General features: G+C 43.8%; 1 protein-coding gene across 2 annotated transcripts; it reads left to right on the top strand.

The window, feature by feature from the left end:
- Positions 1–30099: 30099 nt before the first annotated feature.
- PHF3 (PHD finger protein 3) lies at positions 30100–106877 on the top strand. 2 transcript variants are annotated; one of them, XM_044292468.1, is made up of 16 exons: positions 30100–30219; positions 47070–47336; positions 50803–50952; positions 51923–53447; positions 57794–58112; positions 58644–58821; positions 59949–60096; positions 62016–62172; positions 62262–62378; positions 64294–64422; positions 67489–67627; positions 71773–71968; positions 72723–72879; positions 83199–83288; positions 101751–101946; positions 104541–106877. In XM_044292468.1, exons 2-16 carry the CDS (start codon positions 47093–47095, stop codon positions 106604–106606), a joined length of 5811 nt encoding a protein of 1936 aa, XP_044148403.1. In that variant the 5' UTR covers positions 30100–30219; positions 47070–47092; the 3' UTR covers positions 106607–106877. The 2 variants fall into 2 exon arrangements, with proteins under 2 accessions (XP_044148403.1, XP_044148402.1); XM_044292467.1 differs by having other exon boundaries at positions 51908–53447.
- Positions 106878–144179: the final 37302 nt, after the last annotated feature.

Below are 144179 nucleotides of genomic sequence, written 5' to 3'. Positions count from 1 at the left end.
CGTTCCTCTTCGGGAACCCCAGAAGACCCCCCCTCTTTGAAAGTACAAAATTGGGGATGAAAACCGTATGCACCAAGAAATGGTGACTTGCCAGTGGATTCCTGACGGCGATTATTTATGGCAAACTCGGCTAACGGTAAATATGATGACCACACCTCTTGGTTTTCAGACGCAAAACACCTTAAATATGTTTCTAGGTTTTGGTTGGTACGCTCAGTCTGTCCATTCGACTGAGGATGGAAAGCTGAGGAAAAGGATAAGTGTACCCCTAAACGGGTACAAAAAGCTTTCCAAAACTTAGAAATAAACTGGGTTCCCCGATCCGAAACCACATCGGAAGGGACCCCGTGAAGCTTCACGATTTCACTGATAAACACCTGAGCAAGAGTCTTAGCATTAGGAAGTGCGGGTAGCGCAATAAAGTGTACCATTTTGCTAAACCTGTCTACTACTACCAAGATAACTGTTTTACCCGCAGACAAAGGTAAGTCAGTGATGAAATCCATTGATAGATGTGTCCATGGTCTATTGGGGATGAAAAGTGGCAATAAAGACCCTGCTGGACGTGTATGAGAGACTTTCGCGCGTGCACAAGTAGAACAAGTAGACACGAAATCTATTACATCCTGACGCAACCTTGGCCACCAAAAACGACGAGACAATAGCTCCAAGGTTGCTTTACTACCCGGGTGCCCAGCAAGTGCCGAATTATGATGTTCCTTCAATAACTCAAGACGCAGGTTTAACGGTACAAACAATTTCTCTGAGGGGCAAGAGGCCGGGGCGTCCCCCTGGGCCTCTAACACCTTTCCCTCTAGAACAGAGTGTACAGCAGAGACAACCACTCCTCTTTGTAAAATAGGTACCGGATCACTAACATTACCCCCTCCAGGGAAACTACGAGACAATGCGTCTGCCTTGGTATTTTTTGCCCCAGGACGATAGGTGATTACAAAGTTAAATCTGGTAAAGAATAGCGACCACCTAGCTTGTCTAGGAGTGAGACGCTTAGCCGATTCTAGGTACAGAAGGTTTTTGTGATCTGTAATTACCGTGAAGGGGTGGATTGCTCCCTCTAAGAAGTGACGCCACTCTTCAAACGCCAGTTTAATCGCCAACAGTTCCCTATTTCCAATATCATAGTTCTTTTCTGCTGCAGATAATTTTTTGGAAAAGAAAGCGCAAGGACGCCATTTGCCAGGAGACGGACCCTGAGACAATACAGCCCCCACTCCCACCTCCGACGCATCAACTTCAACAATAAAAGGCTGGGAGACATCAGGTTGAATTAGGACAGGTGCCGAGGTAAATCTCTCTTTTAGAGAGGAAAATGCAATTTTAGCGGCGTCAGACCATTTAGAAAAATCAGTCCCCTTCCTAGTCATGTCAGTAAGGGGTTTAACGATCACTGAATAATTTTTAATAAACTTTCTGTAGAAATTTGCGAAACCCAAAAACCGTTGTAGAGCTTTAAGGTTCTCAGGAAGATCCCAATCTAAAATTGCCTGGACCTTCCCAGGATCCATACGGAAACCTGAAGCAGATAATAGATATCCCAGGAATTGTATTTCCTGAACGGCGAAGACACATTTTTCAATTTTCGCATATAATTTATTCGTCCGTAGGACCTGCAGTACTTGCCTGACATGTACTTCATGTGTTTTCAGATCAGCCGAATAAATTAAGATATCATCTAGGTATATGACTACAAACCTGCCGATGAGATGACTAAAAATATCATTAACGAAATGTTGGAAGACAGCAGGGGCATTGGTCAGACCGAAAGGCATGACTAAATTTTCGTAATGCCCCTCAGGGGTGTTAAAAGCTGTCTTCCACTCATCCCCTTCCTTGATACGAATCAGATTGTAGGCCCCCCTAAGATCAAGTTTGGAGAACCACCTAGCACCCGCAATCTGATTAAAAAGGTCAGGAATGAGAGGAAGAGGGTATGGGTCTCGGACGGTTATCCGGTTTAGCTCACGGAAATCTAGGCAAGGACGCAGGCCCCCATCTTTCTTTTTAACAAAGAAAAACCCTACAGCCACGGGTGAAGAAGAGGGTCTGATGTGTCCCTTGGCCAGACTCTCGGAGATATAATCTTTCATGGCTTGTCTCTCGGGACCCGAAAGATTATACAACCTGGACTTGGGTAATTTTGCACCGGGAATCAGGTTAACCGGGCAATCATAAGGACGATGAGGTGGTAGCTTCTGACAACCCTTTTCAGAAAAAACGTCCTCAAAGTCCGAAATAAATGTAGGTAGGGAAGCTATGGAGGCGATTAAGCAATTGTTATTTAAGCAATTCTCTCTGCAATGCTCACTCCACTCCAATATCTCCCTGGCCTGCCAATCCAACACTGGATTGTGCGCTACCAACCAGGGAAGACCCAATACCACAGGAGAGGGAAGGCCCTCCAGAACGTAACATGAAAGACGCTCCTTATGGTGGTCCCCTACCCGAAGATGTAAGTTATGGACAACGTGAGTGAGGTTTCTCTGAGACAGAGGAGCAGAGTCAATAGCGAATATGGGAATGGGTCTCTGCAGCGTACAGAGAGACAAACCCATAGTGCGGGCAAAATGGGCATCTATCAAATTTACCCCTGCACCACTGTCTAGAAAAAAAGAAATAGACTCCGTCTTAACACCAAAAACAATAACCGCTGGCAACACAAATTGAGATGTTCTTATGGAGGAAACGTATACCCCCCGGCTGACATCCTCCGCACAGCCTGGGGTTAGTAGTTTTCCGACTGTCTTTTGTTTTTGGGAAAGGAGGGACAGACATTAATGAAATGACCCTTCCCCCCACAGAAAAAACAAGCCCCCCACCTACGGCGAACCTCAGGAGGACGGACCTGACGAGAAGTTCCTCCTAGCTGCATAGGCTCATCCAAGTCAGTACAGACTAACTGCTGCTTGGGAGAGGTTACCGATTGCTCAGGAATTTTCAATCTCTCCCTAAGACGTCTATCTATCCTGATAGAGAGGGACATAACAGCATCAAGGGAAAGGGGGGTCTCATACAGGGCCAGCGCATCCTTAACCCTTTCAGATAACCCAGAGCAGAACTGACTCCTGAGAGCCGGGTCGTTCCACTGAGTATCCGTAGCCCACCTGCGGAACTCTGAGCAATATTCCTCTGCTGGCCGCTCTCCCTGTAGGAGTCTCCGTAACTTCGACTCAGCCAGGGCGACACGGTCAGGGTCATCATATATGAGACCCAAAGCCCCAAAAAATCCCTCCACTGACCGGAGAGCCTGGGAACCAGGGGGTAACGAGAACGCCCAGGATTGCGGGTCCCCCTGAAGCAGGGAAATAACAATCCCCACCCGCTGTTCTTCATTACCTGAGGAGTAAGGGCGCAGCTTAAAATATAATTTGCAGGCCTCACGGAACAACACAAATTTGTCCCTTCCCCCAGAGAATCTGTCAGGAAGAACAACCTTGGGTTCTGTAACAACCTGGTTACCCATAGCAACCGCTGGGCTTACGGTCTGCTGCATTTGCTGCTGCTGTTGGAGGACAGACGCCTTCAATCCTGCCACCTCCAAAGACAGGCCTTGAAGCTGTTTTGCCAAAGCAGCAATAGGATCCATATTGGATTCTAAGTAGAGGAAAAAAAAATTATATATTTTTTATTTTTTATTTTTTTTTCCTCAAAAAAAAATAAGGGCCAGTTATAATAGCACGATCGGCGTAACTGTCACATACGTGACACGGAGGGAGGAAAAGAGGGAGGCCCTGCCCTAGTGAGAGGGAAGGTGGTGACCCCTGACTCACCTTGCGGCTGGCGCCTGGCTGCCCTGTCGTCCCTAGACGGGTTCCTCACCCGTACGCCGATCACGTGCCTAAAACCCTGGCTTTCCCTAGGATGAGCCCTAGATAGTGAACAGGGCGGTGGGAACACTAGTCCGCACCACTAGCTCTAAAGGAAAACACCAAGGGGAGGACAGACAATACAAACTAAACATATAATCCCAGGTGGGCAACAACAGGAGACAACAAAAGCCCAACAGGGATCCGGAGGGTAGCACTCTGGAACAACAACCAGATTCTCAGCTCCAGTGGGTCAGCATAGATGTCCAGGCAGGAAGCTCTATAACTGGCAACAAGAGAAGTGTGAGAGGAGAATATAAGGAGTTTGGGAGTGGCAGACAAGAAACAGCTGAGGAGGAGAAGCTACGGATCCCTGAGTGAGACAAAAAGGATAGCAAGGCAAACACAGAAAAGAAACACTAAGAAACACCGTGATCTTTAGACATAGAGCGCGCAGCCACCCGCTGCGACTTCCTGACCCCGGGTATAACGGAGTCAGACGTGGCTCTTGACACCCTCGTGACAGATACTTAAGATGTCTACTTTTCATAGTTTTTTTTTGATTTTTTTGGGCAATTGTCTTAGGTAGGGGCTAATTTTTTGTTGGATGAGGTGATGGTTAGATTGGTACTATTTTGGGGGGAATATGCCTTTTTGATTGCTTGGTGTTGCACTTTTAGTAATGTAAGGTGACAAAAAAATGTTTTTTTTAGCACAGTTTTTATTAAAAAATTTTGACGGTGTTCTCCTGAGGGTTTAGGTCATGTGATATTTTTATAGAGCCGGTCGAAACAGACGTAGCGATACCTAATATGTCTACTTTTCTTTTTTCCCTATTTTTTTTTTTTTTACTTTATTTGGGGAAAATGACTTTTTTCTGTAAAATTTTATTTTCCCGTATCATTTTTCTCATAGCAGTATGCATGTTTATGTTCATGTTATGCTCCTGTAGAGCTTTTCGGCATGCAACTTTCTCAACTGAGAAAGTCCAACTGAGGTAGTACCGTGTCCAACTTGCTGGATATTTAAAGAGAGTATCTTACCACTATTGACATCTAACAGCCTGTATACACAATATTTTGCGTTGTGTCCCGGAGAGTCACATTGTCCGTCGCCCGCCAAACATTATGGCTCATTTTCAAGCGAGGGCAAAATGTTTGACTGTTGTTCTTTCCATTTGAAGTCGATGGTTGGATAGAGATACTGGCTTTGGTGTCTGTAGAAAGTAGCTGGAACTATAAAATGTATTCCTGCAAGGTGAAAAAACTGTTGTATTTTCACATAAGTATTTCCACTGGCTAAAACAACTGCAGATAAAATAATATTTCCAACACGTTTACAACCAATTTTGGTCTGGCTTTGAAAAATCGGCTGAAATGAAACTACCTATTTTACATTTCACAATACTCTTCAAAGTCATGTTGCAATTACCATGGTGTTTGCAGGGCGAAGCATGAGTTGATCTAAGAAGGATTTAAAGATTAGGAATTTGCTCTTGGTCACAAAGTTATTTTCTCTGGAAGATTTCATATTAGGTGAGTATTCTGACAGTAACTTCTCATCTTCATCATCACCAATAGTGAAATCTTCATTTGTGTCTTCCTCTTCAGAAGATCCAGATTCCATTAGTTGAATCATGTTCGTGCCTGGTTTAGCTGATGCTCTCCTCATCCAATTCAATGATAGTACAATTCATTTCCATTTCATGTGGTATGGGTGATAAAGGGCATTCATCCAAGTCTTTCCGAGCCATTAGAGGCTCACATACCTCATTATTGGCTTCAGTAATCTTTACTTCAATTGTACTGCTTTTTTGTAGATCTAATATGTTCAAATCAACTGCATCCAGGTCAAATTGACACATAAAATTACTGGTTTGCGCAGCAATGTCAATTACAGTTGGAGTGCACTCAATTTGCTCATTTGGTTCTGGGTTTGAGTGACTAAGCTTCTTGCTAGATAAACTGTGCTCCTTATCTAAAAGCTTACATTGTACTTTTTTATGAGCCATGGTAAAGTGAGTTAGATTTTTTTTAGATTTGAGTAAACACCTCTTGGATCTGTTTGAGTTGACTTATCTTTTGGACTCCAAAATCTATCTGTCAATATTCCTACACTGCTTCTTAGATTGGATGAGGAAATACTTTGTCGACAGATTGAACAAATACAGTGCGTATTTGTGTTAGGAGCTTTAATTGTGCAACCGTCCAGTCTTCTATGTTTTCGATTGTGTGCAAAAACTGGTCTTTTGCACTCGTCCACCGACTAGGAAAAAAAAGTGGGAATGACATCCTCATGCAGAGTTCTTTTTTTTTTTGCATCAAAGACCTTTTAAACAAAAACATCTATATTTCCCAAATTTTGCCCTGTCTGCTGAAGCCAAATCTTTATCAAATGTAAGTTTTTTGGGAAAACATGTAATATTACACTTGGGTTGCAAACTTGGCCACCAGAAAAACATCCGGAAAACCACACACAAGGGCATATTTTATCTATGAAGAAATAGAAAAAAAATGGTACTAATTGAGTTTAAAAATTTAAGTATGATTATGAATATTGTGGAAAAGGGCTGTGTTTGTGTAATGGATGGTTAGTATTTAGTTCAATTACACGGATGTCTGTCATGTGTTTCATTTGCGATCTCAACAGGCACTAAGGAAAAAATAAAACTTCAGTTTACACAAAAATCTAATTCACTAAATTCGGGTTGACATCTCAACGGGCACTAAGGAAAACATAAAACTTCAGTTTACACAAAAATCTAATTCACTAAATTCGGGTTGACATGACTCTACCAGAACACTATGTAGACTCACCAGTCTATCAAGGGTGCACGAATACTCTCGCCATATGAACCTATCCTGAAACTAAGTGAGATTTAAGAGAAAGGCTATCTATTTGTGTTGAATAATTGTGATTTACAATACACTCCCGGCACTGGCTTGCTGGTGTCCTATTGATTGTCGGGTGGGGGAGGTGGCATGCTTTCCTGTTGCTGCTGTTGCTGCCTCCATTGCTGATAGGAGGGCCAGAGGTGTCGACTGCGACAGTTCCTTTTTATATGCCCCGGTTTTCCACACCCATAGTAGGTACGTGGGGGGGGGGCAATCACAGACGCCCTGGTTCTCTTGTTGTTCCCTTCAAGTCCTTTGGCAACTTGTTCGATTATGTCTACGGGTAAAGCCTTCCATTCGGATTCGGGGCGACATGTGGTTAGTGCTTTGTTGATGTCCGGTCTCAGACCCTCAATAAAGAACGTGATAGAAGCCTCATGTGTACAGGCTCGTTCACGCTGAACCCCATGTCCCTATAAATTTGTTTCACTCTCTGCACAAATTTTTCCACTGACTCCGTACTGTCCTGAGTCATGTCTTGCAGCGTGGATGACTGGTCAGCTAACTTGTCCTTCGCTCATTTTTCCATTCATGTTATAAAGTCATACCCCGATCCAGGTACGGTCATCATATCCGCCTTCTGGCTTCTTGAGTTTCTCCAGAATGAGACCTGAATATTCTCCAGTTTTGTTCTCTACTATACTTTGTAGATCTGACCACGTACACCGATATGTCTTGTATATTTGATCTAATTTACTGTAAAATGGCATGGGGTGGGTCTCGGGTCCGGCCACTGACTGACAATTGAATACAGCTGATTTGGTGTGACTGACACATATCTAGGTGGCTCCCTGCATATTGCTTTGGATAAAATGGTCTCATTTGCATATCTAAAAAATTCTGACTGTTCTCCTGCCACATTCTTCATCTGTTCTTTTATCTCATATACCTCATACTGTATCCCCCACTCCTCCTCGGTCAAGTTTGACCGCCGTTTTGAAATGCTAATATCTGCAGGAGAGGGGAAAGTTGTATGCACGGGGGGTTCTGCTGGGTTCTTATCTCCATCCTCCTCTTTCTTCCCAACCATCACTTGAACAACCTGCTGTGGCAGACTGCATGTGCCATCAGGATTTATCATGGGATAGAGTGCTTGAACTTGTGGGCTTACAGGTAGGACGGAGGGATCTACCTGGGATTAACAGTCCAGCCTTGCGCGTCGACTGGGAATATGACGGTGTCTCATGCAGAGCTGTGGGGGGGGGGGGAGGTGCTGGGGAGCTACAGGAATGTGGCTATGCGGGTGTGAAGAACCACATGCAAGGCACGTAACACGGGAGGGAGGATTCTGTTGCCCACATACGGCACAGGTCCACCCCCCTTCTTCTTGATAACACCATAATTATAAGGTGGCTGCCCTGGCATACAGTAATATCTTCCTGTCTTTTCATTATATGTCTGTTCTCCCCCCCCCCCCCCCCGTTCAACTTCTTTGCTGCAGTCAATCCACACCTCCACTGCACTTACTATCTTTTCATCAGCAAGTTTGCCTTTCTTCTCATTTAACAATGCTCTCCATGTATCAACACAGAGTGCCACCTTTACACATCTCATAATGTTTCTTCAACCTGGGTAAACACTTTACGAAGCGTTTCCCTCTCTTGTCTGCCACGTACTGCTCCGGTGACCAGCATCCCTTCGGGACACTTTCAACATTTCCCATATTGTAATATCTCCTGGAGCCATCTAGTCCGTAACCTGTGCTTGCACCCTGTGTTCCTGAACTACCAGAGTTCTTCTTTGAGTAAGACACATTGTACACCTTTGGACTGGTTCTGACAGCCGCCTCCCCTTCTTCTATCCGGACAGACGCCTCTGGCTGTACCGCAATGTAGGCAAATGAGGTAGGCTTCCTTATTTTGTAACTCGGTAGTTTATACACAGGTGCTCAAGGTCATAACGACGTCAGAACAACACATAAAACACAGTGTATCAAAATCTCATCAATTACTGTGGGTTTCTTACTTGCGTGCCCTCAATGGCGCCCCAACTGCTGCCACACCCCTTCCTCAGACAAATGACAAGAGGCTACACCAGGGGACACAGTATAGGCAAGATTACTCTGTTTTCTTACCTAATATCACGGGTAGCGATCCTGGTGTCCGTTGGTGCGCCCCTCCTACGTCTGATCTCCAGGTGTACGGGAACAGGGTGGTCCAAACTTCGAGCCCCACGTTGGGTGCCAAAATGTTCTGGTTCTGATCAATGGTCAGGTAGGTTGATACACTGCTCCAAATTAGATAGATAGATAGATAGATATGTGCATGCATGGCAAGAGAAAGAACATTGAAACTCTATATAAGGTCAAAGCATAACTCTAATTTATTAGGTGGGGGCTTCACATTATATACCCTCCATATAAGCGGGAGGAGTGGACATCACTAGCAAGGGGGAAGCTTGGTAATGAGAGAACTCTTCAGACAGTGCGGAAGCGCGCACTGCATTGCCAACAGGAAGCAATCTGTAGACCTACGGAGTGAGTCAGTCTACGGATTATGTCTGACAACAGAAGACCTCCTCAATGTTTGTAAGACGACTGTAGCAACCGCAAAAGTGAGGACATTTTTTATGAGCTACATTTTAATATACAATATAATATACACTTGAAGGTTAAGATGACAGCTACTGAATTAACCAAAACTAAAATAGAGGTGTTTGTGCTGCCAACAATTGTCAAGTCCAATCAGGAATTGGTTCTCCAGGTCAAAAGGTTTCTTACAATGCAACCACACTATCAGAATCCAGACGTAGAGCGCACTTTCAAACGCCCAAATCCTGGAAAGAAGTTAGGTGCACAATAGTGAAGTTCCACAAGGGATCGATTCTAAAACGTGTTTATTATACTTACAAGATGGACAATAGAAACTGCATATGAAAAGTAGCTTTTCTCATGCATCCACCTGACCTAGGTTTCGCTATTCAGCTTCGTCAGTGGCGATAATACTACCCCTTTCAGGTGTTGCATTTAAAGGCAAGGCGTCATATTATGTACCCCGCCCTCTTAATCTGCATGTATAATGAACACGTTTTGGAATTGATCCCTTGTGAAACTTCACTATTGTGCACCTAACGTCTTTCAGGATTTGGGCTTTTGAAAGTGCGCTCTACGTCTGGATTCTGATTGTGTGGTTGCATCAAGTCCAAACAGGAACCTCACAAACCTTTTGACCTGGAGAACCTCTATTTTAGTTTTGGATATTTAAGTGAACTTCACCCACATCACACGGTGGATCCGCAGCGCCGATAAGTACCATAACAGCGTAATAGAGACGTTCGGATTTTATATTTAGCTACTGAATTAAGAAAAAAAGATTGAAATGATAGGTGCACTTTAAATTCATTGTCCTTTGCAATGGAACTAACTAGGCTTATTTTAGAGTTTGAAGATGCCTTGGGGAAGTTGAAAAAAATTTAGTATATCTCTTTCCCAATCTCCACCTCTCACGCCCTGTACAATTTCTGGAGGCAGTTCAAAATGTTTAACATAAATATGGTAATATTGCATATTATAAAGTGAATACTACTAAACAGGGGTGTATTAAAGGTACAATGGGCCTCGGGCTGTACAGAAAGTGCGGGCCCTAATACACTTTAGTTTGTTAAAATGGTTTTCCATAACACAAGCCACACCTCTGTTTCTTGGCTGTGTACTTGGGGTAATTGTCTCGTTAGAAGGTAACCCTTCAGCCCAACCTCAGGTCCAGAGAACTATGGATCAGATCAGGTTTTCATAAAAACTATTTCTGTACATTGCTCCATTTCCAGTTTCCTTTAACAATGACCAGTCTCCCTGTCCCAGTCATTGAAAACACCCACACAGCATGATGCTGCTACCATCCATGCTTCACTGTAGGGATGGTATTGGGTAGTGCCTGGTTTTCTCCAAAATGTTCCACCTAGGTTTCCTCGGAGCAGAGAATCTTGTTTCTCACAGGATGAGAGTCTTGTCACTCAGCTACACAGAGTGACAAACCCTATTGGAACAAATAATTTCTGCTGGTGTGATACACCAGTTGCCCCCCCCAAAAAAACAGATTGAAGCGGGGTGTTATATACCAAATATATACTTTCTATATAGTGCATTTAGGTAGTGCAGCATTTGTTTGCGGTTTTGCTGTGTTACCACAGCTACAGACAGTGACACGTTATTGGAACAAATAATTTCTACTGGTGTGATTTACCAGTTGCCCCTGCAAAAAAAGTGAAAAAAAAAGTGGGCTACAGTAAAATTGTTATTCAAGCCACATAATCACAATTTCTTTTATGTTAGGTGAATTCCTAATTTTTAAGGCCTGTACTCCTGTGGCTTAAAATAAGATTTTTCTAGGCTCCAACAGGGCACATTTCAGAGAATTTTCCTGTAAGACACATAAAAATGTCCCCTGATTAAAATACATACCTATGAAACTTGCTGACCTGTTACATGTGCACTTGGCAGCTGAAGGCATCTGTGTTGGTCCCATCTTCATATGTGCCCACGTTGCTGAGAAAAATCATGTTTTAATACATCCAAATGAATGAAAGGAAATAAATACATGCAATCTAGGACCAAACAGGGTATTGCTGTTACACCTATGAGGGTCCCCTTTCTCTGCACTTTGTTTGACAGGACCAGGTGTCATCATGTATACACTGCCTGGCCCTGACTTAAAGTCAATTAAAGTGTAGAGCAGTTGCAGAGAGAGCAGAATCTCTAGTAGTAATGGCATCGCCCTGTTACGCCTAGAGGCTCATTTGCATATATTAAAACATCATCTTTGTCAGCAATGCGGGCACATATGTACATGGGACCAACACAGATGCCTTCAGCTGCCAAGTACACATGTAACAGGTCAGCCAGTGTCATAGGTACAAATCTGCTGACAGATGTCCTTTAAATGTCTAACATCTACATGGTGTTTCCCTGCACTAAGCCAAGATTGCAGGGGCTCATAGGTGTTAGAACGATAGAAATGTCCCTGAAACGACAGCCCTTCAGGTCCTTATTCTGGGCTGTAGTGAATATTTTGAACTCACCATTTTGAGAATGCAAAACAGGGAAAAAAATAAAACTTGACTCTTTCACAAATTCTCCAGCTGAAACACATTTCTTTTGCACAACGCACTTAAGAATGAAGAAACACACCCCAAAATGTTCACCCTGATTCTGCTGTGGTCAGAAAGATAAGCAGCACCCAATGGCTTTTAGAGGAAACAATTTGCTTTTAAATGTTTCAGGCCCAAATCCACCTTTGTAGAGGCAGTGAGTTGTTAGACTGACGTAAATCCCCTACAAATGACCCTATATTAATAACTACACCCCAATGGTATTAATCTAGGGGTGTAGGGACAGTGTTGGACTGAGGTGCCCACGGCCCAGCAGTTTACATTGACTCTGGAGGCCCACCCTACAATTACACCCTAATATTGACTGCTTACTTTTAGGCCTCATGCACACACAGTTTATGCCAAACACATCTGTACTGTGCACTGCATCTGGGCAGCCGTTTATCAGAGTAACTTTTCATTGTGACTTCATTTTTGATGGCCTATCCTTAGGGTAGCTGAGTGTCTGCCATGTCCCCATGATAGTATATAGAGGCAAAATGCACAGCTCTTTTTTCCCTTTAAATAGGCCATACTTCCTTTTCCTGACATGGCACTTCCCCTTAATGTACATTGGGGGCCGGGACTGCATCTGATCCCACACACAGATAAAGTTCATGGAGGACTGCACAATGGGAAGAGCCGGAATGCTTCTGTGATGGCCAGGAGATTATCACAACTTATCCGGGAGATCTCTCCATTATTCTGTAAAAAATATTCTTTTTTTTTTGTTTGTTTTCTTAAAGGTTTTTATTTTGCTTAAATATAAAGTTTAATTTACAGGGTTTGTCCCCACAAAAAACTATTCTACACTTTTCAAACCAGCACATGGATCTGAATACTTTTGTAACTGCATATAATTAACAATTTAGCATAGCCACTGAGTTATTTAATAAAATATATCTGTATAGCACCACCTGCTGTTTGTTTGTTTGTTTTTTTACCTTGTCCGGCTCACTGAGAAGGCCGCACATGCTCAGTTTCATCCTATAACTGCCCTCTGAATTGTGATTGGTAGAGCTGAGACACGCCCCCTTAGCTGCAGCAGAAAAGACACTCCCCTTGAGCTGCCAGCTTGATATGACTCAAGCTGAGTAATTGGAGCAATGGCTGTGGAGATCTCTGGATCCATGTGAGGTAGAGGGCTGGTTCTAGCTTTGTTAGAAAGAGGTTGTTATGTACTATATGATGTAGTGGGATACAATAGTCGTGGGATAACCCCCTTGAAAGTGTTGCAAAGATTTTGTTGCAAAGGGGTTTTGCGGCAAAATCTGCAACTTTTCCCCGCTCAAGCCACTTTTTCCAAGGTGGCACAAAAAGGGGGCATGGTGTCGGCAGGGAAGAGGGTGGGCTGGCCAGCCTACTTTATTTACCATTTTCTACACCAGTTTATAACGTGGAAAATGGTCTTAAACTACGCCAGCAAAGGAGCTGGCATAGTTTAAGCCATGTCCATGGCCGTCATCACCAAGCACCAGAGTTATGTAGAGACCTATGCCTCTACATAACTTTGTTGCATTCGCCACCAGCACATGGGGATTAAGACCAGCTTATAAATCGTTGGTCTTAATAAATGACTCCCTGTGACTAGTATTTTAACATAGGCGCTTTTAGTTGTACTGGGCTGAACTACAATACCCAATACAAGTCACAGACATGGATGGTGATGGTTCTTGAAGGAGCAGTCATTTTTTATATTTTATAATACCACTTTAAGTAGATTATCACTTAGCCTAGGGCAGTGATGGTGAACCTTTTAGAGACCGAGTGCCCAAACTGAAACCCAAAGCTTACTAATTTATCGCCAAGTGCCAAGCCAGTAATTTAACCTGAATAGCAATATAGTATATTTTCCATGTATCATTTAGCTATAATAGCCTGCCTACATTCAATGCACTGCCTGTGCCATTCATAGTACGCACTTCACTAATGAAGGACAGGAAAAATCAAAGGCATATTAGTACACCAAAGACTTTTTCAAGGGTGCGGGTGCCCACAGAGAGGGCTCCGAGTGCCGCCTCTGGCACCAGTGCCATAGGTTCGCCAACACTGGCCTAGGGCTACACTGCAACATTTTTTGTGCAAAAAGGGGTACAACTACAAAATTGTGTGCATCATTTATTGTAATAATAGTCTATGGTGTCGCACTGCAACATGCAACATGCTGTGACTTCAATGCAACAATCGCACAAAAATCCAACTCGGATGGATTTTTTGCGACTGTCGTGTCGCACTCTCAGCACAATACCATGGACTATCATTACATTAAATGTCGCGCAACAATATTCATAAAGTAGGCGGTGCAGGGACGTGACATCAGTGAGTTACGGCCGCCCGCCCGCCCTGCTCTGCCTGCTACAGGACATTTAGTAAGTAGTACAGATGGGGCTGGGGATCGGAACTTCAATTAAAGTTATTATTATAAAAGATTTAGGCAATAAAGCAGGAAGTGAGCTGCGGGGCCGGAATACAGTGACCGCACCGGCCCCGTATAGTGTATTACTGTAGTGCAGCGGCGACATGAAGCACACGGCGTCATAGCAACCAATGACGCCGTGCGCTCCTGCTCTGAACAGGAATCTAGCCCGGCATACCATAGACCGCTCTCGGCCGCGGAACGGCCGTGTGCATTCGTCCAGATATACAACATCCATTGATTTGCCGCGGTCAAGTCTAGAACTTATCTCCTCATAGAAACTGATTAAATTAGTTTGACATGACCGATCCCTCATGAAGCCATGCTGATATGGTGTTATTTGCTTATTTCCGTTAAGATGCTCCAAGATAGCATCTCTTAGAAAACCTTCAAACAGTTTACCCGCGACAGATGTTAAACTTACTGACCTATAGTTTCCGGGCTCTGTTTTTGGACCTTTTTTGAATATTGGCACCACATTGCTATGCGCCAATCCTGTGGAACACTCCCTGTCAGTATAGAGTCCCTAAATATCAGAAATAAGGGTCTGGCTATGACATTACTTAATTCTCTTAGGATAAGGGGTGTATGCCATCTAGTTCCAGCAATTTTTCTATTTTAATCTTTTTAAAACGCCACTGTACTTCTTCCTGGGTCAGACAGGGCACTTTTAATGAGGAATTTACTTTTACATTCTGCATTTCATCGGACAGTTTATTTTCTTCAGTGAATACAGTGGAGAAAAAAATATCTAATAGCTTTGCTTTCTCCTTATTGCTCTCTGCAACTGCCCCCCTCATCACTCTGTAAAGGGCTGAGACCTTCAGATTTATACTTTTTTGTACGATTTATATATTTGAAGAACATTTTAGAGTTAGTTTTACTCTCTTTGGCAATTAATCTCTCGGTCTCTAGTTGGCACAACCATGGTTGTGGTCGTGACTCCTTGGTTCGCATGCTGTTGTCAGCGGTTTGTTTTATGTTGTCTTCCACAGGTGTGGGCTCTGTATCATGCCTCACGTGTGGTTGCCGCTGGCAACATAAGGTGGTTGGCAGTGGAGCGGCCTGAGTGGCTGCTAGGCGCTCGCTGTCACGGCATGCGGTTGCCTCTGGCAACGTGTGGTTTTAGTGTTCACTTTTTATGTTTGGTGTGAGGGAGTTTGATGTCTGTACACTTCACCTTTAAGTGACCCTTACCTGGTTTGGTGATGGAAGGGTTAACTCCTTTCCTAGTGTGTGTGTGGGTGTGGCCGCTTGGGCTATTTAGCTTCCTGCTGGATGACAGAAGCTGAGGGGTACTTCAGCCATGTGGTTTTGCTGGAGTCATCCTCCTGGTTCATATACCATCCTTCCAGTAAGGGCCACCCTTGCGGTCATAAAACAGAATGTCTGATGTTAAGTTGATGTTTTATGCTTTTGATATTTATTGCAGCTATGGATGTCCTAGTTACCTGTGTGTTTTGATGTGTGTGCTGTCTCCTTAGTGTTTGTATGGGCAGCGTATTTGAGCACGGGTTCCAGTCAGCAAGGCTGTGGCAGGTTTGTGTTGAACTGCTCGGTTCACCTGTCATATCCATATGTCTGTTTATGTTCCCCTTCTCCTTGCAGCTTGGCCAGTGAGACTCCTGTTCCTCCGTGCCTAGAAGGAACAGGTCGTCTTACCCTGCTTCTAGTCCAGGGCCACCCTGAGGGCTAGTAGGGACTATAGGTTCCGGTGTATGAGCCCTCCTACCATCAGGGTTGGCTGATACGGTTAGGAGTCAGGGTCAGTGTTAGAGACGCGATAGGAGGTGACCTGCTCCCTAATTCTGTCGCCCTGGCCAAGCAGCGACCAAACATCTTCTGGCATCGCATGGCTGAGGGTTTCCTCCATCCCCAGCCGTGACACTAGTTTGGCTGCTTTTATTTGTCTTTTACATATTCTATTTTTTTCCTTATAGTTTTTCAGTGCGTCCTCGCAACCCTCCTGTTTTAGTGATTTAAATGCTTTCTTTTTGTTATTTCGTTCTTTCTTTCTTGTTCTTTAACCTTGTATTCCTATAAAGGTATGTACCTCTCACAATTAGATTTTAGGATGCTTTTAAAAATATGCCATTTTGTAGCTGTATTTATATTTTTGAGGACTTTGTCCCAGTTAGTTAGACCTATGACTTCTCTTAGTTGGCTTAATTTAGCTTTTTTGAAGTTTGTTAGGTTTGTGCCTCCCTGAAGAAACACTCATTTGAATGACAATTAGAAGGTTATTACATTATGGTCACTATTTCCCAGGTGTCCCCCAACCTGCACTTTTGTTCTGTCAGGTCTATTGGTTAATACTAAGTCCAGTGTGGCTGTCCCTCTAGTCGGGTCCTGAACCAGTTGGGAAAGGTAATTGCATTTGGTTATTGGTAAGAACCTTTTTCCTTTATGAAATGTACAGGTTTCAGTTTCCAAATCTATATCTGGGAAGTTGAAGTCCCCCATAATAATGACCTCATTATGATTTGCCGCCTCGTCTATCTCGTTTAGTAGTAGATTTTCTGTGGACTCTGGTATATTAGGTGGTTTATAGTAAACTCCTATTAGTAATTTATTGCTGTTTTTAGCTCCATGTATCTCTACCCATAGTGACTCCACATGTTCATGTCCCTCACTTATATCTTCCCGGACTGTGGGCTTTAGACAAGACTTTACATAAAGGCACACCCCTCCCCCTGTCCGGTTTTGGCAATCCTTTCTAAACAGACTGAAACCCTGTACATTAACTGCCCAGTCATAACTATCATCCAGCCATGTCTCAGTTATTCCCACTATGTCATAGTCCTCCTCACACACCACTAATTCCAGTTCACCAGTTTTATTAGTCAGGCTTCTGGCATTAGTATACATACATTTGAGAGGTTTATGTATATTTTTTACCCTACACCTTTCCTTCTGAACTGTTCTAGTTCCTCCATCCATTCCTCCCCCAGTCCCATTACCTCGCTCCCGGACTCTATTTGCACTATAACATAATTACGCTCCCCCCCCCCCCAGTCCCTAGTTTAAACACTCCTCCAACCTTCTAGCCATCTTCTCCCCAGGCCATCTTCTAACCCATCCCTACGATAGAGCCTGTAGCTGACAGAGAAGTTGGTCCAGTTCTCCAAGAACCCAATATAGAATTGCAATACAAGTGGCCACATTCCTGTATGCCCCTTTGGGTCCTATTGGAGTTGAAGCTAGCAGGAGAAGTAATACCGCAAACCAAGTGGAAACTGACATCCGAAACATAGAAGGGGTGCAAGTATGCTAGATTTTAAGGTAAAAGAAGATTTGGAGTGAATGGTGGAAGGGCAAGGGCTCAGTCAAATGCTTTGCCTCAATACACCCATAGTTAGAGACCACCAAGGTGCTGCTAATGACAGCAGCCAGTCAATGATAGCAACAGAAGCAGAATAAGAGTATTATAAGTCTAGCAGGAACAGTCACTGATTGATGGTGGTCAGATAGACTCCCAGCTATTTGAGAGACTTGCTGCTCTCTTGGAGATTCTTCCTTGTTTCTGCAGACTCTTAGACAATCTGAGTAGGTAATAATCTTCCAGCTGTTTGTGAGATCCGTTCAGGGCTCTCATAAGCGGTCCAAAACGGATCAGTTTTGCCCTAATGCATTCTGAATGGAAAAGTATCCGTTCAGAATGCATCAGTTTGCCTCCGTTCCGTCTCCATTCCGCTTTGGAGGCGGACACCAAAACGCTGCTTGAGCCATCCGTTCTGACACACAATGTAAAAAAATGGAGACAGATCCGTTTTCAATGACACAATCTGACACAATAGAAAAAGGATCCGTCCTCCATTGACTTTCCATGGTGTTCAAGACGGATCCGTCTTGGCTATGTTCTGAACGGATGCAGACGGCTGTACTATCTGAACGGATCCTTCTGTGCAGATCCATGACGGATCCACACCAAACGCAAGTGTGAAAGTAGCCTTAAGTGCAGGACCTGCAAACAATGCATGTGACATGCTAACTCTCACAGTTTTCCTGGGAGTCACCTCCGTTATGGGCCCCCTTTCAGGCGCCTGGTCACCAGGTGAATTCACATAGGTTCCGGCCCACTGCATTCAATTGTATCCAAAGGACGCATATGTAATTGAGCGTCTGCTGAAAACATACGTTTCCAACACTGACTTTTTTTTGTGATGCAGGCCGTGTGATTATAAAATCGCACTACCTGAGATTGTCCGCTTGGTTGTGGTGCTGTATATATGTACCATTGTACCATGCTTGGTTCTGGTGTTATATATACTGTACAGTGCTTGGTTCTTGTGCTGTATACATGTACCATTGTACCATGCTTGGTTCTGGTATTATATATACTGTACAGTGCTTGGTTCTTGTGCTGTATATATGTACCATTGTACCATGCTTGGTTCTGGTGTTATATATACTGTACAGTGCTTGGTTCTTGTGCTGTATACATGTACCATTGTACCATGCTTGGCTCTGGTATTATATATACTGTACAGTGCTTGGTTCTTGTGTTGTATATATGCACCATTGTACCATGCTCGGTTCTGGTATTATATATACTGTACAGTGCTTGGTTCTTGTGCTGTATATATGTACCATTGTACCATGCTTGGTTCTGGTGTTATATATACTGTACAGTGCTTGGTTCTTGTGCTGTATACATGTACCATTGTACCATGCTTGGTTCTGGTATTATATATACTGTACAGTGCTTGGTTCTTGTGCTGTATATATGTACCATTGTACCATGCTTGGTTCTGGTGTTATATATACTGTACAGTGCTTGGTTCTTGTGCTGTATTTATGTACCATTGTACCATGCTTGGTTCTGGTATTATATATACTGTACAGTGCTTGGTTCTTGTGCTGTATATATGTACCATTGTACTATGCTTGGTTCTGGTGTTATATATACTGTACAGTGCTTGGTGCTTGTGCTGTATACATGTACCATTGTACCATGCTTGGTTCTGGTGTTATATATACTGTACAGTGCTTGGTTTAGGGCTCTCACAAGCGGTCCAAAACGGATCAGTTTTGCCCTAATGCATTCTGAATGGAAAAGTATCCGTTCAGAATGCATCAGTTTGCCTCCGTTCCGTCTCCATTCCGCTTTGGAGGCGGACACCAAAACGCTGCTTGAGCCATCCGTTCTGACACACAATGTAAAAAAATGGAGACAGATCCGTTTTCAATGACACAATCTGACACAATAGAAAAAGGATCCGTCCTCCATTGACTTTCCATGGTGTTCAAGACGGATCCGTCTTGGCTATGTTCTGAACGGATGCAGACGGCTGTACTATCTGAACGGATCCTTCTGTGCAGATCCATGACGGATCCACACCAAACGCAAGTGTGAAAGTAGCCTTAAGTGCAGGACCTGCAAACAATGCATGTGACATGCTAACTCTCACAGTTTTCCTGGGAGTCACCTCCGTTATGGGCCCCCTTTCAGGCGCCTGGTCACCAGGTGAATTCACATAGGTTCCGGCCCACTGCATTCAATTGTATCCAAAGGACGCATATGTAATTGAGCGTCTGCTGAAAACATACGTTTCCAACACTGACTTTTTTTTGTGATGCAGGCCGTGTGATTATAAAATCGCACTACCTGAGATTGTCCGCTTGGTTGTGGTGCTGTATATATGTACCATTGTACCATGCTTGGTTCTGGTGTTATATATACTGTACAGTGCTTGGTTCTTGTGCTGTATACATGTACCATTGTACCATGCTTGGTTCTGGTATTATATATACTGTACAGTGCTTGGTTCTTGTGCTGTATATATGTACCATTGTACCATGCTTGGTTCTGGTGTTATATATACTGTACAGTGCTTGGTTCTTGTGCTGTATACATGTACCATTGTACCATGCTTGGCTCTGGTATTATATATACTGTACAGTGCTTGGTTCTTGTGCTGTATATATGTACCATTGTGCCATGCTTGGTTCTGGTGTTATATATACTGTACAGTGCTTGGTTCTTGTGCTGTATATATGTACCATTGTACCATGCTTGGTTCTGGTATTATATATACTGTACAGTGCTTGGTTCTTGTGTTGTATATATGCACCATTGTACCATGCTCGGTTCTGGTATTATATATACTGTACAGTGCTTGGTTCTTGTGCTGTATATGTACCATTGTACCATGCTTGGTTCTGGTGTTATATATACTGTACAGTGCTTGGTTCTTGTGCTGTATACATGTACCATTGTACCATGCTTGGTTCTGGTATTATATATACTGTACAGTGCTTGGTTCTTGTGCTGTATATATGTACCATTGTACCATGCTTGGTTCTGGTGTTATATATACTGTACAGTGCTTGGTTCTTGTGCTGTATTTATGTACCATTGTACCATGCTTGGTTCTGGTATTATATATACTGTACAGTGCTTGGTTCTTGTGCTGTATATATGTACCATTGTACTATGCTTGGTTCTGGTGTTATATATACTGTACAGTGCTTGGTTCTTGTGCTGTATACATGTACCATTGTACCATGCTTGGTTCTGGTGTTATATATACTGTACAGTGCTTGGTTCTTGTGCTGTATACATGTACCATTGTACCATGCTTGGTTCTGGTGTTATATATACCGTACTGTACAGTGCTTGGTTCTTGTGCTGTATATATGTACCATTGTACCATGCTTGGTTCTGGTATTATATATACTGTACAGTGCTTGGTTCTTGTGCTGTATACATGTACCATTGTACCATGCTCGGTTCTGGTATTATATATACTGTACAGTGCTTGGTTCTTGTGCTGTATATATGTACCATTGTACCATGCTTGGTTCTGGTGTTATATATACCGTACTGTACAGTGCTTGGTTCTTGTGCTGTATACATGTACCATTGTACCATGCTTGGTTCTGGTATTATATATACTGTACAGTGCTTGGTTCTTGTGCTGTATACATGTACCATTGTACCATGCTTGGTTCTGGTTTTATATATACTGTACAGTGCTTGGTTCTTGTGCTGTATATATGTACCATTGTACCATGCTTGGTTCTGGTGTTATATATACTGTACAGTGCTTGGTTCTTGTGCTGTATACATGTACCATTGTACCATGCTTGGCTCTGGTATTATATATACTGTACAGTGCTTGGTTCTTGTGCTGTATATATGTACCATTGTACCATGCTCGGTTCTGGTGTTATATATACTGTACAGTGCTTGGTTCTTGTGCTGTATACATGTACCATTGTACCATGCTTGGTTCTGGTATTATATATACTGTACAGTGCTTGGTTCTTGTGCTGTATATATGTACCATTGTACCATGCTTGGTTCTGGTGTTATATATACTGTACAGTGCTTGGTTCTTGTGCTGTATTTATGTACCATTGTACCATGCTTGGTTCTGGTGTTATATATACTGTACAGTGCTTGGTTCTTGTGCTGTATACATGTACCATTGTACCATGCTTGGTTCTGGTGTTATATATACTGTACAGTGCTTGGTTCTTGTGCTGTATACATGTACCATTGTACCATGCTTGGTTCTGGTGTTATATATACCGTACTGTACAGTGCTTGGTTCTTGTGCTGTATATATGTACCATTGTACCATGCTTGGTTCTGGTATTATATATACTGTACAGTGCTTGGTTCTTGTGCTGTATACATGTACCATTGTACCATGCTCGGTTCTGGTATTATATATACTGTACAGTGCTTGGTTCTTGTGCTGTATACATGTACCATTGTACCATGCTTGGTTCTGGTGTTATATATACCGTACTGTACAGTGCTTGGTTCTTGTGCTGTATATATGTACCATTGTACCATGCTTGGTTCTGGTATTATATATACTGTACAGTGCTTGGTTCTTGTGCTGTATACATGTACCATTGTACCATGCTTGGTTCTGGTGTTATATATACCGTACTGTACAGTGCTTGGTTCTTGTGCTGTATATATGTACCATTGTACCATGCTTGGTTCTGGTATTATATATACTGTACAGTGCTTGGTTCTTGTGCTGTATATATGTACCATTGTACCATGCTTGGTTCTGGTATTATATATACTGTACAGTGCTTGATTCTTGTGCTGTATACATGTACCATTGTACCATGCTTGGTTCTGGTATTATATATACTGTACAGTGCTTGATTCTTGTGCTGTATATATGTACCATTGTACCATGCTCGGTTCTGGTGTTATATATACTGTACAGTGCTTAGTTCTTGTGCTGTATACATGTACCATTGTACCATGCTCGGTTCTGGTATTATATATACTGTACAGTGCTTGGTTCTTGTGCTGTATACATGTACCATTGTACCATGCTCGGTTCTGGTATTATATATACTGTACAGTGCTTGATTCTTGTGCTGTATATATGTACCATTGTACCATGCTTGGTTCTGGTGTTATATATACTGTACAGTGCTTGGTTCTTGTGCTGTATTTATGTACCATTGTACCATGCTTGGTTCTGGTGTTATATATACTGTACAGTGCTTGGTTCTTGTGCTGTATATATGTACCATTGTACCATGCTCGGTTCTGGTATTATATATACTGTACAGTGCTTGGTTCTTGTGCTGTATATATGTACCATTGTACCATGCTTGGTTCTGGTGTTATATATACTGTACAGTGCTTGGTTCTTGTGCTGTATATATGTACCATTGTACCATGCTTGGTTCTGGTATTATATATACTGTACAGTGCTTAGTTCTTGTGCTGTATACATGTACCATTGTACCATGCTTGGTTCTTGTGCTGTATACATGTACCATAGTACCATGCTTGGTTCTGGTGTTATATATACTGTACAGTGCTTGGTTCTTGTGCTGTATTTATGTACCATTGTACCATGCTTGGTTCTGGTGTTATATATACTGTACAGTGCTTGGTTCTTGTGCTGTATACATGTACCATTGTACCATGCTTGGTTCTGGTGTTATATATACTGTACAGTGCTTGGTTCTTGTGCTGTATTTATTTACGAGCTTGGTTCTTGTGCTGTATATATGTACCATTGTACCATGCTCGGTTCTGGTATTATATATACTGTACAGTGCTTGGTTCTTGTGCTGTATACATGTACCATTGTACCATGCTCGGTTCTGGTGTTATATATACTGTACAGTGCTTGGTTCTTGTGCTGTATACATGTACCATTGTACCATGCTTGGTTCTGGTGTTATATATACTGTACAGTGCTTGGTTCGTGTGCTGTATACATGAACCATTGTACCATGCTCGCTTCTGGTGTTATATATACTGTACAGTGCTTGGTTCTTGTGCTGTATTTATGTACCATTGTACCATGCTTGGTTCTGGTGTTATATATACTGTACAGTGCTTGGTGCTTGTGCTGTATACATGTACCATTGTACCATGCTTGGTTCTGGTGTTATATATACTGTACAGTGCTTGGTTTAGGGCTCTCACAAGCGGTCCAAAACGGATCAGTTTTGCCCTAATGCATTCTGAATGGAAAAGTATCCGTTCAGAATGCATCAGTTTGCCTCCGTTCCGTCTCCATTCCGCTTTGGAGGCGGACACCAAAACGCTGCTTGAGCCATCCGTTCTGACACACAATGTAAAAAAATGGAGACAGATCCGTTTTCAATGACACAATCTGACACAATAGAAAAAGGATCCGTCCTCCATTGACTTTCCATGGTGTTCAAGACGGATCCGTCTTGGCTATGTTCTGAACGGATGCAGACGGCTGTACTATCTGAACGGATCCTTCTGTGCAGATCCATGACGGATCCACACCAAACGCAAGTGTGAAAGTAGCCTTAAGTGCAGGACCTGCAAACAATGCATGTGACATGCTAACTCTCACAGTTTTCCTGGGAGTCACCTCCGTTATGGGCCCCCTTTCAGGCGCCTGGTCACCAGGTGAATTCACATAGGTTCCGGCCCACTGCATTCAATTGTATCCAAAGGACGCATATGTAATTGAGCGTCTGCTGAAAACATACGTTTCCAACACTGACTTTTTTTTGTGATGCAGGCCGTGTGATTATAAAATCGCACTACCTGAGATTGTCCGCTTGGTTGTGGTGCTGTATATATGTACCATTGTACCATGCTTGGTTCTGGTGTTATATATACTGTACAGTGCTTGGTTCTTGTGCTGTATACATGTACCATTGTACCATGCTTGGTTCTGGTATTATATATACTGTACAGTGCTTGGTTCTTGTGCTGTATACATGTACCATTGTACCATGCTTGGTTCTGGTGTTATATATACTGTACAGTGCTTGGTTCTTGTGCTGTATATATGTACCATTGTACCATGCTTGGTTCTGGTATTATATATACTGTACAGTGCTTGGTTGTGGTGCTGTATATATGTACCATTGTACCATGCTTGGTTCTGGTGTTATATATACTGTACAGTGCTTGGTTCTTGTGCTGTATATATGTACCATTGTACCATGCTTGGTTCTGGTATTATATATACTGTACAGTGCTTGGTTCTTGTGCTGTATACATGTACCATTGTACCATGCTTGGTTCTGGTGTTATATATACCGTACTGTACAGTGCTTGGTTCTTGTGCTGTATATATGTACCATTGTACCATGCTCGGTTCTGGTATTATATATACTGTACAGTGCTTGGTTCTTGTGCTGTATATATGTACCATTGTACCATGCTCGGTTCTGGTATTATATATACTGTACAGTGCTTGGTTCTTGTGCTGTATACATGTACCATTGTACTATGCTTGGTTCTGGTATTATATATACTGTACAGTGCTTGGTTCTTGTGCTGTATATATGTACCATTGTACCATGCTTGGTTCTGGTGTTATATATACTGTACAGTGCTTGGTTCTTGTGCTGTATACATGTACCATTGTACCATGCTTGGTTCTGGTATTATATATACCGTACTGTACAGTGCTTGGTTCTTGTGCTGTATATATGTACCATTGTACCATGCTCGGTTCTGGTGTTATATATACTGTACAGTGCTTAGTTCTTGTGCTGTATATATGTACCATTGTACCATGCTCGGTTCTGGTATTATATATACTGTACAGTGCTTGGTTCTTGTGCTGTATATATGTACCATTGTACCATGCTCGGTTCTGGTATTATATATACTGTACAGTGCTTGGTTCGTGTGCTGTATACATGTACCATTGTACCATGCTTGGTTCTGGTATTATATATACTGTACAGTGCTTGGTTCGTGTGCTGTATACATGTACCATTGTACCATGCTTGGTTCTGGTGTTATATATACCGTACTGTACAGTGCTTGGTTCTTGTGCTGTATACATGTACCATTGTACCATGCTCGGTTCTGGTATTATATATACTGTACAGTGCTTGGTTCTTGTGCTGTATTTATGTACCATTGTACCATGCTCGGTTCTGGTATTATATATACTGTACAGTGCTTGGTTCTTGTGCTGTATTTATGTACCATTGTACCATGCTTGGTTCTGGTATTATATATACTGTACAGTGCTTGGTTCTTGTGCTGTATATATGTACCATTGTACCATGCTTGGTTCTGGTGTTATATATACTGTACAGTGCTTGGTTCTTGTGCTGTATTTATGTACCATTGTACCATGCTTGGTTATGGTATTATATATACTGTACAGTGCTTGGTTCTTGTGCTGTATATATGTACCATTGTACCATGCTTGGTTCTGGTGTTATATATACTGTACAGTGCTTGGTTCTTGTGCTGTATACATGTACCATTGTACCATGCTTGGTTCTGGTGTTATATATACTGTACAGTGCTTGGTTCTTGTGCTGTATACATGTACCATTGTACCATGCTCGGTTCTGGTGTTATATATACTGTACAGTGCTTGGTTCTTGTGCCGTATTATTTTACGAGCTTGGTTCTTGGGCTATATTTATATTTTGAGCTTGGTTTGGTGCTGTGTATATGTACTCTTCTTGGTTCTGGTGCTGTATACATTAGGATGACCATATTTTGGTTTTCAAAACACTTGAGGACATTTGGGGCAGGATGGTGGCATGGGGCAGATGGACACCTGCACTTGGTGGAAGGTGGGAGTTGTAGTTTAAAATAATTGGTGGCACTATGTAAATGTGTATGGGGTTGGGAAGTAAACAGTTGTGGAGGGGTTCACATCACAGTTTTGATTTCTGTTTTTCTGATCCATCAGAAAAACAGGGAAAAAAACATATTCTTTATTTTAAGCATACGTTGTGCTAATTTTCCTTCTGTTTGTGTTAGTTCCATTTTATTTTTATTTTTCCCTTGGAGGACTTTTTCTCCCACCAAAAATAACAGATCTCTGATGAACTGACACAAACACACAACGGATGCTCAAAATAAAGGATCTGTTTTAAAAAAAAAATCTTCTGACGGATCTGAAGAATTGAAAGCAAATAGTGATGTGAACACAGTGTGACAAATTCTTCCATAACCAAATACGTTAAAACAAATAATGCCACCTGGCCTTAGGGTATGCTGTCCCTTCAGTTCTCCCTACAAGCCTCTGGAGGCCGTACGTCTAGCAGAGGCCTGCAATGATCCAAACTGCGCTATATACAGATGTAAATGGCTGGTGTGCAGCTGCTGATCTTCACACGTCCAACAACATGAAGACCAATAGGACACTCCACCACCCATTTACATCTCTATATAACACGGCAACTTGAGACACAGACTGTGTTATATACAGATTAGATGGAAATGGATGGGGTGTTCCAAATTCTGCTGATCTTCAGTTTGGAAGCATAGGCTGTTCTGCAGCAACCAATCAACCACGCATCAAACCCCAAATTCATACAGACCCCAGATCAGCCCATACATTTATACAGACCCTAGATTTGACCCCAAATCAGCCACCAAATTCATACAGACCCCAGCCCTGGCATCTGCAGAAAAGGTCCAGGGTGCGGTGGGTAAAGCGCATATTCACCACTCCCTGGTGCTTGTCCTCCTGTCCCCTACAAGCTACATTCACAAAAAAAAAAAATGGCTATGAAAAACGGACAATGTAGGAGATTTATAATAACTGGTGTAAAATAGAATTGGCTTAGTTGCCCGTAGCAACCAATCAGATTTCACATTTCTTTTTTCAGAGCTCCTTTGGAAAATGAAAGGTGGAATCTGATTGGTTGCTATGGGCAACTAAACCAGTTTTTATTTACACTGGTTTTCATAAATCTCCTACATTGTCCGTTTTTCATGGCCATTGTTTGCAAAATGTTACAGCTGAAAGTGAAAAATCTCATTTTTTGCAAAAAAATCGTTAAATTTCGATTAATAACAAAAAAAGTAAAAATGTCAGCAGCAATGAAATACCACCAAATGAAAGCTCTATTAGTGAGAAGAAAAGGAGGTAAAATTCATTTGGGTGGTAAGTTGCATGACCGAGCAATAAACGGTGAAAGTAGTGTAGTGCAGAAGTGTAAAAAGTGGCCTGGTCATTAAGGGGGTTTCAGCTAGGGGGGTTGAAGTGGTTAAAAAGTGGTTTTTGGCAATTTTAAGATTTGCGTCTAATCTTCTAAGCCTTCTAATGTCCTAAAAAATAAATGACATTTCCAAAATAATGCCAACATAAAGTAGACATATGTGGAATGTTAAGGAATAAATATTTTATGAGGTATCACTTTCTGTTTTAAAAGCAGAGAAATAGAAATTTAGAAAATTGCGAATTTTACCAAATTTTGGGTAAATTTTGGATTTTTTCATAAATAAAGGTGAAATATATTGACTCAAATTTATGACTATTATGAAGTACAATGTGTCACGAGCAAACAATCTCTGAACGACTTGGATAAGTAAAAGCGTTCCAGAGTTATTACCACATAAAGTGAGATATGTCAGACTCAAAATTAGGCCTGGTCAGAAAGGGGGCAACTGGCCCAGATGTGAAGTGGTTAAAATCCCAAACCCTGCTGTGCCCTCTGTATACATAATGTCCCCATAGTGCCCCCAGTATGAATAATGCCCCATTAGTGGCTCCCTGTAATATTAATGCCCCCTAATATTATTCTGCCTCAATTAATGTCCCCCAATATTAATAATGCCATTAGTGGCACCCATTAAAATAAATTACCCCATTAGCGCCCCCTAGTATTATTTGACTTCAATTATTGTCCCCCAGTATTAATAATGCCCCATTATTGGCCCCACAGAATTAAAAATGCCCCTATTAATCGCCCCAGTAAAATGAATGCCCGCATTAGCACCCCCCAATATTATTCGGCCTCCATTAGTGTCCCCGCCCCCCAATATTAATGCCCCCCATTATTATTATTACCCCCTTTGCACCTCATCCATTTGAACGCTCCGTGGGAACACACTCCTCCCTGGATGACGTTTTGCAGATCCTGCTGCCTCCAATCTAGGGGGCTCTCACTCCTCTCAGGATGTAGCAGCTCCCAGCATGATGGAGCGCTGGTCCTTGCTGCTACATGAGGAGTGAGTGTTCCCCACAGGGCATTTAAATCAATGATTTTTTTTTTACACAAGTAGAATGGGGTGGGGGGGCTGTACTTATGAGGGCTCCACAATGGAGGCGCTTATTAGTACTAGTGGCTGCCTGGTGGCGCCTCTTCCCCCTCACCTTGAGACTCCCGGACATGTCTTCTTATTCATAAATTCACGGCTGGACCATTTTTTTTTAGGTCCAAAGAGGGAGTATGGTCACCCTAGTATATATGTACCATACTTGGTTCTGGTGCTCCCAGCACCCCCAATATGCTGTTCCAAGAGGCCATGGTGAGAGTTGAGGACTAGTGTTGAGCGAACTTGTGTTTCAAGTTCGGTGTCTAAAGTTCGGGTTATCAAAGTTTCCCGTTATGGTCCGTGGTAGCGGAATCCATAACGTGATTCTTCGATAACCCGAACTTTAGACGCCGAACTTAAAACACAAGTTCGCTCAACACTACTGAGGAATCTTCCTAGGCCAACTTAACGTTCATCAGCCACATGGCCAGGTGTAGCTCAGACCGATTCAGGAGAACTGGGCTGAACCGCTATACCAAGGATAGCTGCTATCATATGAACAGCGCTGTGCTCGGTGAGCTCTAAGGAAGCCTGCGGCGGGGGAGCCAGGAGTTGGAACCTGCCAATCTCTGATTGATGACCTCTCCTGAGGATAGACCATCAGTATGTAGGTTGTCTCATCATGGACTATGGAGGCATATTGCTAGAATATGCCCCCATTGTCTTATAGGTGCGGGTCCCACCGCTGGGACCCGTACCTATATCGAGAATGGAGACCCACAAAGTGGTGGCTGGAGGACTCCGGTCTGGCCACCACCAAGCCGACTCCCCGTAGAAGTAAATGGGAGCGTGCCGCACATGCGCAGCCCCAGCTCCCATTCATTTCTATGGGGCCGACGGAAATAGCCAAGCCAGCCCATAGAAAATGAATGGAAGGTGGCTGCGCATGCACTTTGTGCCTTCCTTCACTTTCGGGGCTCCGTCCCAGCGGTGGGACCCGCACCTATAAGACAATGGGGGCATATCCTAGCGATATTCCCCCATTGTCTATGATGAAACAACCCCTTTAAATAGTAGACTAACCATTCCTTATCTAGGCCACACCCCTCTAAAGGGCACCCACATTTTTTGCTGCCACCCAATGCGTATCACCAGGGGTGCACCGTGCACCACCAATGAGGCCATCGCCTCAGGCAGCACCAGGAATGGCCATGGGCAATGAGCGATTTCATTGTGGCAAAGGGTTTAGGTTAAGAAATTGCATCCTCAGGCAGCAGAAAGGCTAGGTGCCCCCCTGTAAATGCAGCATGTATCAGGGAAGGTATGCACTGGGGCTGGCTGTGCAGGTATGACAGGGGCATCGCCATGTCACACACACAGCGGACCTGCTCCGCTCAGCTTACAGGAGAGCCCGAGAGCGCGCGCAGAGCCCTGACAGTCACGTGATACAGTACAGGCGCTCGGGGACGCGCATTCGCTTGCGATTAGCAGCGCGCTGGGTATGAGGCCGTAGACATGAGCAGCTCGTCACCGGTGACTGCCCCCATCTCGGTAAGTGGCCCTCTAGAAATTGGGGTCACCAGGACACCCGCTTCTCAGGCAGCGCTCAATGTGAGGCGACTTGTGGCTGAAGTTTTGTGTGTGTGGACGTTGTCGCCTGGAAGAGCGTAGGCCTCCTCAGATGGTCGCCCGCGGGCGCCTGTGTGGGGCGTGTGTGTTTATTAGGCGGCGTTCTCACGTTGTGTGCACACGTATGGCAGGTTGTCATGGCTGGTTCAGTGTGTACAAGGTGCAAGAAGCATGACGCCATGGCTTGTTTTCAGTGTTATGTATGCCATGTGCACATGCGTGTTGTCCTGTGGGCCTGGGCTGCACTTGTGGGGCCTGTGCTGTGTGTGCTATACACTGTGTGCTGTGTGTACTATATACTGTCCGTGTGCTAAGGGGTGTGTACTATATACTGTCTGTGTGCACTATACACTGTGTGCTGAGGGGTGTGTACTATATACTGTACTGTGTGTACTATATACTGTCCGTGTGCTGAGGGGTGTGTACTATATACTGTGTGCTGAGGGGTGTGCACTATACACTGCTGTGTGCACTATACACTGTGTGCTGAGGGGTGTGTACTATACACTGTGTGCTGAGGGGTGTGTACTATATACTGTGCTGTGTGTACTATATACTGTCCGTGTGCTGAGGGGTGTGTACTATATACTGTGCTGTGTGTACTATATACTGTCCGTGTGCTGAGGGGTGTGTACTATATACTGTACTGTGTGTACTATATACTGTCCGTGTGCTGAGGGGTGTGTACTATATACTGTACTGTGTGTACTATATACTGTCCGTGTGCTGAGGGGTGTGTACTATATACTGTACTGTGTGTACTATATACTGTCCGTGTGCTGAGGGGTGTGCACTATATACTGTCTGTGTGCACTATACACTGTGTGCTGAGGGGTGTGCACTATACACTGTGCTGTGTGTACTATACACTGTGTGCTGAGGGGTGTGTACTATATACTGTACTGTGTGTACTATATACTGTCCGTGTGCTGAGGGGTGTGTACTATATACTGTACTGTGTACTATATACTGTCCGTGTGCTGAGGGGTGTGTACTATATACTGTGTGCTGAGGGGTGTGTACTATACACTGTCTTGTGTGTACTATACACTGTGTGCTGAGGGGTGTGTACTATATACTGTACTGTGTACTATATACTGTCCGTGTGCTGAGGGGTGTGTACTATATACTGTACTGTGTACTATATACTGTCCGTGTGCTGAGGGGTGTGTACTATATACTGTGTGCTGAGGGGTGTGTACTATATACTATCTGTGTGCACTATACACTGTGTGCTGAGGGGTGTGTACTATATACTGCGCTGTGTGTACTATACACTGTGTGCTGAGGGGTGTGCACTATACACTGTGCTGTGTACTATATACTGTACTGTGTGTACTATATACTGTCCGTGTGCTGAGGGGTGTGTACTATATACTGTGCTGTGTGTACTATACACTGTGTGCTGAGGGGTGTGTACTATATACTGTGCTGTGTGTACTATATACTGTCCGTGTGCTGAGGGGTGTGTACTATATACTGTGCTGTGTGTACTATACACTGTGTGCTGAGGGGTGTGTACTATATACTGTGTGCTGAGGGGTGTGTACTATATACTATCTGTGTGCACTATACACTGTGTGCTGAGGGGTGTGTACTATATACTGCGCTGTGTGTACTATACACTGTGTGCTGAGGGGTGTGCACTATACACTGTGCTGTGTGTACTATATACTGTACTGTGTGTACTATATACTGTCTGTGTGCACTATACACTGTGTGCTGAGGGGTGTGTACTATACACTGTGTGCTGTGTGTACTATATACTGTCCGTGTGCTGAGGGGTGTGCACTATACACTGTGCTGTGTGTACTATATACTGTACTGTGTGTACTATATACTGGCCATGTGCTGAGGGGTGTGTACTATATACTGTGCTGTGTGTACTATATACTGTCCGTGTGCTGAGGGGTGTGTACTATATACTGTGCTGTGTGTACTATATACTGTCCGTGTGCTGAGGGGTGTGTACTATACACTGTGCTGTGTGTACTATACACTGTGCTGTGTGTACTATACACTGTGCTGTGTGTACTATACACTGTGCTGTGTGTACTATACACTGTGCTGTGTGTACTATACACTGTGCTGTGTGTACTATACACTGTGCTGTGTGTACTATACACTGTGCTGTGTGTACTATACACTGTGCTGTGTGTACTATACACTGTGCTGTGTGTACTATACACTGTGCTGTGTGTACTATACACTGTGCTGTGTGTACTATACACTGTGCTGTGTGTACTATACACTGTGCTGTGTGTACTATACACTGTGCTGTGTGTACTATACACTGTGCTGTGTGTACTATACACTGTGCTGTGTGTACTATACACTGTGCTGTGTGTACTATACACTGTGCTGTGTGTACTATACACTGTGCTGTGTGTACTATACACTGTGCTGTGTGTACTATACACTGTGCTGTGTGTACTATACACTGTGCTGTGTGTACTATACACTGTGCTGTGTGTACTATACACTGTGCTGTGTGTACTATACACTGTGCTGTGTGTACTATACACTGTGCTGTGTGTACTATACACTGTGCTGTGTGTACTATACACTGTGCTGTGTGTACTATACACTGTGCTGTGTGTACTATACACTGTGCTGTGTGTACTATACACTGTGCTGTGTGTACTATACACTGTGCTGTGTGTACTATACACTGTGCTGTGTGTACTATACACTGTGCTGTGTGTACTATACACTGTGCTGTGTGTACTATACACTGTGCTGTGTGTACTATACACTGTGCTGTGTGTACTATACACTGTGCTGTGTGTACTATACACTGTGCTGTGTGTACTATACACTGTGCTGTGTGTACTATACACTGTGTGCTGAGGGGTGTGTACTATATACTATCTGTGTGCACTATACACTGTGTGCTGAGGGGTGTGTACTATATACTATCCGTGTGCTGAGGGGTGTGTACTATACTGTGTGCTGAGGGGTGTACTATACACTGTGTGCTGAGGGGTGTGTACTATATACTGTACTGTGTGTACTATATACTGTCCGTGTGCTGAGGGGTGTGTACTATATACTGTCTGTGTGCACTATACACTGTGTGCTGAGGGGTGTGTACTATACACTGTGTGCTGTGTGTACTATATACTATCCGTGTGCTGAGGGGTGTACTATACACTGTGTGCTGAGGGGTGTACTATACACTGTGTGCTGAGGGGTGTACTATACACTGTGTGCTGAGGGGTGTACTATACACTGTGTGCTGAGGGGTGTACTATACACTGTGTGCTGAGGGGTGTACTATACACTGTGTGCTGAGGGGTGTACTATACACTGTGTGCTGAGGGGTGTACTATACACTGTGTGCTGAGGGGTGTACTATACACTGTGTGCTGAGGGGTGTACTATACACTGTGTGCTGAGGGGTGTACTATACACTGTGTGCTGAGGGGTGTACTATACACTGTGTGCTGAGGGGTGTACTATACACTGTGTGCTGAGGGGTGTACTATACACTGTGTGCTGAGGGGTGTACTATACACTGTGTGCTGAGGGGTGTACTATACACTGTGTGCTGAGGGGTGTACTATACACTGTGTGCTGAGGGGTGTACTATACACTGTGTGCTGAGGGGTGTACTATACACTGTGTGCTGAGGGGTGTACTATACACTGTGCGCTGTGTGTACTGTGCGCTGTGTGTACTGTGCGCTGTGTGTGCTGTGCGCTGTGTGTGCTGTGCGCTGTGTGTGCTGTGCGCTGTGTGTGCTGTGCGCTGTGTGTGCTGTGCGCTGTGTGTGCTGTGCGCTGTGTGTGCTGTGTGTACTGTGTGCTGTGTGTACTGTGCGCTGTGTGTACTGTGCGCTGTGTGTACTGTGCGCTGTGTGTACTGTGCGCTGTGTGTACTGTGCGCTGTGTGTACTGTGTGCTGTGCGTACTATATAATATCTGTGCGCTGTGCGTACTATATAATATCTGTGCGCTGTGCGTACTATATAATATCTGTGCGCTGTGCGTACTATATAATATCTGTGCGCTGTGCGTACTATATAATATCTGTGCGCTGTGTGTACCATTGCATTATTTAGTGGGGGGTTTAGGAGAAATGGGAATCCATACTTGGCGTTCCTCAGGGTCAGGATGTGATCATTAGGTGATGGGCAGGGTAGCGTTACTTCTTTGCTGGAAGGGCACATTTATTAAGACTGGTGTGTTAGACGCTGGTTGTAATAAGCCCCTGCGCTGGCGGTGGATCTGCTGAAGTTATGAAGAGGCGCCGGCATCTACATAACTTCCATGTATCCAGCACCAGTCTAAATCTACTCCAGCTTCCTGAAGGGGTGTATTGGTGGCAAGAAGTTAAAGAGGACCTTTCACTAATATAGAAACTAAAAACTAACTCTATCTGTGGGCAGAGCGGTGCCCAGGGCCCCCCCTGCACTTACTAGTATGCCTGGGCGCCGCTCTGTTCGCCCGGTATAAGCTCCGGTGTCTCAGCTCCGTCTGTTGTATTGGACACATTTTTTTGTAGGAGGCGTGTCCCTTGCTGCAGTGCTGGCCAATCGCAGCGCACTGTGCGCTGCGATTGGCCAGCACTGCAGCAAGGGACACGCCTCCTACAAAAAATCAGTCCAATACAACAGACGGAGCTGAGACACCGGAGCTTATACCGGGCAAACGGAGCGGCGCCCAGGCATACTAGTAAGTGCAGGGGGGGCCCTGGGCACCGCTCTGCCCACAGATAGAGTTAGTTTTTAGTTTCTATATTAGTGAAAGGTCCTCTTTAAGAGGTCATCGTACTGTTTGAGGGACACTAAATGTTTGTGAGGGGACATGTAAGAGGGCATCACTTTATAAGGGGGCATTACTCTGAGGGGTGCAGTTAATAGGGCATCACTCTGAGGAGTGCACTAAAGGGGGCACCTGAGGGGGCCTCTCAGTGATTTCCCCTTAAGTGCACATCTCCCCTCACAGTTATAATCCCTTGAGAGGGGCCCTAAACAGTATGATGACCTCTTAACTCCTTAGTGGCCACCAATACCCCTTTTTACAGTGTTAACTAAGGGTCTTTAGGCTGGGCCTCTGCCTTTTTATGGCTGCCCAATCTAAGCTCTGCACGGGTCTCCTGTGCAGCGAAGAACGAGAGGCTGATTGGAAGAATCCCCTGATCTGGGCCATTTAACCTCTTAACATTCACGTTAAAATTGGAAAAACCCTCCTAAAAATGTCACTTTTTTTTTAATTGGGGATTTTTAATATGTGTCTGCAGTTTGCATGTTTAACCCCTTAGTGACATAATACATTTTAGTCTTAAGGACCACCACTTTTTAATTTTTTCTTCAAATTTTTTATTTTATTTAGCAGAATTCGGCCTCATGCACACGACAGTTGTTTTTTGCGTCTGCAAATTGTGCGTCTGCTAAAAAAAAAAAAAAACGGATGCGGCATCAGTTTTTTTTTTTTGGAGGATCCATTTTTTTTTGCACAGATCCCTTGTAATAAATGCCTATCCTTGTCCAAATGTGAAAAAAGTAGGACATGCACAATTTTTTTTGCTGAAGGGAAACACGGACAACGGACGCGGAACACAAATGGATGAACGATCAGCATTTTTTTTTCTGACCCATTGAAATGAATGGGTCCCCATCCTATACGCAAAAAAAACGGAACGGAGGCTGAGAAAAACAGTCGTGTGCATAAGGTCTTAGTTGTAGGTTTTTTAGGAACCATTTTGAGGTATATATAGTGTATTAAATAACTTTTATTTTATTTTTTAGGGGAAAGATAAAAAAACAAAAATTTTTACATTATTTTGTGGAATTTAATTATGGCGTGCAGACTACAGCTGAAAGTGAAAATAAAAGCAGGTTTTAGGCTACTTTCACACTAGCGTTAATATTTTCTGGTATTAAGATCCGTTGTAGGGTCTCAATACCAAAAAGAAAGGTGATTTTTCCAATTGGGTTTCTAACAGTGATATCTCCTCTGTTTCTTGGACTTCAAACAACGCTAGCTGCTACCATTCAGGAGATATCAGCAGCAGTCTCCCGTCGGCACCCCACAAATGAGATTGTCTGTGCATGGGAGCAAGCCTGCTGGTACGCCACTGACAGTGTAATACGTTGTACTGAATGCTGATAATAAATGATCAAAAGATCACCTGTTGCGGTCCCCTTGTGTTAATAGTAAAAAAAAAATATTTCAGATAAAAAAAATCTCAAGGTCAGAAAATACACCTTTTTTTTCCATAGAAAAAAAAATTGCAAAAATAAAATCCCCCCCCCCACATATTTGGTATCCCCACGTCTGTAATGACCCACACTACCCAATTATCATGTAATTTATCCCGTATGTTGAATGCCATATAAAAAAAAAATGATTTTGGAATTGCTGTTTTTTTTCTTATTCACCATAAAAAAAAAAAAAGAGATAAAAAAATGTTATATACCACAAAAAGTTGTCATACTAAAATCAAGCTCTCACACAGCTCTTTAGAAAGAAAAATAAAAAAAATTATGGCTCTTGGGATGCTGGACATGCAAACACATTTTTAAAGGGGTTTTTATTGTGCAAAAGTAGCAATATCGCATTTTTTTTCATCCACTCCCACAGAAAGTGTTAATAAGTAAGTTATGTGTACCCGAAAATGGCGCCATTAAAAACTACAACTTCTCCCCTCAAAAAACAAGCCCTCATACAGCTACATTTATGGAAAAATAAAGTTAGAGCTCTTGCATCACTGAAAACATGAAGAAAAAAAAAACCACTTGGTCACGAACTCCCAAAACAAGCTGGTCACTAAAGGGAATGAGAAAATGACCTGTTATTTAAATCACGTTTTTATGTTTAACCCCTTCCTGACATATGACGTAATAGTTCGTCATTGTGGGAGGTGACTTCCTGCCATTTAACGTACCATTACATCATGCTGATTGGGCAGGCACAGCTCCGGTGCCCGCCTGATCAGTGCCAGGGCCCAGCAGTCACTGATAGCCTACTGTCAGTGACGGTAGGTATCGCCGCGTCTGTAACAACCACCTCTATAAAAATATCACACAACCTTACCCCTTAGGTGAACACCGTAAAAAAACAATAGAATAAAATGTGTGCCAAAAAAGGCATTTTTTTTTTATCACCTTACATCACAAAAAGTGCAATGCCAAGCGACCAAAAAGTTATATGCACCCCAATGCAGTACTAATCACACCGTCACCTCATCCTGCAAAAAATGAGCCCTATACAAGACAGTTGCCCCCAAAAAATAAAATAAATGGCTCTCTGAATATGGAGACACTAAGGCCCCTTTCACACGGGCGACTATTCCGCGCGGATGCGATGAGTGAGTTGAACGCATTGCACCCGCACTGAATCCCGACCTATTCATTTCTATGGGGCTGTTCACATGAGCGGTGATTTTCACGCATCACTTGTGCGTTGTGTGAAAATCGCAGCATGCTCTATTTTGTGCGTTTTTCACGTAACCCAGGCCCCATAGAAATGAATGGGGTTGCGTGAAAATCGCAAGCAAGTGCGGATGCGGTGCGATTTTTTTTTTACGCACGGTTGCTAGGAGACGATCCGGATGGAGACCCGATCATTATTATTTTCCCTTATAACATGGTTATAAGGGAAAATAATAGCATTCTGAATACAGAATGCATAGTACAATAGCGCTGGAGGGGTTAAAAAAAATAATAATTTAACTCACCTTAATCCACTTGCTCGTGCAGCCGGCATCTCTTCTGTCTTCTTTCTTTGCTGTGTGCAGGAACAGGACCTGTGGTGACGTCACTCCGGTCATCACATGATCTTTTACCATGGTGATGGATCATTTGATGACCAGAGTGACGTCACCACAGGTCCTGTTCCTGCACACAGCAAAGAAAGAAGACAGAAGAGATGCTTGCTGCGCAATCAAGTGGATTAAGGTGAGTTAAATTATAATTTTTTTTTTTTTTTAACCCCTCCAGCGCTATTTTACTATGCATTCTGTATTCAGAATGCTATTATTTTCCCTTATAACCATGTTATAAGGGAAAATAATACAATCCACAGGACACCGATCCCAAGCCCGAACTTCTGTGAAGAAGTTCGGGTTTGGGTACCAAACATACCGATTTTTCTCACGAGAGTACAAAACGCATTACAATGTTTTGCACTCGCGCAGAAAAATCGTGCATGTTCCCGCAACGCACCCGCACCTTTTCCCGCAACGCCCGTCTGAAAGAAGCCTTAAACTCAATTTTCTTTGCTTCAAAAATGCTTTTATTGTATAAAACTTAAATAAATAAATAAAAGTAGACTAATAAGGTATCGCCGTGGTAAACTTAGCATTTTTTCATGAATAAAGGTGAAATGTATTGATTCAAATTTATGACTGTCATGAAGTACAATGTGTCACGAGAAAACTGTCTCAGAATGGCTTGGATAAGTAAAAATGTTCCAAAGTTACTTCTACATAAAGTGACATGTCAGATTTGCAAAATATGGCCTGGGCAGGAGGGGTTAAAGTGCAACTGTCAAACTTTTTTTAATTTTTGTAATGTATAGGGGCAGTGATACTGACCATTTTTGTAATATACTTTAGGCTGCTTTCACACTAGCGTTCGCTGGTCCGCTCGTGAGCTCCGTTTGAAGGAGCTCACGAGCGGACCCGAACGCAGCCGTCCAGCCCTGATGCAGTCTGAATGGAGCGGATCCGCTCAGACTGCATCAGTCTGGCGGCGTTCAGCCTCCGCTCCGCTCGCCTCCGCACGGACAGGCGGACAGCTGAACGCTGCTTGCAGCGTTCGGGTGTCCGCCTGGCCGTGCGGATCCGTGCGGATCCGTCCAGACTTTCAATGTAAGTCAATGGGGACGGATCCGTTTGAAGATGCCACAATGTGGCTCAATCTTCAAGCGGATCCGTCCCCCATTGACTTTACATTGAAAGTCTGGACGGATCCGTACTAGGCTATTTTCACACTTAGCTGTTATATGCTAAAAATAATGCAGACGGATCCGTTCTGAACGGAGCCTCCGTCTGCATTATTATGAGCGGATCCGTTCAGAACGGATCCGCCCGAACGCTAGTGTGAAAGTAGCCTTAACCACCTAACTGTTTTGCCTGAGTCCAGCTCGGACAGTGGGAAAAGTAGCTAAATGGAGGAGGGGGGGGGGGGGGGGGAGGGCTGCTCTATATGCTGCTATCATCTGAATGGTATTAGCTAGAAACATGCAACTGGTCTTGTTTGAAAACTGACATTCCAAGCAATACCAGAATGACAGCAATCTGTTCAGTACAGGGGAAGATAAGACTGATAGAAATCTGCATACTGTGAATGCAGCTCAAAGTGAAAGTAAAAACAGGTTTTACCCACGATTATTCCTGACTCAACACCCCATATGTGGTCGTAAACTGCTGTATAGGCACACGGCAGGGCGTAGAAGGAAAGGAATGCCATACGGTTTTTGAAAGGCAGATTTTGCTAGACTGTTTTTTTTTACACCATATCCCATTTGAAGCCCCCCTGATGCACCCCTAGAGTAGAAACTCAAAAAAATGACCCAATTTTAGAAACTACGGGATAGTTTTGTTGGTACTAGTTTAGGGTACATATGATTTTTGGTTACTCTATATTACACTTTTTGTGAGGCAAGGTAACAAGAAATAGCTGTTTTGGCACCGTTTTTTATTTTTTATTTATTTTTATTTACAACATTCATCTGACAGGTTAGATCATATGGTATTTTTATAGAGCGGGTTGTCACGGACGCGGCAATACCCAATATGTATACAATTTTTTATTTATGTACGTTTTACACAATGATTTCATTTTTGAAACAAAAAAATATCATGTTTTAGTGTCTCCATAGTCTGAGAGCCATCGTTTTTTTCAGTTTTTAGGCGATTATCTTGGGTAGGGTATGATTTTTCCCGGAATGAGATGACGGTTTGATTGGCACTATTTTGGGGTGCATATGACTTTTTTTTGATCGCTTGCTATTACACTTTTTGTGATGTAAGGTGACAAAAAATGGTTTATTTAGCACAGTTTTTATTTTTTACGGTGTTCACCTAAGGGTTTAGGTCATGTGATATTTTTATAGAGCCGGTCGATACGGACGCGGCGATACCTAACATGTATACTTTTTTAAATTTATGTAAGTTTTACACAATAACAGCTTTTTTAAAACAAAAAAAATGATGTTATAGTGTCTCCATATTTTGAGCCATAGTTTTTTTATTTTTCGGGCAATTGTCTCCGGTAGGGGCTCTTTTTCGGCCGGATGAGGTGACGGTTAGGTTTGTACTATTTTGGTGGGCGTATACCTTTTTCGTTGCTTGCTGTTGTACTTTTTGTGATGTAAGGTGACAAAAAAATTGTTTATTTAGCACATTTTTATTTTTTACGGTGTTCATCTGAGGGGTTAGGTCATGTGATATGTTTATAGAGTTGGTCGATATGGACACGAGAATACCTAATAGGTCTATATGTCTTTTCCCTATTTTTTTTTAAAAAAATGTAACTTTCCTTTTTTTCACTGAATCAGCTATAACAGCATATCGGTGTGCAATCCTGTTGTTCCATCCATACATTATGGGTTCTATCTAAAATGTCTACAGTACTGCTCAGCCCAATAGAATGCTGTTTGATATAAAAAAGGGTGAATAAGTGAGGCACCCCGTGTTAACACAGGCTCTGGATATAAGTTTGCACACTTTCTGGCTCTAGCTAAAACACTAAATAGTCAATGTCCAGTCATAGTCAGTTCTCATAATAGAGACTATGCCTCTATCTGATGAATATTAGCTTCTGCTTTACATTTGCGACCTTTTGATTCTAGCTATCAGCCAGTTAGCAGTGTACCAAGTAGTCATCACTCATAATAGTGACCGTTTTGCTACTAGAAAAGAAGAATTGTGTCTATATTGTATTTGGTTTGCTCAGGTGATTATCTTTGGTGATAGATACTTCTTAGTCTGATATGTCCTCTGATGAGCCTGACACCAACCAGGCGAAACGTGTAGGGATGATATAGGACACTTTTTTCTAATGTTTCTATATTGTTTATTTCACTAATTCTAGTGGTTCCTGTCACCCCACCTGGGATATTGTAAGTGTTTGTTATTTTTGGTACTCATATTAGTCTAGATCCAAATATAGGGCCAAATATTCCACATTGTTGGCATCCTTCCCGTGTTAGGGTCATCCTAGGTCTATCAGGAGGCATGAGACACGGGATCGCCCCTATCGGGGCGCCTATTCCGTTTGAAGGCAGGGTGGCAGCAATAGGGCCAGCATTAGGGATATCGCCCCCATCCAAGGCCTAAAATACGTCTGCCTACCTTCCTGCAAGCATTAGGCATTGGAATAGCAACTTCACATTAGGTTTTGATTATTTTTATTTTCTATGATTATAAGGGTAGGGTTGTTGCGGGTATCGAAATTTCGATACCCAATCGATACTTTTTTCGATACTGAGCTGCGCTTCTGCGCAGCCTAGTATCTCTGAACATGAGCGTCAGCAGCACGGGGAGAAGGAAACTGTCCTCCCCTCCCCCCTGTGCTGCTGCCGCTGCCACCAATGAGAAGAGAGGGGCGGGCGCACTGCGCCACCAATGATAGGACTATTCCTTCCCACACAGAGAGCGGCGCCCAGCGATGTCTCAGCACTCACCTTTAGTCCTGGGCGCCGCTCCGTTCGCCCGCAGTGCCCCATTACTGTCTCCTCTCCTGCTCCACATGCTGCTGATTACTATCGGAGCGATGGGAGGAGACATCAGCTTTACTAGTGGGCGTTCCTTCTCCCTGCGCTGCGATTGGACAGCACTACAGCCAGGGAGAAGGAACACCCACTAGTGAATCTGATGTCTCCTCCCATCGCTCCGATAGTAATCAGCAGCATGTGGAGCAGGAGAGGAGACAGTGATGGGGGCACTGCGGGCAAACGGAGCGGCGCCCAGGAATAATGGTGAGTGCTGAGACATCGCTGGGCGCCGCTCTGTGTAGCCTAATAGTGAAAGTCTGGAGTCCCATATAAAGTAGTCAGTCACTCTTTAACACATAATACAGGAGGCAGGTGCCGGCAGCAGAATCGCATTGCCGGCACCCTGCCCCTGACAGAGAGCTGCGATCAGGCAGTTAACCCCTCAGGTGCGGCACCTAAGGGGTTAACTGCCGCCGATCTGCCAGTACCCGCCTCCTGTATAAAGGGGTAATTATCATTGGTGGTGCAGTGTGCCCCCTCAACCCCCCCATCCCATTAAAATCATTAGTGGCACAGTGCGCCGGCCCCTCTCAACCCCCCAGTATTAAAATCATTGGTGGCAGTGGCCACAGGGACCTCTCCCCTCCCCTCATTGGTGGTGCAGTGGCAGCTTCTGATCGGAGCCCCAGCTGTGTAAGCCTGGGGCTCCGATCGGTTACCATGGCAGCCAGGACGCTACAGAAGCCCTGGTTGCCATGGTAACATCCCTGATGCTGTGTGCACAAAGCACAGAGCAGCAGGGACAGTGTGAAGTCCTATTCACCCTGATAGAGATCTATCAGGCTGAATAGGACGAGGGATGAAAGATCCCAGGTTCTAGCCCCTAAGAAGGAAATAGTTATTAAATAAAAAGTGTAAAAAAAAAAAAAAAAAAAAAAAAAGTCAAAAACCCCCCACCAAAATATGAAGTAGAAATCACCCCCTTTTCCCAATTTCACATATAAAATATATAAATAATAAACAGATTACATATCGCCACGTCAGAAAAGTCCAAACTATTAAAATATAAAAAAAAAATCTAGGTGGTGAATGCCGGAACAGAAAAAAATTAATAAAAACTGCCCGATACGCCATTTTTAAAAATGCGGAATGCACGTGGCTTTTTGGTTTATTTTTTTCGCGTGGTATCGAATGGTATCGAGTATCGCAATACTTTTTCATGGTATTGAAACCGAATCAAAAATTTGGTATCGCAACAACTCTATATAAGGATGTATTGGCTTTTAACATTATATCATTAAAAGTTCTCTTTTAGATAAGGTGCTTCTGTGAATCCCAAAGACCTATGACCATTCACCACAGAGCAATTGTCAAAAATGATGAAAGACAATCCGTGCAGTACTTATGGATAATCACTGATACAACGGCCTTCTTGGCTATTGCGCTTAGAAAGAGCAGGGATGTTGGTGCATAAATTAGAAGTTTTACTAAATCTTTCCCCATAAACTACAATTGATGCCGCTCAGTCCCTTGTGCCCTACAGCATATTGCCTGCAGATTGCACTGCATTTTGTGGTGAAAGGTCCTCTTTAGAAGCAACTGTTGAACATCAGATATCTGGATCGCCAACTCACTCCATGTCACTTCCTTCATATATTTATTGTGCAACTTTCTTGATACTTCATGGTTTCTTTCTTCTCCTATACAACTATATTGGAGTCTGCTCAGCTACTCTCCTGCTGTATAACCTGTTCTCTTCAATGTGGTTACATGGCATTGTAGCCCTAACCTTAAAGGGGTTCTCCAGGAATTAATTAAATAAAATTCCTGAAAATACTTATTACTTTGTTATAAATATATTTCCAAATATCTTTCATTAGTTACAAAAGCTCGTTTGGGGAGAGAGCAATCATCAGGAGTAATACAACTCCATTCCTATAGAGATTCAGCTGAAGATTTTGTCATTTTTATTCAAGATTTTACCTCCGTGTTCTGAAGTAACTTGTCCTCCTATGTGATTAGGACAGGTTTTGTCTGTACTAGGGTTTTTATCTTACATCACAAGAGGAATTGTAATAATTATTGCATTAAAACATAGTTTTTATAACAATTAGTGTAAAATAATTAGAGGTAAATGGCTTAATGTGCTAAAAAAAAAAATGGTTTTGTCACGATACCAACATTTTGATTTGATTTCAATACCATAAAATAGTATTGCAATAACATCCGATACCATGCTGTTTTGTTTTTTATGTTACAGCAAGAGTTGAGTGAACCTGCCTTTTGGCAAGTTCAGGTTCAGGGTTTAAGTGAATTACGTAATTGATTCCGTGAGAACGGAATTCATCACGTAATTCAATTCTGGTTTGCCGCATAATACAAGTGTATGGCCAGCTCCAAGGGTTCTGTTCTGCTGGCTATTCACTTGTATTATGACGGCATGCAAAACACTGTGCCACAAATCAATATAATTAACCAATTAACCCGTTCATACAAATGTAGGCAGCGGGTGCTGACCGTATCACACAGCCGTCTTCCGGCATCTATGAAAGGAATCCCGCCGAACCGCGTCAATTAACCCCTCAGATGCCGTACCCAAGGGGTTAACTGACGGGGTTCGCAGGATCGCCATGCCCTGTCATTGAGGCCGGGTGCCGGCTGTATCACACAGCCTCTCACATTTGTATCAAGGAGTTAATTATACCCATTGGTGGAGCAGTGGCCACAGCACCTCCTTCTCAGTACTATTTACTCTTGGTGGCAGCTGCAGCTGGGTCACGGTGAAGAGGGAGGAACTTCCTTCTTCTCCACTGTGATGCTAAGGAGAACATAGTCTGCTCCGGGGCTAGCGGCATGCTCTCTTAAAGTATCGGAAAATAGCAAATCCTGATATTGGATCGATCCAGATGTAAAAGTATAGATTGGGTATTGAAAGTTCGATATCCGGTGCAATCCTAGTCTGTCGTAATAGGATGGGAGCAATTTCTCCTAATGATTGCTCCCTAAACAAAACGAGCCATTATAACTAATGAAAGGTGTTTGGGAATATGTTTATAATAAAATTAAGTAATATCAATTTTATCTTATAAATTCCTGGTGAACCTCTTTAAAGAGATTGATCAAGAGTTTGATATTTATTGCCTATCGTCAGGATAGGCCATCAATATATTGGTGGGAGTCTGACACCCAGGACCAGGAGTTAGTTGAAGCTAGTTTTGGATGGAGTTGGTAGAAATGTTCCGAATCCACTTAAAAAAAAAAAAAAGTAGAACACAGATAAGAGCGGCACATTGCACCACGTTGTGGGACGAATAAGTATTGAAAAAAAGTGTTGCCTACATATAAACCTACACACATTTCTATCACCACATCCGTAAAGACTACATACTAGAAAACAAATGTGTAATCGTAGACGGTGAACACCGTTAAAAACAAAATATGCAGTGTGTCAATTTCATGGATATCCACTAGAGATGAGCGAATCTACTTCGGATGAAACATCCGAAGTCGATTTGCATAAAACTTTGTTCTAATACTGTACGGAGCAGGAGGTCTGTACAGTATTAGAATGTATTGGCTCCGATGAGCCAAAGTTATTGGTTCGCAAAGCCTTGCGAGACTTTGCACAATAACTTCATAAATTCATTTGTACTTTAAAAAAACATTTCCCAAACTCGAGTTCGGTTCCAAGTGGTACCTTTTTGAGCTTTTAGATGCCGTGATCACACGCAAATTGTGGGTCCATAAAATGTGAATGTAGTTCATGTGCTGTCTGCATTTTTTTGTCGACCCGTTAACTTCCATGAGTCTGTGGTCCGCATTTTGCACCCGGGTATGGGACATGTTTTATAACTTCAGAAATTACACAGATGTCATCCATGCGCTTTCCACATCCATATGCCCATTCTTCTAATCATAGGCCTCGTGTGCATGAGGCCTTACGCCCCTTTCATACAAGCGTGACGGATTGGCTTCGGATGCGTTTGGGGTGCATTCCGTGAAACTCGCACCATTTTGCAAGCAAGTTCGGTCAGTTTTGTCTGCGATTACGTTCTGTTCAGTTTTTTCCACGCGTGATAAAAGAAAAACGGAAGGTTTACAAACAACATCTCTTAGCAACCATCAGTGAAAACGCATCGCACCTGCACTTGCTTGCGGATGCAATGTATTTTTCACGCTGAAAAACGCAGAATATAGAAGATGCTGCGATTTTCACACAACGCAGATGCGTGAAAAACAACGCTCATGTACACAGACCCATTGAAATGAATGGGTCTGGATTAAGTGCGGGTGCTATGCAAACTCGCTTGTGTAAAAGGGGCCTTAGGGTACTTTCACACTAGCGTTTTTCTTTTCCGGCACTGAGTTCCATCCTAGGGGCTCAATACCGGAAAAGAACTGATCAGGCATATCCCCATACATTTTGAATGGAGAGCAATAGGTTCAGGATGCATCAGGATGTCTTCCGTTCAGTCTTTTTGACTGATCATGCTACGCAGCATGCTACGGTTTTATCTTAAAAAACCTGAAGACCTGCCTGAATGCCAGTAATGTATTAGTGCCGGATGCAGCATTCAAAATACTGGAATGCCGGATCGTCCTTCTGGTCTGCACATGCGCAGACCGAAAAAGATGTGAAAATAATAAATGCCAGATCCATTTTGCTGGATGACACTGGAAAGACGGATCCGTCATTTCGATACATTTTTCGGACTGATCAGGCATTTTTAATCCTGATCAGTCTTACTAATGCCATCAGTTGGCATACGGAACTGCTTGCTGGATCACTCTGCCGCAAGTGTGACAGTACCCGTAGACTGTTGGTCCATCTTTCTGACATGGATGCCAACTTTGGTTGCTGTGTAACTTGTCATCTGAGCTCCCCACAGTACATTGCTCTCTAGTAGTGGCTCCAGCAACATTTAGACTTTGGCATTCTATGTGAATGGAGAAAAAAAATCAGTTAAGACAAATTGTGTTTGAAAAATTATTCAGCATTTTATGCAGACTGAATCTGCAGAGTGTTGCCCGTGTTATTAAAAAGTGTTAAAGAACTTGGTGCAATTTAGTAACCCAACCCATCTTTTTTTTTCTTTTCTTTTACAGGACTGAAATATACAGAATTCTTCATGGATATAGTTGACACATTCAACCATTTAATCCCTAGTGAACATTTGGATGATGCCCTATTTCTAGGCGATAACCTAGAAGGTGAAGGCTGTGACGAATTTGCCACAAACCAACATGTCCTTGAAGACTCCTTGAAGAACATGCTCAGTGACAAGGATCCCATGCTTGGATCTGCAAGCACCCAATTCTGCCTACCTGTTCTGGATAACTCTGAACCCAGTTTCCAATTACCAACCTCAACAGGTGAGATTGACAAATGGCTAAAAAAAATAAATGTACAAGTACTGTAATGTGTCTGATACAGCAGGACAGCCTAAGAACATCTGTGCCTTCCTAAACTTTTAGGATCAGCAGTAATTTCATGTGAGAGCTCAATATTGAGCTGCAGTTTAAGTATGGTTGATAGCTGACTACTATGTAAGGTGCATGGGCCACTTCACTTACTGCAGTGTTCAGAGATAGACAGTAATATGCATTTCTGGGCAGTTATACGCCTCTGCAGTGCTAAAGTTGCCTAAAGGACATATACAATGCATTCGGAAAGTCTTCAGACTCTTACACTTTTTTTCACATTTTGTTATGTGCTAAAGTAAAATAAAATCCAAGTTTTCCCCATTCTGCACTCTATACCCCATAATGAGAAAGTAAAATATAGAATGTTGTAAAAGGAAAAACTAAAATCTTGCATTGACCTAAGTATTCAGACCCTTTACTAGTTGAGGCACCTTTTGAAAGCGATTACAGCCTCCAGTCTTTTTGGGTATGATGCCACCAGCTTTGCACATCTGGATTTGGGGTTTTTCTGCCATTATTCCTGTAGATTCTCCCAAGCTCTGTAAGGGTGGATGGGGACTGTCTATGTTTGAGGTTAGGGCTATCACTTGGCCACTCAAGGACATTCACAGAGTTGTCCACTCCTGTCTTGTCTTGGCTGTGTGCTTAGAGTCATTGTCTTGCTGAAAGATGAACCTTCAGCCCAGTCTGAGGTCCAGAGCACCCTGGCTTAGGTTTTCATTAAGAATATCTCTGTACTTTGCTCCATTCAGGTTTCCTCAACTCTACACCAGTCTCCCTGTCCCAGCCGCTGAAAAACACCCCCACAGCATGATGCCGCCACCACCATACTTCACTCTAGGGATGGTAATGGGCAGGTGATTAGCAGTGCCTGGTTTCCCCCAGACATGTCACTTAGAATTGAGGTCAGAAAGTTTTAATCTTGGTTTTATCAGACCAGAGACTCTTGTTTCTCACAGACTAAGTGTCCTTTAGAGGATTTATTCTCAAACTCCAGACAGGCTTTCATGCATCTTTTACTGAGAAGAGCCACACTGCCATAAAGCTAAGATCAGTGCAGTGCTGCAGTGTTGGTTGACCTTCTAGACGCTTCTCCCATCTGCACACATGATCTCTGAAGCTTAGATTCTTGGTAACATTTCTTACCAAGGCCACTTTCCATCAATGACTTAGTTTTCTTTCATACTGGCATTTTGGCTTTCTGTTTGTGAGATCCTTTCAGGGCTCCCACAAGCGGTCCAAAACGGATCAGTTTGTATTCTAATGCATTCTGAATGGAAAAGGATCTGCTCACAATGCATCAGTTTGCATCAGTCCAGTCTCCGTTCCGCTTTGGAGACGGACACCAAAACACTGCTTGCAGCGTTTTGGTGTCCGTCTGATGAAACTGAGCCAAACTGATCCGTTCTGACACACAATGTAAGTCAATGGAGATGGATCCGTTTTCACTGACACAATCTGGCACAATAGAAAACGGATCCGTTCTCCATTGCCTTTCAATGGTGTTCAAGATGGATCTGTCTTGGCTATGTTAAAGATAATACAAACGGATCCGTTGTGAAAGGATGCAGACGGTTGTATTATCTGAACGGATCCGTCCATGACGGATCCACACGAAAACGCAAGTGTGACAGTAGCATTAGTTTGGTGGGGCCTCCACACAATCCTGTCTCTGAGCTCTACAGGCAGTTCTTTTCTCATCATGGCTTGGTTTTTGCTCTGACATGCATTGTCAGCTCGGAGACCTTATATAGACAGGAGTGTGTCTTTCCAAATCATGTCTAATGAACTGATTTTTGTGTGGAATCTAATCAAAGTGTAGAAATATCGAAGATGATCAAGAGAAATGAGACCCCAAGAGCTAAATTTCAATTGTCATAGTAAAGGGTCTGAATACTTAATACTGAATGTCCATGCAAAGATTTTAAAATTCTGCTTTCTCTTTCTCATTAAGGGGGATTGAGTGCAGATTGATGGGGAAATTATTATTATTTTTTTAAGCACAAGGCTGCTAAAAATGTGAAATAAGTGAAAGGGCCTGAAGACTTTCTGAATGCATTGTGTAAGTATTTAAAAGACTGCTCATATACATGGTGTATACATTTATTTTACTCACTTATATAGCGCTGACATATTCCGCAGCGCTTTACAGACATTAGCATCCAACTGTCCCCAATGGGGCTCACAATCAATGTTCCCTATCAGTATTTCTTTGGAGTTAATAAATGTGACTATTGAAATAAATTATCGGTCCTAAAAAAACAACAACTGAAGATTAAAGAATGTACAGCATCATAATGTATATATTGTTCAGAGTAGATTCCTGGTGAAAAAAGTTAATTAAGAGAGGGCTCATTTTTTTGTGTGGCGATCTATAGTTTTTTTTATATACCATTTTGAAATATGTAGGATTTTTTGGATCACTTGGTAGTCAATTTCTTTGGAAGGTGGCGTAACAAAGAAACCAGGCAAAATTACCTTTTTTTAATTTTTCTTTCAGTTATGGCATTCACTGTACAAGATACATTTCTTTATATTTTATGAACTTAATTTTTTGTGTTTGTTTTTAATATGGGGAAAGGGGGTGGTTTGAATTTTTATATTTAAATTTTTTTTTTATTTTTTTAGGTTTTTATTATTGCTTTATTTTTTTTCACTTAAGTCCCCTCGTTAACATACAATCTTCTGATTGCCTTTCCCATAGACTGCAGTGATTTAACTTTGCAGTCTATGGAAGATTCACTTTGTTCCAATGGAGCACTGCCACAGGGACAGTTTGTAATGGCAGCGACAGACTGCACTCTGTGGGAAAACATGGCAGCAAGCTTTAAATTTCCCTGTAGTGCCCCTTTCTGATATCAGCGGTCTGCCCGCGTACCTCATGGACTGATTGGGTTCTGACAGTGGGCTTGAAAATGATCTGCTTAAAGAATCCAATAACTTAGGCACCATCTTTTGCTGGGTTATTAGGTTTTTACTGGAATCTGTGTCTATACCAAGTAATCAGTATGCATGATAAATGATTCTGCTTTTTTTTCAGAAGGAAAGTGTAATAGCTGTTTTGTACATTTTCTTTCTGGATTTCAGTTCCCAGCATCTAATCATTTATGCTTTTTTCTTTTAACAGTAATCACATGGAATCATTTTAATGTTTTTTTTAAGACCTCTAAGCTCTAGACACAAGTTAAAATCATTAACGGAATGATTCACTTTAGTCTGTGAAATATGTAATCACAAACAAATATATGTGCACATAGCAGCTGAAAAATCCACACTCACAAGCTATTACAGATGATGGCCACATCCTGTAATATGAACACATCAACAGGACTCCTGACCAGGAAAAACAGGGAAACTCTTCCTGCCAGATTTTGAACTGTGTTTTACTGTTTTTTTTTTTATTTTTGTTTTGGAGGTGTTGGCCTTGAGGACATAATGGATGTGGGTGTCGATAAAGTCACTGTGAATGATGTGGAAGATATGATTCTTTCTGATAAGAGTGTGAATAAATTGGATGAAACATCCAGGAAATCAGTAAGGAAATCGCCACGCCTAAAGACACAGGGTAAGTTTTCTTTTTTCTTCTTGTTCTTCTTGTTTTGGGATAATGGTTAATGGTACCTACAGCCTTTTTTATAAATGGTACAGAACCCCCCCCCCCCCCCATAGCTAATACCTAAAGAGGGCCTGACATGTCCGTTTAGCAATACCCATGTAATAACAATTTTGGAGAATCTATTCTTATAATTCTATGTTGTGCTATTCCATTATTATTCCTGCTAGAAGTTTACAAATAAATTGAGAGCAGTCTGCAGTAAAGGTACTGCTGGGTGTTACCAGTAATTGCTGTGTCTCTGACCATTCAGTGCTGCCAGTATCAGACTGTGCAGGGACACCCCCCCAACTGGTAACACACATCTACAGCAGTTCATAAGGATCCTGCACTAGTAGTGCCAATAACACAAGGCTTCTTATAGCCAATGTAAAACCTTTAGAGGTTGACAGTAAGTAGCTTGTTACCAAGTGGATCTGATATCCAAAGGATGCATTTATCTGTTGACTCTATCAGTCCTTCAATACCAGTAACTGTTCCTTCACTAACAATTCATACTTTTAGTTCTTTCTTAAGCAAGCAGGAACACATCTGCTCAAGTTTCCCCTTTTACACATGAGGACATGTAGGAGGTAGCCTCAGGCTTCTTGGCTGTTCATCTCAAAGATTGACTGCTTCTGTGATAACAGCACTGACGGGTGAAACTGTGCTCCTCATGCTGTAATATAAATCAGATGTTTCTAATAATAATTTTTTGATAAAAATTTTATTTTTCCACTGCACTTTTGCTTACATCGTGGAGATTACAAATTTGTTTTGTGTATGGAGCAGCACTAACTTGCTATACAGTTCAATTAGAAAATGTCTACCTTTTCCAGAGCAGCCTACAATCCGACACCCATACTCTATAAAAAAAAAAAAAAATAATGTATTTTCAAAAGTGCACTGATTGTAAATTGAGTTCTAGTTCTTATCTTAACAGAACCCACAAGATCGCTGAGGCAAAGCACTATTGAGAAATCTTTGAATACTGTAAAGGTTTCAAGTCCAAAGAAAACTAGATATTCAAGGAACGATAAAGCAGGAGATAAACTGAAAGATGAGGAGCACGTTCTACCTCCAGGGACTAATGATATAAGAAGCAAAGGAACAACTCCGTTAGAAGAAGCAAGTGCATCTCCAGTAAGTTCAAGGAGATCATCAAGAATAGCAAATAAAGAAGTCAAGGATAAAATGAATACTCCTGAAAATAAGACACCAGAAGAGTATTCCAGTCCAGTGAATGAGATTTTAGGTGATAAAAATTGCATTTTAGAAAAAGGCGGAGACAAAGAAGAGATTTTGCATGATGATGCCCTTATTTTGCTAAACGAAAATGCTAATAAAGTTTTGGATGAAATGACAGAGCCTGATTCAAGTAATTCACAAGGAGAACAGGCTTTGGACCAAACCTTAGCAGAACCAGGTGAAGGTAAAGAATTTGAGTTATATCAACCTGAAGAAAAAAAGACAGATGTAATATATGATAAAGTTCATCAGGAACTTGCCCTTTTATCAGGGGTTATTGAATGTAACCTGGATGTGAAAACAGTGGCAGCCTCGGAAATTAATGACGAATGTATGTTGCAAAATGCTGATGAAGGATCTACGCAAGGTGGCAATACAGAGCCTCATTTCATTCCTTCTGAAGTTTCAGATCCCAGCAATAAAGTTCCTACTGAAACAGACATTTCAGCTCCTGAAAGCAGCAGTCAGAGTCATCCGGAAAGTGAAGAAAAAGTAAAGGTTGCACAAAAAGAGAAAAGTCATAACAGAAAGGGTGGTAAAAAAGTAAAATCTACGTCCGCTAAATTGCCGGTATCTGAGGAGAATTCAGAAAAGAGCGTTGTTGCTGCAAATGATGCTGTCTTAAATACTAAAACCCCCAAAAGTAGGACTAAAATCACTAAGAATCTCAACCCCCAAACTATAAGACAGATGGAAAGGGTGAAAATTGCTAAAGTAAAGAAAAAAATATCGGAAAGTACAAGAATTGATAAAGTTCCTTTAAAGAGTAAATTAAAAAAGACGTCAGAGCTGGGTGACAAAAAACGTAACGCGCCTACGCTGTTAAAACAATTGGAAGATGCGCTGAGAGATAATCAAGGAAGTTTAAAAGAAGTGGCACAAGCGGTCCCTTCTCGGTCTGGTTCTAGGAGCTTGTCTCATTCTAGTGACAAAGCTGTCAGTAAACAGACGTCTTTAAAAGTGACCACTCAAATCAAGGATGATGGGGAAAAGAAAGAAACAACTGAGCAGCCAGAAGAGAAAGCAAAGCTGAAGAAGTCTCTTCCGCCTCGCCAGAGAAAGAGTAGTAAAAGCATTTCTGTGGATGAGCCACCATTGTTTATTCCTGATAACATTCCTACTATAAAGAAAGAAGGAACAGACGTGACGTCTCCAACTGATAAGTATATTTGGAACCCAACCAGGAATTGTAGTTCTTGCAGAAAACTTCATGGAAATAGGTAGGCAGATTTTTCTTTCTTTTTATCATTATTAGGCCACCGTTTAGTGTAAATGCTGAGATGAGTCAGTCCGCCGTCTAGTGTAAATGCTGAGATCAGTCAGTCCACAGTCTAGTGTAAATGCTGAGATCAGTCAGTCCACAGTCTAGTGTAAATGCTGAGATCAGTCAGTCCACAGTCTAGTGTAAATGCTGAGATCAGTCAGTCCACAGTCTAGTGTAAATGCTGAGATCAGTCAGTCCACAGTCTAGTGTAAATGCTGAGATCAGTTAACCCACCGTCTAGTGTAAATGCCGAGATCAGTCAGTCCACAGTCTAGTGTAAATGCCGAGATCAGTCAGTCCACAGTCTAGTGTAAATGCCGAGATCAGTCAGTCCACAGTCTAGTGTAAATGCTGAGATCAGTTAGCCCACCGTCTAGTGTAAATGCTGAGATCAGTCCACTGTCTAGTATAAATGCTGAGATCAGTCAGTCCACTGTCTAGTGTAAATGCCGAGATCAGTCAGTCCACTGTCTAGTGTAAATGCCGAGATCAGTCAGTCCACTGTCTAGTGTAAATGCCGAGATCAGTCAGTCCACTGTCTTGTGTAAATGCCGAGATCAGTCAGTCCACAGTCTAGTGTAAATGCCGAGATCAGTCAGTCCACAGTCTAGTGTAAATGCCGAGATCAGGCTACTTTCACACTAGCGTTCGAGCGGATCCGTTCTGAACGGATCCGCTCATATTAATGCAGACGGTGGCTCCGTTCAGAACGGATCCGTCTGCATTATAACTTAGAAAAAATTTCTAAGTGTGAAAGTAGCCTGAGCGGATCCGTTCAGACTTTACATTGAAAGTCAATGGGGGACGGATCCGCTTGAAGATTGAGCCATATGGTGTCATCTTCAAGCGGATCCGTCCCCATTGACTTCCATTATAAGTCGGGACGGATCCGCACGGCCAGGCGGACACCCGAACGCTGCTTGCAGCGTTCAGGTGTCCGCTCCTCACTGAGCGGAGCGGAGGCTGAGCGCTGGCAGACGGATGCATTCTCAGTGGATCTGCCTCCACTGAGAATGCATTAGGGCCAGACGGCTGCGTTCAGGGCCGCTTGTGAGCCCCTTCAAACGGAGCTCACGAGCGGACACCTCAACGCAGGTGTGAAAGGAGCCTCAGTTAGCCCACCGTCTAGTGTAAATGCCGAGATCAGTCAGTCCGCCGTCTAGTGTAAATGCTGAGATCAGTCCACTGTCTAGTATAAATGCTGAGATCAGTCAGTCCGCCGTCTAGTGTAAATGCTGAGATCAGTCCACACTGTAGTGTAAAATCTGAGATCAGTCAGTCCACTGTCTAGTGTAAATGCTGAGATCAGTCAGTCCGCAGATAATCGTTATAACATAGACGGTATTACACGGTCCGATGTGGCAGATGATTGTTGGGAGGTAAGCGTTCCCTCCTGGAAATTGTCTGCTCGTTAGCGGAGGAGACCACTGCTATTACATGCAGTGATCTCCTCCACAGCATGGGGAGGAGCGATTGCTATGCCATTGCGCGTCCTTATGCTGTATAGTAGTTTACCGGTGGCAGATAGTGATTTCACAGCACAAACTGCCACTGGCAAACATTTGGATTGGACAGTTTGCTAGTTCAGCAGGCAGTTGGCGGCAGTATTTCACTGCAAGATGATTGCTTACAAGTGTTTTATACGAACGCTTGTTACTGAACATCTGCCGAAAAATCGGCAGATATAATACTGGCTTATGAATCATGTAGTGGAAATGTATATAGCTCTTGTAAAATAGGCTGTAGCTGATAAGAGTTCCATGGGCCACACCCATTACAGAATCCATTACGTAGCAAGCTGTCTGCGTTTTTGATTCTTAGGCCGACCGACTTCCCTTGGCACAGGGGAAAACCATTAACCAATATGAATCCCACATGAATATACGGCGTAGTCCCCTAGTTTGGGACTTTTCCTAAATTGCAGCAACAAGAAAAAACAAATATATAGTTTGCTGTTATTGAATTGCGGTAACGTACAGTTACTTAGTGTGATTTCTCAGCAACGTAAACAATGTACAAACAGGCGTGTTTCATGTAGATCATTGCAGTCTAAAAACAGTGACCAATCCTCCAATAAGCAGGTGAACAAATTTGTACACCATAATTTGTGCATGAATATACTGCTCTGCCATCAGCTTAAGGGTCCATTCACACGTCTGTGGTGTATTGCGGATCCGCAATACACCTGGCCGGCACCCCCATAGAACTGCCTATTCTTGTCCGCAATTGCAGACAAGAATAGGACATGTTCTATTTATTTGCAGAGCCGCGTCCCGGAAGTTCGGGGCCACGCTCCGGAAATGCGAATGTGGAGAGCACATAGTGTGCTCTCCGCATCCCGTTATGCCCCATTGAGAATAAATAGGTCCGCACCCGTTCCCGATATTGCGGAACGGATGCAGACCCATTTGCGGACATCTTAATGGGGTCATGTACCAAACTGGTGTACAGTAGAACTGGCTTAGTTGCCCATAGCAACCAATCAGATTCCACCTTTTATTTTTGACAGATCCTTTGGAAAATGAAAGGTGGAATCTGGTTGCTATGGGCAACTAAGCCAGTTCTACTTTATACGAGTTTGATAAAGGACCCTAAAAGTCGCTAAATGCAATTGTCGTTAGCCCTAAACGATTATCCACTCATCTAAATGTACCATAATTGCTTTTTTATTTTTCATGTAAGAATGCTGAGTTTTGATTTTGCTCCTTAATTGCTAGGTGCTGATCAGTGTCTTAGCCACTGATGGACTCTGGCCCCTTTCAGACGAGCGAGTGTCATGCTCGGGACTCGCAGCGTGAGTATGCAACAGCTCCCGTCCTGACCTCCCAGCACTGACGGGCTCACATAGCATCATATTGATTTTTGATGCTATTGCTATGTTGCTATGTAACCCTTAGAGATCTGGAATGCATTGTATAACACTGACAGCATTATGTCAGTGTTATCCAATACATTCCATAACTGTAAGGGTTGCATAGCAGCATAAATGGCAGTGCAGGGAGGTCAGGACGGGCGCTGTTGCATACTCTCGCTGCAAGTCCACAGTATGCAACCCGCTCGTCTGAAAGGGGCTAAGGTAATTCAGTAAATTTTTGAGCATTTCAGCAAAAATAAAAAAAATCTAGAACGTGGACAAACAATTATGTACGCCTGCTGTTTTTATGCATGTTCATGCTGACAATTATTAGTAAACTACCTGTTAAGTTCATAAAGGTTAAAGGGGTTGTCCAAATAAAATAAAAAAATGGCAAAGGAGAGTAAGGGTGCATTCACACAACCGTATTTTTGGCCTGCATCTGATCCACATTTTTTGTGGATAGGATGCAGAGCCAGTCACTTCAATGGGTCCACAAAAAAGCGGGCGGCACTCCTTGTGCTGTCCGCATCTGTATGTCCGTTCCATAGCCCTAAAAAAACATAGAACGTGTCCAGTTCTTGTCCGTTTGGCGGACAAGGATAGGCATTGTTAATAGAACTGCAAAAAAAAAAAATTATACGACACGGATGTCCTCCGTATTTTTTGCGGATCTGTGCTTTGCGCACCACAAAATACGTACGGTCGTGTGAACACACCCTATGGGAAACAGGACTGACGAGTTCATACACAGCACGTTTGTTTGCAGAATCCGCCCTGAAATTCCCCAACAATGTACAGAACTATGTTAGTGACTGCGGTTTAACAAACCCAGTTTAGTCAGTGTAAGGCTAGGCCCTCACTGTCACGGCCAGGATTGCTGAGTAGCGGCGATCCCTTAGAAACCAATGGAATCGCTGCGGCAGTAGCAAGAAATCCAGCCGTGTTGGATTTCTTGCGACTGCCGCGGGAATGCTGTGCATTTCTATGGGATCACCGCTATCATGGCTGCAACAGCTGTCGTGTGACCAGTGTCGCCCCCGCCTAAAATTTCTGCTGTGGATTATTTCTCCATGACTCGGTCTGTACCAAAATCTATAATTCAATCTGCATGTGTTACATGCGGATCTACCTGCAGAAAAAGAAACTCATTGTTTGAACTTGCGTTAAAATAGCGTGTGGTCACCGGCTGCAGAATATGAAAGCGCTATTTGGAATAATAAACGGCTGTATTTGGCGCTCTGATTGAAGGGAATGGAGAGAGCTGTACCGGTGGGGGCATTCCAGGGATCCTGTGACCACTCCACACAGTCCACAATTTGCAAACCTTTCAGCGTTCTATTCTATCAAAACTGTCTGGAAACGTGGTGTTCACCTGCATTACACAAGGCAGGATGGAGTTGCATCCTTAATGCCCTTTCCTTATGAGACCGATTTTCATTCTTCAGGTTCATGGTGGGTTGTGGAAGATGCGATGACTGGTTCCACGGCGAATGTGTTGGCTTAAACCTCGCTCAAGCACAGCAAATGGAAGTGGATGATAAAGAATACATATGTGCTAAGTGCTGTGCAGAAGAAGAAACCATGGATAATACGGAAACAGATGTTTCTAGTGATAATCAGAAAACCGATTTCCACCAAGATCTCAAAGCTTTGGAAAGTGAGAAATCCATGACCACAGAAAGTCCTACCTTACCACTAGACAGATCCAAGCCAAATGATGATGCCATGAAAAACAAGGAACACAAAGTTAAGATTTCCAAAAAGGTAACCATGCCCGTCTGGCTTTTATCTTGTATGGTTTCATGTTTGATCCTCTTGCATCATCTGGATTGGGGAGTCAGTTCCCTGTCCGTAAAAGAAATGGGTTCCTGAGTGCAGCAGCTGTGAGAGAACATGTCTGCATGTGGACATGTGGTGAACACACAGACCATGAGCACCAGGTAAGTAAAGGGGTTGTACTGAATCAGAAAACCAGTGCCACACATCTCCACAGGGTTTGCGGTATTGCAGATCAGCCTCCCTCACTTCAGTAGAGCTAAGCTGCAATACCTGATAAAAGCCATGCACAGGAGCGCCGCTGTTTTTGGAAGAAAGCAGCCCTGTTTTTCTCATCCTGTACAAACCCTTTAATTTCTTGATACTCAAGCAAGATGTGTTCATGTCAGAAATACGGTTACAAGAACGTGTAGGTGAACCCCCTTGGGAATTACTGGGATAACTGGGTGGGGTAACCTACTTCGCTGTGTAGTGCTTACACCTTTAGCAGTTAAAACATGAAAGTATTTTTGCTCTTAGGTCTCTGGAGATACCAGGCATTCCACCGAAAACAAGGATGCCGATATTAAGAGACAGCAGACTTTTAATCGCAAGGGTTCTGCCACAGCAGTCCACCGGGTGTCAGACGAAAGACGTGAAAAGCCTTCAAAGGATCCGGCAACCACTTCAACTCATGATGAAAAGACTATAAAGCCTGGTAAACCGAGATCAGACATGTATCTGTACAAAGGCTTGTCCTGCTATTTTTTTGTATTTTTTCATAGGTTCAGAAGGCCATAAAATAATCAGTAGTGATAAATCAGTTGTCCTCTGGCCTGTGCTTCATGAACCTTCTCACCAGTCACTGGGTGGTAAGGGGGTACAGTGGCACTCACGACAAAGCTCTCCATTATACGTTTCTAACATAGAAGAATATTTTCAGATTATCAGGTCCGGAGATTTAGCAGAGTTGGTCATGTAGCTATCAACCCAGAGATGTTCCATGTCTCTACACTACAGAGGAAATATTCCAGGTGCCTAGAGGCAGGAACATTTACTGCTCACTCGCACATAACCCGGAGTTAGTACTAGGGCTCTGGGGAGAAAGTCTGGGTAAAGTCCAGGACAGATATTGCGTATGTGTGCGTTCTCACATACTACCCCTTCGGGTAAACTCCAGAAAATGTCAGGATTCCAATGTAAGTGTGAATAGGGGTATAGAGTATAGACATGTCTATTTAACATTATCAATTAACCCCTTAGTGACCAGCCCGTTATTGTGGCTTGAAAAAGTTGCTAACTGCAAAATGAGTGTGCATGAGCGCTTATTCTGTATGTGCAAGAGAAGGGGGGCATCAGACAGAAAATTCACTATTACTGTCGCCTCTCCCTTTGTACAGCTTGGGGTGCTCATTTCAGGAACCAGAGTAGCAATATTAATAAAAATAAATAAGCTTTAGTCCCAATATTCTACCAGTGGGAGCCATTTAAAGTCAGAATGAATTGGATATGCCCTTGGCAATTAAAGTGTTAATGCCAAATGTTACTTGATTTCCAGTGGCTCTCCAACTAAGAATATCTAGGCAATGTATTCCTATTAGTAAGGGGTTAATGAGCTATACCGCTTTCCTGTCTGTCCGCAGCCTACTGTCCGGTAGCCATCCTCCCTAGGCCACCTTTCTCTTCCCACCATTGTCAATGAAACATCGCTAGGCAAAGACAGGTTTTCTCTCTGACAGGCTTGTGAAGTAGAAGCCCTGATACACGTAGCTGGATATATGGAACGATCGGTCTTGTAATGCTGTTAAAGTAACACTTAACATATTTCACTGATTTTTGATACAGCTGTTACTGAAAAGATAGACACGAAAAAAAGGAAACTGGAAAAGAAAGGGTCATCATCTGGTGTTACCTCCCCGTCTACACCAAAACCATCTGTGGAGCAAATAAGACAAAGCGTCCGCCACTCTCTGAAAGATATTCTAATAAAGAGGTAATATCTGATGCCCAGAGTATTGAGGTAATATCTGATGCCCAGAGTATTGGGGTAATATCTGATGCCCAGAGTATTGGGGTAATATCTGATGCCCAGAGTATTGGGGTAATATCTGATGCCCAGAGTATTGGGGTAATATCTGATGCCCAGAGTATTGGGGTAATATCTGATGCCCAGAGTATTGGGGGTCATATCTGATGCCCAGAGTATTGGGGGTCATATCTGATGCCCAGAGTATTGGGGGTCATATCTGATGCCCAGAGTATTGGGGGTCATATCTGATGCCCAGAGTATTGGGGGTCGTATCTGATGCCCAGAGTATTGGGGGTCGTATCTGATGCCCAGAGTATTGGGGGTCGTATCTGATGCCCAGAGTATTGGGGGTCGTATCTGATGCCCAGAGTATTGGGGGTCGTATCTGATGCCCAGAGTATTGGGGGTCGTATCTGATGCCCAGAGTATTGGGGGTCGTATCTGATGCCCAGAGTATTGGGGGTCGTATCTGATGCCCAGAGTATTGGGGGTCGTATCTGATGCCCAGAGTATTGGGGTAATATCTGATGCCCAGAGTATTGGGGTAATATCTGATGCCCAGAGTATTGGGGGTCATATCTGATGCCCAGAGTATTGGGGGTCATATCTGATGCCCAGAGTATTGGGGGTCGTATCTGATGCCCAGAGTATTGGGGGTCGTATCTGATGCCCAGAGTATTGGGGGTCGTATCTGATGCCCAGAGTATTGGGGGTCGTATCTGATGCCCAGAGTATTGGGGGTCGTATCTGATGCCCAGAGTATTGGGGGTCGTATCTGATGCCCAGAGTATTGGGGGTCATATCTGATGCCCAGAGTATTGGGGGTCATATCTGATGCCCAGAGTATTGGGGGTCATATCTGATGCCCAGAGTATTGGGGGTCATATCTGATGCCTACTCGCTTGCATTCTGTGTGTGCTCCCACAAACCAGCGCACCAGAACTCCTCTTTGAGTCCTCTCCATTGTGTGGGTGAGCTTAGAAGTCCTCCCAATGCATTTTCCAGCTGGTTTGTGGGAGCACAGCGTCAGAAGTCAGTGATTATGAAAATCGTGGTAGATTTATCGCAGATCCATCCCACCAAAATGCTGCTACAAGTGATAGTACAATACATTCACTTATAAGACCCATTGGGCATGGAGAAAGAAAACCTGCATGAGGAGCAGATTGGGTGAGTTCAGAAGAACCCTCTGCACTGTAAAGGGCGAGCTGTACGTCAATCTTGGAGTATAATTGGCATACTGTAGATATGAAAATCAGCAGCCGAATCGCTGCCCTAAACCTGCGGCACGCCCTGTCTGTTGTAACAGATAGTGTGCAAGACGTTGTCCATAGCGCCTCCTCTTTGCTCATGCACAGACTTCTACATGCTGTTAGTTGGATGGCAGTTGAATATATCTTGTTACAAAGTGGGAGGGGAAAGCAGGACTTAGAGAGGCATTTCCATCTCAAGAATTTCTGGCATTTTTTTGTAGAATCTGCTATAAATGATAGACCCAGCTCTGGCGCCTGAGGTGGTTAGAACTATGGAAACCGTTAAGCAGCATGTGCTGTTTCCGGCAAGTGTTCAGTATTTTTGGCCGGAGATAAAACCGCAGCATGCTGCGGTATTTTCTCAGGCCAAAAAACGTAAAAGGGACTGAACTGATGCATCCTGAACGGATTGCTCTCCATTCAGAATGCATTAGGATAAAACTGATCAGTTTTTTTCCGGTATTGAGCCCCTAGGACGGAACTCAACACCGGAAAACAAAATCGCTAGTGTGACAGTACCGTTACATGGAATACTGTAGACATGTTATAACAATTACCAAATGCAAATTCTCCATTTTTAGGTTCAGGGAACAATCGGACATTTTATTGTTTTTTTTTTTTTTTTATTAGGCTTTCAGAGTCACACTCAAAGATCCCTGAAGAAAGAGCTACAAAAGTATCAGCCAAGATCGAAAAGGAGCTGTTTTCATTTTACCGTGATACAGATGCCAAATACAAGAATAAGTACAGAAGCTTAATGTTTAATTTGAAGGATCCTAAAAACAATGTAAGTTTCGAAATAATCTAAGCAATTGAAGCCTCTCTTCTCTATTTACATAGCCACATGTACATTGGGTGTTCATTTTGCTTTGCCAGGTACTTTACAAGAGAGTACTCAAAGGAGACATCACGCCTGAACATCTGATCAAGATGACCCCGGAGGAATTGGCCTCAAGAGAGTTGGCAGCATGGAGGCAAAGAGAAAATAGACATGTAAGATGGCGGCCTTAATTACCTGCTACTTCATTAATCCCCTAGGTACCACGGTCAGTAACAGCCATGGTGCGAAGAACAAGGGCCTCCCCCCATATCAGATCCTCAGGTCCGGCATTCTCTCCTGCAGTCACTCTTCCTAGTCTTCTCCAGGCCTGCGCTGCACTGTGACCTGACTGCGTACAACGTCAAGTCATAATGTGTGCACGCAGTCAGGACAGTATAGCACGGCGCCCGGGAGCATTGAGTACAGCCAGCGCAGCACTTCACTCACTGCTCCCGGAGCCTCCTGCATACTAGCAATTCCTTCCATAATGGAAGTATTAGCTTTATAAAACGCACTGACAAATTTCCTCTATTTTTGGTGGGAAAAGTGTGTGTTATAAAGCTAAAAAATACAGTATATTTATAGAAAAATTGTTTCTAGTGTTTAAAAAAGCACGCAATATTGTCACAATCTTAAGCACCTGTATGATAAAGTTAAAATGCACAGTGAACAATGTAAAAAGCAAGAAAACAACAGTGGAATTGCTTTCTTTTGCCCCTATCCCTCCCAAAAAAGAAAAAAAATAGTTTGTGTACCCCAAAATGGTACTATTAAAAAATGTCAGCCATCCAGCAAAAAAGAATATCATCTAGAAGACTATAAACTCACAGAAGAAATATAACATGTTATTTCTGATGCCCAGTGAATAGCATAAACCTAAAACACAAAAATATAAATGCCAGAATTGCAGTTTTTTCCTTCTATGTGCCCCAAAATGTTTCTATTGGAAAAATACAGCTCTTCCCATGAAAACATCTACATTGATGAAAAAATTTAAGAATACTATCCATGGGATAAGGGCGGATCTGCAATACACCCGACCGGCACCCCCCATAGAAGTGAAGAAATAGGACATGTTCTATTTTTTGCAGAGCCGCGGCCTGGAAGTTTAAGGCCGTGGCACGAAATGCGGATCTGATCTGCAATACACACGGCCGGCACCCTTCCCCCATAGAACTGAAGAAATAAGACATATTCTATTTTTTGCAGAGCCGCGGCCCGGAAGTTCGGGGCCGCGGCATGGAAATGCGGATGCGGACAGCACACTTTGTGCTGTCCGCATCTTTTCTGTCTCCATAGAGAATGAATGGGTCCGCACCCGTTCTGCAAAATTGAAGAACGGATGCGGACTTGTGAATGGACCCTAAGGGATACGTTTCTGATCAGTGGTGTCCAACTGCTGGGACCCCAATGATCAGGGTGTTGCTAGGGTGAATGGAGTAGCAGTCACATGTGTGTTCATGCTCTGTTCAACTCTATGGGACTGCAGAATAGGAGCCAACTACAATGCTTTGCCATCACTGATACTACCATAGAGTTGAATACATCGGTAGTTTGTATGCTTTTATGTATGTAGGTTTTCAGGTTTCACTTGGACAGATAGATTTCAGACAGCTTTAGGCTACAATCACACAGCCATATGTATTTTGCTGTCCACAAAATACGGACACCAGCTCTGTGCATCCCACACTTTCCTCTGGCGCTTTAATAGAAATGCCTATTCTTGTCTGCAAAATGGACAAGAATAGGACACCTTCTATAATTTGAAGAACGGTTAGATGAGGTTATTCGCATGCTGTCCTCATTTTTTGCAACCCCATAGAAATGAATTGGTCCGCATGCAATTCGTAAAAAATTCAGATTGAACAGGGACCCAAAATACAGTGTCTGGATGTAGCTTACAGTAAATTACCTTGTGATGATGCTGGGGCATGTGACATGACTGTAGAAGCCATCTGGTTACAATAATCTAATGAATTGTCCAGTCGCCTGTAGCTGCCATTTTTGCATTTTCATCGTGCATTATTATCCGAAGTTCTGAGTGATCTTGCAGCAGTTCTTAGGTTTACTCTTTTTTTCTCTTTTTAGACCATTGAAATGATTGAAAAAGAACAGCGTGAAGTTGAGCGGCGTCCAATCACCAAAATTACACATAAAGGGGAGATTGAAATAGAAAGTGATGCTCCTATGAAAGAACCAGAAGCCATGGACACGGAGGTACATCTGTCTTTCCACTTCTGCTCAAGCTTTTTCTGTATTCATTGTTTCAGTATTTTGTTACTATACAGGTTTGCACCTATTACCAGAGCTGCTTCTGTGGGAAACCACATACAATAACTGATTGTCTCTTTTGCATCCAGTTTTCCAACTTCATTTTTTCTCCCAATGAAGTTAGTGGGAAAAAAGCAGAGCAAAAATGTCATGAATAAGGCCGCTGTATTTATAAGAAAAAGGCAGCACATTATAGAGGACTGGGCTTCTCTAAGTATTACTGTGTGTATAGGCTTTTGTCACACAGTAAAAAATGTGAACTTTATCTGATACAGCCACTTGCTCTTTTTCTGCCTTGGAGCTTTAGTTAAGTTATACCACTGATCATTTTTTTTCCCATATCTTTGTGTTTTCTCCATTGCAGTTAGTGGGAAAAACCAGAACAAAATGGCATTAATAAGGCCTGTTGTATTTAGCCTCTCCTCAACATCCGCCTTGTAATACCTCTTTTCTTAGGACTATGCTGTGCTTTTCCTTGATTATTCTTGCTGGAAGTTATGAATTAATTACTGGCAGTTTGCGATGAATATCGAGGTGGGTGTTTGCATTTGGGCATGTGTCCCTGCACAGTCCAACACTATCCAATCAGTGCCACTAGTGTCTGACTCTGCAAGGAGACCCCCCCCCCCCCCCAAACTGGTAACGCCCATCTGGCCTTTAATTGCTGGAAATTCATTCATAAGTTCTAGCGGGAATAATAAAGGAATGGCATGACAGATTCTCCAGAATTAATTAGTAAAACACATGTCAGTAGAGGTTACAGGTCCCCTTTAAAAGACAAAAAAAGCAGCACACCCTGTCTGTATACACAGTGCTTAAAACCTTAAAAAAAAACTGGCAGAACAGCCATGCTTTGGTCCCCTCGTCCCCAAAAATCATAATTTCAAGGGATCAAAAAATATATATGTACCCTAGAATGGTACCAATGAAAATGTCACATCATCCCGCAAAAAACAAGTCCTCGCTCAAGACCATTGTCAGAGAAATTAAAAAAAATGTAATGCTCTTTGGCGACTCAAAAACATGACCCCCCCCACCCCCCAAAGATGCGGGTAACCCTGTAATAAAACCCAAAAGGCAATGGCATAGTTGCTGCCTTTTCTTTATCGTTCTTTCCAAAAAGCAATATAAAAAGTGAGCAAAAAGTCATTTGTACCCCAAAATAGAATCAATGATAATGACAACTGATCCAGCAAAAAAATAAGTCCTCACAGAGCTAAATGAATGTAGTATTGTCATATGGTGTGACTATATGTGATTATTGACATATTTTCAGATTGCCTAATTTCAAAGGGGCTTTCTGGGATTTTCATATTGATGGCTTATCTTCAGGATCAGTCATCAATATCAGATAGGCAGGGGTCCGATTCCTAGTGCCCCCACTGGTCAGATCAATGAAGAGGTCACTGTGTTCTGGTGAGCTTAGGCCTCTTCCAAGGCTATGTGACGTCACATTCATCGGTTATGGGTGCAGCTCAATCCCATTCAAGTGAATGGGGCTAAGCTGCTATAGCAGGCACAACCTCTGTCACATGGATGGCACTGTGCTTAGTAAGCTTTGAGGAGACCTCATCACTTACCCAGGGGTCTGCTGAGCATTACGACTTCCTCAAATAGCTGGTCGGCATGGGTTCTGGGATTCGGATCCTGTGGATAGGTCTTCAATATGAAAATCCTCTTAAAAAGCATTCAGAAAATATGCCAATAATCACAGTGGTATACACAATATGACAAATCTGGCGCAGTTTACAGCACCGATTTGTGGCTTAGCATTTTTGGGGTGCACGTTGTTACATTTTACACCATGCCCCTCTTTCCTCTAAACCAGGGATCAGCAACCTCTGGCACTCCAGCTGTTCTGAAACTACAACTCCCAGAATGCTTCCTTCACTTCAAGAACAGTTACCAGAACAGCTAAGCAAGCGTGCATGCTGGGAGTTGTAGTTTTGCAGCATCTGGAGTACCCCTGTTGTAAACTATTCCCTATGGTTCTGGCATGGGACAGCTTTGAGCATGTCAGAGTCATCTGTCGTCATTTAACCAACATAAGTGGAAAATTGCTAAAATATCTTGTCCTATAAACCAAAAAATTGCAGCGTTAAAAGGTTGTACCCATTACAGACTCTTTCCCCCTATCCTCAGTAAAGGGGATAAGCGTCTAATTGGTGTAGGCCCAGCTGAGTACAAGTGTGTGGCTATCCTCATTAATCCCATAGAGTTGAATGGAGCAACAGCGCAAATATGTGACTGCCACTTCAATCAAACGATGGAAGACAGGTCAAACCCCTGCCGATAAGACACTTGCCACCTATCCTGTGGATGTGTGTCATGGAGCAATCCCTTTAAGGGGTTAAACTGTGTGTATAATTGGCTTTATAAAAAGCAGTTAGGAGATATGCAACTTCCTGTTATATTCCTCTTTTGTTGGCCTGTAAATCAGAAATGATGTGGGATACTGGTCTTAGCATATTGCTCTCAAACCGGTTGAGAGGATGTGTCCCATCCGGACCAGTTAGGGCAGGTACCCTGCTTGGTACCCCCTCCATTAGCCATTGTCACTATAAAGAGCAGCTCCATTACACTGTAGGGAATTGGTTCCTATAAGGGTGGGTTCACATCATGTTTTTCCCACCCTTTTAATGTATACAAAACACATATATGTTAAATGGATGCCTCAGACTGATGCCATATAGTGGCATCCGTTCACCATAGTTACATTGTGAAAAAATAAATAAATATAAAAACGTGGTGTGCTGCGTTTTTGTAACGTATACGTCAAACTGAGGCATATAACGTGTGAAACCACCATTAATTTGCTACATCCCTAAGCATAGCTGCTGTTTGCCAGACACAGTGCCTAAGCTTGGTGACGTTCTGACTGGTCAAAGCTGAATGGACAGCGTGGTAGGTGGCATCAATCACACCTTTGTCTTTATGGCATACCTTAGTGTCTCATTACAGAACTACTGTTAGCCTAGATATTGCCTTTATTGTACCCCTATCTGTCTTAAGTTTCAGGAATCTGTTGCAAAACCAGTTGAGAAGGAAGAAGAAGTTCAGAAAGAAAAAGAGGATCCTGTGGAATCTACATCAGATACAACAGCCCAGCACAAAAATCATCTCTTTGATCTGAATTGCAAAATCTGCACAGGTTTGTTACTTTGTGGAAGTTGTGCCAACCTTGGTCAAGGAACCAGATCAATGTTAGATCTGTATCAGGGAAAGAATTCTGCCAGTTGGGCCAGGTTCTCTTACCTCCGCTTTTTAAAATCACAGCCAGATGGCTGAACCAGCTTTTGGCCGGATCCATGAGCTCTCTGCTTTGCCATTTGCTGCACAAGCCACGGGTCTGGTCTGGGCTTTAACCTGTGCAGACTGCCAGGGCCATAGGCTCGAAGAGACTCCAGACCTCGCTCAGGTAGTGAGTAAAATCCATTTTTCCCCACATACCTTCTGGGAGCACAGTCTGGCACTATTCCCGGGCTCACTTCACTGCAATGTATTGTAGTATTTTTGGTACAAGCCTACCAGTACTTCCAAGGGTTACTTTGCGTTAAAAAGATTGCTCAGCAGTCTAACTTCCTTCATTCCTCTTCAGACCTCCTTGATATGCAGTTTGCAACCTGCTCATAGTTTCAGACTTTTCTCATGTGAACATGGCCCTTTCAGTGATCCAGTCCCTGCTGCCCCTGTGTACGGGACTCTCCCCTCTCTGAACTCTGTTGCTGTCTGAGAGCTCCCCACCCCCTCCCCTGTAGATTGTGCTCTCTTTCTACTCTGATGATGCCAGTGTGTGCCTTCTCCCTACAGGTTTCTATCATGGCTTCTTGCCTCGCTCTCTATACAGTCTTTGTCACTTCTTCCCCTGCAGACTTTTCTCATGTGAACATGGCCCTTTCAGTGATCCAGTCCCTGCTGCCCCTGTGTATGGGACTCTCCCCTCTCTGAACTCTGTTGCTGTCTGAGAGCTCCCCACCCCCTCCCCTGTAGATTGTGCTCTCTTTCTACTCTGATGATGCCAGTGTGTGCCTTCTCCCTACAGGTTTCTATCATGGCTTCTTGCCTCGCTCTCTATGCAGTCTTTGTCGCTTCTTACCCTGCAGACTTTTCTCATGTGAACATGGCCCTTTCAGTGATCCAGTCCCTGCTGCCCCTGTGTATGGGACTCTCCCCTCTCTGAACTCTGTTGCTGTCTGAGAGCTCCCCACCCCCTCCCCTGTAGATTGTGCTCTCTTTCTACTCTGATGATGCCAGTGTGCGCCTTCTCCCTACAGGTTTCTATCATGGCTTCTTGCCTCGCTCTCTATGCAGTCTTTGTCGCTTCTTACCCTGCAGACTTTTCTCATGTGAACATGGCCCTTTCAGTGATCCAGACCCTGCTGCCCCTGTGTATGGGACTCTCCCCTCTCTGAACTCTGTTGCTGTCTGAGAGCTCCCCACCCCCTCCCCTGTAGATTGTGCTCTCTTTCTACTCTGATGATGCCAGTGTGCGCCTTCTCCCTACAGGTTTCTATCATGGCTTCTTGCCTCGCTCTCTATGCAGTCTTTGTCGCTTCTTACCCTGCAGACTTTTCTCATGTGAACATGGCCCTTTCAGTGATCCAGTCCCTGCTGCCCCTGTGTATGGGACTCTCCCCTCTCTGAACTCTGTTGCTGTCTGAGAGCTCCCCACCCCCTCCCCTGTAGATTGTGCTCTCTTTCTACTCTGATGATGCCAGTGTGTGCCTTCTCCCTACAGGTTTCTATCATGGCTTCTTGCCTCGCTCTCTATGCAGTCTTTGTCGCTTCTTCCCCTGCAGACTTTTCTCATGTGAACATGGCCCTTTCAGTGATCCAGTCCCTGCTGCCCCTGTGTATGGGACTCTCCCCTCTCTGAACTCTGTTGCTGTCTGAGAGCTCCCCACCCCCTCCCCTGTAGATTGTGCTCTCTTTCTACTCTGATGATGCCAGTGTGCGCCTTCTCCCTACAGGTTTCTATCATGGCTTCTTGCCTCGCTCTCTATGCAGTCTTTGTCGCTTCTTACCCTGCAGACTTTTCTCATGTGAACATGGCCCTTTCAGTGATCCAGACCCTGCTGCCCCTGTGTATGGGACTCTCCCCTCTCTGAACTCTGTTGCTGTCTGAGAGCTTCCCACCCCCTCCCCTGTAGATTGTGCTCTCTTTCTACTCTGATGATGCCAGTGTGCGCCTTCTCCCTACAGGTTTCTATCATGGCTTCTTGCCTCGCTCTCTATGCAGTCTTTGTCGCTTCTTACCCTGCAGACTTTTCTCATGTGAACATGGCCCTTTCAGTGATCCAGTCCCTGCTGCCCCTGTGTATGGGACTCTCCCCTCTCTGAACTCTGTTGCTGTCTGAGAGCTCCCCACCCCCTCCCCTGTAGATTGTGCTCTCTTTCTACTCTGATGATGCCAGTGTGTGCCTTCTCCCTACAGGTTTCTATCATGGCTTCTTGCCTCGCTCTCTATGCAGTCTTTGTCGCTTCTTACCCTGCAGACTTTTCTCATGTGAACATGGCCCTTTCAGTGATCCAGACCCTGCTGCCCCTGTGTATGGGACTCTCCCCTCTCTGAACTCTGTTGCTGTCTGAGAGCTCCCCACCCCCTCCCCTGTAGATTGTGCTCTCTTTCTACTCTGATGATGCCAGTGTGTGCCTTCTCCCTACAGGTTTCTATCATGGCTTCTTGCCTCGCTCTCTATGCAGTCTTTGTCGCTTCTTACCCTGCAGACTTTTGGTCTTCTCCTCCTCTAAAACTGTTTATTTTGCCATCTGCTACCTTCTGCTTAAATCTCTTACATAGAGTGGAGATAAGGGGAGGGCAGAAAGCCCTGAAGCAGTATACCGTTGGGTAAATGTCAGAAACCACCAGCTTTCTAAAGCCGTTCATATTTAAGGAAGACTGTTTTAGAAAGCTTTTTATCCCCTTAGTGCATTGTGACATATTTGTATGTTACATGTGTGCGTGGAGTGACCGATCCGTACATGGCAGGAGTCAGATATGTCTGCAATGTCCAGGATCGGATGGCTATCAGGGGAGATGAGGATTGCGCAGTGCAGGCCCCTTTCCATGGCCCGGTTTAGCAATTGATGTATCGGTCCTTCCTGACAAGTGCTTGCCAGTGGAGGAGAAAGCTGCAATCTTCCTACTGAGAACACATGTCTGCTCGCCCCACACTATTTTACTGTGAAGGAAACATTAGTGAAAAAGCTGCACTGAGGATCATTGGGGGTCCTGGACATAACTTTCTACAGGGAGAATCCCCTTAAAGGGACTGGGAAATGAACAGAAATACATGGTGACCTGCTTTTCATCTCTTCAGCTGCAGATCTGCGAGTTCCTGAGCTCTTCTTCTGTCATCCAAGATGGCTGCACTACTTCTGCCTGATGCAGACCGTGCATTTAGTAGCTCAAGACACTTACTGCAGCCCTTGGATTGGCAAGCACAGCTAACATGAAGAGTACTGGCCAATCCAAGAGCGGAGCTGGACAAGTAGGAAGAGTCTTGGATTACTGATGTACAATATACATCAGATGAGATGATCTGCAACTAAAAAAATGAAAAGGGGTCACCATGTATTTGTTTAGTTCATTCCGCAGGACCATCACCTCTCATCATGTCTGTTTTAGCAACTACTTGCATGGAATAACAATTCTGAAGCATCTATTGTGTGTTGTGTCATTCCTTAAATATTCCTTCTAGAAAGTTATGAATGAATTGCTATCAGTTTGCAATGAAGGTGTCCATCTGGATGTTCTCATTTTGGGGGGGGGGGGGGGGGGGGGTTGTCCCTGCACAGTCTGACATTATCCAGTCAGCATTGCCAATGGCAGATTATGCAGGAACAACTAGTAACACCCACCTGGATCTTCTTCATTCAAAACTGCTAGCAATTAATTTAGAACTTCTAACAGGACTAATAAAGGATTGGTTTATCATAGTCATAAAACTATGTTCCTTAGTTTAAGACCTGCGAAGGGAAAAGATACCTACCTGCTTCCCGGTGCTGGCTCCTTCTCTCCTCAGGCTTGGCTTATCTGCTCTGCTCCCAGGATGTAAACTTCCATTTTGATGACGCTGCAGTCAATTGCTGGCCGCACCGGTGACCTGTCCCTCTTGCGTCACACAACCATTTGACATGACGGAAGGGGAGCAGGTCACCTCTGCGGCCGGTAATTGGTTGCAGCAAAGAGAAAGTTTACATCCTGGGAGCCAAGTGAAGAAGCTGAGGGGAGAAGGAACCCCCCGCCCTCATATACATGTTAACTATAATGAAATCAATTTTTATTTTTTTAAGGCCGTATGGCCCCTCCTGCTGAAGATCTGTCACCTAAGAAAGCAAAATTGGCCACCAATGTCATTCATAAGCAGTCAGATACTGAAGCTGATAATGGAACTGAAACTGCTTCAAGTGTGCCTGGTTCTCTGGATGTAGACATGTTAGAAACCGAAAAATCGGACTCTCCAAAGGACACCCTGTTCTCAGCAGCCAGGTACCTATGGTTTAATGGGATTCAAACAGTGTTTTGTTATCATATTTAAAGGGAGTGTGTCATCAGAAACTGACCATTTGTTCCAGTCTCCATTTTTTGTTAAACATATTTTTAAAGCATTTTTGGTGTTTTTTTTCTTAATTTTCTCACAATTTTAAAGAAATGCTGAAATTTAGCAGTTTTTTCCCCCTATACAGATCACTTTTGAGCAGTCATCTCATTATCATCACAGGCAGGATAACGATGTAAGATAACAGCTCTGCATAGATAACACAGGATACATTGTACACAAATGGTGATGGTCACAGCTTATCTACTCCCTCTCTATAACATATATTTTTTCTGGCCGGCCATGCATTTTGGTGGAATTAACAGAAAAAAGCTGCAATTTTGACTATTTTGGGGGGGGGGGGGGAGAGACAATGTTCACCATACAGGATAAGATATGTGACCGTTTTTTGGGGCTATTTCGTTAGATTTTTTATTTATTTTTTCCAAACTATTTTTGTAAATTTTTTTTCCAGTAGGGAGCTTGAACATGTGAACCTCTGATCGCCCATATAATACACTGTAGTGCTCCTGTATTGCAATGTATTTTATCAGTGCAGGATATACATTGTTAGGCCTCTGGTTGCCTCTTGAAGTCCATAGTATTTTTGTTCTGGTTACAGAATATTATTTGTATGATTATTGTTGATGTGCATTAAAAATCAATGTGTAATGTTAAATGGTTCTTTTTTGTGTAATTTCATAGCTCTGAGTCATTTAGTATTATGGACACAGCTGAAGATGAATCTACTTTTTTAGCCCGTTTAACCTACATTTGGAAAGGATTTCTTAATATGCCTTCTGTAGCGAAATTTGTCATCAAGGCTTACCCCGTGTCTGGGTCACTGGAGCATTTATCAGAGGTGAGAAAAAATTTGATTTAGTTTTAAATTGTGATGGTTGTTATTATAGTGCTTTTTAGTTATATGCATTATATGTCTACCTTTTAAAAAATAGAAATGATGTACTAAAAAAAGCTAATATTGTGTAACACATCACATTTCTTATTTTGCCCCCATCCTGTATTACATTCCAGAGCTGTATAAAAGGGGTTCAGTATATACAATTTTTCCTAAAGGCTGGGAGTGTGTTAAATTATAAAATAACAAATACCCATCTTAAGGCTACTTTCACACTAGCGTTTTTACTGGATCCGGCAGGGTTCAGCAAAAAACGCTTCCGTTACTGATAATACAACCATCTGCATCCATTATGAACGGACTCTGTTGTATTATCTTTAACATTGCCAAGACAGATCCATCATTAACTCCATTGAAAATCAATGGGGGACGGATCCGTTTTCTATTGTGGCAGATTGTGCCAGAGATAGCAAAATACAACAGGTTGCAGTTTGCTCTCCGGTATGGGAACGCAACTTAACGGAACGGAATGCGTTTTGGAGCATTACGTTCTGTTCAGTTCAGTTTTGTCCCCATTGACAATAAATGGGGACAAAACTGAAGCATTTTCTTCCGGTATTGAGCCCCTATGACTGATCTCAATACCGGAAAACTTAAACGCTAGTGTGAAAGTAGCCTAAGCCACCTCTGGTCCCTCTAGTCTCCGTTTACTTGTGGACATCTGTGACCTGCCATCTAAGCGATATTAATGTTATCACCAGTGATTGGCATCAGCCTCAGTTCAGACCCCCGTTAGCCTCATTTCAGACCCCTATTAGCTTCAGTTCCTACCCCCATTAGCCTCAGTGCAGACCTCCATCAGGCCTCAGATTGGACCCCTCCATCATCCTCAGATCGGACCCCCATCAGGCCTCAGATCAGGCATTAAAATGAATAAGCTTACCTCTCCTGCTCCGGATGGCACTGCCGCTCTGCAAATCCACTTGCCCACCACTTGTCTTCTTCCAGCCTGCGCTGCACTGTGACCTGACATTGCACATCGTCAGTTCATACTGTATGCCTACGTGCACTATATCCTCATGCTGTATGCAGTTAAGACAGAGTGCAGAGCGGGGCCCGGAAGAAGACAAGAGAAGGTGAGTACAGCCAGTACAGCGCTTCCCTCACCAGTCCCTGATGACCATGGTCCTTAGCATTTGGACTATAAGACGCACTGGCACCTTTTCCCCACTTTGGTGGTGGTGGGGTTTGTGCGTCTTTATAGTCTAAAAAAATACGGTAAAGAGAAGATTTGGGATGAACCCTTGTGACTCAAAATGTGGTAGGTTTTCTAACATACTTTTGACAAACATTATACGGCGGCCCTGCCGCCTTTATTTTACAAATACTGTGATGTTCTTACACTCGCGAGCAGCAATAATAACTAATTTGGATGCTCTTCATGTTGTTTTGTGTGACTTGGAAGGGGTTGGCCTCTTTTCTGATGAAGTTTCAGAAAGTGTCATGTCTAATATGTATTTGAACGTGTAAAATTGATCATTTCTTACCCAGTGACCACCTTTCCGGCTGCTTCCTCTTCTGCTCTGTTGCCAAATGTAATCAGCGCATGTGCAGATGCATGCACCATTATCTCCTGTATCTGCACATATGCTGAAGACATTCAATGCCAGCACCGCAGAAGAGATAGCGGAGGAGGCTGTCAAGTGGGGAAATTATTTGACCATTGGACCATCATGGAAGCCATGGACGTGGCAACTTTCAGCTTGCAATCTGGGGTGAGGAATGATTTTACACCTTCACCTATTGGATATCTGTATGGCCTATGTCTCCTCACGCCAATTAAGGCGCTCTCTCCCCAAGGAGAGATAGTACCCCCCAAATCCTGAAATTACAATAGAAAGTGGCAAACCCCTTTTAAGTGCGCTTCATTCATTTGCTGCGTATGGCAACTGTATATCTTAAAAGCTCTTACCAACCTGTATGAGTGTATTATGTTTCTCGCTAGTATCATTGGGGGACACAGACCGTGGGTATAGCTGCTTGCTGCCACTAGGAGGCGACACTAGGCTAAGAAGTGATAACTCCTCCCCCGCAGGCTATACCCCCTCCAGCCTGGAGAGAGCATATCAGTTTTTAGCTTAGTGTCGTAGGAGGCAGACCTCCCTGCTTTTGCAGGGCGGCTTACTTTTATTATTTTATCTTTTTCCTCTTTTAGGTTGGGGAAACAGAGTCGCCTAGCCACTCTGTCTACCCCGGGAGCAAGGCCGGTGTCGGAATCCCTCACCGCTCGCCCTCCCCAAGAAACGAAAGTGGACCAGGGCAGCCCAGCTCCCCTGCTTCCCGCCAGCCAAGGGGGTCACCTGAATCCGGCGAGACCCTCCGCCATTCCAGTCTCCTGCCACTTCGTGTGCCAGCGGCTGAAGAGGTGACCCTGCTGGTACTCTGAGAAAGGGTGAAGAGAAGAGGATGAAGATGGGGTGAGTAGTCCGTATTGGGTAAGTACCTCGGCCCTTCCCCTCCCCCTTCTCCGTTCCCCCCCGGTCACCTCATCATAAGATGGAGGACCTTTTTCCTCAGGTGGGCCATTCATGGTGAGGGCCCCACATTACCTCAGGCCCAATGTAGGTTTGGGCTTCTGTCCATACGGGGGGCCTGGGTTCTCCTCAGATTCTGGTCCAGTTGTACGGCCTGCGGGGTGAGCTCCCGCGGCCGATGTTCAGCCAGGGCACTTGCAGAGCGCCGCTCCGGTCACTCCACTCCCGGCCGGCTATTCGTTTGGCCGGCGCCAAAAATTTAGCCCCCGGCTCCTCTTCGGGCCTACCGGGATTCAGCCCGTGCAGTTGTTTTAGCTGCACGGGATGGGTTCCCGCAGCGAGAGTGGACACTCCCCCTCCAAATCAGTGGGCAGACATCGGCGGTTGCTCTTCAGGCCCCGCTGTGGTAACCGGCCGGCAGTACCGCCCGGTCGGCTGTGCGCCGAACTTTATGTCCCGGCTTTTGCGGCCTACTAGGCCGCAACTTTCATTCCAGTTATGGAGGGGGCGGGTTCGTCCTTTTGGCGCGGATTCTCCCCGACTAGCTGTCGCTCCTCCCCCAGGTGCCCCGCTGAGCTCCGCATCTGGTCCTCGGAGCTGGGTTAACCCTTTGTGGCAAGTCGTTTGTTTGCAGCCGGCACTGCATTATCTGAGTGTCCCCTTTCTGCATGCCAATTACCTTTGATTAGGAAGTTAACCCTAACCCCTTCCGGCCGGCATGTCCACCCTGGTGGTGGGGTATGGGGCTGGGCCCATGTCCTATCTGGACAGGGCAGGATTGCTCACAGTTTCCCAATCCGCCCTCCGGGGCTGTTTAGTTGAGAATGCACACATGAAGAATTCCCAGACCACCTTCTGGGTCGTCTGGTGTATAGGCCACCACAGGTGAAATCCAGGGGAGCACATCTGAGGGATTCCCAATCCGCCATACGGGCCGTTTGGTTGATAATGCTCCACCTGCACAAATACAGGGGAGCACATCTGAAGGATTCCCAATCCGCCCGCTGAGGCCGTTTGGTTGATAATGCTCCACCTGCACAAATGCAGGGGAGCACATCTGCAGGATTCCCAATCCGCCCGTTGGGCTGTTTGGTTGATATTACTCCACCTGCACACATACAGGGGAGCACATCTGGAGGATTCCCAATCCGCCCGCTGGGGCCGTTTGGTTGATAATACTCCACCTACAAAAATACAGGGGAGCGCATCTGAAGGATTCCCAATCCGCCCTACGGGGTCGTTTGGTTGATTAATGCTCCACCTGCACAAATACAGGGGAGCACATCTGAGGATTCCCAATCCGCCCGCTGAGGCCGTTGGTTGATAATACTCCACCTGCACGGATCCGGGGGAGCACATCTGAAGGATTCCCAATCCGCCCTACGGGGCCGTTTGGTTGATAATGCTCCACCTGCACGGATCCGGGGGGAACACAGATGCAGGATTCCCAATCCGCCCTACGGGGCCGTTTGGTTGATAATGCTCCACCTGCACAAGCCAGGGGAACACAGCTGCTGGATTCCCAATCCACCCTCTTGGGTCATTTGGTTGTTAATCCACATGCGCAATCCAATGGAGGACCTCTGGCAGTTCCCAATCCACCCTCCTGGATTGTGGGTCGATTGAGTACCGCCCACACAATCCTGTGAGCGGTCAGGTAGGGATGCCGATTCCACCTCCTGGGTGTTTTGATGGTTATATCACCGCTGTCACAGCCTGCAACTGCCATGGCTGGATGCTAAGAGGTAGAGCTGCGCACGAGCAGGACATTCCTCCTCGGTCTCCTCCGCACCTCCATCCTTCCTCATTAGGGTGATATTCAGAACCCTCCCTTCTGACAGGGGTTGGTTCTGAGGGAACAGTTCTGCGGACTCTGATATGAACCTTCTAGACTGCATCCATGCTACCGGCAGTACTGATTGTCTGCATTGCCCCTTCCTTAGGCGGCATTTGCTTTGCTACTGGATACAGTACTTACCCTTTGTATTCCCTCCTTTCACAGGTGGACTGACGGCACTTGCACTGGTCAGTGCCAGCCATTTGCGTCTCCCCTTTCGGTTGTTGATGGATTGCTGTTCCACTGGGTACAGTACTGGCGTTATGCATTAGCCTCTCTTATAGGAGGCGTTATGGCTTTATCGCGGGTGGCAATGTTTGCTGTAAGTATTACCACCTTGCTTAGGTGGAGGAATTCTCTACCCACCGGGAACGGGACTATTCGTATGCATTATCCTCTTCGATAGGGGTGTAATTCTCTGCCATAGGGGTCAATTCCTACTGGGTGCATTACCCCCTGCCATAGGTTAGGTACTGGCGCTAACCTCAGGATACAGTACTCCCTATATATTTTTCTCCCCTTCATGGGTGGAGTGGTTGCACTTCCATTGAGGGTAGTGCTTACAGTACGCGTTACCCCCTCCAGGGAGGGGGTTATTACACTACCGTTGGATGCGGTTCTGTTTATCTCCCTACCTTCCTTCCTTGACGGAGGGTTGCGCTACCACTGAATACTATTCAACAGTCGTGGCATTACCCCCTTCTACATCTAACGGGAAATCACTGAGCATCTATGCATGCTTTAATTCAACTAAGCCTCCGCACTAGATGCCGTGGCTTCCTTCACGGGTGGGCCGCGGCAACAGTCGTTGCCATTGGTGCCTGGTACTCTTCATCTAGAGGTATATGGATACTGGGACTGCTCCCATACTGTATCCTCCCGTCTCTTCTGGTACTGGTGGTTGGCGCAGATAGGTCGTTCCTTGTTCTCTTAAGGGAGTCGCTCAGCAGCTCTTCAGGTGCCCTAGATTCCCATCCCTATGGGCCTCCACCGTTCAGGTCGGTCAGAACTTGGTCCTCTACAGCGTGTGGGTGCACGCCATTATACAAATGTTGGGATTACGACCCAGCGAGCCCAAGGTTGCACTGACTCTGTATTCTGGGCCACCACTCTTCCTCATTAGGTGAGGGTGTTTTGCTGGCATTCTGCATTGACTACTACAGCGTGTTCTCTAAGTCAGGATGGCCGAGTGGTCTAATGTGCCAGACTCAAGAGTTAATCTCTTCCGTGTATGGGTGTTCGGGTCTCCAAATGGAGGCGTGGGTTCAGATCCCACTTCTGACAAAAAAAAAAAAAAAAAAAAAAAGCAAGGGTAGTTCTCACAAGGGCCGGAGATCGAACTCATGGCAGTGGGTCAGCCCCCTCAGATAGGGGTTCTACCCTGACACTGCTTCGGCGGTTGCTCTGGTTTTGCCCCCTTTTTAGATGGAATGCCTCAGAATGGCTCTGGTTGACTGAGTTAGCTTGGTTCCATGCTAGTTCTGGGTGTCCTTAGGCCTCTCCCTCAGTTTTACGCTGGGAGGAGCAGGCGGTAGCTATTACTGTACAAAGGGTATTTGCATCTCCACTACATGCTAGGGTTCCTACTGAACATTCCTATTGCACAGTTCCTTCGTCAGACGGCGGTTTCTTCCGACTCTGGGATTGGTATCCTGTACGGTGTGGCATCCTCCTCAGCTGGAGTGTGGCCTTTGCGTTACTCTGGCAGCTTCCTTTGTAAGGGCTCCTCCTCAAGGGTGTATTTCATTACCAAGAGATCTGTACAGTGCCAGTCCCTGATGGCAATGGGCTTGCCCTGACCTCTCAATGGTCTTCATTACTGTTAACTGTCCGTTGCTCTGACTACTATTGTTCTTGTGTCGTCAACTCGGGTTTTGCATTGGCGTCAGTGCCATAGCTATCAGCACCTTACTTGGGCGCGCTCGACTGGGTAGCTTAGTCCCTGTGGCACTCGTCTACCACTACGGTGATACTGTCCGTCAGATATGTTTACTTAGTCCCTGTGGCACTCGTCTACCACTACAGTGATTCCTTCCTTCAGTTATGGTTACTTCTGTGTCACATCAAGCGATGGTGGTCATTCCTTTCACTGCTCCTTCCGGGGGTGGACTACGGTCCCCCCAAGCCAGGCTGAGCGGGTGACTGTCACACCTTGTCACCACTGGTAGGGATTTCGTTCCTTGAACGGAACACCCCTATTTTTCTTTCCTGTCCTTCCTCTAGCTGGACTGCTGACCACCTTTTCCCTTCGGTCTCCTCGACCAGTGGCAATGGGTTGTATAGCTATGGAATCCGGGATCTATTTTTTTCCACGGAGAGTATTCTCTTATCTTGGTCTCTGCCCGGAAGTCAATATATGTCAATTATGGTTTTTTTTCCATTACCGGTTTCTTTTAACCAGAGGAGGATCCTGCGAACCTGGATTTTGGTTCCGCTCCCACAGTTGTGGTCTACGACCGGCTTCGCCCCGACGATCGGTAGATCGCTGGGGGCGTTTCAGGAACAAACAAGCCCCCCCTCTGGGACTTCTTCTTCTTCTTTTTGTACGTCCATTTGTCCTTTGTCATTTGCATCAGGCAGTGCTCCGCCAGAATTTTCTTTCTGGCGGAAGGTCACCGCTTTTCGGGTCTTCTCGGACATGGTTTTTCTCTTCTTTCTCCCTCGTATTTTAAGGGCGGGCTCTCCATCAGCCATCTATTTTGGCCTCGGAGATTTGCTGGTCCATATCTGGCGCGTTGGCGCGTTCCGCTGTATGGGTTTTCTGCCTGATTTTCTTGGAGGTCCTTGTCATAGCTGGCGTCTTCCAACGGGATGCTTTTTTTCCTGGGATGTCTGCCTGTCGGTTGCTTCCTAGCGGAGTGATGGCCTGGCTGTCCAGCGGTCGTCATTTCTCGGGTTCATCTACTCCAGACATCGCTTCTAGAGGGCAGCGTCTTGGTCTTCCGGCAAGTTCACCGAGTTTTTCGGGGGTCTTTTCTAGCCATCATCTGTTGCTGCTCCAGGCAGCAAGATCTTGCAGGCGGCAGCGGATGCCGCATCCTCGAGGGCGTTTTTTCTCCAGGGGCGTGTGATTTTTTTTTTCCCTCCCCGTGGACTGCTTTAGGATGTCCCACGGTCTGTGTCCCCCAATGATACTAGCGAGAAAACGAGATTTTTGTGAACTCACCTGTAAAATCTTTTTCTCGCGTAGTTCATTGGGGGACACAGCTCCCACCCAGTGTTCTGTTTGCCGCACATATTGGCGGTTGGTGGGCCAGTATGGTCCTCAGTTCTGGTGCATTCCGACTGATGTTTGTCAGTTGTGGGTTGTGTACTGTATTTTCATTATTGATTTTTTTCTCCTACTCCTATTGCTTGGGCACAAACTGATATGCTCTCTCCAGGCTGGAGGGGGTATAGCCTGCGGGGGAGGAGTTATCACTTCTTAGCCTAGTGTCGCCTCCTAGTGGCAGCAAGCAGCTATACCCACGGTCTGTGTCCCCCAATGAACTACGCGAGAAAAAGATTTTACAGGTGAGTTCACAAAAATCTCGTTTTTTGCGTTCTGCAAAAGATTGAAAGATCTAACCAAATGCAGACAGCACATGGACCACATCCTTAGTTTGCAGATCTGCGGTTTGCAAACTGCAGAATGTACACGGTGGTGTGTATGAGGCTTTACTGTGGCATTTGGGTACCGGATACTTATGCATTCAGTTTTTTCAGTCAGCATAGCGCTTGATCTGATTATTTCCATTCTTGGTATTCTGTGTATGAGCGTGTCCATTGTTTGCAATGGCAATAAGCCACGTAATGATGGCAGCTCTGAGCGATGATTCCGTGGCTCTGGATCATTGGTAAATAAGAAATACGCTTATCAAGACTGGCATTTTACACGCTGCTTACTTTATATGCATTGCAGTTAATAAGAGGAGCATGCCTCTTTATATCTATGGCACATCTCTGCAGGTCCGTCCAGCATGGGAGCTGGTGTAGATCTCTTCTATAATAAGGGCAAGTTTCCTGGTGTAGACTATAATACACGTGACGGACCTCCTACTCTGGCCCCTTGGAGTCGTCATAAAATGGACCGACTAAGACTCCAAATATTTATAATAAATTGGTACAGTTAGCTGAATGCAGTCTGTGCTGAATATATTTTCATAAGAATTTGGGAAATGATGAAATGTCCTATAAATGTCTGTACTATTACTGATCTAGGCTTTTAGTTGAGATGAACGTGTGCTGCCCTTTATGTAGATGCTCAGTAGTGAAGCTCCTCAGCTACAGATCAGAGGAAAAAGGCATTGGGAAGGAATGGCTGCACTCATCTCAGATCTGCTAGAGAAAACAGGATTAGGCTACATGCACACGGACGTTGTTTGTTTCAGTGTCCGTTACCTTTTTTTGCGGATAGGATGCAGACCCATTCATTTTAATGGGTCCGCAAAAAATGTCCGCATCAGTATGTCCGTTCTGTAGCCCCGCAAAAAAAAAAAAATAGAACATGTCCTATTCTTGTCCGTTTTAGGCATTGTTAGAATGGATCCGCAAAAGAAAAAAAAAAAAAAAAAAACATGGCATACGGATGTCATCCGTCTTTTATTTTTTTGCTGATCCGCAATTTGCAGACCTCAAAACACTTACGGTTGTGTGCATGTAGCCTTGAAGAGAACCTGTCGCCTCCAACAAACATCCCAAGCCGGCAGCAGTACCTGAGAGTAGCCAGCAGCATGTTTGTAACAATCCTTTTCTTCCTGCAGGCAGATGAAGCAAAAGCTGTAAAAACGTTCATTAATCCCCCGTGCTTCTCTAGTCGGGCTTGAAGTCACGGTAACCACGCCCCCTTGCCTGCCCCTTCACTGTGATTGACAGCGCTTAGGCACAACAGTTCGGCTGGCTTTGCCAAAATACCGGCTGTCAGTCACAGCGAAGGGGCAGGCAAGGGGGCGTGGTTACCGTGACTTCAAGCCCGACTAGAGAAGCACGCCGGCAGGGGATTAAATTTAAAGAACGTTTTCTGAGCTTTAGCCGCATCTGCCTTGAGGAAGAGAATTATCGTCTGAAACACACTGCTGGCTACTGTCAGGTACTATTGGCGGCTTGGGATGGTTTTTGGAGGTGACAGGTTCCCTTTAAAGAGATTTTCTCACTAGTTACAAAGATTAGCTTCCAACATAAATGGACAGTTAAAAGAAGACATTTTCTAAATCCATTGGTCAGTAGATTTTACTTTAGTCATGAACTCTCACTGCGTACCTGATTAGCTGAGAGCAGGAGTGACCTCCCCCCCAGGAATGAGGGAACTTAGAAGGTTTTGCAAGGTTACCTGCAGTAAGCAAAAGGTCCAAGTGTTGTGAGGACTGAGAAGCAAGGTTTACCTGTAATTGTGTTAGAGATCACAATCTCCTGCTCTGTCAGAGTACATTAATATATGCTAATAACTGCTGCCTGAGGAGACAGAGCGAGTGCAAACTGCCTGTCAGCCAGTGCATCAACGTGCTGAGAAAACCCCTTTAAGGCAAGTACTTTTTAGTATATCTAAACTTTCAATAAGCTGTGCATAAATCAATTGCCCAGTGCATGTTCTCTATGAGCTCATGTTTGGAGAGGTTAGCTGCTCCGATGGCTTCTGTATGCTATACATAGAATATAAGGGGGGAAACTGTTTTCTAACATCTCAAATTCAGAAATACAAATAAGCTTAAACATGCGCCATGTATGAGGGAGTGGGAGTCGGAGTTAGGGGAAATTGAGGAGTCGGAGTCAGGGCTTTGGCTTACCGACTCCACAGCCCTGGCAACAGCAGCATGCGCCAAAGTTTGTGACTTCTTGGCCCTTCTTTTCCGCCGCAAAGGGGTTGATAAATGCCCTACTGTATGTTTACAAAGGTGCTTATCTTTTTGTTCACGTAATATCTTGGTGGTATTACCCTTTTAATATTTTTATTGCATTTTGTATTTTATGATCAGGACCTTCCGGAAAGCATACAAGTAGGTGGAAGGATTTCCCCACAAACTGTTTGGGACTATGTAGAAAAGATAAAGGCCTCTGGAACAAAGGTAATATAATAGGGATTATCAGCACTTTTATGTAGTAATATATTTGACTAACATTTGGAAATACACATTATCATTTACATGTTTAACCTCTTCAGTACCGGTACGGCATATTGTCCTGGTACTCACATCATGTGTATTCCCCCCCGTGTCGACGATAGCCTCAAACTGCAGGTCAGGTCGCTTCCGGTGACGAGCCTGTGAGATTACGGAAGCTTTCTTAATTTAAAGGGGTTTTCCTCACATAAAGGGTCCATTCACACGTCCGTTTTTTCTTTCCTGATCTGTTCCGTTTTTTGCGGAACAGATCAGGACCAGATCTGGACCCATTCATTTTCAATGGGTCCTGGAAAAAATCGGACAGCACAATGTGTGCTGTCTGTTTCCGTTGTTCCGTTCCGCATGTCCGTTTAAATATAAAACATGTCCTATTCTTTTCCGCAAAATTCGGATCCTGGTACAATACAAAGTCAATGGATCCGCAAAAAACGGAAGACATTCGGATGTCATTCCGTATGTCATCCGTTTTATGCGGAATCCGTTCCTGGAAACACATAACAAATTTTTTTTATTTTATTTTTTTTTATTTTTTTTTCAAAGAAATCCAAAAACTTTATTTGATTATTGCAATTTATACATGGTTCCGTTTTTTGCGGATCCGCAAAAAACGGATGACATACGGAAACATTTTCAGGAACAACGGATCCGCAAAAAACGGACCGAAAATCGGGATATAGGAAAATACTGACGTGTGAATGTAGCCTAAATGTTATTTTAATACAAAATAGCATGGAAAAATTAGTTTACTAATTTACTTTCTGTAACAAAAATGTCCTGGTTGCAAATATTCCTTTTAGGCTAGTTTCACACTAGCGCTATACAACTGGCAGGCTGTACAGCCTCACGCAGCGGTTTTCTTCCAGCCGACTCTCTGCATTTTTGTTACGTTGCAGCCGGATCTCTGCCGGACTCCGTTATACTTAGTGGGACGGGACAGTGATACTTCCAGCAAAGAGATCCGACAGGCCGTTCCCTGCCAGAACAGACATGTACTGTGCTAGTGTGAAACTGGCCTTACTTCATTGTAATTGTGCCCCCTGGTGTTAAGGCCGAATACACACGGCCGTGTTCCGCGGCCGAGAGCGGTCCGTGGTATGCCGGCCTGGATTCCTGTTCAGAGCAGGAGCGCACGGCGTCATTGGTTGCTATGACGCCGTGCGCTTCATGCCGCTGCTGCACTACAGTAATAAAATATACAAGTGTAGTACTGTAACGCAGCGGCGGCATGAAGCGCACGGCGTCATAGCAACCAATGACGCTGTGCGCTCCTGCTCTGAACAGGAATTTATGCCGGCATACCACAGACCGCTCTCGGCTGCGGAACACGGCCGTGTGCATTCGGCCTAAATCTGTGTAGTAAAGTGCACACATTGCTACATAGCTAAAAGAGCAAGCCACACATGCTCACTTCCATCATTCATCTGCCACCAGGTGGATCCTTTAGTAGCTGTGACAGTTGCAGGGAGAGCTCTGGGCTCATGAATTAGGCCCCATGCACACGGCCGTGTGCGGGCCGTGGAACCGCGGCCTGGATCCCTCCTGAGAGCAGGAGCGCACGGAGTCACTGGTTGCTATGACGCCGTGCGCTCCCTGCTGCCGCCGCAATACAGTGGTACACTGGTATGATCTATACCAGTGTATTACTGTACTGTGCCGGCAGCAGGGAGCGCACGGCGTCATAGCAACCAGTGACGCCGTGCGCTCCTGCTCTCAGGAGGGATCCAGGCCGCGGTTCCACGGCCCGCACACGGCCGTGTGCATGGGGCCTTAGTCTGATAAATACTGGCCACGCTCCAGTAGCACAGCATTGGCAGCTGGCCTCTCATTGGAAAGAACATTTGGCAGGAGCAGTGTTGTAGAGAAACCTGTTTCTTAGCTGACCGCAGTCAGTCAGCTTTTCTGAGTAGATCTCTGGTGATGCTTAGACACATTAATCCCTTCAAGACCGGGTGATTTTCCATTTTTTTTCATTTTTGTTTTTCACTCCGAACCTTCCCAAAGCCATAACTTTTGTTTCTCGCCCAGTTTCCTTGGGGGACACAGAAGACCTTGGGTATAGCTCATCTCCATAGGAGGCGTGACACTAAGTGAAAACTGTTAAGCCCCTCCTCCACAGCTATACCCTCAGCCTGGAGAGAGAGGCTGCCAGTTTTTGCTTAGTGTCCAAGGAGGCAAGACACTCCCTGCTCTGCAGGGCTCTTTTCTCCTTTGTTGTTTTTAGAATTTTTGATTTTTACTTTTTCTTTTCTTTTTGTTCCAGAATACGGGACAACAGAGACGCACTAGACCTCTCTGTTTCTCCCGGGGTTGAGCTGCGCCAGTGCCGGTCATCCGCACTGCTGCCTCCCCCACAGAAGGCAAGGTGGACCAGGGCAGCCCAGCTCCCCTGCATCCCGCCAGCGCAAGGGTCGCCCGCACGCCAAGCCCCTCTTCCAGCGTCCTGCCACTACGGTGCCAGTAGCTGAAGGGGCGACCCTGCTGGAACGGACCGAGGGCGAAGACATCTGTGGTGAGAGAGTGGCTTCTCCAGCCCTACGTCCCCTCCCTCCCCGGTCTCCTGCGTGACTGACCCCCCATACTGGTAGCCTATCCGAGAGCGGAGAGGTGCAAGGTTTAGGCATTACCCATTGCTTTACCTAAGACAGTTTTAATATGTTTGTCTCTTATAGCAGAGTGGCTATAGGGTGGCCCTGCTGGACCTAGGGTGGTCCCTGGGGTGCCGCAAGGCGGCAATCTGCTCCCTCTCTCTCCCGCCATAGATCATACCGAAGAGGGGGCGCTTACCGGTGCGCTGCTCAGGACCTGCTGCCGCTCCTGACGGCATGGGTAATCCTGGGCGCAGCCAAAATTTAGTCCAGGCTTCGCGGCCTGCTGGCCCGCACCATCCGGTGCTCTTTCCTCGGGCCCCTGACTTTTCCGGGCCGCGGGGTGAGCACCCGCGGTCTGCATTGCATGTGCGCACTATGCTATAACTGGGCCGGCCGACCATCCGTCCGGTTGGCCGGACGCCGCAACTTTGGGCCCAGACATCGCAGCCTACTGGGCCGCACCTCACGCTCCTCTCGGGTCCCTGATTCTCCCGGCTGCCGGGTGGGCTCCCGCAGCCGGCATTGGATAGTGCTGTGTTCCAACGGGTCCCGGCCGGCCGTCGGTGCATTCTCTCATCCATGGCGGCGCGGCCGGCCGGGGCGCTGCATAGTTTGTTTAGCGGCCTGCTGCGCACTTCCGGCGCTCGGGTTGGGCACCCGCGACCGGTACGGGTGCTCCCGCGGCCGGCTTAGGCCCGGCCGATACTTTAAATACTTGCGGCCCCGGTCAGCCGGGCGACGCAAAAATTTAGGCCCCGGCTTCACGGTCTGCTAGGCCGCAACATTCTGGCCTCTGGGGGGGGGGGCGGGAACTCTCCAGGCGCGGATTCTTCCCGCCTGGAGGTTCCCCCACCCCCAGGGGTTCGCTGCGCCGCCCCCAGGCCAGATGCCGGTTAACCCTTGGGGTACTGGCCGGCTCCTGAGGGCCTGTACGACCTGTGCCCCTGTATGGTGGCCCCCTTTCTGCCTCAGGGAGGCTGTAATATTAATAAATAAATAATAATGATAATAAAAATAATAATAATAATAAAAAAAAAAAAAAAAAAAAAAAAAAAAAAAAAAATACTATTATTTTGTTTTAAATAACTGGACTTGTGGGCTGCGCAGGATGCGGGAGCCTCATCATTCAGACTGCTGTCTGTATGCATGCCCCCCTCTCTTAGGCGGTGTGTCGTGTTCCCCGGCCGCGGCGCCTCCCAGGCGGTTTTTTCTTGCCCTCGCCCGGGATTCGGCGCTGGCCAAGTGCATGCAGATTTTTTTCTGACCAGACTTCGTCACCCACTCCAGTTCTGGTGGCTGCAGGTGCATGACCCTCCTTCCTAGGCGGAATACTGCACTCTCCCTGGCTGCGGCCTGGCCTCATGCATGATCCCCCTTTTCTAGGCGGACTGCTGCACTCTCGCCGGATGCTGTGTTGGCCATATGCACGACCCCCTTCCACAGGCGGGACGCTGCACTCACTGGATTCGCTGCCGGCTTGTGCATGAACCCTTCCATAAGTGGAATATTGCACTCTTACCGGATACGGTGCTGGCCATGTGCATGAACCCCTTCCATGAGAGGTCTACTGCACTCTCCCCGGATAAGGAGGTGTACTGCACTTTCCCCGGTTACGGTGCCGGCCTTGTGCACGTTCCCCTTCCATGGGCGGAACACTGGATTCGCTGCCGGCCATGTGCATGAAACCTTCCATAGGCGGAATACTGCACTTTCACCGGATACGGTGCCGGCCGTGTGCGTGAACCCCTTTCATGGGTACACGGCACTCTCACTGGATCCGTTGCAGGCCATCTGCATGACCACCCCCCCTTCCGTAGGTGGTGTGCCGCACTCTCACTGGATTCGCTGCCGGCCATGGACATGTCTCCTTTCCTCAGGCGACATACGTGCACTCTCATCCATGGCGGCGCTCACTGGATGCGTGGCTGGCCATGTGCATGACCCCCTTTTCTGGGCGGAATACTGCACTCACTGGATGCGTTGCCGGTCAGGAGCCTGCCCTCTAACTTGGGTGGAATGCTGGCACTTCCATTGGATACGGTGCTGGTCTTGTGCTTAACCCCCCATTATTCCATGGGCGGCATTTTGCACGCTCACACGATCCACGGCTGTCCTTGTTTATGCTGTGCTGGACTGGTACACGTCCCCCGTCATTGGAGGAGTGGTGCACTCTCACGACATTCGGTGTTGGGTGGATTTTTTTGCACAATCACTTAATGATAGAATAACCTGTGCATGCCCCCTTTCACTAAAGTGGACCTTCCTGCGTTCTGCTGGATATGTGCGGCCGGAGTAGGTTCTGGCCTTGGCATCCCCCCCTTTTTTTTTTTTTTTTTTTTTTTTTTTTTTGGGCAGGCCTCTGCAGTGGTTGCCAGGTACATTTTCCCCCTTTTCTGGGCGGACTGTTTGCGTTCCATCGCATGCCGTGCTAGTCTTGTGCATGACTACCTTTCGGGTTGCACTTTGCACTTCCATTGCTACGGTTGGACTCTGGCTGATTCTTCGCTGAGTGACTATTTTTGCAGTGGGCGGACTTTCTTGTGCGCTCTATCCGTTGTTTGGGCCGTGTATGCCTTCTCCTCCCATTGGTGGGTTGGCCTTCTCACTGCTTACGGGGCTGCTCGTCCGTATGCCCCCCTTTATCCTGAGATGTACTTTTTTCTCTTGGGATATGGTGCTTCCAGCAAGCCTTGCACTATTCTCTAAAGAGCTCATTCGGTCCAACTGTGTGGGCCTGAGGTGGTGTCCAACAAACAGCAGATGAATGCCCAATGTATTCAAGGTACCTACCTTTTTTTATCAGTAGACGGGCTCTACTTGTTCGCTACTGCACCTGGCTGGGTGGTACTCATTCCTTTCGTGGCCCTTCCGCCCGGGGTGTGTTCGTGGTCCCTAGATGCGTACCCATTCGTTCTCCCGCGGCATTGTTCCCCTGCGCTAGTGGTCACATGCTCGAGAGTGCTGTTGTCTGCAGCGCCTCTCGAATTCTTCGTTGGCTCGTACAGGACTGCGATTCCCTTGCCTGCTGCAATTTCCTCCTCTTCGGATGCAGTGTGGTATGAGTCCTTCGTCTTGGCGCCTCTGCGCTTCTGTCTGATCTGCTGCCAGGTTCGGGCTGCTATTCTCTGGAAGGTCACCCAACTTCTCTTGGGTGCTCGATTACCCAGGTCCGGAGGACCTCCGCCTTGGGTTCGCCAAGGTATTCGCCTTCTGCGAGGCGGTGGACCGGGCGTCTCTCAGTGTAGCGGGTTCTGCTTTTCAGCTGGCCTGTGGCTTCCCTGTTGCCCTCCCCTCCTCCTTTCGGTTGGAGGGTGTTATGCCGGCCTCTGTCTCCGCTGCCTTATCTCGCCGGCTTTGTTTGGCTCCCGCTCGGTACGGATCACTCCGATGTGGCTTCCCGCCGGACTTCAGAGGCTGTTCTTTCACTGTCCTCCCCTCTGGGGAGAGCATGGTTGTTCATGTGGATGGTTCCGGTGTTCCTTTTGGCCTCGTGCTGTCTCCCTGGTTCACACTGGCTGTATTAGCTGTGTGCCTATTTACTGAGTCTACCGCGTGCTGTCCTCCCGCTGAGTGCAGATTGCATGGTCCTGCTGTAGACTTGCCTTCTTGATAACTTGGGGGGACTACCTTTTTCGATCCAGATTGTCCTTTGATCTCCCACACCGGGGCTGTACAACGTGGTTACATCAGCATGGACTTTTGCCTGTCTTCTCCTGGTATCTGGCGGATCCTTTGGGTTTTTTCCATCTGTCCTCTGCTCCCCCACTCGGGTGGATACGGGACAACGTTGTTCGAGGGCCGACGGGGCTAGTTTTGTCGACCCTTCTGCCCGTGTTACTGGTCTGCGCCTGATCACATTGGGTTTTCGCCCGCTTGCCAGGCGACTCCAGCGGGTTCGCTACTGTCCACTCCTGGCTGTGTTTCGTCCAGGATCTGTCGTAAGGCTTGGGGTTTTTTTGTATGGGGTTCTGTGGGGAGCTGTGCATTCCCCACTCTGAATTTCTCTCCCCATGGTTCTGTCGTTTACTTGGGGTGTCTAGTGTCGGCGCTGTTCTTCCTCTTCCAGCGTTCCCGGCCCTCTGGGCCTGCCAAGACCTCCTTCCTCGGAGTGGCTCTTTGGTTCCTCTGTACTGTCCTTCGGTACCGCCCTGGGACTATATACTGAGCTCTCGGCGCTCCAATCTTGTCCTTGGGGCCGTTACAGAGGTTCTCTCTACCCCCTCTGTCCGGTACGGTTGTGTTCTGTATCAGTCGTTTCTCTGACGGGTGCCGGAATGGCCCTTCTTTTGTTACGAGCCTTCTGTCTTTTCCAGGACAGGGCTGTTCTACATCCCGTTTTTCTTCGTTCGTTCCTTCCTTCCTTCCTTCTGAAGGTGGTGTTTGCCTTTCGCTTCAACACCTCACCTATTTGGACGTTGTTTGGGCCTTGCCGTTTTTTTCCTTGGAGATCTCCGACTCTTGTAGATGTTCGGCCTCTTGGGTTTCCAGGAGGTCTGTGCATAGGGTTGACGGACTCCAGGGTGGTTGTCCTCCGCTTGCTCAGATTGGCTATTGCTGGGGTTCCCGCACCTAGGGCAGGGTTCTGTCTTGGTGTCACCGTTCATTTCACCAGAGCGGTCGGTGCCTCCTGGGCCGGAGGCATTGGGCTTCGGCCATGCATTTGGGCAAGGCGGCCACAGGTCTACCTTGCACGCCTTGACAAGTTCTACAGGGTGCATACTCTGACTTTGGCAGATGCTGCCTGCCCCGCCTGGGTTTGCGGGCGGCGGTTCATTGATGCCTTTCGGGTGCTTCACCTTGGTGCTGTGGTCCCTCCCCCTTTTGGACTGCTTTTGAACGTCCCAAGGTCTTCTGTGTCCCCCAAGGAAACTGGGCGAGAAAACGAGATTTTTGTATAACTTACCAGTAAAATCTCTTTCTCGCTCTTTCCTTGGGGGACACAGCACCCACCCATTCATTGTTTTTCTCTGTACTGTTTCCAAGTTTTTGTTACCCGTTGGGTAGTTGGCTTGTTGGTTCCTTGTTGGACTTTGCCTTTTCTCACTGCTTGGACACGCAACTGGCAGCCTCTCTCTCCAGGCTGAGGGTATAGCTGTGGAGGAGGGGCTTAACAGTTTTCACTTAGTGTCACGCCTCCTATGGAGATGAGCTATACCCAAGGTCTTCTGTGTCCCCCAAGGAAAGAGCGAGAAAGAGATTTTACTGGTAAGTTATACAAAAATCTCGTTATTTCTCGCCGTGGGTATAGCTATGTCCTCTAGGAGGCGTTGACACTTGGCAGAAGTTGTTAGCTCCTCCCCTGGCAACTATTCCCCCTCCAGCCTGGAGAGAGAGCTTCAGTTTTTTCTAGTGTCAATAGGAGGCAAGACCTAGGGATCTCCTGAAGATTTTTTATTTTAGTTTATTTTTTTCCTTCTTTTTCAGATGGGAAAACAGTGGACGCCTCGCCTCCCTGTTCTCCCAGGGTCGAGTTGGGCCAGTGCCGGTTATCCGCACTGCTGCCTCCCGCACAGAAGACAAGGTGGACCAGGGCAGCCTCGCCAGCCAGGGGGTCACCCATCCAAGTCCCCCTTTTCCAGCGTCCTGCCACTACGGTGCCAGTAGCTTAAGGGGTGACCCTGCTGGACCAGAGGAGGGGTGAAGATGGCGGCATGAAAGAGAAGAGAGGGGAGTACACGAAAACTTCGCACCCTCCCCCAGTAACCTGCTAGCTCCGCCCCCAGTCACGAAGATGACCTTAACCCTTCGTGGCCAGCATATCTGGGGAGGAGTAGAGTTCTAAGGGGGGGGTGGCACTCCCAGTACAATGTTCCTCATGATGGAGGAATTTAACCCTTTACTGCCCCTTGTGCTTGAGGCCGTAATTTGAGTTAAAAAATAAATAAATAAATAAAATAAAGAGATGCGCGTCCATACGGCCCCCCCCTCCCCCCCCTCATTGCCGACTGTCTGTGCAGTATCACACTGGGCCCGTGTTCTATCTCGGATAAGGAGCACCTCTCTTAGTTCCCAATCCGCCCTCCGAGCCGTTTGGTTGATAATTTTCCTCCTCTGAAAATCCCGTGGAGGACAGCTGATGTATTCCCAATCCACCCTCTGGGTCGTTTGGTTGATAATTCCCTGCACAATTTAGTGATGGACCTCTGATAAATTCGAATCAGTCCCCTGGGGCTGTTGATGATTCGCCACCTCCACAATACAGTGGAGAGCCTCTGGAATTCCCAAGCCACCCCCGGGTTGTTTGGTTGCTAATTCCACCTACGCAATTTAGTGATGGACCTCTGAGGAATTCCCAATCCACCTTCTGGGTCGTTTGGTTGTTAATTCCACCTGCGCAATTTAGTGATGGACCTCTGAGGAATTCCCAATCCACCTTCTGGGTCGTTTGGTTGTTAATTCCACCTGCGCAATTTAGTGATGGACCTCTGAGAAATTCCCAATCCGCCCTCCGGGTCGTTTGGTTGATATTCCTCCACCTACGAAATTCAATAGAGGACCTCTGGAATTCCCAATCCGCCCTTCGGGTCGTTTGGTTGATAATTCTCCACCTACGAAATTCAATAGAGGACCTCTGACACTCCCAGTCCACCCTCTGGGGTTGTTTGGTTGATAATTCTTCGCCGGCGCCATTCATTTAGGGACCTCTGACCTTCCCAATCCGCCCTCCCGGGTCGTTTGGGGGATAATTTCCCACCTATGCAATCCACCTCCGAAGTCGCTTGATTGATTCTGCACCGCCTGCACAATTTGGTAGATGGAGCTCTACAAGTTCCCATCCCACCTCCTGGGTAGTTTGGTTGATAAGTCCCCACCTGCGCAGTCCACAACTGCCAGGGGTGAGATTCTGAGGAGTAGACCTACGCGCGAGTGGAACACAGCGCATCTTTTTTCCTTGCAACCCCGCCCTTCCTCCCTGGGTCACGCTCAGACAAGGCCTCGCCAGCCAGGGGGTCACCCATCCAAGTCCCCCTTTTCCAGCGTCCTGCCACTACGGTGCCAGTAGCTTAAGGGGTGACCCTGCTGGACCAGAGGAGGGGTGAAGATGGCGGCATGAAAGAGAAGAGAGGGGAGTACACGAAAACTTCGCACCCTCCCCCAGTAACCTGCTAGCTCCGCCCCCAGTCACGAAGATGACCTTAACCCTTCGTGGCCAGCATATCTGGGGAGGAGTAGAGTTCTAAGGGGGGGGTGGCACTCCCAGTACAATGTTCCTCATGATGGAGGAATTTAACCCTTTACTGCCCCTTGTGCTTGAGGCCGTAATTTGAGTTAAAAAATAAATAAATAAATAAAATAAAGAGATGCGCGTCCATACGGCCCCCCCCCTCCCCCCCCTCATTGCCGACTGTCTGTGCAGTATCACACTGGGCCCGTGTTCTATCTCGGATAAGGAGCACCTCTCTTAGTTCCCAATCCGCCCTCCGAGCCGTTTGGTTGATAATTTTCCTCCTCTGAAAATCCCGTGGAGGACAGCTGATGTATTCCCAATCCACCCTCTGGGTCGTTTGGTTGATAATTCCCTGCACAATTTAGTGATGGACCTCTGATAAATTCGAATCAGTCCCCTGGGGCTGTTGATGATTCGCCACCTCCACAATACAGTGGAGAGCCTCTGGAATTCCCAAGCCACCCCCCGGGTTGTTTGGTTGCTAATTCCACCTACGCAATTTAGTGATGGACCTCTGAGGAATTCCCAATCCACCTTCTGGGTCGTTTGGTTGTTAATTCCACCTGCGCAATTTAGTGATGGACCTCTGAGAAATTCCCAATCCGCCCTCCGGGTCGTTTGGTTGATATTCCTCCACCTACGAAATTCAATAGAGGACCTCTGGAATTCCCAATCCGCCCTTCGGGTCGTTTGGTTGATAATTCTCCACCTACGAAATTCAATAGAGGACCTCTGACACTCCCAGTCCACCCTCTGGGGTTGTTTGGTTGATAATTCTTCGCCGGCGCCATTCATTTAGGGACCTCTGACCTTCCCAATCCGCCCTCCCGGGTCGTTTGGGGGATAATTTCCCACCTATGCAATCCACCTCCGAAGTCGCTTGATTGATTCTGCACCGCCTGCACAATTTGGTAGATGGAGCTCTACAAGTTCCCATCCCACCTCCTGGGTAGTTTGGTTGATAAGTCCCCACCTGCGCAGTCCACAACTGCCAGGGGTGAGATTCTGAGGAGTAGACCTACGCGCGAGTGGAACACAGCGCATCTTTTTTCCTTGCAACCCCGCCCTTCCTCCCTGGGTCACGCTCAGACAAGGACTCGCCGTATACATGAGTCCGAAGCAATCTCCTAAAATTGCTTCTAAGGTGGCCAGTGGTACTTGTCATATGCATTAACCCTTCCTTAGGTGGAGTAATTGCACTACTTCATGATACAGTACCTGTCTTATACATTATCCTGCCATGGGTGGACTAAGTACAATGACATGGGTTTCGGGACCTGCTATATGCATATCCATTCATGGTGCGTTGACATTGTCACTGTTACATTGTGTGCTGTATGCATTACCCCCTTACTTAGGTGCAACAATTGCACTCCCACGGGGTACAGGACTCGCCATATGCACTAGTTCTAGCCGTGGGCATTCGCGCCCCCCCCCCCCCCTCCCTACCACTGACTTGTACTCGCCGTATGCATCCACCTTCCTTGGGTAGCTAATAATGCTACCATTGAATACGATTCCGACTGTCGCACTAGCCTTTCATAGGTGGAGTGTTGCACATCACCGTGCTTCTGTTGCATTACCCCCTTCTGCAAGTGATCAATTGCGGGGAATACCTAAAGATCTTCGCGTGCTGCAATTCTGCGGCACCACGGCTCTTCGCTTATTTCCAAGGGGGCGTGACAACAGTCGGTTCTTGCAGGTGCCCGGTATTCTTACCCTAGTGCTATATGGGTGCCACCAGTGGACACGGCGGCTATTCCTTTCCTTGGTGCTGGTTTCGCGCATGATTATAACATCCTCTGTCTTTTCAGGGGGTTCCTAGCATCACTTATGTGTCCCAGAGACCCTCCCCCCCATCTCCATGGGCCTTCGTTGTTCCAGTCGGTCATGATATTTTCCGCATCAATACGTAGTGCGTACTCCATTGCACATATATGGTGAGTACGTTCCAGCTAGTCGAGTGTTTCACTGACTCTGTATTCTCTATCCACCACTCCCCCTTCTCTGGGAAAGTGGTTATGCTGGCACTCTGGTTTAGCTCCTACAACTTGTTCTACTCCACAGGTGCAGCTTTTTCGCTAATGCTTGAGTTCGTGGTCACTCCAGTGGGACATCCCCCTCAGGTAGGAGACATACCCTGGAGCTAGCTTGGCAGTTGTGCCAGTTCTGCGCTCTTCCAGGTAGAGTTTTCAGGTTGGCTCTACTTAACTGGGGCAGTATGGTACGTGGCTTCTACGGATAGTCTCAGGCTTCACCCTCAGTTTTGCGCTGGCTTCTACTGTGGGAGCGGTGTTGCTTACTACTACATGCTTGCGTTCTTACTGCACAGCTCTTTTGTCAGGCGGTGGACTCTGTTAGCACTGAATTAGTTGGCCTCTATGGGTGACCCCCTCCTCTGCTGGGGTATGGGGCTAGCAATACAGTGTGGCTCCCTGCTTACCTGTTTCTTCCCCCTCCCTTCCCAGGGTTCTGCGGAGGATCCAGATGGAGGACATTCCGACAAATACTAGTCGCTCCGAGTTGACCCCGTTGCGCGTGGTATGCTGACCTCGTTCTCCTTCCTGGAGACATCCCTTGGTCACTGCCACTCAGAGACGATCTTCTTTCCCGGGGTCCGGTCTTACATCAGCATTTCGGTGACGGCGTGGCTATTAAGACCACCATTCTGACGTGGAAAGGGTTTCAGCGGATGTCTTCCGCACTATGATTCAGGCCAGGAAGCCTGCATCGCCCAGGATCTGTTGTGGGACCTGGAGGTCCTTCCTGGGCTTCTGTGAACGCTGGGACATCCCCTCACTTCCTGTTACTTTCTATATCCTTCTACATTCAGGGTTGGACCTTGGTTTAGCCCTTAGTTCCTTGATGGGTCAGGTGTTGGCGCTTCTGTCCTGGGGCAGCTTCCAGCCTACTCTGGTTTCCCTGGTGCCCATGGAAACCTTCCTTCTGGGAAGGGCACATACGGTTCCTCTGTACCGTGTTAACACCCTTGGGATCTGTATATAGTTCTCTCGGCCTTGCAGTCTTCTCCACTGGAGCCCTTGCTGGAGTTCTTACTCCGGCTCCTGTCTTAGAAGGTAGTTTTTTCTTGTGGCTATCACATGCATCAGGCGGGTGTCTAAATTGGGGGTGCTCTCTTGCAAGATCCCCTTCCTGGTTCTTCACAGGGATACGGCAGTTCTCCGGCCCATTCCTTCTTCTCCCGAAGGTGGTCTTTGACTTCCATATCAATGAAGGAATTGTCCTTCCTTCACTGTCTCTTTCCTTCGCACCATACGGAAGGGAGCTACATTATTGGACGTTGTCAGAGCTCTTCTTATTGTTAGAAGCCTCCAGTCTCTCTCAGTGTACGGATCCCCTTTTCTCTCCGGTGGGTCCTCGCTAGGGATTGGCGGCCTCCAAAGGGCAATTGCACTTTGGATTCGGTCGGCATGTGCTGACGCATGCCGTGCCCGGAGCAGGGTTCCACCTTTAGGTGTCACGGCTCACTCTTCCAAAGCGGTGAGCGCTTCTTGGGCTAAGAGGAATCGCGCTTTGGCTGCACAGTTGTCAGGTGGCTCCCGGTCCTCCTTACACATGTTCACAAGAAATTACCAGCTGCATACTTATGCATCGATGGTCGCGGCGTGGGCCGCCTGGTCTTTCAGCGACAGTTCTTAGATGTCTGTAGGGACGCTTGCTTCCATGGATCTGTGGTTTTCCCTCCCTGTGGACTGCTCTAGGACGTCCCACGGTCTCTGTGTTCCCCAATGAATATGGGCAAGAAAAGGAGATTTTTGTATAACTTACCAGTAAAATATCTTTCTCGCTCTTCATTGGGGGGACACAGCACCCACCCAGTATTGTTGTCCGGCCACTGTTGGGCAGTTGCTGTTTCGGACCCCGTTGGGTCCTTTGACATAGTTGGTTTTCCACTTGTTTTCTCTTTGGTTGGCTTGCTTCTCCTACTGCTTCTCACAAACTGAAGCTCTCTCTCCAGGTTGGAGGGGGTATAGCTGCGAGGGAAGGAGCTAACAGCTTTTACTAGTGTCAACGCCTCCTAGAGGACATAGCTATACCCACGGTCTCTGTGTCCCCCCAATGAAGAGCGAGAAAGAGATTTTACTGGTAAGTTATACAAAAATCGCCTTTTTTCCATTGGGCTTGTTTTTTGTGGAACAAGTTGAACTTTCTAAAGGCACCATTTACGGCTGCATACAATGTAGTGGGAAATTCCAAATGGGGTGGAATTATAAATTAACACAATTCGGCCACTGTTTTATGGCTTTTGTTTTTACAGCATTTCCTATGCGGTAAAACTGACCTGTTACTTTCATTCTCCGAGTCAGTATGATTACAACGATACCACAACAATATAAATGTATATAGTTTTGTTTTTGGCGTTTTAATACTGAAAAAAATAAAATTAATATATACCGTATTTTACGCCCTATAAGACGCACCGGCCCATAAGACGCACCTAGGTTTTTGGGGAGGAAAATAAGAAAAAAATTATTTTTAACCAAAAGGTGTGCTGTGTGTTTGGTGACCCCCCAGCCCATAACAGTGCCATCCACAGACCCCCCCCCCCAGCCCATAACTCATAACGGTGCCATCCACAGATCGCCCCCAGCCCATAACTGTGCCATCCACAGATCGCCCCCGCCTTTCCCCCCCTGCCGCCACCGCCAGTATACAAATATAAGATGTTATATTCAATTAATGGTTATTAAACATGCCCCCTCAGTCCTATTACTACCTTAATAGTAATAGGACTGAGGGGGCATGTTTAATAACCATTAATTGAATATGACATCTTATTTTAGTATACCGGAGCGGCGGGGCTATACTACACTGACTGCACCGCCCCGCCGCTATTACCAGCCCCCAGATCCTCCTCCCAGTCCCTCCCCGAGTCCCCGCTCGCTCCTACATCGCAGCTTGCGATGTAAAACGGCAAGCATTCGCCCCATAAGACGCAGGGGCATTTCTCCCCCATTTTGGGGGAAGAAAAAGTGCGTCTTATGGGGCGAAAAATACGGTATATTTATATATATATATATATATATATATATATATATATATATATATATATATATATATATATATAAAACACATTTTTACTTTGCATTGCCATATTCTGACCCCCTTAGTTTTTTTTTGTTTTTTATGTATATGATGCTCTGTGAGGGTTCATTTTTCGGGGTGTGTACGACTTTTTGATCACTTTTTATTAATTTTTTATTTGTGAGAAGTGAAGCGACCCAAAAAAAGGACGTATCAACCCTTTTTTTTTTTTTTTACTTTTTTCCATTTCGTCAGTTTTTCCATATTTTTTTTATAGTACAGGTGTTTTTGCATGCGGCGATGCCTTTGATTTTTTTAAATTGTTTTTGTATTTTAATTTTGCGGAAAGTGGGGTGATTTCATTTTGTATATATTTTTATTATTTATATTTTCCCCAATTTTTGTTAAATATTTTTTTTACACTTATAATTACTTGTGGATATTTGATTATAATCTAACTAATTATATTCAATCATTAACTACAAAAAAGTACCTTAGATGTATTCACTTACTGGTGTGACAGATGGTTACCTCATAATATACACACAAAGATGCCGCATGCTAATGAGCTGATTCGAGTCCGGCGTGAGGTCATCGAGTCCAGCGTATATTTAATTCAGAGCTATAGCCACTCCCCTGCCCACCTGCTGCTGATTCCTATGGAAACAAACTGTCACTCAGCAGCAGGTGGGCGGGGAGAGTCAGGAGCTCATGAATATTCATGACTCATCATTATCAGCTGGAGCTTTTCAATACAAGATGTTGGCAGATTGACTGGGTCAATTAAAGAAAGTGAACCAGCATTTTGTTAAGAGAATAAGTCACTTATTTATGTTGCCCTTAGTTAGGACACCATAAAACTGGTGACAGGTTCCCTTTAAGTCATAGACCCCAATGCATTGGAGTCTATGAGAAATACAATATGGGGTTCATTTACTAAGTGATGTATGACAGTTTTCTGGTGTATATCTGTCACAGATTGCGGCACAAAGGTCATTTTAACAAGCCCTCAATTAAGTTTTTTTTGTTGTTCTGGACTATAGTCTAGACCAGTGATGGCGAACCCTTTAGAGACCGGGTGCCCAAACTGCAGCCCAAAACCCACTTATTTATCGCAAAGTGCCAACACGCCAATTTACCCTGAATACTACAGTCCAGTATAGTATATATTCCATGTACCTTATCATTTGCCTATAATAGTGCAGTACGCCGCCCTGCAGGGTATTGCGATTGTGAGGTCACGGTACTTAGGCAAACGAGGGTTGCTCTTGGTTACTCACAGTTTATGGGGAGACCCTGGGCAGGCGTAGAGCAGTGATGGAGAGGCTGGCACAGGAGACCTCTGGGGCACTCTCGGTGTATAGGGACCAGGCCTGATGTTGGGTGAGGTGCCCTGGATGTTGAACAGATGTTTAATGTGCCTGGGGCAAGGTCCCTTTAGGATTCGTGATGCCAGTGCCTGTAACGGTGGCACACCGATTGATAGTGGTAATAATTGAGGAACACGTTGTTGTGAACCAAAACTGCCTTTACTGGAAACAGTTAGCTTTGTACAGTATTTTGTAAAGTTCCATATGATAGCAGCAGATATAAGCAGGCTTTCACAACAATGGCAGGTACAATGTTCTTTGCAAGATACTTAGAGGGTAAAAACAACACTTACAGACCAGGCTGCACCTTTTCCTCAGAACTCCTGGCTGTCTCAATCCCAAGGCCCGTATGCCCTAATGCTGGCTTTATCCTTGGTAGAAACCTCCTCAGGTATATATCCTTGCTTTGGGTGAATCCTTCTGCCCTTCAGCTCCTTTGCCTAGCTGGAATACTGGCTCTGCTCTGCTCTGCTTATGGGAACTTGGTTTCTCTCAGGAGGCAAACCCTTCTCCTGGTGTAAATCTTCTGAGCTAACTATTGGTCAATATCCTCAGGCTGGCTAGTGTGCACTTACTAGTCTCCTGGACTACACTACCCTTTCCTGTCTGGGCCTAACTATATATATATATATATATATATATATATATTAGGGGTTCCCTAGCTCCCTCTACTGTCTAGGAGGAGGAACTACACCCTAACAGGCCTGATACACAGACAATAGGAAAAATACCCATAAAACATCATATCCCTTACAATTGTCATATTAACCCTTGTGTAGTGCCCACATTTACCTAGTCGGACACTACAATAGCCTGTCTGCATTCAGTGAGCTGCCTGTGCTGTTCATAGTGCGCCCAGCGCTGATGAATGGCTGGTAAAGTCCGGAGTATATTGGTACACGATAGACTTTTTCCAGGGTGCGGGTGCCCACAGAGAGAGCTCTCTGGCACCCGTGCCATAGGGTTGCCATCACTGGTCTAGACAATATATATATATCGGGTATTGCTGTAATCATCCTGAAATATGTTAGTGTTAACATTTATACATTGCAAATCGTGGAATAAAAAGTGGTAAAAGTGGTAAAAAAAAAAATCACCACAAATGGTACCAGTGAAAACTACAGCTTGTACTGCAAAAAATAAGCATTTACACAGCTACACGGATGGAAAATAGAAATGTCATGGCTTTTAGAACATATGAACACAAAACATTTATTAGTAGTACATAACAAGACTATTTAAATCTGCTATTATTACAATTGTATCAGCCTTTAGGATAAATATGTTCAATTATACCACATGGTAAACTCTACAAACAAAAACAGAATTGTCTTTTTGTTATTTTTTTTATTAAATTGTAACAATACAAACAACAGGTTGTCCTGCAAAAAACAAGCTCTTACAAAAGCACCATCATTGGAAAAATACAAAGATATTTTCTTTAATGATTTTTTAATATTGCTATTATGCAGCAGTAGAAAAAAGCTGTGTAAACAATACTGAGACACAGAATAATGCCAACTAGTGTTAAGCGAACTTGTGTTTTAAGTTCGGCGTCTAAAGTTCGGGTTCGGGTTATCGAAGTATCCCGTTATGGATTCCGCTACCACGGACCATAACGGAATTTAGAATCCATAACGGGATACTTCGATAACCTGAACTCGAACTTTAGACGCCGAACTTAAAACACAAGTTCGCTCAACGCTAATTCCAACATTTAACCCCTTCCTGACCCGCCCCATACATGTATGGCACACTGATCGATCACTTGTTCAGGCTTTTGGAATGCAACAATGAATACATATAGGCCATAATCTTTTCTTTTAAAATAGTTGTTTATTAACTTTTTTTTATTGATAAGGGGCTAATAATAATAATGCAAACATAAAAAAGAGGGCAGCCATTAATCTCTTGTATGAGAGCTATGCCCTTTACCTTTTATTTGGGCTTTGAGGGATCTGGATTACAAATCTGGATCCCTAAAAGCAGGGGGCAGATATGGATGAATTGTGCTCATGCCTCTGCATGCTTGAGGGCAAGCATTTACACTACTGCACGACCAGTATTGACACAGAGCCCTTACATTTGTGGGCATGAACCCTAACTATAAAAGCTTAATCATTGATGCCATCAATTTGTCACATTTCCCATGTATATGCAAAAGTGTAAACAATCAATTGAGCAAATTAACCAAATATGTACAGTGACCATTTAATTATTACTTCATTTTTAGGAGACCTGTGTAATACGGTTTACTCCGGAGACGGAAGAAGATCAGATATCTTACACTCTGCTATATTCTTACTTCAGTAGCAGAAAACGTTATGGTGTAGTTGCAAACAACATGAGGCAGGTGAAAGACATGTATCTCATTCCCTTAGGAGCCTCTGAAAAGATTCCACACTACTTTGTACCCTTCGATGGGCCTGGTAAGATTTAATCACTTAAGATGATTTCATTTTTCAGAGCTTGTTCACATTGCATTTTCTGTATTTGTTTTGTTAGAGGGACAGAAAATTTGAGGACGAAAGAAAGGAATTTGTTAAAAGGAATCTGTCACCCTGATGGAGCATTATCTAAAGTAATACATGAGTAGTATGCAGATATGGACTACTGATCACAAATTTGTATTTTCCTACTGTCCTTCATTCTCCCGCTGTCGGCTCTAGAAGCAGCGTTGAAACGCATTGTAAGGACTCCTGTGCATGTGCGCACGAGTCCTCTACATGATGTTACAACAGCACAGCAGTCCGAACTGTCTATTTTAGTGCAGCTTTGAGTGCTGGGGGCTGTCGGAATGTCAAAAATAGTGATCTGGATTCCCTTGAAATGAATTGAATGACTGACTGATACAAATGGTTTCTGTCATTCATTGACTTCACTATTAAAAAGGAAAAAAAAAAGTTAAGCCCCTTTCTATGGTGGTTTCATTATTTTTCGTGCAGAAAAGCGCAGCTGAAAACACTGTATTTTCCTGTCAAAAATAATTAAATCCTGGTGTAATGGACACAAATGAAAACCTTAAGAAGCGTTTCTCAAGTGGTGAACTTACTTGAAAATTGGTTTTGGAGGTGGCACATTCCCTTTAACATTATATTTTGAAATGCGAATGAATGAATGTACATTGTATTTAGCATAATAATATTTTCATATCCCTCTTATTTATTGATGATATTGGCCATTGTCTATTACTGATGGAGGGTCATGAGACCAGTCCCGTCCACTCGCTGTGCAGCTAATAATGGATAGTTGTTTACTGCCTAAATAAAGTACGCTAAAAACGTTTTTAGCGTACTTTATTTAGGCAGTAAACATATATTTTGGATAGTACGTAAACATCACCTATTTAACTTAGTCAATCTAATAACCCCTTAAACCCTTCCTGATATTTGCTGTACTTGTACGATGGACGTCGGTTCTTTAAAGATGGTGCCCACCTAGGAGCTGAGCAGACACCATAATTGCCGAGTACCTGCTGTTTTACACTGATCACTGACTCTCGGTGACACAATGGCTTTTCCACAGCAAAATTGCGGTAGTCATTTGGTTTCTATAGCAGCCTTGGGCCTTCTGAAGGCTCCAAGTCCAGCCATTATGAAGATTTATCTAGGTGAACTAAAAATAAGGTTAAAAAAAAGTAACTTTTACAATTTTTTTCACCCACAAACTAAATTTATATTATTTTTACTTGAACATGTGATCTTCGGATCACTCATCCCATAGACCACAGGAGTAATACTATTGCAGTCTATGGGATTTTCACTGTTAGCTATAACAGACCTGGGAACTTTCCCAATGCCCCAGGCTGTCATGGCAACTGATCAGAGCCCAGCGATTTCTCAGTGCTCCGATTGAATGGCAAATGCCACGATCACTATAGACTGCGTTATCTGAGGGGTTAAATTACTGGGTTCAGTGTCATTGCTAGATATTGCACAGCCAGCACCTGCTGCAAATCAAGCGGGCTCATACTCCGCACCACGACATAACTGTACATCATGGTGAGTGTAAAGGTTAAACAATAGGTCATTTTCTGATTAAAAATTTTCTTTATAGGAAATGTGCACTTATAAATCTATATTTCTATCTTCTGATATGTCCTAGATAAAGGTGGTATTGGTGGGAATCTAGAGATTTCTTACTCCACCAGAGGTTGTAACTAGCAGGAAGCAGCTTCTATAGGCATGACTTATATTCACTCAGAAGTCATGGTGCTAGACCATTAAAGGGGTTTTCAAGCCCCTATAATGCCCCCCTCTTATGCTGTGCCCCTCATACTGGTCATACTTACCTCGCTCCACGACACCCGCGTCACTTCTGATGGCTGGCGCTGCATCTCCCTGTTGCGCTGATGAAAACATCCGGCAACAGGGGTGGGGGGTTGTCAGCAAATATCAGACCGTAGCAGGAATGAGTCTCCCTAGCGTCACCCGCTACGCTAGGGAGGCTTGTTCCAGTCACGGCCTGCTATTGGCAGCAATCCTCGACACCCCTGCAAGGTCGCCGGATGAGAGCGAGAGGCTACTGATTATTACAAGGAGATCTTATCTATAAAGCGGTCAGTGGTTTTGGTCCCCCTGGCGTCTGCATTAGGGCTCGTTCATACGAACGTATGCTGCCCGTTTCCGTATTGTGGACCGCATTTGCGGATCCGCAATACACGGGCACTGTTCCATGGCCATTCTGCATCACGGATGCGGACCCATTCATTTCAATGGGTCCGCAAATCCGGAGACGCGGAACGGAAGAATGGAACGGAATACTATGAAAGCACTATGGACTGCTTTCTGGCGTTCCGTTCCATGCTTCCGCACCATAAAAAGATAGAACTTGCTGTCTTTTTGTGGAACGGAAGGATTGCAGACCCATTACAAGATAGATTTGACATATCAGAAGTTAGGATAATAGACACAATCAGATTCCTAGCAAATGGTTAATTCAGCATTGTACAGCTAATGAATATTATATTATTTTTTTTTATATGGATGCTTACTAGCTATATATTTGTTTATTGTCTCTACAGGCCTAGAAGCACGTAGACCAAATTTACTTCTGGCTTTGATTATTCGTCAGAAAGTGAAACGACAGCACAGTACAAGCATTGATGACGAGCATTCAGGTTCCTTAATTAATGTCCCAGAAAAAAAGAGGAATAGAATTGAACTAGAGGATGACGATGATGAAGAAGATGATGAAAATGATTTTTTTAATTCCTTCACTGCTGTGTTGCATAAGAATAGAAACAGAGCACAGATTGCAGAAAACGAGGAACCACAGGCAACGGTTGAAACTGTACCAGAAAAAGTTAAACTGGATCCACCAAAGCCACTACGATTTCTACCAGGAGTATTAGTTGGATGGGAAAATCCACAGTCTACCTTAGACCTGGCTAACAATCCTTTACCTGTTGATGATATATTACAGTCACTTTTAGGTACTACAGAAAATGTGTTTGAAGTTAAGCCACCATCTATAGCAAATAATGATAAGCCACTAAAAGAAGAAAAAAGTCAAGTAATTGATGAATCATTCACATCTGAAATTGATGTAGAAATGAACACGACATCCAGTACAGTGGAAGAAACAACAGAAAATCTAACTCCTATAACCACATTATCTGAATCATCTGTAGGTCTTTCTCTGAAAGATAAACCTCCTGATGTTCCCACAGAAGTGTTTTTAAGTACAATGAATGTTCTGGGTGAGGAAACGATCGATAAAAGTCTTTTAGAAGAACAAGATGAAGTCAAACATAATGTTGCACCAAATTCAAATATGTCTTCAGTTTCAGTGGCAAAAAGTAACGTTGATGATGATAGTAATGTTGCTTCTGTGGATGTTGGTTCAAGCCCCAAGAAATCTCCAAAGTTAATACACAGTAAAAGGGATCCTAGACAAGCAGCTGGAAGAGGTCATCATATTACTACTTCAGATAGAAAAGATTTGGAATCAGACTCGCATCCAAATAAAGGATCCCCTGACAGTACATCCCACCACAAGAAAGATAGGACAAAGAAACATGCTCATGGGGAAACTGATGTATCTTCACCTAACAGACCAAAAGCCAGTTCGTATTCTTCTTCCACTGACATTGAAACGGATATAGCTGAAGAATTGCATACTGAAAAACAGTTCCCTTCAGATCTGCTTATAGATGACACCGATCCTCTCCAGCAATTCAGACGAGCTTTAGCTGCAAACAAATCCCAGACACAACCATTAAACGCTCCGCACTCTGAAAATGCTGGCAAAAATCCAGCTCCTGTATTTTCAGGATCTTTTTCTCCATTAAGGTTACAACAACCTTCTTTCTTACCTTTAAAGAGTAGCCCTCCAGGTTTTCCATTCCAACACGCTCCTGGCTTTCCTTTGCCGGGTAATCCACTATTCCCCTATGCGCCTCACATACCACCTCTCTTACCAACACCATTAGGTATTGGCTTTCCAAGACCACCCAGATTTCAATCTGCAGAATCCACTATCCATAACCCATTAGTTGCCTGGCACCCAGCACTTCAGTTAGCTAGACAGCCACCACATTTTTTTGGGCAAGTTAGTACTGGACCCCTGTTGAACACTGACCAAGTCAGGTACCAAGGACCACAAACGCTGTATCTTAAAGATCTCAGAGGTCCAGAAAGACGTCACAGTGATCCCTGGGACAAGCAAGATCGTATATCTGAAAGAAGTTCTAGTCGAGGAAGCAGAAGTGATCACAGAAAAAGATTTTATAGTGAGTCCCATCACTCAAGAGATAAGAGGCATGAGAAGGAATCTGGGAGCGATAAGCATGGAGATAGAGACTCTGAAAGAAGCAGACGTAAGGATCGAGACAAAGAGAGAAGTCATGACCGAGATCGGAAAAGCCGCGATGAGTCACATAGGGAAAAAGAAAGATCTCGGTCTTCTCATAGTGACAAGTCTTCAAGTAAAGAAGGGAAAAGTGATAAATCTAAAAGTGAGGATCGTTCTCATGACAAAGAAAAAAGTAGGGATAAAAACCGAGATCGGATGGAGGAAAAAGAAAGGGATCGGCACCACAAAGACAAAAGTAGGGACCACAGTGAGAAAACTAAAAGTAAACGATAAACTCATCCTGTTAGTTTTATCTCTTACTTGGTTGTGCCATCAATTTCTTATCAAATGTCAGTGTTTTCCAGACACAAACTGTTGTAAGCCTGATTGCCCGTTATATGTTTTTTATGCTCAATTCTCACTAATCTTAAACTTATTTAACAAACCTTTTACACAAAATGGAAATGTAATGTATGTCCAATATATTTCTTCCTAAATATGCTACCGCGTAATATTTAGTTGGAAATTTTGTGTAGAACGAAGCAGCTTTTTACACGCTAAGGTGTTAACATTTTAAAAGACAATTCAACAAAATGTTTTTGATTGCACTGTTTTTAAAGCCAGAATATCTTGAAGCTCTACAAAATCCTATTAGAGCTCGATAACTATTTGGTGCTGGAGAAAACAAAAGATAACTTTTGGCAAATATTAATAAGTCTCCATGAGTTTCTTATTATGGTCAGCATATCAGAGTTGATTATGTTATGAATAATTGAATCAAAGCCGTTCGGTTACTATAGCTTTGAAATGCACTTGCCATAGGGGTTATATAGGCTAATCTTTCAAGCTTCAATTTCTTAGTAAGTTAAATTTAGAAATTTTTGTTTGTGCTTTAAATACTTGAAAATTCAGCTTGTACATTCTTGTGTTTTACTATTTTTTATACTGTAAAATGTAAATATTTTAAGGAATATTTTGATTTTAAAGATAAAAAAACTAACATATTTTGTCTCATTCCACTGTATGTAATGTTGTGCTTAATTCCTGTTATACAAAAGTAAAAGTTTTAGTAATATTTCTTGCATTTGCTGTACATGGATCCTTTTTATCGTAATGCGTTTCTTTTCCACCTGTTAAGTATACATTTCTAGGTTACTTATCATTTTATATATATTTGCATATGACAACATTTTTCCTCTCGCCAAGTAAGTCCACTCTGTGAAAACATTTGGTTCAGAAAGTTATAGTTACAAACCCCTTTACACAGCATCTTTTATTTTGTTCTTAATATATTACATCCACAGCAATATTCTGGTGTTTAATGCAAAGATGCAATTGGTGCCGCCATTTTAAAAGAACATTTTCATCAAAATATTTAGCGCATATTAACATGTATGTGAATACTCTGTGTAATTTGTTTTATAAATTTTAAATTTTTTAATTTTTTTATGGATATTTTTTTTTAAAGACAAAACCTGTCCTAATCACACAGCAGGGCATGTTACTTCACCACACTGAGGTAAAGAGCTTCCTCATCCTCTTCTGCTCTACTTGTCAGGGATTGTGTTCCCAAATACAGATAAGATCTTCAGCTGAATCTCTGTAGGAATGGAGTTAATGAGGAGACATGAAACACAGAGGAGGTGTGGTGATAATAAGCAGTAGCATTTGTATGCAGTCTCCATTACCACAGTCTGTCCTGTCGTCCTCTGTACTTCATGTCTCTTCTAGATCTCCATTCCTACAGAGATTTGGCTAAAGATCTGTGTTCAGGATCATAATCCGTGACAAGTAGGAGGGGAGGCTGAGGCAGTTCTTTACCTCAGTGTTGTGAAGTAACATGTACTGCTGTGTGATTAGGACTGGTTTTGTGGACAGCGACCATTTTATTTCCCCTGATCATTGCTCCTAATGAAAGGTATTTGGGAATAAATTTATAATAAAGTAATGTTTAAGTATTTTCATTTTTTATTTATTCCCGAAGAACACCGTTAAGGCCGCATTGATGTCTGCGTTGTGAACTCCGAACTCTGTTCACTTCATGCGCCATAGCTGGATTCCCATTCACTATATTTGGATCCGATAGGGTCCCGGACGATTCTTGGCCTATATGCAGTCTTTCAGACGGACAAAAAATTATGGGTGGTATTTCTTATTCGCCCGAAAGCTAACATATATTCTGGATACAGTGACTGGAAGAGCGTGCCGGAGTTCACAACACAGATGTGAACCTGTTCTTATTTCAACAGGCCATAACTGCAGCCAATAAGTGAAGAAGGGGGTGAATGACTCAATTAGATCATTACACTGATAAGTACAATGCTCTTCTTTGGGCGTCTTTATCTAGGCCTCTGGCATCAGGTGAGCGGTATTGGACACTATTTAAATCCACAGTTTTTTTGTCATGTGTTGCCTCATCTTTGCACCTCCTAGGCATCAGGACCAACAAGGCAACCCCTATGTAAGTGCTCATGATTATTATATGCCCCCTGTCTTTCCCTTTTGCGATCTGGGATTGAAGTTTTTATTTTTTATAAGGTAATATCCTTTGCCAGTCGAGTATGATGAGCTACATATGGTAGGATGTATCTTTCTCCCTTGTGTTACCACGCCTAAGGCAATCTTTTGTATCCTTGTATATATTTTTTGTATCTGTTGTTGCTTTAGGACCGTATTTTACTGTTGCATACCCCCTGATTAACCCGTCTCGGGGGAAATGCGTTGGGGGTTAACTGGTATTAGGTCTCACCACACAGGGCATTAAAGGGTATATCAGGATAGGTACGAGGACGAGAAAACCCCACCATCAGGAGTTTTCCCCGGGCTGAGGTAGTTCCCCCCTCCCTGGTTTACTGGTCACTTCCCCTTCTGCGAGAGTGGTTTGGTTTATTTTTTATATCTTTTTCTTTTTGTATCTTGTGTGCACTGTAGTCCACCTTATAGTTAGGTTTGGGATACTCTTTTATTTAGATCTAAATAAAGTATTGTGTTTTAAGGGTCCTCATTTTTCTAGTATGTGATTTATATTCAGATAGGCACACCAGGTTATTACTGTTTCTGTATCTTTATATATTCTTTTTCTTCATATTAAATGGTGGCACTAAAAAGCACAACTTCTCCCACAAAAAAGCCCTCATAGATATATGTACGGAAAAATAAAAATGGCTCCAGGAAGACAGGGAATAAAAATAATAAAAACGAGTGTTACGGATTGCCTCAGGATGCATTAATTGAAACTTTGCCATTTTGGGACCAAATTATTTCAGTTTTTTTTTCACAAGGATGCTATCAGTTTTGAAGCGTTTTTCTCACATGTGAAAAAAAAACAAGAATTGCAAACATCTAGCAGCCATCAGTGAAAAAAAACTTTGCATCCGGATGCAATATGTTTTTCACTGAAGCCACATTAACTTCTATGGGACCAGGGCTGCGTGAAAAATGCAGAATATAGAACTATGCTGAGATTTGATGTGTGACAAAAAGTTAATGTAGACAAGAGAAAAGACAAAAAACACAGCGCCTCATGTGTGGTACCGCCTTATAGATAATATAAATTGATGGTGCGTATTTCGCTTACCGGATTCTGTTGTGAGGAGTCACAACAGCTGGATGTGCCTTAGCTGGTATATTTCCCCACCAGCATCAGGGGATGCCGCGCTGCTGCCTGGGTCTCTTCCTGTCCCAAAGGTTCCAGGAAAGTAGATATGCAGAAAATAAAAAGAATCTTATTCATCTCAAGGACTGATTTCTATGCCTGCAGCGCCGGATAGTGGTCTGATATTTTAAAGATTTTCTGCAAAAAGTTAATGTACACAGACCTATAGAAGTGAATGGGTCAGGATTCAGTGCGGGTGCTATCGGTTCACTTTACGCATTGCACCCGGACGGAAAAATCACTAAGGCCCCTTTCACATGAACAAGTTTTCTGTACAGGTGCAATGTGTGAAGCAAACACACAGCATCTGGACTGAATCCTGACCTATTCATTTCAATTGATCTATGCACATGAGCTAGTTTTTCACACATAATTTCTGTGTTCAGGAAAATTTACAGCATTTTCTGTATTTAGCATTTTTCACACACCCCTGGCTCCAGAGAAGTGAATGGGGCTTGCGTGAAAAACAGATTGCAACCGAATGCCTTCTTCAATGATGGTTGCTAGAAGATATAGTTTGTAATTCTTCCGCTTTTTTCACCCGTGTGCAAAACGCATCAAAAACTGAATGCATCCACACGGAAAAAAACTGAAACACTGAACGCAATTGCAGACAAGACTTGGGGTGCTTTTACACTTGCGTTAAACTTTTCCGGTACTGAGTTCCGTCCTAGGGGCTCAATACCAGAACAAACTGATCAGTTTTATCCTAATGCATTCTGAATGGAGAGCAATCCGTTCAGTATGCATCGGGATATCTTCAGTTCAGCCACTGTACGGTTTTTGGACGGAGAAAATACTGCAGCATGCTGCTTTATTTTCTCTGTTCAAAATTCTGGAACACTTGCCGGAATCCCACATCTGGCATTGTTTTCCATTGAAATGCATTAATGCCAGATCCCGACCCAAGTGTTCCAGAAAACGGATCCGGTTTTGCCATCTGCGCATGCAATACCGGATCCGTTTTTCCGTATGACAAGAGATGGATCCAGTTTTGCGAGACGGATCCACATCCAGATCCGTCTACAAATGGTATCTGTTTGCATACAGATTGCTGAATACAACGCAAGTGTGAAAGTACCCTAACTGAATTTGTGTGCAAAACCATCCGTTTTTTCCTGAACAGATCCTGACTAGTGATAAGCGAAGCAAGCTTCGCATGCTAGATCTGAAGTTGCTTCGCTCAAAGCTCCGGTTTAATGCTGTACGGAGGTCCGTCTCTGTACAGCATTAAAATGTACGGCCTCTGACGAGGCCAAGTGAGTTATTCCCGAAGTCTTGCGAGACCTCGGTGTAAAACTTTATTTGATTTTTAAACTGAAAAAAACATTTTTGATCTGAAATCATTTCGGTTCCGAGTGGTACCTCGTAACCATCCCTGAGTTCGGATCCAAATTTTAAGATGGTTTTAGCATGGGCACTCTAAGGCCTCTTTCACGCGAGTGTGGCGTGTGAGGGCCCGATGAGATGCGGGTGCGTTGCGGTAAAATGCGCGATTTTTCCGCACTAGTGCAAAGCGTTTTAATGCGTTTTGCATCCGCGTGAGAAAAATCGCCATGTTTGGTAACCAGACCTGAACCCGGACTTCATCACTGAAGTTCAGGTTTGGGATCGGTGTTGTGTAAATTTGATTATTTTCCCTTATAACATGGTTATAAGGTAAAATAATAGCATTCTTAATACAGAATGCAAAGTAAATTAGGGATGGAGGGGTTAAAAAAAAAAAGTTAACTTACCTGCTCCATAGCTGCCGATCTCTGTTCTATCTTCAGGACCTGGCAAAAGACCTGTGGTGATGTCACTATGGTCCAATCACATGGTTCATCACCATGGTGAGGGACCATGTGATTGGATCATGTGATGTGACGTCACCACAGGTCCTTAGCCGGCAGCTCAACATTACAGAAGAAGACAGAGATCCGCAACTACGCGATCAAGTGGACTCGGTGAGTTATTTTTTATTTTTTAACCCCTCCAACACTATATTACTTTGCATTCTGTATTCAGAATGTTATTATTTTCCCTTATAACCATGTTATAAGGGAAAATAATACAGATCGGGTCCCCAGCCCGATCGTCACCTAGCAAACATGCGTGAAAATCGCACCACATCCGCACTTGCTTGCGGATGCTTGCAATTTTCACGCGGCCCCATTCACTTCTATGGGGCCTGCGTTGCGTGAAAAACGCAGAATATAGAGCATGCTGCGATTTTCACGCAACGCACAAGTGATGCGTGAAAATCACAGCTCATGTGCACAGCCCCATAGAAATGAATGGGTCAGGATTCAGTGCGTGTGCAATGCATTCAACATGCGCATCGCATCCGCGCGGAATACTCGCCCGTGTGATTGGGGCCTAACTGGTCTGCAGCAACACAAATTTGTGTGCAGCAAACTGGTGCAGCTTTCCATCATAGCCAGCATCAACATATCCAGCAAGTGGTTTCAGTTTGGGATTGGACCAGACGGGCTAGCCGCCTTTCCTCACAAACAGCAATGACGTCAGTTTCATTCCTTGAGCCATTTTTATTTTCAGCTGCTTACTATTGCTCAACAGGATCATCTCGCCTTTACAATTTGATCTTTGTCAAAGTCACTGAGATCCTTAAACTTGCCCTATGCTAAAAATGAAGCAAATGAGGATTCCAATTCAATGAGGCTGTGCTGCAGTTGTCTCTACTGCAAGTGACCGGAAGTGCTAATGTGTGTAGAAAAGTGATGGAGCATTCTGAGGATCAATGGGAGGCCTGGCAGTCAGACCTTGATGATTAGCGGACACTGCTACTTTCTACAAACAAAAAACTGATATAAACACAGTAATACTTTCTTTAAGTACAGATATAACCTAAATTAAATATTTTATTGTATATAATTTACATTACTTTTACTGATCCTGGGTTTCTGAGCTCAAGACAACCTTCAGCTATTATCAGTGATATATAGCGTTCTCTGTAGAAGTGTGTATAAAGAGATAGCTCTCAGTCACTGATAAGAAGGCTCTGTGTACAGCTGAATTCAGAAAAAGCAGGTGCTTGAGCATTTTCCAGCATGATCAATCCTATTAAACCAGGCATATTGCCTGGTAGGGTTGATAATGCTGAGTAAAATGATAGCTTTACTTTTCCTGTAGGTTGCACTGCAACAGAGATACGGTATGTTTTCTTATATTTATGCAAATGATTAGTTTCAAGCATGAAGGGACTGGCCCGATTCTTTGGTGCATCAATTCACTTACACAATGCCCCTATCCACACACCCCTTCTCTTTGAATGGCAGGTGTCCAAGTACAGCAGTAGAGTTATTGAACAATTTGGCTATTGTGATCTTCCAGTCCACAACACACATACAAAAGAATGATCTCAGTGAGTTCATATACCTCCTGTAGGGCCTATATGTAAATGACTGGCGCTTACACAGAGTTCTGTGGGCTCGCGCCTGCCCCAAGTCGACTCAGTGACTCAGCGCTTGTGCAGATGCTGCTTTCTATATTTATATATAAGCCCCACAATGGGAGTACGAACTCGGATAATTCACATGTACAGTTGTGTTCAAAATAATAGCATGTTTTAAAAAAGTGAATAAAGCTCAAAATCCTGCTAATGGCTTTTATTTCCATACACACAAATGCATTGGGAACACTACACATTCTATTCCAAATCAGAACATGAAGAAAAATATTTCAAATTTGTGTTGTTCCTCTAAAAAAATAATTTAAGAAAAGTGGATATTAGACTGTTCAAAAAAAATAGCAGTGTTTGTATTCTTCTTTACAAACTCAAACATTCAATATATAAAATAAAAAATGTTTGAAGATTTTGCTTTCCTTTGAATCACTAATATTTAGTTGTATAACCACTGTTTCTGAGAACCGGTGTACATCTGTGTTGCATGGAGTCAACCAGCTTCTGGTCCCTGTGAACAGGTATTCCAGCCCAGCATGATTGGACTACATTCCACGGTTCTTCTCTATTTCTTGGTTTTGCCTCAGAAACTGCATTTTTGATGTCACTCCACAAGTTTTCTATTGGATTAAGATCCGGGGATTGGGCTGGCCACTCCATAACGTCAATCTTGTTGGTCTGGAACCAGGATGTTGCACGTTTACTGGGGTGTTTGGGGTCGTTGTCTTGTTGGAACACCCATTTCAAGGGTATTTCCACTTCAGCATAAGGCAGCATGTGTTTTTATGTATTTTGATGTATTCAAGCTGATCCATGATCCCTGGTATGCGATAAATAGGCCCAACACCTTAGTATGAGAAACATCCCCATATCATGATGCTTGCGCCACAATGCTTTACTGTCTTCAGTGTACTGTGGCATGAATTCAGTGTCTGGGGATCATCTGACAAACTGTCTCCAGCCACTTGACCCAAAAATAATAATCTTACTTTCATCAGTCCACAAAATGTCTCTTTAGGCCAGTCAATGTGCTCTTTGGCAAATTGTAACCTCTTCAGCACATGTCTTTTTTTTACAACAGTGGGACTTTGCGGGGGCTTCTTTTAGATAGCTTGGCTTCACATAGGCGTCTTCTAATTATAACAGTACTCACAGGTAACTTTAGACCTTTTTTGATCTTCCTGGAGCTGATTATTGGCTTAGTCCATGCCATTTTGGCTATTCTTCTATCCATTTAAATGGTAGTTTTTCGCTTTCTTCCATGTCTTTCAGGTTTTGGTTGCCATTTTAAAGCATTTGCTATCATTTTAGCTGAGCAGCCTATCATTTTATGCACTTCTTTATATGTTTTCCCCTCTCCAATCAACTTTTACAAACCGGATTCCCAAAAAGTAATACAAATCGTGAATAAAAACTGAATGCAATGATGTGGAGGTGCCAACTTCTAATATTTTATTCAGAATAGAACATAAATCACGTAACAAAAGTTTAAACTGAGAAAATGTACCATTTTAAGGGAAAAATATGTTGAATCCGAATTTCATGGTGTCAACAAATCCCCAAAAAGTTGGGACATGGCCATTTTCACCACTGTGTGGCATCTCTCCTTCTTACAACACTCAACAGACGTCTGGGGACCGAGGAGACCAGTTTCTCAAGTTTAGAAATAGGAATGCTCTCCCATTCTTGTCTAATACAGGCCTCTAACTGTTCAATCGTCTCGGGCCTTCTTTGTTGCACCTTCCTCTTTATGATGCGCCAAATGTTCTCTATAGGTGAAAGATCTGGACTGCAGACTGGCCATTTCAGTACCCGGATCCTTCTCCTACGCAGCCATGATGTTGTGATTGATGCAGAATGTGGTCTGGCATTATCTTGTTGAAAAATGCAGGGTCTTCCCTGAAAGAGATGACGTCTGGATGGGAGCATATGTTGTTCTAGAACCTGAAATATATTTTTCTGCATTGATGGTGTCTTTCCAGACATGCAAGCTGCCCATGCCACACGCACTCATGCAACCCCATACCATCAGAGATGCAGGCTTCTGAACTGAGCGTTGATAACAACTTGGGTTGTCCTTGTCCTCTTTGGTCCGGATGACATGGCGTCCCAGATTTCCAAAAAGAACTTCGAATCGTGACTCGTCTGACCACAGAACAGTCTTCCATTTTGCCACACTCCATTTTAAATGATCCCTGGCCCAGTAAAAACGCCTGAGCTTGTGGATCTTGCTTAGAAATGGCTTCTTCTTTGCACTGTAGAGTTTCAGCTGGCAACGGCAGATGGCACGGTGGATTGTGTTCACTGACAATGGTTTCTGGAAGTATTCCTAAGCCCATTCTGTGATTTCCTTTACAGTAGCATTCCTGTTTGTTAGGGGTGCACCGAAATTTCGGCGGCCGAAAATGCACCTAATCTGTTTCTGCCGATATTTTTACATATCGGCCGGAAATAGCGGGGAGGAACTGGGAGGAGGAGCTGGGGGCCGGTGCGTTCACTGTGCTCCGGCCCCCAGCTCCAGTAGTTATAAAATGTTGTACAATTAATAAGCATTCTATTCACGAGGCCCCCCTCTGCAGTATTACATTCAATACAGCCACTTCCTACTCACAGGGCTGTGCTGGCCGGCCGGGCAGAGGAGCGGCAGCGTCACGACTGACGTCACATGCCTGCGCCGCCTCCTTCATTCAGAAAGTAGGCCGGGCACATGACGTCAGTCGTGACGCTGCCGCTCCTCTGCCCGGCCGGCCAGCACAGCCCTGTGAGTAGGAAGTGGCTGTATTGAATGTAATACTGCAGAGGGGGGCCTCGTGAATAGAATGCTTATTAATTGTACAACATTTTATAACTACTGGAGCTGGGGGCCGGAGCACAGTGAACGCACCGGCCCCCAGCTCCTCCTCCCAGTCCCTCCCCGCTATTTTCTATTAATTGTACAATGGGGGGGGGGGGCTGTGGATGGCACTGTTATGGGGTGGGGGGCTGTGGATGGCACTGTTATGGGGTGGGGGTCTGTGGATGGCACTGTTATGGGGTGGGTGGGGGTCTGTGGATGGCACTGTTATGGGGTGGGTGGGGGTCTGTGGATGGCACTGTTATGAGGTGGGGCGGTCTGTGGATGGCACTGTTATGGGGTGGGTGGGGGTCTGTGGATGGCACTGTTATGGGGTGGGTGGGGGTCTGTGGATGGCACTGTTATGAGGTGGGGGGGTCTGTGGATGGCACTGTTATGAGGTGGGGGGGTCTGTGGATGGCACTGTTATGAGGTGGGGGGGTCTGTGGATGGCACTGTTATGGGGTGGGGGGTCTTTTAAAAGTATTTGGGCAAAAAGGCAGTTTCGGTTTCGGTCAAGGGGTATCCTGAATTTTCGGTTTCAGTTTCGGACCAGAATTTTCATTTCGGTGCACCCCTACTGTTTGTGGTGCAGTGTCGTTTAAGGGCTCGGAGATCACGGGCATCCAGTATGGTTTTACGGCCTTGACCCTTACGCACAGAGATTGTTCCAGAGTCTCTGAATCTTCGGATGATGTTATGCACAGTTGATGATGATAGATGCAAAGTCTTTGCAATTTTTCGCTGGGTAACACCTTTCTGATATTGCTCCACTATCTTTCTGCGCAACATTGTGGGAATTGGTGATCCGCTACCCATCTTGGCTTCTGAGAGACACTGCCACTCTGAGAAGCTCTTTTTATACCCAATCATGTTGCCAATTGACCTTATTAGTGTTAATTGGTCTTCCAGCTCTTCGTTATGCTCAAATTTACTTTTTCCAGCCTCTTATTGCTACTTGTCCCAACTTTTTGGGGATTTGTTGACACCGTGAAAATTTGAATCAACGTATTTTTCCTTTAAAATGATACATTTACTCGGATTAAACGTTTGATCTGTCATCTACGTTCTATTACAAATAAAATATTGACATTTGCCATCTCCACATCATTGCATTCAGTTTTTATTCACAATTTGTTTAGTGTCTCAACTTTTTGTGAATCCGGTTTGTAAATCAAGGTACGATGTTTTTCTGAACAATGTCTATAACGACCCACTTTCCTCACAATTTCAGAGAAAAATGCACTGTAACCAGCATGTACAACATTTGCTGCCTTCCTTCCCTAAATAAGGGCAATAATTGCCACCTGTTATTCAAAGAATGCATGACCTCACTCCTTAAACTCCACACTGCTGTTATTTTGAACATGCCTATTTCAATTGGTGATTCCATTACACAGAATCGGCAGCATGCATGTCATGACTGTTGCGTCTGTTGGATTTCTATTACTCTACTACACCTGCTAGTAAAGTATTTGTCATGTAGTTTATTTGTCTGTGTTTAAAATTGCGAATTCGCATAATTCTAAAAACAAAGATCTCTCTCAAGTGCACACTAGAGAAAAAAGAAAGGTATCATTTTACTCAGCATGAGCAACCCTATCAGGCAATATTCCTGATCTAATAGATTAGATCATGATGACTGATTTAATGTAATAATCTTTTATGTGGTACAGTATCAAATGCTTTGGAGAGGTCAAGATATATAAAATCCAGTGACTCACCCCGGTCCAGTCTAGATCTTACCTCCTCGTACAAACCGATTCAATTAGTTTGACATGACCAATCCCTCATGAAGCCATGCTGATACGGTGTGTGGTGATCAGCTCAAATGGTGACTTCAAATATAGTTCAAACAATAGTCTTTTTATTTTGTCCAAAACAAATTCAACAAATATTTTCTTACATCAGCATGTGAACACACAAATAAACACTGGTGGTCTGACTCACAGTCCTCTGTAGATCCTGGTTTCCACCACCAACTTGAGTGGGAAAAGACTTGGCAATAGCAGGCTTCTCCGCTGAAACACTCCACACAGCTGTACTCCCATTCTATCACACTTTCAGACTAGGAACCACACCCCCAGCTCTCCTGGGCTTCCTAGCTTATATAGGCCAACCAAAACCTGGTCTAGATACTTGGGAGTAGTCATTTCACCCTGCTCTTTGATTACTCCAATGAAAACTAGCCCGGATTAGTTGCAGCTGGCAGCTAAACTGCTACTAACAAGTGTCAGTAACCTAGGGTTACTGACAAAACGTTACCGGTTCATTTTACCGAAGCCAGGTACCTTGGTAACACATCTCTATAGTTTACTATGGCACCTTCTCACATACCCCCCCATCTGTCCAATACCAGGGGCTTGGGCATATTTATCCACCAGACCATGTACCCTTGGCAGGGCATCCAGATTCCCTTGCATCTTGCCTGGCCTGTTTTCTACTGAGAAGGAGAAATCTTGAAATGCAAGGAACCACCGGGTAACTCGGGCATTATTCCCTATCTTCTCTCACATCCACCTTAGTGGAGCATGGTCCAACACTAACCTGAACCTCCTTCCCAGTAGATAGTACCTGAGGGAGTCTAGTGCCCATTTTACGGCCAGACACTACTTCTCAATGATGGCATAATTTCTTTCTGCTGGGGACAGTTTTATACTAAGGTATATCACAGGGTGCCCTTCTCCATTCACTATCTGATACATGACTGCACCCAGACCTACATCGGAGGCATTGGTCTAGACCAAAAACTCGCGGCAGAAGGCCGGTGCTATCAACACGGGTTGCTTACACAGGGCCTGTTCAAGCTCCTGGAAGGCTCTTTCTGCTTCTGTGGACCCCCTACCATGGCCGACTTCATGCCCTTTATCAGGTTGGTCAGGGGAACCGCTATTTCTGCGAACTTAGGAACAAACTGCCCATTAGTATCCCACAATACCCAGAAAAGCTTTGATCTGCTTGGTTAGTGGGCGGGGCCAATTCTGAATGGCTTCTACCTTTTTAAGCTGGGGTTTAATCTCCCCACTACGTAGCCCAGGTATCTGGTTTCCTCCATTCCTAGGGCACATTTGACTGGGTTAATCGTAAATAGAGATGGCCTTGAGGTTCGCCTTGCAGGCGTTTTGCGCCGAACATGCGAACGTATGGCGATATCCGCCGGCGCCATATTCTTTGCATTGTGCAGAACTTTGACCCATGACATATCCATCAGATGGGACAGGACAGCCAATTGAGACATTTCAGCACATGGACACACCCCCTACCCTATAAATAAACCCGATCTGGCCGTCATTTTACATTCTGTTTGTTGCCAGTGTAAGGAGAGGTTGCTGTGTGGAGCAGGGACAGACTGTTAGTATAGAGACACCAAACGCTAGCTAATAGGGCCATAAAAGTCATTTTAAGGACTGGTATAGGCGTGCTATCGATAGGTGTAGCATACTGAGGGGTGTCATATATTTATAATTATACTGTACTTTCTAACAAAGTACTGTATATTATAGTTCATTTGCATTGTGCAGCAGTTGTGTGTGGTTCTGCTGCGATACTGCAGGTGTACAGAGGGACAAACGCTATTGGAACAGCTAATTACAACTGGTGTGCTATACCAGTTGGCCCCAAAAAAATCAGATTAAGGCAGGGGTGTAAATATACCTATAATATAATTTCTATATAATGCATTTGTATTGTGCAGCATTTGTGTGCGGTTCTGCTGAGATTCCGCAGCTATACAGAGTGACAAATGTCATTGGAACAACTAATTGTAACTTTTCTGTACGGTGAATGAATAATTTTTGGTGCCTGTAGTCCACTGGCCTGCAGTAAAATTGATATCCATTGACAGTCTAATATACTTCCGGCCACATAATCACTTGAACTTTTATGTACGGTGAATGCATACATTTTGGGGCCTGTAATCTAACTGGCCAACAGAAAAATTGTTATACGGTGAACGCATAATGTACCTCCATACACATTATCAATTGTTCTTTTCTGTCCGGTGAATGCCTAATGTTTGGTGCCTGTGGTCCACTGACCTGCAGTAAAATTGATATTGAATGACCTTCTACTATATCTCCAGCCACATAATTACTTGTTATTTTCTGTCCGGTGAATGCCTAATGTTTGGGACCTCGGAGGAATTAAACACCTGTGACGACCACGTGTGCTGCCTTCTCCTTAGCCTCTTTTGACAGTGGGATATGCCAGTAACCCTAAGTGAGGTCTAAGGTGCTGATATACCTCGCCGGGCCTAGTTGTTCGACCAGCTCATCTATCCTGGGCATAGGGTAGGCATCAACCGTGGACACCTCATTAAGCTTGCTGTAGTCATTGCAGAATCTCCACTCAAAATTTCGTTTTGGCACTAGAACTATGAAGCTGGACCACCCACTTTTAGACCTCTCAATCACCCCTAGCTCTATCATCATCTGGACCTCCTTGGAAATTACCTCCCGGCGGGCTTCAGGGATCCTATACAGTTTTTTAAGTTCACCCTCACTTGGAGATCTGTGAGGATCTCATGTTCTATCACATTGGTACGCCAGGGGTTTCTGTGAAGAGATCCTTATTCCTCTGCAGCAGTTCCCTACACTGTTGTTTTGGTGAGGGGGGAAATCTTAACAGCTTCAATGATGGACTCTGGTTAAGTCACCAGGCAAGAAGCTTCAGGTGGGCTTCCTCTTCCCTGGCTGGTGTACCCTATAGTTGACCTTCCTCACTTTTTCCACTATCTCGTAGGGACCATGCGATTTGGCTAGAAATTTGCGCTCGACAGTGGGGACTAACACTAATACACAATCTCCCGTATTAAACAGTCTCAGACGGGCGGACCTATTATAGACCCGAGTCTGTGCCTCTTGTGCATGGAGCATATGCTCCTTTACAATGGGCATCACCCTCGACATCCTCTCCTGCATCTAGGCTACATGCTCTACTACACTTTTGTAGGGCGTGGCCTCACTTTCCCATGTTTCATTTGCCACATCCAAGAGACCCCTGGGGTGCCTGCTATACAGTAAATTCGAAGGGTGAAAACCCTGTGGAGGTTTGGGGCACTTCTCTAATAGAGAACAATAGGTATGGTAGAAGACAATCCCAGTCCCGCCCATCCGTCTCTTCCACTTTCCTCAGCATGGCCTTTAGGGTCTTAATAAAAATCGCTCCACAAGGCCATCCGTCTGAGGATGGTAGACTGATGTACGCAGCTGAGTGACTTTTAAAACTTCACAATTCCCTCATCACCTTTGACATAAACTGGGTTCTCTGGTCTGTAAGAATCTCCTTGGGAATTTCCGTTTGGGAGAAGACATATTCTGGGCAATATTTCTGGACGAGGGGTAACGTAGGGGAACAGCCTCGAGGTAACGGGTAGCATAATCAACGATTACGAGGATGTACTAATGCCCCCTAGCTGACTTCACCAACGGCCCTACCTGGTCCATTGCTATTTTTTCAAAGGGAACCTCAATGATTGGTAATAGGACCAGAGGGCTACGGAAGTGGGTTACCGGGGACGTGATCTGGCAAACTGGACAAGATTGACAGAAATACCTAATCTCTCGGTAACACCCTGGCCAATAAAATCATTGTAAGACCCTCTTTTTTTTTTTTTTTTTTTTTTTTTTTTTCCCCCTCTTCTTCTGCCCCTAGGTGACCACCCAATACATGGAAGTTGGCCATATCCATAACCATACGTCTATATGGTCTCAGGACTAGTAGCTGCTCTACCACTGCCCGTATATCTTGGTCATCCGGTATAAAAGATCCTGATTCAAGGGCAAAGTGTGGAAACCGTTAGATGGCCCAATGCTCCTGGGGAATCCATATGAAGTGGTCTGACTCACAGTCCTCTGTAGATCCTGGTTTCCACCACCAGCCTGAGTGGGAAAAGACTTGGCAAAAGCAGGCTTCTCCGCTGAAACACTCCACACAGCTGTACTCCCATTCTATCACACTTTCAGACTAGGAACCACACCCCCAGCTCTCCTGGGCTTCCTAGCTTACATAGGCCAGCCAAAACCTGGTCTGGATACGTGGGAGTAGTCATCCTACCCTACTCTTTGACTACTTGAATGAAACCCGGCCCCGATCAGCTGCAGCCAGCAGCTAAACTACCTAACAAGTGTCAGTAACCTAGGGTTACTGACAAAATGTTACCGGTGACACGTATCTATCATCTACTATGGCACCTTGTGCCTTCTCACAGGTGTTATACACTTATTTTCTTTGAGATAGTCCAGAGTAGCATCTCTTAGAAATCCTTTAGACAGTTACAGGTTACTCACGACAGATGTTAAACTTACCGGCCTATAGTTTCCCGGCTCTGTTTTTTACTCCTTTTTGCATATTGAACCCACATTTGCTAAGTGTCAATCCTGTGGAACACTTCCTGTGGTTATAGAGTCAGAAATAATTCTGACTTTGGCTTAAAAAAACTGGATGAAGAACTTTGACAAGCACAGCTGAATTTTTTTTTCAAATGTGAAAACTGTTGAGATTTATCAAAACTGATGAAAAGGAAAACTGGTTTAGTTGCCCATAGCTACAAATCAGATTCCACTTTTCATTTTTCAAAGGCGCTCTGAAAAATGAAAGGTGAAATCTGATTGGTTGCTATGGGCAACTAAGCCACTTTTCTTTTACACCAGCTCATACATTTCCTTCTGTGTTCTGAAGCTCTTTGCAAACACCTATCTGGACATCAAGCAAAAGATCAGAACTCCGATAAACAGAACTTCAACTTGAAAGCAGAAAGGGCCTGACAAATCACACCACACTAGCATTAGCACTGACACAAAGTAAACATCGAAAGTGTGCAGGCCAGGCAATTTTTTTGAAATAACGTGAAATAGAATGTTTAGAAAATGAAATCAGCACATAATGCTCAAAAGGCATTATTAAACAATGCAATAAATACCTAATACATAAAAAGGTATTCATTATGCTAAAAAATGCTTTCAGTGCCAATGTTTTTGGACTGTATACTCCTATACATACTGCTAGACATATTCCATATGTATTTATCCCTTGCCGACATGTGACAATTGTAATAGTACGTGACATGTCGGGTCTTTAAAATGGTGCCCACTCTGGTAAAAATGCCGATCGCAGACATTTAAAGGAAATGTGTGAACAAAAATTTTAGCTGCCATTAAAACCAGATAGCAACACATATATAATTTTTTTTTTTCTAATTCAGTTTTTTTTCTGATTGCAGATTTATTTATACTATTTCCTGAACATGATTTTGGGGGTGGCCATCTTAACTGAGCTGTAATTAACAGCATTTAGAAAGCATTAGGAAAATTGCTTTACAGCAGCCACATGGGCCATAGACACAATGATCAGAAGAGGACCTTATTGACTTCTATGGGAGAGTTTTCTAGGCATGTTCTGTGACCTGTGCAGAGGACATTGTGCAAGGAATTATTAGATAAGCTTTGACCTACTGTGAATGCTGTATCCTGTCTCATCTATACATAGAGGTAATATCATTACAGGCAGGTTTATAATGACAGATAAGGCTACTTTCACACTGCCGTTTCTGGGTCCGCCTGCGAGATCCGTTTCAACGCTCTCACAAGCGGCCCCAAACGGATCAGTTTAGCCCCAATGCATTCTGAATGGATAAGGATCCGTTCAGAATGCATCAGTTTGGCTCGGTTCCGCCTCCATTCCGCTTTGGAGGCGGACACCAAAACGCTGCTTGCAGCGTTTTGGTGTCCGCCTGGCAGTGCGGAGCCAAACCGATCCGTCCAGACTTACAATGTAAGTCAATGGGGACGGATCCGTTTACAGTGACACAATATGGTGCAATTATAAACAGATCCGTCCCCCATTGACTTTCAATATAAGTCAGGACGGATCTGTTTGACTTAGACATTATTTTAACTTAGTTATACAGACGAATCCGTACTGAACGGATACCAGCGTTTGCATTTATAGGTGCGGATCCGTCTGTGCTGATACCAGACGGATCCGCACCTAACGCAGGTGTGAAAGTAGCCTAAGCAGATACCTGCAGTAAAGTGATGTGTACAGTAGAAGTGGGGCATATTATTAGACATAGTGACCAGTGTGAAAACTGCAGGATTTAGTTTGTTTATTTTTTGTTTAAAGATAGTGACGTGGAAAATTAACATAAATTCTAAAAAATGTTAAACTTAAAACGTGATTTAAACAATAGGTAATTTTCTGTTGAATCATTCCCTTTAATCACTCAGATGCCATGGTAAAATGTGACCATGGCATCCGAGAGTGCAAAACCTGCAACAGCTCCCCCATGCAGCAATGATGGGACCTGTTCATTGTCTGTGATAGACCACAGCCTGCTGATGCTCCAAAGCCTTTTACAGGTATATTCCAATGTGCAGCACTGCACTGGAATATAACAATATACCAAAATAAAAATTATATAAATATTCAATGCTCCACTTCTCCCCAAAAAATTAATAAAAAGTGATCTAAAAGTTGTGAGGGGTCAGAATAGGGCGATTGACCCCCCACAAGTCGATTCCTATAAAACTTCCTTCTAATACTGTACGGAGCAGGAACTCCGTACAGTATTAGAATGTGTTGGCTGTGATGAGTCAAAGTTATTACTTCGCAAAGTCTCGGGTTTGTTTCCAAGTAGTACCTTGGAACCGAACCTGATTTCAGGAAATGTTTTTTTTACAGTATAAATGAATTTCTGAAATTATTATGCAAAGTTTCGCAAGACTTCATCAGAGCCAATACATTCTAATATTGTACAGAGCTCTTGCTCCGTACAGTATTAGAGCAATGTTTTTTTCGAATCGACTTTGAATTTTTCATCCGAAGTCGATTCACTCATCTCTAATGGCGATTTAAAAAAGTGTTTTTTTCCCCCGATATTTTTATTTTATTTTTAAAGTATTTAAACACAAGAAAAACTAGACATATGTGCTATCTTTGTAATCGTACTGAGCTGGAGAATAAAGAGCACAAGTCAGTTTTACTGCATAGTGAATAAAAAAAATCACCAAATTAGAGACACACGTATAATTTAACACTATAGTTTATTAAAGACAAATCATATAACATATCACATATTAATTAAATAGCAGCAATGCATAATGGTACTATGATAGTATTAGTTCCCCCTGCCATTCAGGACCGCATAGTCAATTCTGCAAGGGGTATATGGTATCAATGAATATTGGACCGTCATGTCACTAATATCTTATAAAGTGCACACACATATATATATATATATATATATACCCATATAGCTACAGACAATATTGCACAGATCCCCTAAATAACAATGTGAAGCATTATTGCAGTTATTGGCAATGTGTCCCAATGTGCCCCTGATAAAGTTACAGTGGCTAAACCATATAACAAATTATAGGGTAAGAAAAAGCATAAATAAACAGTTTGTGCAAGAGTAGCATGCACAGACCAATACAGACCAGAAGCCAGGAGGGAACACCCACCCCGACGCACGTTTCGCCTCGCTTCCTCTTGAGGGCGGAGCGCTTCTGGGAGACTGCACATAAAAAACTGCGTGTAATTACACATGAAATAACTTGTGCAACTCTGGGTGTGATCTATTGGGTCATCTGTCCATGTAAATTGATTTATGTGGGCATGACCTCTCACCCTCTGAAGAGATGTATCAGGGAACACGTTCTAGCAATACAAGCAGCAAAGGAATCACAGGATTTGGAGAATTTACAAACGATTCCTAGACATTTCAGGGATCAACATAACTCTGATAGTTCACTCCTCCGATTTAGGGGCATCGATTGGCTGATCGTTTCCCCTAGAAGAGGGAATTGGAAAAAATCCCTGAGTCAAAAAGAGACTAGATGGATTTATCTATTAAGCACTCACACTACAGGGTCTCAATGAAGGCAACAGTTTTGCTTCTTTTCTTTAGCTCTCCGTGTGCTCCTCTGGCTGGATTTCCTCTTTTAAAAGAGTTTTGTGTCTATCTAATTTATTTATTTTTGACCCTTTAGAGACAATCGCATCCCTGTATCACCTTCTTATACCTGGGATATTTAGATTGAAGATGTATGTCAGCCACATGCTAATGCGATGACTTTTATTGGGGTGGTCCCCTGTGGGGACATTTCGAATTGTTATTTATTTTTTGTTGACAATTTGATCATTAATGCTACCATAATCACTGTAATTCAAAAATGTTATCTTGTATATTATATTAATTATGCTGCTATGTTGGGATATTATATATTATCACACCAAATCCTATGGGGATTATTGAATCCCTAGGGATTTCAATACACTTATTAGTTGTGTGATATCTGGTGTGTTTATAAAATAGATTTTTTATATATTTTAAATATAATCACTAATCATGATTTACTATTACTGTATGGTCTTTATAAATCATGTAATTGATTCACATAAAAATGTATTTCCTTTGCACGTGCACATTCACTTTCATACTTTGCACTTAATCACCTGAGCACTTTTTTCCTTCATCTTTTTATTTCATTCACATTTTGCTATTTTTCTTTTTCACTTTTTCTAATTATGGATTTTTAATTGATAAAATATATATTCCAATTTTTATATTGTTTATTTTAACCGCTTGCCGTCATGGTAACGCCGATATGCGTCCGTACGGCAGCGCTCTCAGTGATGCCTTTTGGCGTCATCTCGTGAGACCTGAGATTTCCTGTGAACGTGTGCTCACAGGATTGCGAAGTATTGAAGTTTAAATACAGCCTGCCAGCGCTGATCATTGGCTGGCAGGCTGTAGATTTTTAAAAGAACCAATCAAATAGGTATATCAGATGCTATTTTGTAAATAGCGTCTGATATACCTGCTACCTGCTCCTCTGGTGGTCCCTTTTGCTTGGATCGACCACCAGAGGACACAGGCAGCTCTGTAAGAAGCGCCAAGCACCACACACACATTACACCCCCCCCTGTCACTTATTAACCCCTGATCACCGTATATAGACTCCCTGATCACCCCCCTGTCATTGACCACCCCCCTGTAAGGGTCCCTTATCACCGCCAGTTAGTTAGCTACTTGTTAGGTAGTTAGCGCCCAGCCCACCGCACCACAGTCACTGATTAGCGTCATCGCTGTCGCTAATCAGCACTAGTACTATATAGTATCTGTAAGTGATCAGGACTGATCGCAATCAGATCTATATCAGTACATTAGGGTCACCTTAGGCTCTACAAAAAACGCATTGTTTGCCCAATCAGGCCTGATCTTGTGCCCACACTTGCGTTCAGTCCGCCCCACCGCAGTGACAGAATTTTTTTTTCTGACCACTGCAAAAACACCATAAAATCGCTGCGGCGCTATAAAGATCACTTTTGAGGGGCATGGTGAGTTCATAGAAGATTTTTTATTTTTTTTTGGCACAAGTTAGTGGAAATTTTTTTTTCTTTTTTTTTCCTTACAAAGTCTCATATTCCACTAACTTGTGACCAAAAATAAAATCTTACATGAACTCGCCATACCCCTCACGGAATCCAAATGCGTAAAACTGCCCTGTGAAATCCTAAAGGTACTCATTGAAATTTGGGCCCCTTTGTGCACCTAGGCTGCAAAAAAGTGTCACACATGTGGTATCGCCGTACTCAGAAGAAGTCGGGCAATGTGTTTTGGGGTGTATTTTTACATATACCCATACTGTGTGTGAGAAATATCTCTGTAAATTACCACTTTTAATTTTTTTTTAAACAAAGTTGTCAAGATATTTCTCTCACCCAGCATGGGTATATGTAAAAATACACCCCAAAACACATTGCCCTACTTCTTCTGAGTACGGCGATACCACATGTGTGACACTTTTTTGCAGCCTAGGTGTGTAAACGGGCCGAAAGTCCAACAAGTACCTTTTAGGCTTTACAGGGTTGCTCACAATTTAGCCCCGCCCAAAATGCCAGAACAGTAAACACACCCCACAAATGACCACATTTCGGAAAGTAGACACCCCAAGGTATTCGCTGAGGGGCATAGTGAGTCCGTGGGAGATTTTTATATTTTTTTTGCTAGAAGTTAGCAGAAATGGAAACTTTATTATTTAATTTTTTTCCTCAAAGTGTAATTTTTCGCTAACTTGTGGAAAAAAATTAAATCATACATGAACTTACCATGCCCCTCCGCGAATACTTTGGGGTGTCTTCTTTCTAAAATAGAGTCATTTGGGGGGTATTTATACTATCCTGGCATTCTAGCACCTCAAGAAACATGACAGGTGCTCAGAAAGTCAGAGCTGCTTCAAAATGCGGAAATTCATCTTTTTGTACCATAGTTTGTAAATGCTATAACGCAAAATGCAAACCAATAAATATACACTTATTGGATTTTTTTTTTTATCAAAGACATGTAGCACAATAAATTCTGACACAAACTTGTATAGAAATGTAATTATATTTGAACAATTTTACCAGAAATGTAAAAAATACACTTTTTTTTAGAAACTTGCGGTCTTGTTTGATTAACCTTTTCAGGACATAGGCCGTACATGTACCCCCTTATGTCCTGGTACTTAAGGACCTGTACTCTCTGTGTATTTCTGATCGGCTTTCTGATCGGAAGCCGGTGCCTGCTCAAATCATTGAGCAGGCACTTCGGCTAAATGCCTGGGGGTCCCATGACCCCCCCATGTCGGCGATCGACGCAAACCGCAGGTCAATTCAGACCTGCGGTTTGCGGCTTTTATCTATTGCGGTGGTGGCATGTGGCAGTGCAATCGGGTCCCCATGCGGCTGTGGGGGGTACCCGATGGCATGGAAGGCAGCGCGATGTCTAAGGAAGGCCCCTGGATCTCACAGGCCCCGGAATCTGTATGAGTAATACACAGTATTACATATTAGGTATCGCCGTGTTCGTATCGACCGGCTCTATAAACATATCACATGACCTAACCCCTCAGACGAACACCGTAAAAAATAAAAACTGTGCTAAAGAAACCATTTTTTTGTCACCTTATATCACAAAAAGTACAGCAAGCGATCAAAAAGGAGTTTGCCCACTAAAATAGTGCCAATCTAACCGTCACCTCATCCTGCAAAAAATTAGCCCCTACCTGAGACAATCACCCAAAAAATAAAAAAACTATGGCTCAGAATATGCAGACACTAAAACATCATTTTTTTGTTTCAAAAATGATATTATTGTGTAAAACTTACATTAAAAAAAAAAAAAAAGTATACATATTAATATTAGGTATCGCCGCGTCCGTATCGACCGACTCTATAAAAGTGCCCTACCCAAGGTAATTGCCCCAAAACTGAAAAAATTATGGCTCCCAGACTATGGAAACACTAAAACATGATTTTTTTTTTTGCCTCAAAAAAGAAATCATTGTGTAAAACTTACATAAAAAAAAGGATATATATTCGGTATTGCCGCGTCCGTGACAACCTGGTCTATAAAAATACCACATGATCTAACCTGTCAGATGAATGTTGTAAATAACAAAAAATAAAAACGGTGCCAAAACAGCTATTTCTTGTTATCTTGCCTCACAAAAAGTGTAATATAGAGCAACCAAATATCATTGTACCCTAAACTAGTACCAAAAAAACTTCCATCCTATCCCGTAGTTTCTAAAATAGGCTCACTTTTTGGGGGTTTCTACTCTAGGGGTGTATCAGAGGGGCTTCAAATGGGACATGGTGTAAAAAAAAAAAAAAACTGTCCAGCAAAATGTGCCTTCCAAAAACCGTATGGCATTCCTTTCCTTCTGCGCCCTGCCGTGTGCCCGTACAGCAGTTTACGACCACATATGAGGTTTTTCTGTAAACTACAGTATCTGGGCAATAAATATTGACTTTTGTTTGGCTGTTAACCCTTGCTTTGTTACTGGGAAAAATGGATTCAAATGGATAATGTGCCAAAAAATTGAAATTCTGAAATTTCACCTCCATTTGCCAGTAACTCTTGTGGAACACCTAAAGGGTTAACGACGTTTGTAAAATCAGTTTTGAATTCCTTGAGGGGTGTAGTTTCTTAGATGGGGTACATTTATGGAGTTTCTACTCTAGAGTTGCATCAGGGGACCTTCAAATGGGACATGGTGTCAAAAAAAAACAGTCCAGCAAAATCTGCCTTCCAAAAACCGTATGGCATTCCTTTCCTTCTGCGCCCTGCCGTGTGCCCATACAGCAGTTTACGACCACATATGGGGTGTTTCTGTAAACGACAGAATCGGGGCCATAAATAATGAGTTTTGTTTGGCTGTTAACCCTTGGTTTGTAAAAGTAAAAAAAAATATTAAAATGGAAAATCTGCCAAAAAAGTTTAAATTGTATCTCTATTTTCCATAAATTTCTGTGGAACACCTAAAGGGTTAACAACGTTTGTAAAATCAGTTTTGAATACCTTGAGGGGTGTAGTTTCTTAGATGGGGTCACTTTTATGGAGTTTTTATGGAATTTTTTTTACTTCATTTTACCAGTGTCATGAAGTACAATATGTGACGGAAAAACTATCTCAGAACGGCCTGGATAAGTCAAAGCATTTTAAAGTTACTAGTGTATGTCTAATTGTGGACACGTAATAAAGATGTCTTTTTGTATTATACACGTGTGGTGTTTTTGAATAGGTTTTCAGTTATGTTTCCACACCGATCCTTTTGGTATCTAATATGTTTTTGGGTATCTAAGTAACTGAAATGAAATCATAGTTGCATGATAAATATACAATCATGTGTGGGTTATGGCATTTATAATCTAAAGATGTAGAAACTACTTTAAAGATATAATCAGAAGACTCCACATTTAAAGGCAGCAACTGTGGACTGTGTCTACTGTTTCCTGTTTCTTATCCTTTAGTGTCACTTTAATAATATATTAAGAAATAAGTCAGTACCACACTGTGAACAAATTTAGCTAAAAAGGTAATATTCAGTGGTGGGCAGTCAGTTTAAGTTGGTCATAGATGGCTGCTTTTAAGTTTCTTGTTTTTCGTGGTTGGTCTGTGATGGTTTTTGTTCTGGATGACAATGCCGTGAGTTAAAGGGGTTCTGCACTTTCAATTAACTGATGATCTATCCTCTGGATAGATCATCAGCTTCTGATCGGTCGGGGTCCTACACCCGGGACCCCCGCCGATCAGCTGTTTGAGAAGGCAGCGGCGCTCCAGCAGCGCCGCGGCCTTCTCACTGTTTACCGCCGGGCCGCCCGCCCACTGACGTCACGACTTGTATCAAGTAGAGTGGGCGCGGCTAAGCTCGATTCAAGTGAACAGAGCTTAGCCGCCCCACTCTAGTTGATACAAGTCGTGACGTCAGTGGGCGGGCGGCCCGGCGGTAAACAGTGAGAAGGCTGCGGCGCTGCTGGAGCGCCGCTGCCTTCTCAAACAGCTGATCGGCGGGGGCCCCGGGTGTCGGACCCCGACCGATCAGAAGCTGATGATCTATCCAGAGGATAGATCATCAGTTAATTGAAAGTGCAGAACCCCTTTAAAATGAAAAATCAGCATTTGTTATATTGTTCTTGATTTAATACTTGGGTTGGATTTCTTTAGACGTAGTGCACATCTGTAATTTGACACAAATATTGCAATGACTGCATCTGACAACAACTGAAAATATCCAATATAGCTTGCTGCTTTTCCACAGATCTCACTATGCTGGTCAGTATTCTGCATTAGCATTTTTAATACATACCTAAGATAAAAAAAAAAAAGTTTGCATAATGGCTGTGCTGCTTTGTACAATCATAACTGTAAAGGAACAGTTATGTTTGGGTTTCCCTAATGGTATTTTTTATTTTTTATTACTGCTCAGCTTAGATGCATTTCTCTCACAAGCAGGGGCGTATCCCTGCTAGTAAAGTCTCCCAGCACTGTATGCTGTGATGATTATTTTTTTCCACTTTGGAGCTCACAGAACAGATAAGGAGGGATAAAACATTCTTGCAAAAATGCATGAAGCTCCTGTGATGTACAAAAGCAATTATTTCATCAGGCTCCCAATCGGCTAGTTTAGTACCCCAACTTCCTCACAGCTGTCTTCTGAGTCTCTATTATCAGGGACGAATGTTGCCTTACAACAGGTAGTGGACTGCAATTTAGGTGGAAGTGAGATCCCTATTGGCCAGGGCTTTACAGCTTTTTTTTTCCAGGTGGATTCAGGCGTTATTTTTTTTGATGAAGTGATTTAGAAATTTGCTAATTACACCATTCTCTATTTAATGGAATGAAATTTTGTGAAAGTACAGTGACTCTTTAAGCCAAAACCAAGAATCATACTATAATGAAAAGATTTGTACCTCTTCCATATTCTGGGACCACACCTAGATTTGGCTTGCAACTACTGATGTAAAATTGTAACAAAAACACTGGCATGTAAAAGTGGGCATAGGTCATATCTTGGGATTCGGTAGAAATAATATTGCTTGTGAGGAAATTTTAATTGATCACAAGTCACAGAGGTCATAGTTATGCACAGTTTATGACGTTTTGGTCCTAATAAATGAGCCTTCATCAGACACATCGCTGTGGTGGTAGAAACAACAAGCAAAATGAACACTATGGAGGAATGATAATAGTATTGCTATGAATACCGATAACCACTTACACCAGTGACTGGCTGCAGTGGTCACATGGTATGCAGGCACGTCATCGCATTAGCCAAACAAACAAAGCACAGCCAGGAGGATTGGATCTTTGGTGCTGGAAATGGTAGTCCATGCAAAAAGTGAGTATATGTTCTTTTGTAATTTTTATGACCATACCTGCATAAGGGGAAGGTTTATAACTCTGACAACCCCCTTGTGTGTAGGAGTATCTAGGTTTGTTAGAAGCAATATCACAGTGGGATCATTGTCCATAGGAATGCATTGAATAGCTTGAAAATTTTCAAAATTGATCCAGGAAAACATGGCAGCTAATGATTTTTTTAACCATTATACACTGTGATTTCTGAGCAATGTTAAATCAGAGTAGCTACTTTTGTCCTCCATTGAACATGAACATTGCATGAAAACCACCCATTAAAGGTTTTGATATTTTAAAACCATACAGTACAGAAATTCTAGGTGTAGTCCTGGCAGAAGAAGCTGTATAAAGTAACAGAGACCCGGAGCGGTCCGTGCATTCCACTGTGTGTGGCTTGTATGCATCATATCTTATCTCTGTAGATGTCTGCCTATTCTAATGTTCTCTAGACCAGTGTTTCCCAACCAGTGTGCCTCCAGGTGTTGCAAAACTACAACTCCCAGCATGCCCGCACAACCAAAGCCTGTCCAGGCATGCTGAGAGTTGTAGTTTTGCAACAGCTGGAGGCACACTGGTTGGGAAACACTGCTCTAGACTACTGCTACTATTGTCCTCATTGACCTAGTTTACCCATTGGTGTCTCTCCACTGTGAGTCTAGTCTTTCCACGTCTCAAGGGAGTGGTATTTTTTTTCTGCTGAGACATATATTAGTGTATTCCTTGTGTGCATAATGTAACACCCAAAAAAATCATTTATCAGTGGATAACTGGCTGCACCTACATATAATCTCATGATAACATAACTTGTGCATAACATAACTGACCTAATTATGAAGTTTAAGTATTGTGTAGGTATGGGGTTATCCAATCCCTGGAATGATCCCCCCGAATGCCCAGACCCCTCCTCTAGAGCATACTTACCGACACCTGCGTCCCTCCGGCTTGCTGTATGACCGCAGCTGCTTTCCTTTGTCTCGTGGATCAAAACATCCGGCAACGGGGAAAGCAACCGATAGCAGTCCGCAATGGTGACCAGCCTCCCTAGTTTCACCCCCGATGCTAGGGGAGTCTGGTTACCGTTGTGGCCTGCTATTGGCTGCTTCCCCCGTAGCCGGATGTTTTAATCCATGCGACAGGGGGATGCAGCAGCGGCCATGCAGCAATCCGGAAGGACACGAGTGCTGGGTAGCAGGTAAGTATGCTCTAGAGTAGGGGCTGGGACATACTGAGGGTCATTATAGGGATTTAATAACCCCTTTAACCTATATATTGGCCTATATGTAAATATTTTATGTATTTTTATTTTTACAAAAAACTATTGATGGTTTTCTGCATATAATTTTTTGCCGTCACTCCAAGTATTCTAGTTCCAGCACTGAATCTTTAACCCCCTTAAAGATTTTTTTTTTTTTTTTACCCAATTCCAGTCCGTTTGGAATCTCCTTCCAGATTCTCATTACATTGTATGCAATATTAAATGGAGCCATTAAAAAGTACAACTTGTCCTGCAAAAGACAAGCCCTCATGTGAACAGAAAAATAAAAATAAAAAGTTATGGCTCTGGGAAGGCAGTGAAAAATAAAAATGCAAAAAACTAAACATTATAAAGGGGTTAACTTCCTCCCTTGTTTGGACCTTTAAAAGCACAGCAAACGGCCTCAGTCATTCTGACCAGAGAGGGAAGGAAACTGAGTGGCTCACTTAGAACAACAGTGCTCTTCTGTGGACGTCTTCATTAAAGACTATGAGAACAATAGAGCTGTCGTACTATTATCCCAACTCTACGTTTTCTTTTCATAATGAGGATTAATTTACTTATACCATCACAGCAGCAGTAATCTGGCAAAGCATTACCTACCTACTGTATATGTCAGTTGTATCTGTACTGACTGCTAAAGAAGTGTCCCTTTAAAAAATACACCACAAGTCGCTGCAAATAAGAAATAAATATGGCAATGATTCAGTGAATCAGGGAGGAGTAGAGCGTAGTTTTTTGTGCTATTTTATGAATTACAGTAGACACCTGAAACCATAAGTCTTGCTCCTTTCAAAAGGCTACAGAGGCTCTCGTCTGTCAATCCATTGAGATTCACTTCTAAGTGGTAAATTATGTGTGTTGTCTGCCCTTAGCTGTAAAGTATCATGCTTCAGGCCCTGCCACCTTAACTGAGATGGATTATGTTTCTTCTGAAAAAATTGGTGTGTTTGAGATTGAAAATTTATGTTCCTGTATTCTTACTTTGATTGCTCATGACATTTGGCCCAAATAGCCCTGGTTACAAGGACATTTTCTCAGATAAATGACAAGATGACATTCACATGTAAAAACAGGACAGCGGGACTGCTGTGTAACCGAGGGCTTTATTATCTCTTAATGGTGTATCATACAATTGCACACTTATTTGTGATGTCAAGCACCTTCTAGCAACCACCTCATTATCACTCTAATGATGTTTCATCACAGAATAGTGTTATTATACATGGGCGTATTTTATATTTATGTGCTTCTCGATTTCCTATTTCAGTACCTTTTGTTTAGGCTATTGGATATTTGTCATGTATAAAATGTTAGCATATGGAATCATTTAACAAGTCAGACTTTGTCCTATACTATCCTTCATATTTTATGATTTATATAAAAAATGGAAATAAAACTACACAATGATAAACCAAAATGGGAATAAATTGTTTTTTTGGGGAAAGAAGAACATGACGTCACTGACAAGTGATGAAATGCGGTGCAACCTGCTGGCAGCATGTTCTAGAGCAGGAGAAGCTGAGCAGATTGATGTAATATTTTGAGGGATAAAAATTCAGAAAATTTCATGAGTAGTACTGCAGATAAATGAGTCCAGATCACAATTTTTTATTTTTCCACTGCCCTCTGTTGCCCCTCTGTCAGCACTCAAAGCTGCTATGAAATACGCTGTCAGGACTGCCGTGGTTGTGCACAGAAGTCCTCTCCATTTTGTTAGCATAGCACAGTGGTCCAGACTGTGTGTTAGAATGAAGCTTTGAGCACCGATTGTAGAGAAACGGGGGGCAGTACGAAAATATAAAATGGTGATCGTGACTCTTTATTTGCAGAACTACTCATGTAGTACTGCAGATAATAATCCAAGATCATGGTGACCGCAGTTTCTGCTTTTTCGGAGTTCAGTTTACATAGGGGCCGTCTTATCAATGACTCAGAGATATCTATGTAGTCTCGCACAGAGAATGCTATCAGCCACTGATAACAGATGAGTGGGCCCTCGTGAGCTCAAACAGAGCAGAGATTTAAATATATAAATTACTAGTTATGCTAAATCTTTCCCCCCAAAACTATACACACGTGGACAAAATTGTTGGTACCGTTCCATGAAAGAAAGAAAAACCCACAATGGTCCCTGAAATAACTTGAAACTGACAAAAGTAATAATAAACAAAAATGTACTGAAAATCAGCCAATGAAAACCAGACATTGCTTCTGAATTGTGGTTCAACAGAATAATGAAAAATGATGGTACCCTCGACTTATTATTTTGTTGCACTACCTTTTGAATTGTTTTTCTGTGGGAATGTCTTAGTGTCTGTTATAATGTTTTGTTTTTAAATATGTTCTATTCAGGGGTGGACTGGGAACTTAAAGTGGCCTTGGAAAAAACATAAAAGTGGCCCCATGTTGTAGACAGGTTCAAATTGACAGAAGGCAGGGCCAACACTACCATAGTGCAGCTCAAAATGCTTCCCCAGCAGCACCAAATACACAGTGCAGAATGGGCTTAGGCGGGCCCCTTCTGTATTTGAGCCCCTTCCTCTGCTTCCACTATAGTTACAACCCTAAAAATCACCTATTATGTCCAATAGAAATTCTCATCAAACCCCTGATAAAGTTATTCTTACCTGTAGAATAACTAAAGTTAGCGTCATTTTACCGAAATTCGAGTTGCTAATTTGCCTCAATTATTCACTCAAGTATCACAGTTGTCGAATACATTATTTTCCATCCAATTTTTTATTCAAGACCTATTGCAAAATTGCAGTACTTAGTTGTAGATGCATTGGCAAAATGAAAAATATGGTTTTGACGGTAGACATAGCCTTTAACTGAGGAGTTCTCTTACTATTTCGACCGGTCTCATCACAATCCTTTTCTCTACCATTTTCCCTATAACCCTAACTAATGGAAATTATTTCAACCCTTATCATTGTCGTAGCTTTAGTGATAAAATTATAGTTACTATCTTGAGCGTGCCAAGCAAAAAGTATGACTGAATAATTAAGAAGAATAGACCAGCTTTTACACCAGTCTTTTACATGCCCTGCACTGCTGGAGGATGTGCTTAAAGGGCTTCTGTCACCCCCCCCCCCCCCCCCCCCCCCTCCAAACAGCAGTTTTCAGTATTGGAATTAATATAATTGCTAATGTACGCAGAGTCCATATTTACCCCTCTTACCTCTGGCTGTGCTTTAAATTCTTTAAATGCTTCTTTTCCGGGTGTAGGGTGACGTCATCGGCGCAGGCGCACCGAGGAAGGAGCGGGAAAGCGAGCGTCCTTCTCTCAGAGCGCATGCGCCGAATGACGACCAGTACGGCGCAGGATTTTATGGGCAGAGAGGGCCAGCGAGAGGAGGAGAGCGCTCGCTGGCCCTGTGAATCAAGTGGAGGAGGGGGCTTTTTTTAGACCGAGGATGCGGCGTCTACCAGCAAGTAACCGCCCAACTTGCTGGTAGTCAAGAAATTTGCATTTCACAAAAGTACTATTTTTAAAGAATTTAAAGCACAGCCAGAGGTAAGAGGGGTATATATGGACTCTGCGTACATTAGCAATTATATTAAGTCCAATACTGAAAATTGCTGTTTGGGGGGGGGTGACAGAAGCCCTTTAATTTATGACTAGGTGGCCTGCACCATACCATATATTAGGCACATACTCTGACAGTCCATGCGCCTAAATTGAAAGGGGCTTGATAAGATTTCAGTCATCATTTATGCCAGAAAACTCACATAAATGTTTAAATTGGCTTGGCTGATGGCTCCATTCTACCAAGCTACCACACCTCCCCGCTACTCTCAATGTTGAGGGTGGCATAAAAACGCCACATGCACCTATATTTAGGCACATGGGCGTTTTAGAAGTCACAAAATAGGTCATGCCAAAAAAAAATGTGTCATCAGAAAATGGCCTATTATTTAATTGATTTATTATGTTAAACATATTTTAGGAATCCTAAAATCCTGCAGTTTCCACACTGGCCACAAAGCCTCATAATTCTTGCTCTGTAAAGATCACTTTTCACAGTCATCACAACGGCACAATAGGTGAACATCACAATGTATCTATTCCCCCTCCCTGCACAATGACCTCTGCACAAACCATGTCTACAAAACTCTTCCTTAGAAGTCCATGGACATTCCAAGACCATTGTGGTCTACGATCTATGTTACTGCAGTAAATCATATATCCTGTTAGCAGCTCAGCGAGAGATCAACTAGACTTTCTGGTTTCCTCCAGTTGTTTCTGAAGGTTCTAAAATCCCTGCAGTATGAATATCTATCCATCCTCTTGCTTACAGGTCCTTGTTTCAAGTGCTTGTGGCTGTATCTTGAACTGAACTCTAACCATACCATTCTTTCACTCCTTATTTTATTTTGTAGAAAATTAATGAAAAAAATTAGAAACACGATGATGCAATTGAGTATAATTAGGACAATCTTTGGATGATAACTCTGTCAAATGTTACACTAGGCAATAACTATGTAGTTATTACAGTATTAACCTGTATACTATAAAATCCACATAGGATTTGGACAGAACTGTATTTTACACAAAAAGAAAGAGTATCCTAAATGACAAATTCTACCAAACCAACCTTTCGTTAATAGGTCGTATCATTTACTCCGTTGTCAGAATGCGCTAATTTGAAGCTGACTTCCTAGAGACTGCAGTGGGATTTGAAAACCACTCCTCCAGCTTTGGCACTGCCCTGAAGGTAGAAATGTCTGCACTTTGAACGCTGTGATATCTCCTTTACCTTGGGAAAAACATCTGCGATAGAGTCATTAAAAATATCATTTCCTATAAGTGAAGTCTGTAGAAAACAAATCATCAACTGTGAGAAAGAACTGACAAGTAGAAAGCTACCCCATGCTGCTTGTAATGGGCTTCACTTTAGCCGTTTCTAATACCCTTCAGTATATAAGATAAAATTTCCAACTTCTTCGGATAGAAATGACTTGCATCAATATGCCTTGTTTATCATACAAGAATGAAATGTCAATTTTGTAGACTGCTATACAATGAAAGTCTTATCACCGTGTTCTTTCTATTTTGTGTCTGAAATCCTGGCGGTATAACCCTTAAGGCGACTGATCCAATTATCGCGGACACCGTGTATATTACAGTATCTGTGCTATTGTCTTAATTGCAAGCCCTAAAATATGAAAACAAAAGTTATATCCATCCAATGTAATCCTCTTACTAGGGATTGAAAAGCAATAAATGATTTACATTAATTGACGGAGATAAGCTGCTATTCTTTGGCTTCCGCAAATAAGACTCATTTCACGCCAGATCATTAATAAATTGCAAAGGTAAAATACCTGCTAAATGAAGGATGTTACACCGAAAAAATATATTTCATGTCTTTCTCACTCGCAAAATATAAATAGGTTAAAAAGGCATTGGAGTCAACTGCTGGTAGATATTTTGTCATAAAGCATTATTCATGGTCACACACCATATATAAGGTTCAACTATAAATATGATCTCCCATTGTATATGGATTACAGGACTCGAAGTAGGGTCAGCGGAAAACAAATAATGATCCGAGAGGGATAAGAAGGATGGAGTACAAGCCAAATATCTTATCATGTGCATTATGTGTAAGACTACTATTCAGAACCTCAAGGAGGTACATTTTTTTCACCAGATTTCCTGATGTGCACTTGCAGTAATACAAATAGTTTCTTGTATGTATTGCCCTTACAAATCTGCTCTACACCTGTCAGCATAGAGTAGAATTCTGGAAGTAACAAAGAATAATCCACAGATGAGTGTCTGTGGTTGGTCCCTCATGTTGTGCATAATAGCTTTCAACCCAGCATCATATGGGAAAGGCTACTTCTGGCTTGACACTGATGTTGAGAAGGGTTAAGGGGATGTTATCATTCTTAATACATTCAGTTCAGTAGTTTGTTAGTGTTACAGCAATGGGTGTGGAACTACTGTGTCAACCAACAGATATGACTTTGGGCTATTCCTATGGGCATTATCCGGGCAGTCCCCTGGTCTTTTAACCCTTTAATCCCTGTACAGGGATCTAGACTTCACTGCAGGGGAAGCACCAGGCCATTACCTCCTGGAGTAGTCTCTGTATGACTGACAGCAGACCTACTGAGGTCAGAAACACAGAGTACCGAGGGGGTCAGACAAAATCCTAGTCAGGGACAGGCCAAGGTTAGGGCAGACAGAGTACATCCTATACAGTAAATGAACCAAGGTCAGGGAAGGCAGTAAAATGTTGATATAGAGGTCAGGAAGCTGAGGGTCAGAATTCAATAAACAGGCAGAGAGTTGGTAACAGACAGACAACAGAGACAGCACACCTTTGCAGGAACCTAGCAAGCTATAGAACCTCTTGTTCTCATAGACAAAGGCACTATAAGTACCATTGGCTGGTGAAGATTAGGGTGCAGCCTATGGGCACAGGAGGAGTGGCCTTGATGGCAAGCAGACCACAGTCTGTATAGAGGAATAGAGCAAGCCCTGCCGATAGGTCATCAATATCTGCTCGGCGGGAGTCCGGCACCCTAATGATCAGCAGTTTGAAGAGGAGGCAGCGCTCCATGTGAGAGCTGCTTACTGTACATTACACTGCCTGTGTTATGGCGGTGCAGTGTAATGACAAGTACTTGCTACAATCACTTGAATGAAGCGAGTGCTTGTATTTACACTATGCCATCACTCCACAGGAGACGATGTCTAGTGGAGGAAGAGGAAGCAGATATTGATGACCTATCCTGACGTTAGGTCATCAATATAAATGGCAGGGCAACACCTTTAAGTGCTCTCTCTTATAAAGAAAATATGTATCCTTGTATATGTATCCTATTGTTAACCTGCTGCTCTGGGTTACTCTTGGACCCTGTTGTGGTGGCCTTTCACCTAAGTTGAACTACGTGACTGCAACATGCCAAAATACTGGAGTATGTCAGTATTGTATAGGTATGTTATGGTTTGTTTCATGTGATTATGTCTCCCTGCCATGTAACTTGCATTCATGTTTGATATGCAAACATACTGTGCCTTTAGTGTGATGTGAAATATCTGCTAACATGGATCTCATGCCACCGAGGAATGTCAATGAGTGTACTTTAAAAAAAGGTATTGCAATAAGGTGTACCTTTCCATACACAGCTGGTCTCTTTAAGGAAAGCCAGACCCTGCCTAAGCTGCATCCAAAGTATCACACTCTGTACTGTATGGCTCAGCACCTCAAAACCGCTGTGTACGGATGGATATTTGGCTTGGCACAATTGTCCCTTCTCATGTCCCAAGGCTCGGACTCATAGGGAGACGCTTCTAAAGGTGACACTAATGGGAAGGTTCCCTTTTCCTGGGACAAACCTCTTTGCAAGTATCTTTTGGAGTACTTTGTGGTTAATAAATCATATCATCAACCTTACAGCTAAATATTTCCAGAAAAAAATTGTTTTAATATTAGTGTTTTTATGTATTTTTTAAAATGTCTGGTGACAAAGCTTGTCAGTTAAATGAGGATGTTCAGCTGTCTAATGAGAACTGCCCCCGGCAGGAGCTTCCTTGTCACTCCCATCTTTGCTTTAGTAAATGTGCAAGCTTTATACATTTTTACTTTCCGAGCACAAGCTGTGTGTCTGCATAATATGCCCATGTTCTGTATTTAGCCAAGGAGAAATTCCTCATTTGCTATAGTGTGACACATTTCTATGTCTACTGGGAACAGACGTAGCTCCCTAGAGGACATATTTCTTCCAAAGATAACTCTATAGTGAGTCATAAGCAGGTGTCTATTGAGAGCTTTCCACCGTCAACAATTAATGCTACACATTATGCCCAAGCAGAATTGTTTTATTAATCGCAGGAGCTAGAACTAAACAAATTTGTATCTGTAAATACACAATTGAACATTTGCCCATTAGCCATTTTACGGTATATATATTTAAGAGCCGTGCTATGTGGATGCCATAGATCTAAATCAAGACTTTCTCCCTGTGGTCAGTATTCTGTGAGCGAGCACATGTAGCATGCATGTTAATCAGTGCTCTACAACTGTTAAGGTACATCCACATAGGTATGTCACCGTACATAATTTGTGGAGGAAAAATCCACAGTGGATTTTGCAGTAGATCTGTTAAATCCGCAAAATCTGTGACTTAATCTGTATGAGTTACCTGTGGATTTGTTATAGGTGCAAGCGTGAAATCCACAGTGGAAATCCATCGCATAAATAAATCCGCTCTGCAGGTCAATAAGCATTACACTTTTTTTTCCTGCCATGTATAGATGATTTTCACTAAAATCTTATCCACTTTGCCGTGACCGTAATATGCTGTGGATTTACAGCATGCAAATCCGTGGTTAGTGGCGTAATTAGAAATGAGTCCCATAGCAAATATTTTAACTGCCCCGCCCCCCAGCTACTTCCCTGCAATGCCCACACTTGTAGCTAGTCCAGATTGCCCACCCTCGCCTCGGTCATATACAGGTGAAACTCAAAAAATTTGAATATTGTGCAAAAGTCCATTATTTTCAGTAATGCAACTTAAAAGGAATTGCGTTAATGCAGCTTAAAATTAGAATTTTGTGAAAAGGTTCAATATTCCAGGCTCAAAGTGTCACACTCTAGTCAGCTAATTAATCCATAGTCCTTGAGAAAAGGGGACCTGAGATTGTGACTTTGGGGTTTCATAAGCTGTAAGCCATAATCATCCATATTATAGCAAATAAAGGCTTGAAATATCTCGCTTTGCATGTAATGAGTCTATCGCATATGTTAGTGTCACCTTTTAAGTTGCATTACTGAAATAAATGAACTTTGCACGATATTCAAATTTTTCAAGTTTCACCTGTAAGAGAGAAATAAACTAACCAGCAGGGTTGGAATTTTCATGATTCTGGGATTGGGGTCACAGCAACCTGCAAGTTACGCTGTGACCTCATTATTTCTATGGCTGCACTGCTACACTGTGGTCTTAGGCTGCGGCTACACAGTGATATTGGACTCTACAGACATAGCGCAAGCAAACACACATTAACACTGCACCAAACAGAACTGTATTGTTCACTGCCGTACATCAATATTGTTGGCTAGGGATCAGCCACTGTGAAACTACAATTCCCAGCATGCACACGTATTTGGGTGTTCTTGTAACTGCCACAGAAGTGAAAGGAGGATTCTGGAAGTTGTAGTTTCAAAACAGCTGGAGTGCCAGAGGTTTCTGATCTTTGTTGTTAGCTGTCAATATGGATCATGGCGGTCTGAACTCCATGTCCCCCACCAATCGTCCCTGGAGCTCTGCTTTCCTGCAAGTCATACACCCAGTTTTTTTTTTTTTGTTTACCATAGGAATTTAGTGCAGTTGTCATAGACTCCAATGCTAATGCATTGGAGTCTATGAGAGAAGCAATCTAATGACTGCTTGTTCAAGTTCCCTAGGGGAACTATTAAAAAGTGAAAAGGAAAAAAAATAAAGTTTTAAAAAAAATATATAAAAATTTAAATCGCCCCCCTTTCCTTAAAAATAAAATAAAAATAAGTAAACAAAAAATTTAAGAGCATAGGCATTGCAAGGTGCGAAAATGCCCAAACCATTAAAATATAAAAATATTTATCCTGGCAATGTTTTTTGTCACTTTACCTTCCCAAATCAAATTAAATAAAAATGTATCAAAAAGTCACACTCCAAATTTATATCAATAAAAACTTCATATCATCCTGCAAAAATTCGCCATCAGAAACTTGGCCCATAAAAAAATGAGCACTAATACGGCTATATGAATGGAAAAATAAAAAAGTTATGGTTCTGGGTAGGCTGGAAGTAGAAAACAAAAAAACTGCAAATGGCCTGGTCCTGAAGGGAATATAGTTCATAGTGAGTAGTGAGTACACATACAATTTATAGTATATAAACAGTAGTGCAGTGTATACACATTTAAGTCACATTGTTATGACCACCAGCCTATATCCTGAGTAACTGTAGTGTGTAGCACGAACAGCAGCTAGATGGTCCTGGTAGGTTGTCAAAAGTTTCTGGAGTGATGC

Source organism: Bufo gargarizans, chromosome 4, assembly GCF_014858855.1.
Source record: "Bufo gargarizans isolate SCDJY-AF-19 chromosome 4, ASM1485885v1, whole genome shotgun sequence".
NCBI classification, from domain to species: Eukaryota; Metazoa; Chordata; class Amphibia; order Anura; family Bufonidae; genus Bufo; species Bufo gargarizans.
The sequence above is the reverse complement of the archived record's forward strand: the minus strand, read 5'-3'. Positions and strand labels throughout refer to the sequence as shown.

Excerpts from the sequence above, each read along its gene's own strand:
- PHF3 (XM_044292467.1), top strand. The coding sequence starts at position 47,093 with ATGGATATAGTTGACACATTCAACCATTTAATCCCTAGTGAACATTTG. Across the intron at positions 47,337-50,802 it reads CCAATTACCAACCTCAACAG|GTGTTGGCCTTGAGGACATA; the intron begins GTGAGATTGACA and ends TTTGTTTTGGAG. Across the intron at positions 83,289-101,750 it reads TAAAGGCCTCTGGAACAAAG|GAGACCTGTGTAATACGGTT; the intron begins GTAATATAATAG and ends CTTCATTTTTAG.